Here is a 144,179-nt window from a genome sequence, read left to right as displayed (position 1 = left end):
AACAGGTAGGTTTCTCCAAACATCTTGGAGAACAAACCACAGTTCTTCTTGGGATTTAGGCAGCCTCAGTGGCTTCTGTCTTTTCATGTAAATCCCAGACAGACTCAATGATGTTGAGATCAGGGCTCTGTGGGGGCCATACTATCACTTCCAGAACTCTTTGCTCTTCTTTATGCTGAGGATAGTTCCTAATGGCTGTGCTTTGCATTTAGTGTCCTTGTCATGCTTAGGAATACATTTGGGGCCAATCAGATGCCTCCCTGAGGGTACTGTATGAAGGATAAGTATTACCTGTCCTTCTCAGTATAGAGGAGACCATTAATTCTGACCAAATCCCCAAACTCCATTTGCAGAAATGCAGCCCCAAATTTCAAAGGAATCGTCACCATGTTTCACTGTTTATTCTTGTACTGCTCTCCAGTGACAAACAAACTGCTTTCTGCTACAGCCAAATATTTAAATGTTTGACTCATCAGTCCAGAGCACCTGCTGCCATTTTCTGCACTCCTGTTTTATCATCCATAGTTGAGTTGCTTGGACTTGTTTCTACATTGCAGGTATACATTTTTAGCCTCAAATCTTCTGATTAAACTTCTCCAGACAGTATGTGGGTGTATCAAGGTCCCAATGGTTTCTGCCAATTTTGAGCTGATGGCACTGCTGGGACATCTTTTGATTGCAAAGGGAGGTGAGCATGATGTGTCTTCATAAACCTCACCTTGTTAGAAGAGTTTGTCTGTTTCTCACCCAGTTTTATTCATCCTACACAGCTGTTTCTGTTTCAGTTAAAATTGATTATCATTAGCACCTTTTTGGTATAATTGTTTAATCATGCACCTGACTATATGCCTACAAAATCCTTGACTTTGCGCAAGTGTAACTAGAAGAACTGATGTTGTTTTGAAGGCAATGGATGGTCACATCAAATACTTATTTAATTTAGATTTTTTCTGTTCACTCACTTTGCATTTTTTAAAATTATTAACATTTCTACTTTTGAAAGCATTCTTACTCGACAGCATTTTTCACATTTGCCTACAACTTTTGCAATATATACAGTATATAATAGTGGTTTACCTGTGAATCCGCCTCTTTGAAGGTTGCTGCTTTATGGTGCATGTCATCATCACTCGTGTGTGGGTGCACACTAATTTCTGAATGTGCATGAGCAATGTCATTTCCTCCTTGTATTCATCTTGAGGTTGTATGTATCTAAGCATTTGCACCAACAATTTCTTAGATCCGCAATCATTTTTTATTTTCTCATTAGCAGCAGACTAAAAATAGTACAGCATCGACCAGGATACTCTTCATTTAGGCAAGTATTGATTTTTATTTGTAGTTTTCAGGTGTTGATTTGAGTTTTACTTTCTGTTACATGATATGATAAGTATTTTTGTCTTGGATGATGAATCAGCAATGTCTCTTGTGCTTCTGTTCCCTCTCCCTCAACGTCCCCATGTACTTCATTTAGAATGTAAGCTCACAAGTCCTCCTGTCCTGTTGACTGTCTAATGTAAATATAATTTACAACTTACAGTGACTCAAGGGCAGGGCCGTTACCCTTTATGATTCATGAAAATTTATTCTGATTATTGTTCTCCACAACTGTATACTTTAATGTTACAGTCTGTGTAATATGTTGGCTCTTTATAAATAAATAATAATAATATGTGTGCTTCTTGTTCTTCATTTCCAGCCATCTTCTGATGAACAGGGTTGGAGCCAGAAATGTATACAATATATAATCAGAATGTGACAAGCCCAGGATTCCTCAAGATGATGTACCTAATTTAATTTGACGTATCCATGCTTATGAATATTATTCAGGTTGTGAAATTCACTTGATATTCATAAGCCAGTTACTTTTACATAAACTAAAACTGATAACTATGCATGTACATTTTTAAATATATTTTGCCTTCTTAGAAGAGTTTGAGGTTGGATGGAAGAATGCTAAGAAGCATTTACTTTTATTAATAAGCTGCATCAAGCATATTCTATTCCATTTTCAGTTACTGAATATAGGGACCATTCATTTTCAAATTTGGTGAAAACTATTTTCTCATGGATGGTGTTGGGGCACTTCAAGATACCATAGATATTACAGTGGAGATAATTCTAAAGAATTTATTTTAAGGTACAGTTTATCACCCCTATAATGACTACGTCTTCTTTCTTGCATTTTCTCATTAGCTGAAGCTTCTTCATGATGGCAGCTAATATAGGTGTTCATCATAATCTATCTTTGAAAATTAGCTACATGATACCTGCTGCAGATGATTCGCCTTTTGATGTTGACACAGTCAAAATCAAGAACTTTAATTGTTTATCGGCAGAACTATTTTTTTTACCGGTTTCTTGAAAAATGGCCAAAATACTTAAAGGAGCACTATAGTCCACATTAAACTTTAATGATTCAGATTGAGCACACAATTTTAAACGACTTTCCGATGCACTACTGTTCCCATTGAGCATGTGAAAGAATTCACAGAATATACGTTTATGCATTTTGTGTGGCTGATAGCTGTGACATGATGCAATGGGAAGGAAAATAGACTTTAATATTTGTCAGAAAGAAATCTACCAATCATTTTAAATTCAAATTAAGGGATTTTGCATTGTATATTTATTATGCCTTTATTGGTTCGGCTATTCTACTGTTTTTAGAGGTCCTTTAACATGAGTCAGTCCTGTTTGGCTGATCCTAATCCAAATTCTTGATAACTATTGATACATTTTATTTTTTAGATGTAACAATGGTTTTGCATATATGCAAAATACACTGTACTTATTCCCGCCATATTGGATGAACACAAATATAAACACTACTAAGAACGAATATTTTTGTTACTATTTCAAGAATTTTAAGACATAACATGCAAGCATCAGGACTTGTCCTTCCCAGCCAGACACAGCTAGATATTCATGGAACAAAGTAATCTTATGCAAGCCAAATATAGTGAAATTATGTACATACCTTAGCATAGTGGTTTTGCTAAGGGAGAAAATTGCCTGATTCAGCTGGTGTCTATGCAGTGTAAAAGTGCGCAACTATCCCAACGGTACAATGGGTCAGGCAAAGGGTGTGTCCAGTTTAATGGTTCTTTCTGAAGGTTTGACCTTACAGTATTAAACCATTAGCCTGTGCTCCATCGGACAGAGACTAAAACTGGCATTGCATTAGATAAATAAATCATGCTTTTCCCAAGTATGACCTAACTTGCCAGAAGTGAATTACACCAATTATTCCATGCTTCTGTGCACGTTTCCTTACATTTAGCTTGTTGACCATAGGTGATGCCAGGTTCAGAAACTTTAAATAAGTCTTATATCACAACTTATTGAAGTCTGGCCAACTCTGCCAAACACATTACATCACTATAATGTGTGAAAAACTAGCTCAATCAAAAACAAGGAAGAGTGTATAGGTGTGCCAAAATACAACACTAAAAAAACACAATTTAAACACAGTTCAAACACTGAGTGGATATAGTAGGGCAAATAAAGAGTCCCAATATTAACAAATTCCCTAATAAGGGATATAACGGAACTAAAAACTAATGTCTCTTAGTTCTTTCCTTAGTTGTTTTGTGATCCCAAGATCAAATACTCAGGAGCAGCGTATACAGCAATGGTTTGCGGGCAACTCTTCATAAAGTGAGATGGCTGCTCACTCTTACGGTAACCTATAAAGAAATATATAAAAAGAAGGCACCCATAGCGTAATAAGTTCAAACAGATGGCAAAGTTAATGCAAGAAGGTGGAAATGCACTCAAATTTGGGAAAGCACTATCAAGTGCTATACAGGCAGGCAGAAATTTTAGAGTATGCTGGCTAACTCTCTCTCCCAAAGCCAGCGAACGTGATGTGGTTGTTTCTCCCTTGAAGTGAATTAAAAACAAACTACGTTTGCGTAGTTGCGTAATATGTAAGGGTATATAGTGGTGTAAAATAGAAAGATTCAACTCACATTTGGTGATGCACTATCAACTGCTATAAGTGCAGGCCAGATATTCAGGAGTAATCTGGCTATCTCCTGAATATCTGGCCTGCGCTTATAGCACTTGATAGTGCATCACCAAATGTGAGTTGAATCTTTCTATTTTACACCACTATATACCCTTACATATTACGCTATGGTAGTTTGTTTTTAATTCACTTCAAGGGAGAAACAGTTAGCCAGCATACTCTAAAATGTATGCCTGCCTGTATAGCACTTGATAGTGCTTTCCCAAATGTGAGTTCATTTCCACCTTCTTGCATTAACTTTGCAATCTGTTTGAACTTATTACGCTATGGGTGCCTTCTTTTTATATATTTCTTTATACATTACATCACTGGATGCTGATTTGGAAAATGAGTGTGTGAGAACAGGAGTGTGCTAACATCACTATAAAACGAATAACATTTGTCATTTGTTTAACTTATCAGGTACATTCACAAACCCTTCTCTTTATTCAATCTAAGCTTTTTAGTCTGCTTCACTGGGCTCTTGTTAACGTTATGTAATAAATTAATCAGAACACTGCTTGTCATATAGCTTTGGAACATGTTGGAGCCTACAATAACAAATTAGCATCTGGAATTCTATACTAAATAATCATGTAACTGTAGTAGCGGGGAGTGCATGCTAAGGGACAGGACAACTTATTTTAACCTTTGACTGCTAGAGATAAGCACAAATCACAAGCTGCTGCACTTGAAGACCACACACAGTGATCAATGATTCAGGTATTTTCATCTAATACAGCACAATCTATGCTTTGCCTATTTTATATTGCCAGTCTCCATGTTAGACTCACACAACGTTTGACAAATAATAATTTACTACATTTGGGAGAAATATATCAGAAACATGACAGGATTTTGTGTTGAACCCTTCTTTGTGAGCCTTGTGACTATGGTAATTGAGAGGTAGTGAAAGAAGGGACGTGATAGAGTGAGATGATGATAGAGGAATTTAATACACAAGATTTACATCTTATAATTAGACATTTATATTGTGGTATTTTATTAATATTGGTAGACAGGGCCATGAGATAATTTAGCTTATTGTCTATGGTTTTGGATTCAAGGCAAAGCTATAGAGTTTTACTGAATATTCACATCATCCTACACGACTGCCAAAGATTTTAAAATTTTAAATTCTTCTGTTGTCTCATTCAATTTCAAGAAAACTGAGTTTTATTAAATCCAGAAAGCGTTTCTGGTTACCTCAAAAGTTAATTTCTTTTTACTACAATAGAAATACTGTATACTTTAATTAAACTTTTAAACACATCCCCATTTTCAGTTTTCCTGTATGCTGTAACTATATTCAGGGATTAACTTGGACTTGACAAAACACATTTGTGTATGGTGAATTTTGAGGATGGCTGATTTAACATTGGCTGTCCTTTATCATTTTCTCAGTTTTACGGCTGTGATGGGGAAATTTGTTTTATGATTATTATTTATGCTTGCAGACTTCTTGGTAGGAAAAAAACATTTTCATCAGGATGCATCCATACACTATGGGCCAGATTACAAGTGGATCGCTATATATAATTTTCATGAAAGCAAAATTAGCGTTCCACTGTGTAATACCAGTGCACGCTAATGTGCACTGGTATTACAAGTTAACAGCAATACGAACACAAGCTTGTGTTCGCATTGCTGCAAAGCATTGAGCTCACAAGAGCACGCTTCCATAGGCTCCAATGGGTAGGGAGAAGGGGTAAGAAGCGCAGCGATGGCAGCACATTTTTTAAATATATATGTACATGACAATAAACATATTTATTTATGTGTTTATATGTGTATATACACATATTAACACAGAAATATATATATGTATATATATATATATATATATATATTCATATACATATATTTTTTGGGAACACTAGTTCCCATAGACCACAATGTAAAGGCACTTTTCAGTGCAGTTTTTTTCTAAAACCCCACTCCCATCAACTTTAGACCCCCAAAGACTGCCTAGTGCAGTTGTTTTTAATTTAAAAAAGAGTTATTTTTTTAAAATTAAAAACTATAATGCCTTCAATTTTAGGGCATTTGGGGCACTTTTAGAAAATGAAACAGAGATTGGTGCTAATTGCTACCACAAGCTTGTGTTAGCGATAACTAGCCACTTGTAATGCCTAGTTATTTATCACGTGCCTGCAAACAGCCAAATTTGACTGTTTGCGGTTGCGCAATAATTTAGAGCTCCACTTGTAATCTAGCCCTAAGTGAGACAATACTCCAGAGGAGAGACCTGGTTCTATTCAGTAGTATCTGCACCTTAACACCAGGTTAGGGCTATCGGATAATTGGTCACCATATTGGATCTCTGGGGCCAATCCTCTTGCTAACACTTCATAATGTAAAATAAGACAATATATATCAATTTTCTACATATTGATAGGTTGCAGTGGCGTTTATCAGATATCAGTGTGATGTTCTAAATAAAAATATTGGAGAAGAGTCATTTTCTTACCAGCCATTAGATAGAAATATATTTGTGGCAATACTGAGTGATAGGGTATGAGGGCTAAATGTTTCTGAACTTTCTTGAGCTGCTCATACACAGCAGGGAGACATGGACAGGCCAACTGTTAGATTCCCACTATTTCCATATCCCTTTAACCCAAAAACAAAATGTTTTCACTAAGTATTCCATATTATTTGTAGCTAATATATCTTATTCTGCCCATTTGGGTTATATCTAAGGATGGATTATCCTTTCACAGTCATACATCCTTCTATCACCACCATCCTCTGGACAAGCCCTTTTCACAAACTGGATCCCTCTCAGCCCTCTTTCCACATTCACTGAATTCTTCTCACTCAATTTCTCAATTTCAACTCCGCACACTAGCCTGGTGTTCCTCCTTTCTGCTTCACTGATAGTGCTCTACTATTAGGGGTTGCTCCTGTAAATCTACACAATAATGCCACATTAACCATCAAAGTTGGAACCTTTTTGAAACTGCCAATATAGTGGTGGTATTACAAATCCTATATTATAAAAGGCCAAGTGTGTTTGTCCTAAGCTGTCATGCACAGTAGAGACAGCACGAGGACAAACACACCTGGCCTTGGATTCCCTACCTGATCTGCCGGGCCGACTGCCACGAGAATAAGTGGGCATGACCCGTGAAGGGGTTGTGGCCTCACGTGAAGGTCCGTGAAGGGGGCGGGGCAGGGCCATGAAAGGCCGTGGAGAGAGCTCAAACAGCTCAAAAGAGGGGAGAGGGGGGGAGAGAGAGATCAAGAGGGGAGAAAGAGACAGGGGAGAAAGAGAGAGAGAGGGGAGAGAGAGAGAGGGAAGATGGAGAGAGGGGAGAGAAAAAGAGGGGAGATGTGGAGAGAGAGAGAGAGAGAGAGAGAGAGGGGAGAGAGAGAGGGGAGAGAGAAAGAGAGAGGGAGAGAGAGAGGGGAGAGAGAGAGAGAGGGGGGGGGAGAGAGAGAGACAGAGGGGGGAGATAGGGAGAGAGAGAGAGAGAGAGAGAGGAGATGTGGGGAGAGAGAGAGAGGGGAGAGAAAGAGGGGAGGGAGAGAGAGAGAGAGAGGAAGAGAGAGAGGGGAGAGAGAGAGAGGTGGTAGAGAGAGAGAGAGAGAGAGGGGGGGGGGAGAGAGAGAGAGAAGGGAGAGGGGGGGAGAGAGAGGGGAGAAAGAGAGGGGAGAGGGAGAGAGGTTGAGAGAGGGGCGAGAGAGAGGGGGGAAAGAGAGAGAGAGAGAGGGGAGAGAGAGAGGGGAGAGAGAAAGAGAGAGGGAGAGAGAAAGAGAGAGGGGAGAGAGAAAGAGAGAGGGGAGAGAGAAAGAGAGAGGGGAGAGAGAGAGAGAGAGAGAGGGGGGAGCCAGAGAGAGGGGAGAGAGAGAGGGGAGAGAGAGAGAGGGGAGAGAGAGAGAGGTGGTAGAGAGAGAGAGAGAGAGAGGGGGGGGGAGAGAGAGAAGGGAGAGGGGGAGAGAGAGAGGGGAGAAAGAGAGGGGAGAGGGAGAGAGGTTGAGAGAGGGGCGAGAGAGAGGGGGGAAAGAGAGAGAGAGAGGGGGAGAGAGAGAGGGGGGAGAGAGAGAGAGAGAGAGGGGAGAGAGAGAGAGGGGAGAGAGAAAGAGAGAGGGAGAGAGAAAGAGAGAGGGGAGAGAGAAAGAGAGAGGGGAGAGAGAAAGAGAGAGGGGAGAGAGAGAGAGAGAGAGAGAGAGAGAGAGGGGGGGGGGAGCCAGAGAGAGGGGAGAGAGAGAGAGGGGAGAGAGAGAGATAGGGGAGAGAGAGAGAGAGAGGGGGGGAGAGGGGAGATAGAGAGGGTGGAGAGAGAGAGAGGGGAGATGGAGAGAGAGAAAGATAGAGGGGAGATAGAGAGAGAGGGGAGATAGAGAGAGAGGGAGAGAGAGAGCGCAAAAGAGGGGGGGAGAGAGAGAGTGCAAAAGAGAGGGGGGAAAGAGAGCGCAAAAGAGAGAGGGGAGAGAGAGAGCTCAAAAGAGAGGGGGAGAGAGAGCGCAAAAGAGTGGGGGGATAGAGAGAAAGCAAAAGAGAGTGGGAGGGAGATAACGCAAGGGGTGGGACCACTGTACTGCAAAAAATGGCGCGTTTGAACGGGTTTTAGGACTAGTCTAAATATATTTCATTAGCAACATTCTAAAATCTAATAGGAATACTAGAGATGTGACAAAAGGAGGCACCACACAGCATAACATTTACAATATAAAGAGGTAACACAGAAGTCACTGTCTTATTTTTCTAAGTTTTGTTTTGAATTTCATGTCCCTTTAAGTACTGTATGTAATGTGATGTACCCATGTATAACTTGGTAGCGTGAGAATTTAAATTTACCTTTGTAAAGTGTTGTGTAAAATAACCTTGTGCAGCAACCGAGCAGGAAACAGCTGGTCAGCAAATCAGGACTGGCAGTCACACAACCCTTTCAATCCCCAGAATGTTATTGCATTAGCATGTGCTCTTAAAGGGACATAAAGTGCATGCAATTGATAAGAATAATTTAAAAAGATGTTTGCTTAAGTTTACAAAAATTCTAAAGACACCACTGCCTCTTGTGCACAGCTCACAAAAAGTACACTGTCTGTGTTACTCTTATGTCAGCTCCTGATTGGCTGTAGGCAGACTCAACACTACACACAACTATTCAGCTTTTTCTCATAATTATTTTGAGAATTACGCTTGTCCTGTGAGCTTGCTAAAAATACATGGTGGTGTATAAATACTTTATTAAGGGTGTCAGTTGCATATGTACTTGTTCTTAATACTCTGTCTGTACCAAGTGTTCCTTGCGTAATATCTTAGGTCTCTAAATACTTGAAAATATATCTTGAAGGTATTTCTAATGATAGATCATTTAGTTGCTTGTTTAATTTGACAAGGTCTATATTGTAAATATAACAAGACTGAAACTCATGCTTTATGTGACTTATCTCTTGTGCTGTAATTTTGGCATCCACATCATCAATATTGAAGTCATTTTACATGCACCTTTAGGCTTTGTATTTCAACAATGCATCATTTATTGTTGTTTACTATAGAGGATCTGATTATCTTGTTTGTTTTTGTGGAACCAGAATGAAGCAATTTGTTTACCACAATAAAAACATAATTAAAATAAATGTGTTACGAAAACAAACGTAATGTGCCCAATCTGTGCTCTACGAAAAAGGATATTATTATTCAGAAGTGTAACTTCTATAAATAGTATAAATCCATTAACATATTGTTATAAAAGAAGGACCATTCCAAATTTGTGCTTACATATTATCAAGAGCTATACATAATTTCTATAAATTAAGGAAGTGGATCACCCACTTCATAAACCTTCTGATATTCCACTTGTTCTTAATTCTTCTTGTTACTATGTACTAATACATAATATCTATGTGTCACGCTCGATCCACTCATCGCCGTGTCACCGCGGCTCACGGATCTTTTCTGTGTCTAACGTCACGTTGCCTAGCAACGTGACGCGGTTCTTTGTACACTCCTCCTGACGTCGGCGTCTCTCTCTCTCTCTGCCTTCAAAAGACTGGCGGGAGATCTTTTCGGGGCCCGTTTGTCTTCCAGTCTCAGAAGCTATGTGAGTACTGTGTCTAACCTGATTCCTGGATATTTGACCTTTGCCTGCCTGACCTTGTTATTTTCCTAATCCCTCAAACTGTCTTCTGGAGTGTTTAATCCTTGTCTGCCTGATTATACATTTGCTTTAACAAACCTGCTAAAAGGATTACCTCTCTGTTTGTTTGCTAACCTACTTAAAGGGACATTTGCTTTATCAAACCTGCTAAAAGGATTACCCCTCTGTTTGTTTGCTAACCTGCTTAAAGGGACATTTGCTTGATCAAACCTGCTAAAAGGATTACTCCTCTGTTTGATTGCTAACCTGCTTAAAGGGACATTTGCTTTATCAAACCTGCTAAAAGGATTACTCCTCTGTTTGTTTGCTAACCTGCTTAAAGGGACATTTGCTTTATCAAACCTGCTAAAAGGATTACCTCTCTGTTTGTTTGCTAACCTGCTTAAAGGGACATTTGCTTTAATCATTCCTGAGTGGGTCACGTCCTGGATATTTCTCAGTGTGCTAGCGTGTGTTTTACTTTTCACGCTAGCAGTTGGGTAGAATCCTGGGCTGATCCTTTACGGCTGACATTACAAACGGGCCAAGAATGGACCCCACTGAATTATCCATGGCCGTGACCCACCAGGGACAGTTATTGGGATCTCATGCTACCCACTTGCAATCCTTGGACGCAAAGTTGGATCAGATAACTACTTTACTTCAGAATATGGCTGCTCCTATACCTCCTAATCCTATTCCTTTGGAGTCCTCTCCTCCTACGAATCCTACCAATCAGTATCAAGGTCAACTCAGTCCTAGGATACTCCTTCCGGACAAATATGATGGGAATCCTGAGGATTGTAGAGGTTTTCTTAATCAGTGTCGCCTTCATTTTCGGAATAGTCCTCTTCTTTTTGCAACCCCCTCTTCTAGAATCACTTTCCTTATATCCTTAATGAAAGGTAGAGCTTTAGCCTGGGTATCACCTTTGCTTGAAAAGAATGATCCAATACTTCAGGATGTGGATACATTCCTCTCTGTCTTTTCAAATGTCTTCGATAAACTGGGGAGGTCCGCCGCTGCTGAAGCTTCCCTCCTAGACTTACGACAAGGTGGTCAATCTGTATCTCAATATGCCATTGAGTTTCGCACCCTAGCTTCTGAGACTACTTGGAATCAGGGAGCTCTTAGAGCAGCTTTTCGTAAAGGACTCTCTGAACGTCTCAAAGATGAGTTGGTCTATCGTGAACTTCCAGAATCTTTAGAAGCTTTGATTAATCTTTGTATTTGCCTCGATTCCAGATACCGCGAATGCCAACAAGAAAGAGAAAGAAGTCAGAAATCTTCTAGTCGACCTTTTCATCTGGTTCCTCGCCTCTCTAACACTGTAACTCCTGCTTCTCCACCTTCCGACCAGGCAGAACCAATGGAAATAGGCACCATTAGATTAACCGAAACTGAACGTCTGAGGAGACGCTCTCTTGGACTTTGTTTATACTGTGGCCTTAAAGGACATTTATTAAAGGATTGTCCTACCAGACCGGTAAAAGCCAGGGCTTAACTTCTGTCCAGGGAGCTGAGTTAAGCCAAATAGGATTTCATTCCCTCAATAATAAACTTTTTGTTCCGGTTACTCTTCAAATTGGAGGAGACAAGATTCATACCCAAGCCCTTATTGACTCGGGTGCTGGAGGAGTCTTCATCGATTCCACATTTGCAACTTCTCACTCTATTCCCTTAAAAAGAAAGGAGTATTCTATTCCTGTCTCCACCGTTAGTGGAGATCCTTTGGGTCCCGGACTTATCCAGTTTGCTACTAGACCCATTCTCTTTTCTGTAGGAATTCTTCATTCGGAGACAATATGTTTTGACGTTATCTCGACTCCTCAATTTCCCATAATTTTGGGTCTTTCCTGGCTCCAGTTACATAATCCTGTCTTCTCTTGGACTCAAGGCGAACTCACCTCCTGGGGATCTGCATGTCAAAATAGTTGTCTTCAAATTCCCTCTAAAGTGCCTCTCACTATTGCACTCACTACTGACACCTCCGGGTCGTTACCCGCATCTTATCAAGATTTTGTTGATGTTTTTTCCAAGAAAGAAGCAGAACGTCTTCCCCCTCACCGTCCTTTTGATTGTCCCATTGATCTACTTCCTGGTGCTACCTACCCTCGAGGCAAGACGCATCCGCTCTCAAGACCTGAGAATGTAGCCTTGGAGGAATATATCCAAGATAGTTTGGCTAGAGGTTTTATTCGACCTTCCTCTTCTCCTCTAGGAGCAGGTTTCTTTTTTGTGGGAAAAAAGGATGGAGGTTTGCGACCTTGTATTGATTACCGGGGTTTGAATCAAATCACAGTCAAGAATAGTTACCCCTTACCCCTTATTCCTGAACTGTTCACCTATCTTCAGGGAGCTACAATATTTACCAAACTGGATCTTCGTGGTGCGTACAATCTTATCCGTATGCGCAAGGGTGATGAATGGAAAACTGCCTTTAACACTCGTTTTGGGCATTATGAGTATCTGGTCATGCCTTTTGGGCTATGTAATGCCTCTGCTGTGTTTCAACACTTTGTGAACAAGATCTTTCAGGATTTTTTGAACACTTTTGTCATCATATATCTCGACAATATTCTAATTTTTTCTCAAACTTATCAAGATCATGTGCTTCACGTCAGGAAGGTTTTGCAACGGCTAAGAGACAATCAATTGTTTGCCAAATTGGAGAAATGTTCATTTCATCAAAAATCCATACCCTTCTTGGGTTATGTGATCTCTGAATCTGGATTTGAGATGGATCCAACTAAACTCTCTTCCATCTTGGATTGGCCTAGACCTGATTCTCTTAAGTCTTTACAATGTTTTCTTGGCTTCGACAGTTATTACAGGAAATTTATCAAAGGATTTGCAACTATTACCACTCCTCTTACTTCACTCACTAAAAAGGGGCAAAACTGTAAAGAATGGCCTCCAGAGGCTATTAAAGCTTTTGAGTCTCTCAAAGAAGCCTTCTCTTCTGCGCCCATACTCCGCCATCCAAATCCGGATTTTCAATTCATCCTAGAAGTAGATGCTTCTTCTGTCGCTGCTGGAGCTGTTCTCTCTCAACGAATACCCGACACAGGAAAGATTCATCCTGTAGGTTTCTTTTCCAGGAAATTTACCCCTTCTGAATTAAACTACGATGTAGGCAATAAAGAGTTACTTGCCATCAAGATGGCTCTGGACGAATGGAGGCATTGGCTGGAGGGTACTACTTTACCATTTTCCATACTCACAGATCATAAAAATCTTCTTTATCTCCAAACTGCCAAACGATTGAATTCCAGGCAGGCTCGTTGGTCTTTATTCTTCTCACATTTTCATTACAATCTTTCTTATATACCTGGTTCTAAGAATATAAAAGCTGATGCTCTTTCCAGACAATTTCAATCTACCTCTACTCCTGAATCTGGTAAAATCCTTCAACCACATAAAGTCATAGCTCAGTTATCAACTTCTTGCTTACTGGATTTACAGACTGCTCAAAAGGACCTTCCTTTGTCCTGCAAACCTCCTGATGGTTTACTGTTTGTCCCGGAACGCCTTCGCTCCAAGATCCTACATTGGGCCCATGATAGTCCTCTCTCTGGACATCCTGGCATCAGTAACACTGCTCGGAATCTCAAACGGTATGTCTGGTGGCCTGCTCTCACTCAAGATGTTAAAGACTATGTATCTGTTTGCACACAATGTGCTACCAATAAGACTCCTCGTCAACTCCCTTCTGGTTTGCTTCAACCTTTACCCATTCCTCACCTGCCTTGGACCCATTTATCTATGGACTTTATTACTGACCTTCCTCTTTCTGCTGGAAACAACACTATTTGGGTGGTTGTCGACAGGTTCACTAAGACAGCTCATTTCATTCCTTTGCCTGGCCTACCCTCTGCCAAAAGACTTTCTGAGCTTTTTCTTTTGCATATTGTGAGATTACATGGGTTTCCTCTGGATATCGTCTCCGATAGAGGAGTACAATTTGTTTCTCGGTTCTGGAAATGGCTCTGCAAACATTTTGATACTATTGTCTCTTTGTCTACCTCACATCATCCGCAGTCTAATGGCCAGACTGAAAGAGTTAACCAGTGTCTGGAGACTTATCTTAGACATTATGTGGACCATCATCACTCTAATTGGACTCGTTATCTTCCTTTGGCGGAGTTGGCTCATAATGCCCAATACAATTCGTCTCTTCAATCTTCTCCCTTTTATGCATACTACTTCCACAGAAAATCCTGCTTCTGATCAAACTGCTCAGAGATTAACTCGCCATTGGCGGTTGATACGTCGCCTTCTATCCAAAGCCTCTAATCAATATAAGCTCTTTGCGGATCGCCAACTGAAGAAAGCTCCCAAATATCGTCCTGGGGACAAGTTTGGATTTCTACGCGTTATCTTCATCTCAAACAACCTTCTACTAAATTGGGTCCACGATATGTGGGTCCTTTCTGAATACTGGGTCAAGTTTGTTCTACTGCATACAGAGTTGCTCTTCCCAAGACTCTCAAAGCTCACCCTGTCTTCCATGTTTCTCTCCTGAAACCTGTGATATCTAATAGATATTCTAAGTCTCTGCCCAAGCCTCAGCCTCTCTTGGTACAGGAACAGCCTGAGTTTGAGGTTGCTCACATTCTGGATTCCAAACTTCGTGGCAAGAAATTGTACTATCTCATCCATTGGAAGGGCTATCCAGTCACAGAGCGGACTTGGGAACCAGCCCAACAAGTACACGCCCCTGCTTTGATTAGGGCCTTTCACAAGACTTATCCTGCTAGGCCTGGTCCTGTCCCCCGGAGGGGTCCTTGAGGGGGGGGGGGTGCTGTCACGCTCGATCCGCTCATCGTCGTGTCACCGCGGCTCACGGATCTTTTCTGTGTCTCACGTCACGTTGCCTAGCAACGTGACACGGTTCTTTGTACACTCCTCCTGACGTCGGCGTCTCTCTCTCTCTCTGCCTTCAAAAGACTGGCGGGAGATCTTTTCGGGGCCCGTTTGTCTTCCAGTCTCAGAAGCTATGTGAGTACTGTGTCTAACCTGATTCCTGGATATTTGACCTTTGCCTGCCTGACCTTGTTATTTTCCTAATCCCTCAAACTGTCTTCTGGAGTGTTTAATCCTTGTCTGCCTGATTATACATTTGCTTTAACAAACCTGCTAAAAGGATTACCTCTCTGTTTGTTTGCTAACCTACTTAAAGGGATATTTGCTTTATCAAACCTGCTAGAAGGATTACCCCTCTATTTGTTTGCTAACCTGCTTAAAGGGACATTTGCTTTATCAAACCTGCTAAAAGGATTACTCCTCTGTTTGATTGCTAACCTGCTTAAAGGGACATTTGCTTTATCAAACCTGCTAAAAGGATTACTCCTCTGTTTGATTGCTAACCTGCTTAAAGGGACATTTGCTTTATCAAACCTGCTAAAAGGATTACTCCTCTGTTTGTTTGCTAACCTGCTTAAAGGGACATTTGCTTTATCAAACCTGCTAAAAGGATTACCCCTCTGTTTATTTGCTAACCTGCTTAAAGGGACATTTGCTTTATCAAACCTGCTAAAAGGATTACTCCTCTGTTTGCTTGCTAACCTGCTTAAAGGGACATTTGCTTTATCAAACCTGCTAAAAGGATTACCTCTCTGTTTGTTTGCTAACCTGCTTAAAGGGACATTTGCTTTAATCATTCCTGAGTGGGTCACGTCCTGGATATTTCTCAGTGTGCTAGCGTGTGTTTTACTTTTCACGCTAGCAGTTGGGTAGAATCCTGGGCTGATCCTTTACGGCTGACACTATGACAGCAATAATACTGTAGTAAGAGAGTCCCATAAACAGTAAACAAGTGGGTTTGACAACGATGAACAAGGCCATCTCCTGTGTCAGTGCTGCTCTGTCTCAGCACCTTCATTTGTGACATTTGACCCAACGAACAATCCAACTTGCATTTTGTCACAAGTAGGTGGCCTTTTCAAGGATCTGAATCTTTTTTTTTACTTTTCCTAAAAACACTGTAGAAAGTTTCACAAGAAGTTGGCATTATATGAGGTAAATAGCTATTTTTTTTTAAATATTTTTTATTGAGGTGTTAAGGTAGACATTGCAAAAATACAAATATGTCTTGAATGGTTCAAATAAAAGCTTCTAAAGGCAAAACAAAACGGGAGCCTAGATACTTCATAAAGCAATTTTTAACATACACAAGAGAAATGTGACACAATAAAACACCTTTATCCTGCTAATTGTAGAATACATATCCCCCGCACAATTAGAAGCCACTTTTGGACTTCTGAACACATTAAGACACCTCGGTAGGAGGGATATTGTTCAGATTGCACAGGCCACTTCTGGGCCTCTAGAGATATTTGAAGATTGTTATATATATATTATATGATAAATAACACACTCATAAATAATGATATTTATATGACACAGGCCACTTTAGGACCTCTAGGGATCTTAAAAAAACACAGTATATAGTACTGTCTAAACAGAGGCACTCACCATTTCTGAAACGTCGCTTTTATGGTTGTTATACCCAAATAAAGAACATTTTTCACCTTTAAAGAAGAATTTTGTACTGTGGTGCTGTTACCTTTTTTCTTACATGGACTGTATACATTGGAGTTTGGCTGATACTCCTTGGTAACGGATCATGTAGGTCCGAAACGTCGCTTTTATGGTTGTTATACCCAAATAAAGAACATTTTTCACCTTTAAAGAAGAATTTTGTACTGTGGTGCTGTTACCTTTTTTCTTACATGGACTATATATATATATATATATATATATATATATATATATATATATATATATATATGTTTAGAATTTCTTTTATTGTGGCTGAATAAGAGGTTATTTCAGCTCAAATTAATTGGCTAATAAATTGGCTGTTTGCATTAATAATATACAATTTCTGGTGTTTTTAATTGAAGTTATATAGAACAAATTGTGGGCTAAATAGTTTAACTATATTTGTCTGAAAGTTATCTTAAATCTATTGAGATCCAGTAGGATTTGTGTGAAGTATCTTGTTATATAGTTTAACTAAGCACTGTTGAGTTAGCGGTCCATATTCTGGTATTTTATTGTGGTAATTTAATGCGATTCATTGTGAGTAAGGTTCATTTTGTAGATATAATTGATTTATAATCTAGTTTCTACATAAATATAATTCAAGGTGTATATAAAGTTAACTAATCTAAAGAACTAAATATAAATTTTTAATTGTTACGTATATACATTTTATTGGTTAGCAACTGCTAAGATAAGTTCTCCAACATTTTACTGGAGATTACTGCTGATATAATAATAAATAATATTGTATACCTAGTATATACCGACACTACGCTATACAATAAGTTAGAGCAAAGCTTAGCCCAAATATAAATTGGTTGTCTCTCATGTACCTTAAATTAAGTACCAAGGGGGTTATGAGAGGTTATATCAATAAGACATATTCTAAAAAGGTAGATTATCTCTCTTTGTCAACCTTATCTATGAAAGGAGGAAAGAGGAATTTATAATTATCAAGTGGCTCAAGTAACCAAATAACTGCGGAAATATCATCTGTCAGTACAGTTCTCATAAGCCTAAACAGGCACGCCGGTATATGTGAAGAATACTAATTAGAGGTCTATGCAGCAAATAGACAAAACCATCACTGACAGTGTGTAAATATTATGATAGAAGTCTTCTAGGCTTCCTATTAAGGACTCGCTCATACATTATGCATGGCACGTATACTAGCAAAGTAGTGATAATACAGGCTTTCAGTCATATAGAACTAGCTAAGCCCTGCTATAGGAAAGCAAAAACATTAACAAATATATACCCTTTGGCAAACAAGGTATAAAGTAGACACAACCTAAGGGGCATATTTATCAAAGTGCAAGCGGACATGATACAATGTAGCGTATCATGTCCGCTGCACATCGATAAATGCTGACAGCGTACTCTGTCTGCATTTATCAATGCACAAGCAGTTCTTGGGAACTGCTTGTGCAATACCGCCCCTGCAGATTTGCGGCCAATCGGCAGCTAGCAGGGGGTGTCAATCAACCCAATCGTATTTGATTGGGTTGATTTCTGTCTGCCGCCTCTTTGTTCTTTGTACTCTATTGGGTATATTTGTCAAAATGTGAGCGGACATGATACTATGTAGCATATCATGTCCGCTGCACATCGATAAATGCAGACAGCATATGTTGTTGGCATTTATCATTGCACAAGCAGTTCACCAGAACTGCTTGTGCAATACCGCACCCTGCAGATTTGACCGCTAGCAGGGGGTGTCAATCAACCCGATCGTATAGGATCGGGTTGATTTCTGTCTGCCACCTCAGAGCAGGCAGACAAGTTATGGAGCAGCGGTTTTTAGTCTTTACACGGCTGTTACATAACTTCTGTTAACAAGGGGCATCAAGCTCCATTTGAAGCTTGATAATTCGGCCCCTAAATATTAAATATAACGTTGTGTTGAGGAACATCAGAATCCCTACGCACTGGGGAAGATTATGGTAACTGTAAGAAACTGGAGTTGAGAGGTAACGGTACATCAGACCACAAGGCTATCATTAAGACAGTCAAAAAAAGAAAATGACACAACAATTAACCTTTATGCAGAGGCTATATATAACAGTCACCATTCCTGAGATTTGAAATAGCCAAAGTTCTAATAAGTAAGTCCACAAATATAGCCTAATTTTTAGGCGCAGAGAAGAAGGATTAAACTGTACAGCGCCTACTGCAAAATTGTCCCTGAAATTTAACACTCACCTTTATGTCAGAACAGCATGTCTCCTAATGCAGGCGCAGAAAGGGTAATCTTCTGTCGGAGGGGCTTTGGCGGGATGTTTAAAAAACTAACATCACACATTGGAGTTGGCCGCACTCCCAGACGAGATTGCCCCAATCTTTTATCCATTTTTCCACCTGCAGGCCTATGATCTCGCTCCCACTTAGGTGGGAGAGACAAAACCCTCTGTTCGCATCTTCAAGTTGGTTGAGTGAGACCACATTCCAATGCTGTGTAACTGAGTTGGAAAGATCTACTGGGGTCTTCTGTAACACTCACCTTGTGTTATCTCCTTCCTCCGGTCTGGGCTTATGTGTGGGCTGCAAGGGTGGCAAGGTAAATAACGGCACTATCTGCGGGTATGAGGCATCCCTCACTGCTGTAGTTGCTCCCTCCACCACCAGGCAGTGCAATGTGTTGCGGGTCGAATCATCTCTTGGTTGCGCAGCAGCTACAATTCTATCAATTCTCTTACAAAACTTCCTTTCAAAGTCTGCCATGAGTTCAAAAAATATAGCGCCCAGCTCCTCTATGTTCACCATATATCCAGTAGAGAAGGTAGAAGTTTAAAAAGTGCAGCTTATACATAAGACTGCTTAACAGCAAGCATCCATAGACACTTGCTGGGGGGTCATGTGTGGAGGCCGCTGCCTCACTGTAGTCTCTGGAGCATTCAGGCTGCAAAGCAACATAATACTCAGGTCAATGTAGAAATCCTTCATACGTTAGTATCTGGAGGTCACAGCGTTAGTTAATTCTTAAAGACAAAGATTTTTTGAGAAGCTGGAGCAGCACTGAATATTGCGACCTAAAATTGCCGCATCCCCTAAATAGCCATTTTTAATCTTTGTTGCAGCAGTGATTGTGGGCAGGAGGTTAAAAAATCCAGAAATACCCCAGTAATTCTGGATTTCTTTTATGTTCTTTGAATTCCAGTCCAGGCAAAAGCCTCAGTGTATAAATGGGGGAAATTACGCATAGTCCAAACTGTGCAACACTATTGAGAAGCCATGCTTTATCACCCCTTGTCTTCTTCCCTCCCTGGTATTACATATTGCATGGCTTATCCTTACCTGATCCCTGTCTACACACTTCAACATAGCAGAAAATCACAGATAAGGTTTCAAAAAAAAAAAAAAAAAACTTACATACAATGATTAATAATAGAGTAAAATCGAAAGCCAGAGCGACCTCTGTGGTGGGAGAAGAGCACTGCACACAATAGTATTAAACTAAATACAAACTGAACTGAACATGGGACTAACTTAAAGGGACAAATTTAAGTGCACATAGATGAATTACATATTTTAAAAGAAACATATTTCCAATATACATGTATTAGCAAAAATGTTTCTTGAAAAAGTTATCACTATTTTAGTGCTAAAATTTTTCTTTGCACATGCATGTGAAGCATTACAAGATATTCTCAGTGCACCAACATTTTAAGTACTGCAGCTGCTCAGATAGTCAGGGGGGGTTGTATCATGTGAACAATTAACAAATCTAAGCAAGTGCTTTGTTTAAAATGCTGGTGCACGTTGCTTACTTAAATACACTTTTCAAACCACTATAACTTTTATTAGAAGCATTTTTGCTAATACATTTATATTACAAAAATGCTTCTGTTCAAAACTGTAATGCATCCATGTAGATTCCAAATTTGGCTGGGATGTCCCTTTAATAGACAGGAAGCCAAAAAAGGAGACTGTCCCGGGAAAAACAGGTCAGTCAACAACTATAATAGAAACATACATGGGGATATGCCAAAGGCAGACAATGAGTTGCTGCATTCTGATATTCCTGTAAGATGGTATTGAGAAGGCATACCAAAGGGTTTCCCATTGAGGGTTTACAGTAAAATAATATTGAGAAGTCATTTAAGAGCAGGCACATGCAGAGATTACTGAAGAAGAAAGGATTATTTTAGACAGAAAATAAGAAATTAAGTTTAAAAACTAGTGAAAAAAAATACACGTGGTATATAAAAGAAGGGGGATTGGTAATATAAGTGTTGAGAAGAGTTAAAGTTTGTGTGGAAAAATAGAAAAATATTCTGTCGCTGTTGCTGATTAAAAGGAAATAAAAGGTAAGGAGAAAATTAGGTTTTGTTATGTGCGGGTGACTTTGAGTGTCTATGTTTGCTATGATTAATTTTTGATATACCATGTATATGTGCTTATGTATGTGTGTTCCTATTTTATAATCTACAAATCAAAGAAAATATCTCTCCTTATCAGTCTCCTCTAAAACCCACTCAAAGCTCAGTGCTGAGCCCAGGTAATGGCGAATAATCTAACCTTAACTCATTACTACACAATGACGTTCTGTCACTCAGAGTGTTTCTTTAGAGATACACCAGTAAAAACTCAGCTGCTGTTAAAATGGTTTCAGTTGTGATCTAGCACTTTATCTGTAAACTGAAAGATTAAGGTGACTGGGGGGCTTCGGCTGGGTGAGGGAGACTTGTGGATGTGGGTGGAGACAAGACCAACATGAGTGGGGTCATGGACGTTCTGCAGACAGGGATGGAGGACTGAGTTCATTTTACCAACCAGGGCATTTTTAGAAAAAGGAAAGTGCAATGGTGCTTCTTAAGTTCAAGTGGCCAAAAGAAAATACAGATTTTATAAGGTTGAGCTGAAAGATTTCTACATTAATAGCCCTTGAAGCTTTATGTTGCGTAAGGAACCAGAAATATTGTCCCATTATTGATGAGATTTCATGTATGCCATATTGTGCTGTTGCTGTGCATGTGAGAGCTTATGTGCTGCTGCTGCTGCTCCTCAGTTAGTTTTATATCCAGGGATGGTCGTCTGGAGACTCTTGAGCAACATTAAGCACACAGCACTATGAGCTTAATGTGAGCTTTGGGGACTTCTGGTGGGTGAGAAATAAGATGGCTACAACTCACAACTCTTTGACACCTAGGAAGGAGAACAGCAGACAGAAGGTACCCTGCAATCTGGTGTTGAGTCTCGGCTACATTTAACTTGGTTTCAGTTTTAGCTGAGGGATTACAATCCAAAATAGATTTGGCCACTAAAATCCAACATCCTTGAACAAGTATTCAATAAAAAAAAGTTCTTGCAAATATTTTTTTTTTCGGTTATAAAATATTTGTTGTTAGTATGTAACCTGGGAATCCAATAAAAACTGACACATATGATAGCCCTATCACACTCTTCACACAGCTTTAGTGAATCTATATTATATATGAAACTCCACCTCTAAAATGTCGTCTGTGGCCATCTCAAATTGTCCCACACATGTAAAACATAGTATAATGATTTCAAATAGCCTTTGAATACTTTGAATTATGTAAAATAAAAGGCCAGTTTTGGACTTTATCAAGTGTTTTTAGTTGTTGGATTTGAGAAGTGTAAAATGGTCTCAAAAACCTGTTAAAAAATATAGAGAAAATGGATCATAATTGCGGAAGCGCTGTGTTAAAAACAACTGAAAATCCGTTTTTCATGTAAAAAAAAGGTGGCCTTTTCTGGCTAAAACCCTGCCTAAAGCAAATTGGCTAGTATATTGTAATCAACCCCATTATTTGTGTGTTTTATAGTCATACATTTGTATGCAGCCCTTCAAAGGCTTATTCCATTCTAAATATACTATACTAGCATGATTCTGGGATTGTTCAGAGGAAAATATCAACCTGTTTAAATGGAATTTAGCACTGTTATAGCCAAACCTTTACTCTTAAATTTTCAAGATTCATTATCCTCAGGCATAATACCCCAGATGTAGTGCCACTTTTTAAAAAAGGGAAGCAGGTCTGATCCAGAAAGCTACAGACCAGTAAGTCTGACATTGCTAGTGGGGAAGATACTTGAAAGGACTATAAGGGATTATTTTCATGAGTATATTCATGTAAGCAAAATTATGAGTAGAAATCAGCATGATTTTATGAGAAATAGATCATGTCAAAGTAATCTAATTAGTTTTTATGAGGAAGTAAGGATCTAGATAACGGGGAATCAGTTGATGTGATATATTTAAGATTTTCAAATTTTTTTGATACAGTATTTCATGAGAGATTATTATACACATTTAAGGGACTGGGAATAGCTGAAAATGTTAGCTCATGGATAAATAACTGGATAAAAGACAGGGAGCAAAAAATAGTAAAAATAAGCAGTCAAACCTACTATTTAAATGGGATTTGACTTAGCACACCAGAGGAGGAAAGGGATTTAGGTGTGCTTATAGATAACAAGCTTAGAATGGGTGTGCAAAGAAAGGCAGTGGCTTCTAAGGCTTATAGGATAGTAGCATATATTAAAGGAGGCATTGATGCAAGGGAGGAAAGCATAATTATTTCACTATATAAATCCCTGGTATGAGCTCTCTTTTTGTATGGAGTGCAGTTCTGGGGGCCAATCTGAAAAAAAGACATTGCAGAATTAGAATAAGTTTAGAGAAGGGCCACAAAACTAATAAGGGGAATGGAGAATTTAGACTATGAAGAGAGGTTAGCCTCTGTGTCTGGTTTCTCTAGAAAAAAAGGTGCTTGAGAGGTGATTTGATTACTTTACATAAATTTATTCAAGGCCCAAAATGCAGAGTTGACAGAAGCTCTATTTATTCCAAGTCAAATGTTTGTGACTATAGGTCACAATTTAAGGTGGAGGAAAGGAAATTTAATCTCTAGAAGCATAAATGTTTTTTCACTGTAAGAATAATCAAATTGTGGAACTCACTGCCCAAGGAGGCAGTACATGCCAAAACATTAGATACATTTAAAAATGGGCTAGATGCATATCTGGCTAGAAACAGAATTAAGGAAAATGATAGATTTTGTTAAATGGGTTACATTTTTAATATAATTATTTTAAACTCAATTGGAGCTTTTTTCATGTAAATCAAGTAAGATCTGCATAGGTTGAACTTGATGGACTCTTGTATTGTTTCAACCTCTTGTGCTTTAAAGAGACTCCACAATGAAAAACATTTAACTAAAAAATATAGCATGTATATGAAAGAGCACTATTTAAAGGGATATGAAACCCAAACATTTGATTTTGTGCTTCCAATTGACTTCTATTATCAAACTTGCTCGGTTCCCATTGTATCCTTTGTTGAAGAGATATCTAGGTTGGTGTCTGGAGCACTACATGGCAGGAAATAGTGCTGCCCTCTAGTTCTCTTGCAAAAGGATAATATTTTTGCAAAACTACAGGGAGTGCAGAATTATTAGGCAAGTTGTATTTTTGAGGATTAATTTTATTATTGAACAACAACCATGTTCTCAATGAACCCAAAAAAACTCATTAATATCAAAGCTGAATAGTTTTGGAAGTAGTTTTTAGTTTGTTTTTAGTTATAGTTATTTTAGGGGGATATCTGTGTGTGCAGGTGACTATTACTGTGCATAATTATTAGGCAACTTAACAAAAAACAAATATATACCCATTTCAATTATTTATTTTTACCAGTGAAACCAATATAACATCTCAACATTCACAAATATACATTTCTGACATTCAAAAACAAAACAAAAACAAATCAGTGACCAATATAGCCACCTTTCTTTGCAAGGACACTCAAAAGCCTGCCATCCATGGATTTTGTCAGTGTTTCGATCTGTTCACCATCAACATTGCGTGCAGCAGCAACCACAGCCTCCCAGACACTGTTCAGAGAGGTGTACTGTTTTCCCTCCTTGTAAATCTCACATTTGAAGATGGACCACAGGTTCTCAATGGGGTTCAGATCAGGTGAACAAGGAGGCCATGTCATTAGATTTTCTTCTTTTATACCCTTTCTTGCCAGCCACGCTGTGGAGTACTTGGAAGGATGCAGACTTCTTCCTGTACCACTGCTTGAAGAAGGTGTCTTCCAGAAACTGTCAGTAGGACTGGGAGTTGAGCTTGACTCCATCCTCAACCCGAAAAGGCCCCACAAGCTCATCTTTGATGATACCAGCCCAAACCAGTACTCCACCTCCACCTTGCTGGCGTTTGAATCGTACTGGAGCTCTCTGCCCTTTACCAATCCAGCCACGGGCCCATCCATCTGGCCCATCAAGACTCACTCTCATTTCATCAGTCCATAAAACCTTAGAAAAATCAGTCTTGAGATATTTCTTGGCCCAGTCTTGACGTTTCAGCTTGTGTGTCTTGTTCAGTGGTGGTCATCTTTCAGCCTTTCTTACCTTGGCCATGTCTCTGAGTATTGCACACCTTGTGCTTTTGGGCACTCCAGTGATGTTGCAGCTCTGAAATATGGCCAAACTGGTGGCAAGTGGCATCTTGGCAGCTGCACGCTTGACTTTTCTCAGTTCATGGGCAGTTATTTTGCGCCTTGGTTTTTCCACATGCTTCTTGCGACCCTGTTGACTATTTTGAATGAAACGCTTGATTGTTCGATGATCACGCTTCAGAAGCTTTGCAATTTTAAGAGTGCTGCATCCCTCTGCAATATATCTCACTATTTTTTACTTTTCTGAGCCTGTCAAGTCCTTCTTTTGACCCATTTTGCCAAAGGAAAGGAAGTTGCCTAATAATTATGCACACCTGATATAGGGTGTTGATGTCATTAGACCACACCCCTTCTCATTACAGAGATGCACATCACCTAATATGCTTAATTGGTAGTAGGCTTTCGAGCCTATACAGCTTGGAGTAAGACAACATGCATAAAGAGGATGATGTGGTCAAAATACTCATTTGCCTAATAATTCTGCACTCCCTGTACTGTCATAGAGTGCTCCAAACACGTGCATGCTCCTGAGCTTAAGTCCCAGGTTTTCAAAAAAAATGCCAAGAGAACAAAGAAAAATTGACAATAAAAGAAAATTAGAAAGTTGTTTAAAATTGAATGCTCTATCTGTATCAGAATAAATTTGGGTTTCATTATCCATTAAACCAGAAACCCTGCAAATAGAGTTTCACTACAATTAATGTCACACAAAGAAATATGAATCTCTACAATTGTAGTTTATGATTTAATTAATTGGGGCTGGAGTTGTGTCAGGATGCCAGGAATCAGACTGAGACGAGAAGTGCAAAAATAATCACACCTTTATTAATAACAAAAAATAATAAAAAGTCCACAAGTCAAATAACAAGCCAGGAGTCAAAACCAGAGCTGGTAGTCAGACGAGCCAAGTCAGGAGCCAAAGCGAATAGTCAGACGAGCCGGAATCAGGAACAAGGAGAACAGCAGAGTCGGGAACAAGACAGGGATCAGGAACCAGGAGGGACGTCAGACAGCCAGGTAATACACAAGAACTGGAACTCACAAACAGGTCTGAGACAACGCAAGGGCAAAGCATACTAACATCACAATTCTGAGACTGCCATCTGTCTCACACGGATGATGTACACCAGTCTGGCCATAAAAGGGCATGCAGGAAATTAGCAGCATCACACACTATGCCCCAGAGTCAGCAAGAGAGGTGAGTAAAATGGCTGTCAGCAGCACATGGCAAACAAAGCAGGGAATAAACCCTGACAGTACCCTCCCCTTAACTACCCCTCCCCCGTGGGAGGACAAAAGGCTTATTGGGGAAACAGGCATGGAAGGCACGGAGGAGGTCGGGAGCATGAACATCAGAGGAGGGAACCCATAAACGCTCCTCCGGACCGTAGCCCCTCCAGTGAACCAAATACTGTACACAGCCCCTGGACATACGAGAGTCAATAATGCTGTTGTCAACAAAGATAGGACAGGACGAGGCAGTACAGTGGTAAACCGATTACAAACCAATGGTTTCAAGAGGAAGACATGAAAGACATTGGAGATGCGCATTGCAGGAGGAAGGTCAAGAGCGTAGGCCACAGGATTGACCCGTCTGAGTATTCGAAAAGGACTAACATAACCAGAAGCCAGTTTATTGGAAGGCACACGAAGGTTCAAGTTGCGGGAGGACAGCCAAACCCTCTCACCAACCTGGTAGGAAGGCGCGGGTAGACACCTACGATCAGCCTGGAACTTTTGGTGCTGCATAGAACGATGAAGGCAATCCTGAATCTGCACCCATGTGGAACGGAGTTGCCGGAGATGCTCCTCCAAAGCCAGAATACCCTGAGACATGAATGAATCTGGCAACAAGGATGGTTGAAACCCATAATTCGCCATGAACGGGGATAACTTGGAGGAAGCATTAATAGCACTATTACAAGCAAACTCTGTCCAAGGTAACAGTTCAAACCAATTATTGTGGTGATCTGAGACATAGCAACAGAGGAACTATTCTAGAGCTTGATTAGACCGTTCCGCAGCCCCATTGGATTGAGGGTAATATGCAGAGGAGAAGGAAAGATGGGTCCCCATTTAAGCACAAAAGGAATGCCAAAATCTGGAGACAAACTGGCTACCCCGGTCTGACACTATCTCCTTTGGTAACCCATGAAAACGGAAGACCTCCTGGGCAAAAATTGAAGCAAGCTCCTGAGCGGTAGGCAGCTTCTTCAAGGGAATGCAATGTGACATTTTAGAAAAACGGTCAACCACCATAGGGATAACAGTATTGCCATTGAAAACAGGGAGCTCGACAATGAAGTCCATGGAAAGATGTGTCCAAGGACGCTAACCATTAGCAATAGGTTGAAGAAGACCCACAGGAAGACGTTGAGGTATCTTATTCTGTGCACAAACTGAGCAGGAGGCAAGATACGAGCAACATCAGAATAAAGACTTGGCCACCAGAATTGTCGAGTGACAGACCAAATCATTTGGTTCTTGCCTGGGTGACCTGTGGCTTTAGGAGAGTGGTAAGTGTGCAAAAGTTAAGTTCAAAGATTCTCAGGAAAAAAACACTTACAACTAGGTTTCTCAGGACGTGCATTGGTTTGTGCAGCCAGGATCTCCTCCCCCAAGGGAGAAGTCAAATTAGTACGTATTGTAGCCAAAATATGGTCAGGAGGTATAACTGGAGTAGGTACAGACTCCTCCTTGGACAGAGGCAAAAATTGTCGAGAGAGGGCATCAGCCCTAACATTCTTACTACCAGGCAGGTAGGAGACAACATAATTAAACCAAGACAAAAATAGCGCCCATCTGGCCTGTCGGGGCAACAAACGTTTTGCTTCAGATAGATAAGTTAAACTTGTGGTCAGTAAGAATGAGCACTGGTACGCTAGTACCCTCGAGAAGATGCCTCCATTCCTTGAGTGCCAAAATTATGGCCAGTAATTCCCTGTCGCCAATTTCATAATTGCACTCTGCTGGAGACAATTTCTTAGAGAAGAAACCGCACGGATGCAAGGAACCGTAAGGCGTAGGACGTTGAGACAAGAGGGCTCCTACTCCAGTCTCAGGCGCATCGACCTCAAGAACAAAAGGCAGGACAGGGTTAGGATGAGCCAGAACTGGAGCGGCAGCAAAGGCAGTCTTAAGACTATCAAAAGCCTTAATGGCAGTAGGTGACCAATGGAGTGGATCATTCTCTTTACGGGTCATGTCTGTGATAAGTTTGACCAAGGAAGAAAAGTTTTTAATAAACTTTCTATAGTAATTGGCAAACCCCAAAAAAGTTGAATAGACTGAAGACCAATTGGGCGAGGCCACTGTAGAACTGAAGACAACTTTTCAGGATCCATGGAGAACCCTGCAAAGGAGATAACATAACCTAGGAAGGTTTCTTGAGTCTGATGGAACTCACATTTCTCGAGTTTACAAAACAGGCCGTTCTCACGTAGTCTCTGAAAAACCTGTGTAACATCAGAACGATGAGCCTCAAGTGTGGGTGAGTTTATGAGGATGTCGTCTAAATACACCACAAAACACTGTTGCAACATATCTCGTAGGACATCAATAAATTCCTGGAAAACAGCAGGACCATTACATGGGCCAAAGGGCATTACAAGATACTCATAATGCCCACTCCTGGTGTTAAATGCTGTTTTCCATTCATGGCCCTCCTTGATCCTAAAGAGATTGTATGCTCCTCTCAAAACAAGTTTAGAAAAAAATGTAGCTCCCTTGAGGTGGTCAAAGAGTTCCGTAATTAGCGGAATAGGGTAAGCATTCTTAATGGTAAAATGATTAAGACCCCTATAATCAATGCATGGTCTTAACTCGACACCCTTTTTCTTCACAAAGAAAAAGCCAGCCCGTGCAGGAGAGCAGGATTTGCGGATGATCCCCCACGACAGAGCATCTGCAACATACTCCTCCATAGCACAATTCTCCACAACAGACAGAGCGTAAACTGGGCCCCGAGGAGGAATGGCTCCAGGTTGCAGTTCTATGGCACAATCGTAAGACCAGAGAGGAGGCAACGTACCGTCACGCACCTTGTCAAAAATGTCTACGAACTCTCGGTACTCCTCTGGCAATTGAGATACCGAAGAAGTGCACAAGACTTTGACTGGTTTCCGAAGACAAGTGGAAATACATCGCGGAGACCACAACAAAATTTCGAACCTGCGCCAGTCGAGACTGGGATTGGGCTTTTGAAGCGAGGGATAACCCAGAACAACTGGAAAATGCAGAGAATTTATCACCTGGAACGGGAGGGTTTCAAAATGGAGAGCCCCAACAGCCATAGATAACGGATCGGTTTCATAAGTAACGATTGCAGGCTGAAGGGGCCTGCCATCAATGGCCTCAATAGCAAGCGGAATGGACTGAGGCAAAACAGGAATGGAGTGCTTTGATACAAAAGCACTGTCAATGAAATAGCCCGCAGCACCGGAGTCAACAAGAGCCTGGGTGACTATGGAGGAGTCCACCCAGGAAATGAAAACCGTGACAGAAGGTTTCTCCTTTAGCGGTTCCAGGACAAGGATAAACCATCCAAGGTCTGCCCCTGACAGGACCTTAGGTGTGAGCGTTTCCCGGCCGTGTAGGACAAGACTTCAAAAGGTGGCCCTGTAACCAACAATAGAGGCAGAGCCCCTCCTCCCTCCTCCTAAAGGCCCTCTCTGTTGAGGAGAGATGCGTGAATCCCAACTGCATCGGCTCAGCAGTACCTGGTGACTCGGGACCAGGATGCATGAGAGGAGAGGGAGGCATGGGTGGGAATGAACACATAGAAGACAACGGAACAGGAGGCTTCTGCAAGCGCTCCTTGAAAGAAGGCCTCTCTCTGAGTCTGATGTCGATTAGGATAAAAAAAGACACCAATGCCTCGAGATCCTCTGGTAAATCTCTGGCAGCAACTTCGTCTTTAATCGCATCAGAGAGCCCATGAAAGAAGGCGGCAACAAGGGCTTCATTGTTCCAACCTACTTTTGCGGCAAGCGTACGGAACTCAATGGCATACTGAGCAACAGATCTTGTACCTTGCTAAATGGACATGAGTCATTTAGCAGCAGAGGAGGACTGAGCCAGAACATCAAATACCCTTCGATAAGGAAGCCACAAATTCAGGGTAATTTGAAATCACAGGTTTATTAGTCTCCCACAAGGGATTAGCCCAGGCAAGAGCTGTGTCAGAGAGTAACGAGATGAGAAATCCCACCTTAGCTCTGTCAGAGGGAAATGCCTGAGGTAACATCTCAAAGTAAATGCCCACCTGGTTAAAAAACCCTCTGCACTGAATAGGATCACCTCCATTTCGCTGAGGTAGAGGTGCAGAACCGGACATGCTCCTGGTAGGGCAGGAAATGAGCAGCATCATACACTATGCACCAGAGTCAGAAAGAGAGGTGAGTAAAATGGCTGCCAGCAGCACATGGCAAACAAAGAAGGGAAAAAACCCTGACAAGTTGCTCCATATCAAGGACACAACTAAAAGGCGTTCAGTGAAAGAACTGAATATAAGATACATTTATGATCTTTGCTACAATATATCATTGGTGTGGGTATGTTTAAAACAATGGCCCAGATTACGAGTTTTGCTTTAGAGGCTATGCGGTGCTAACGAGCAGTTTTCACTAACCGCTCACTTACCTACAGCGCTGGTATTACGAGTTTTCAGAAACCCGTCGTTAAAAGACTAGAAGTGAGCATTGAGCAAAATTTTGCTCATTACCGCACTCCAATACCAGCGTTGCTTAAGTCAGCGGTGAGTTAGTGTAAAGTGCTCGTGCACGATTTCCCCATAGGAATCAACGGGGAGAGCCGGCTCAAAAAAAAGTCTAACACCTGCAAAAAAGCAGCGTATAACTCCTTAACGCAGCCCCATTGAGTCCTATGGAGAAATAAAATTTATGTTTACACCTAACACCCTAACATGAACCCCGAGTCTAAACACCCCTAATCTTACACTTATTAACCCCTAATCTGCCGCCCCCGACATCGCCGACACCTAAATTATAATTATTAACCCCTAATCTGCTGCTCCGGACACCGCCGCCACCTACATTATACTTATGAACCCCTAATCTGCTGCCCCCAACATTGCTGCCACCTACATTATACTTATGAACCCCTAATCTGCCGCCCCCAATGTCGCTGCCACCTACCTACATTTATTAACCCCTAATCTGCCGCCCCCAACGTCGCCGCCACTATATTAAAGTTATTAACCCCTAAACCTAAGTCTAACCCTAAACCTAACACCCCCTAACTTAAATATAATTTAAATAAATCTAAATAAATATTCCTATCATTAACTAAATTATTCCTATTTAAAACTAAATACTTACCTGTAAAATAAACCCTAAGATAGCTACAGTATAACTATTAGTTACATTGTAGCTAGTTTAGGATTTATTTTTATTTTACAGGCAAGCTTGTATTTATTTTAACTAGGTAGAATAGTTATTAAATAGTTATTAACTATTTAATAGCTACCTAGTTAAAATAAAGACAAAAGTACATGTAAAATAAAACCTAACCTAAATTACACTAACACCTAACACTACACTATAATTAAATAAATTAACTAAATTAAATACAATTAAATAAATTAAATTAAATTAGCTAAAGTACAAAACAACCCCCCCACTAAATTACAGAAAATAATAAACAAATTACAGAAATTTAAACTAATTACACTTAATCTAATAGCCCTATTAAAATAAAAAAAGCCCCCCCAAAATAAAAAAAACCCCTAGCCTAAACTAAACTACCAATAGCCCTTAAAAGGGCCTTTTGCGGGGCATTGCCCCAAAGTAATCAGCTCTCAGCTCTTTTACCTGTAAAGAAAAATAAAAACAACCCCCCAACAATAAAACCCACCACCCACACAACCAACCCCCCAAATAAAATACTAGCTAAAAAAACCTAAGCTCCCCATTGCCCTGAAAAGGGCATTTGGATGGGCATTGCCCTTAAAAGGGCAGTTAGCTCTTTTGCAAGCCCAAACCTCTAATCTAAAAAATAAACCCACCCAATACACCCTTAAAAAAAACCTAACACTAACCCCCTGAAGATCGACTTACCGGGAGACGTCTTCATCCGAGCCGGGCGAAGTGGTCCTCCAGACGGGCAGAAGTCTGCATCCAAGCCAGGCAGAAGTGGTCCTCCAGATGGGCAGAAGTCTTCATCCAGACGGCATCTTCTATCTTCATCCATCCGGCGCAGAGCGGGTCCATCTTCAAGACATCCGAAGTGGAGCATCCTCTTCTTCCGATGACTAAAACAGAATGAAGGTACCTTTAAGTGACGTCATGCAAGATGGCGTCCCTTAGATTTCGATTGGCTGATAAAATTCTATCAACCAATCGGAATTAAGGTAGAAAAAATCCTATTGGCTGATGCAATCAACAAATAGGATTGAAGTTCAATCCTATGGGCCTATCCAATCAGCTAATAGGATTGAGCTCGCATTCTATTGGCTGTTCCAATCAGCCAATAGAATGCAAGCTCAATCCTATTGGCTGATAGGATCAGCCAATAGGATTGAACTTCAATCCTATTGGCTGATTGCATCAGCCAGTAGGATTTTTTGTACCTTAATTCCGATTGGCTGATAGAATTCTATCAGCCAATCGGAATCTAAGGGACGCCATCTTGGATGACATCACTTAAAGGTACCTTCATTCTGTTTTAGTCGTCAGAAGAAGAGGATGCTCCGTGTCGGATGTCTTGAAGATGGACCCGCTCCGCGCCGGAGGATGAAGATAGAAGATGCTGTCTGGATGAAGACTTCTGCCCATCTGGAGGACCACTTCTGCCCGGCTTGGATGAAGACTTCTGCCCGTCTGGAGGACTACTTAGCCCGGCTTGGATGAAGACGTCTCCCGGTAAGTCGATTGATCTTCAGGGGGTTAGTGTTAGTTTTTTTTTAAGGGTGTATTGGGTGGGTTTATTTTTTAGATTAGAGGTTTGGGCTTGCAAAAGAGCTAACTGCCCTTTTAAGGGCAATGCCCATGCAAATGCCCTTTTCAGGGCAATGGGGAGCTTAGTTTTTTTTAGCTAGTATTTTATTTGGGGGGTTGGTTGTGTGGGTGGTGGGTTTTACTGTTGGGGGGCTTTTTATTTTAATAGGGCTAATTTAATTTAATTTAATTTATTTAATTGTATTTAATTTAGTTAATTTATTTAATTATAGTGTAGTGTTAGGTGTTAGTGTAACTTAGGTTAGGTTTTATTTTACAGGTACTTTTGCCTTTATTTTAACTAGGTAGTTATTAAATAATTAATAACTATTTAATAACTATTCTACCTAGTTAAAATAAATACAAACTTGCCTGTAAAATAAAAATAAATCCTAAGCTAGCTACAATGTAATTATTAGTTATATTGTAGCTATCTTAGGGTTTATTTTACAGGTAAGTATTTAGTTTTAAATAGGAATAATTTAGTTAATGATAGGAATATTTATTTAGATTTATTTAAATTATATTTATGTTAGGGGGTGTTAGGTTTAGGGTTAGACTTAGGTTTAGGGGTTAATAACTTTAATATAGTGGCGGGGACGTTGGGGGCGGCAGATTAGGGGTTAATAAGTGTAGGTAGGTGGCGGCGATGTTAGGGCCGGCAGATTAGGGGTTAATAATATTTAACTAATGTTTGCAAGGTGGGTGTGTGGCGGTTTAGGGGTTAATATGTTTATTATAGTGGCGGCGACGTTGGGGGCGGCAGATTAGGGGTTAATAAGTGTAGGTAGGTGGTGGCGACATTGGGGGTAGCAAATTAGGGGTTAATAAATATAATGTAGGTGTCGGCGATGTTGGGGTCAGCAGATTAGGGGTTCATACATATAATGTAGGTGGCGGTGGTGTCTGGAGCGGCAGATTAGGGGTTAAAATTTTTATTTTATTATTTGCGATGCGGGAGGGCCTCAGTTAGGGGTTAATAGGTAGTTTATGGGTGTTAGTGTACTTTTTAGCACTTCAGTTATGAGTTTTATGCTACGACGTTGTACCATAAAACTCATAACTACTGACTTTTAAATGTGTTAGGACTCTTGACAGGGTAGGGTGTACCGCTCGCTTTTTGGCCTCCCAGGACAGACTCGTAATATCAGCGCTATGGAAGTCCCATAGAAAAAAGACTTTACGAAGTTTACGTAAGTCATTTTGTGGTAAGGCCAAAGAAGTGTGCAGTGACCCTAAACCTTCAAGACTCGTAATACCAGCGGGCGTAAAAAAGCAGTGTTAGGACCTCTTAACGCTGCTTTTTTACCCTAACGCACAACTCGTAATCTAGCCGTAAGTGTTTAAAACATAACTTTTCTTCTTTGAATATTAAAAAATGGCTTAGCTAAAATGATTTTGCTTTTACTATTGAATCAAGTCTCTCCTTTTGTAGCAAGTTCCAAAGAATTTCTCCTGGACTGGGTTGCCAATAACTGGTATAGACACAAATCAGCATGCACTGCCTTAGATAAAAAGCATTATATTTATTGAAATTACATTAAAAGTTTGCAAACTTATAGATGGACCGGTGATACAGCTGTGACGACAACTGACGCGTTTTGCACTCGACTGGCACTTTTTCAAAGATTGGTTTGGGGAGTGCACGACTGAACTTACATATCATGATTACCCTTTTCCAAGCTGTGACGTATGGACTTCACTTTTCTTGAGCAAAACTCCAGACTAGCGTATACCTTTGGTATTACAAATTAACTTATTCAGTCAGCCATAGGATTGTTGCTAGACAACAGTGAACCAACCACGCTATTATAAATGTAATCATAACAAAAATGTGTAGCAAAAATGTCACAGTATATAAAACACGTGAGTATTTAGAAACATTACATGTTTCAGGCAGACAGTTGCAGGAGTGGATTGTAAGGACATTTTTCTAATATGGCTCTTTTATAGATATTAGCTTCATATATTCACTGTCTCATTAGTTAATGTGTACATACATATACCAAACAAAAAAAGGCTAAGCTGTTACTAAAAATAGATATTAGATTTCTGAGCGATATCATTTCTAAATCCAAATCACTTAGATTAATTCCTTTTACCTCCTTTGTTCCCCAACTTAAAGATTCTCTGTACAGTACTTCTAATTCAAGTAACTGTCTATATTAAGCTTCTTCTCTCCTTTTAATTGGTATAAAATCTATAGCCTGGAACAACAGGGCATTTTTCTTTTCTCTATGTTTACTTAAGTGTTTAGCCACTGGTATCTTGGGGGGATCTTTATCTATAAACAACAAATGCTCCTGTATCCTATCCTTTAAGTTTCTGCTTGTGTAACCTGTATACTGTTTTCCACATACCCCACATGTAATTGACATATTGTGAGCAACAATCTAATCTGTAATGAATTCTGTATGTATCACCTGTGGATGTTGACAAACTAATTTCCTATGGTTCAGTTAGAACATACATTTCTTCCCACATTGGAAGAAACCCTTTCTGAATAACCAAGTTTCCCTACATTGTGTAGTTGGATTGTATACATATTTAATACCTCTGCTACCAATTGTTTGTGCTTTTTTTATATAAACTTGATTCCATCATTGAGGATATCTTTCAATTTTGAGTCAAGTGACAGGATACCAAGATTTTGTTGTATGATTTTTCGTATTTTCCCCAAATTGATTACTGAAGTGGGTCGCAAATGTAATAGAGTCTGGCTTGCATTATTTTTTTTCCCTTGTCTGTTTTAACAATTTCTGCCTATCCATTTTTCGCACTTCTGATCTCATATGCATGAGGTGCTTTTTATCATATCCTCTTGCTATTAATCTATTGAATATTTGTCATAACTCTCTAAAGTACTACAGATTATTTTTGTTCTTATTAGTTGGGCTTTTCAAATGCCTTTCTTATGATAACTAGGGTGACAAGAATCTGGCTTTAGAATGGCATATCTAGAAATTTTGTTCCTATAGAGTTCTACTGATATTTTTCCTTTTTCCCCAATTAGAATGACATCTAAATATTGGGCTAAACCAATGTGCTTAGAGGAATGTGGCTGCATCTCACTGACAAGGCCCAAGGAGGTCAAAACGATTGTCTGGGGTTGTCAAGTTCCTTGTTCAGAGGAGATTTGCCTGGTATTTCGTGGCTGGACTGACCTTACTTGACGGGATCAGACTGATATACTACGGGAAAGTTTTTCTCTGTGAAAAGCACACTGGTCTAAAAGAGTCTGCTCCTGGGTGGTAAATCGCCACAGAACTAGCTGATGAGCTGTTGTTCGTTCCTGGTAGAGCGCTTCTCTCTTCGTATTGATTCTTCATGTGTGCTTACCGGACCGCGTTAGTCCTAAATTACAAACTCTGATTTGTATTTTTATAGATATTTAATTTGTATATAGAATGAATGTAAATATACTGTCACAAATATGATGCATTTGTATTCTGTATATTATAGTTGGCTATGGGTTAACCCTTTGAGTGCTAAGCACTTTTCCACCTGGGTGCTAAGCTGGATTTGAGGGGGGTTTTTTTCATTTTTTTTTTTTCAATATTTTTTGTTTCAATATTTTTTTTTTTTAGATCCCCAAGACTTATACCGTTGGAAAGGTTAGGTGATTACCTTTCCAACAGTGGGTCTTGGGGTTTGTAGCTATTTAGATGCCTGAGATACAGGCTTCTAAGCAGCATGCCCTATTTCTTTCATGTAAGTGGCAAGAGTCCATGAGCTAGTGATGTATGGTATGGGATATACATTCCTACCAGGAGGGGGCAAAGTTTCCCAAACCTCAAAATGCCTATAAATACACCTCTCATCTCCCTCATACTTTAGTTTACAAACTTTGCCTCTCATTGAGGTGGTGAAGCAAGTTGTGCTTGATTTTCTTCTGTGATAGGCGCTTCTAAGCATATTGAAGCCCAGTTCCTCTCAAAGTACAGTGTTTGTCTGAGGGATGTGAAGGGAGTATTGCCTAATGATGCCATGTTTTCACCTATGGGAAATCTATTCTAAGGATCTCTGTAAATAGGTTGCAGTGATTCATCTGAGAAGGCTATGACTGCTATTCTGCCTTCAAATAAATGTAAAATGTCTCTCCTAACTTCTAATAAATCTGATGAAGTTTTGTATTGATCGACAGCATACTGAAGTATCTTCTGCTGATGATGATTTCTCTGGCTCAGAGGATACTACTTCAGAGATTGAAATTGATAAATCAACCTTTCTTTTTAAGATTGAATATATTCATTCTTTATTAAAGGAAGTATTGTTTACTTTGGGTATTGAGGAGTCTAGTCCTCGTGATAACAAGAATAGCAAACATTTGAATTCTGTTTTTAAAACTTCTGAGGTTACTCCTGAAGTTTTTCCTATTCCAGATGCTATCTCTCATATGTTTACTAAGGCATGGTCTAAACGTGGTGCTTCTTTTAACTCTTTTTATAGGTTTAAAAAGCTATATCCTTTACCTGTGTCTAATTTAGAGTTTTGGGAAGAAGTCCCTAAGGTTGAAGGGGCTATTTCTACTCTTGCCAAACGTACTACTTTTCCTATGTAAGATAGTACTTCCTTTAAGGATCCTTTAAATAGGAAGATTGAATCCTATCTTAGAAAAGCATATTTACATACTGGCTATATTCTTAGACCTGCCATTTCTATGGCTGATGTTGCTGCTGCTTCAAATTTTTGGTTGGACAGTTAAGCTCAACAATTAACAGATCCTGAATTGTCTAGCATTGTTCTTTTACTTCAACATGCTAATCATTTCATTTGTGATGCTATATTTTATGTATTTAATAGTGATATTAAATCTATGTCTTTAGCTAGTCTTACTAGAAGAGCTTTATGGCTTAAATCTTGGAATGCTGATATGGTGTCTAAATCTAGATTACTATCTTTATCATTTCAGGGTAGTAATTTACTTGGTTCTCAATTGGATTCTATTATCTCCACTATCACCGGGGGAAAGGGAGTTTTTCTGCCCCAAGATAAGAAATCTAAGGTTAAATTTAAAGCTCCCAATCATTTTCGTTCCTTTCGTCAGAATAGAGAACAAATTACCTTTCCTTCCCCTAAGGCCTCTGGCTCTAATTGGAGACCATCTCCGAATTGGAATAAATCCAAGCCTTATAAAAAAATCCAGCCCCTAAGACTGCATGAAGGTGCAGCCCTCAAACCAGTTCAACTGGTGGGGGGCAGATTGAAATTATTTCAACACATTTGGATAGATTCTGTTCAAAATCAGTGGATTCAGAATATTGTTTCTCAGGGGTATTGAATAGGTTTCAGAATAAGACCTCCTATGGGAAGATTCTTTCTTTCTCATGTTACAACAAACCCTGTGAAAGCTGAGGATTTTCGGAAATGTGTTTCATACCTAGAGTTTTCAGGAGTGATTGTTCCAATTCCTCTGCAGGAACGAGGTTTGGGTTTTTATTCAAATCTTTTCATTGTCCCAAAGAAAGAAGATTCGTTCAGACCAATTCTGGATCTGAAATTTTTAAATCATTTTGTAAGAGTCCCAACTTTTAAGATGGTGACTATAAGGACTATTCTGCCTTTTGTTCAGCAAGGTCATTTCATGTTCACAATAGACTTACAGGACGCTTATCTTCACATTTCAATTCATGCAGACCACTATTATTTTTTGAGATTCTCGTTTCTAGACAAGCATTACCAATTTGTTGCTCTTCTGTTTGGCCTAGCAACAGCTCTGATAATCTTTTCAAAGGTTATCGGCGCCCTTCTATCTATAATCAGAGAGCAGGGTATTGCAGTGTTTCCTTATTTGGACGATATCTTGGTACTAGCTCAATCTTTTCATTTAGCAGAATCTCACATGAAACAACTAGTGTGGTTTCTTAAAAAACATGTTTGGAGGATCAATTTACAAAAGAGTTTCTTGATTCCTCAGACAAAGGTCAACTTTTTAGGTTTCCAGATAGATTCCGTGTCCATGACTCTTTCTCTGACAGACAAGAGACGAATGAAGTTAGTTTTAGCTTGTCTAAACCTTCAGTCTCTATCATTCCCTTCAGTGACTATGTGCATGGAAGTTTTAGGTCTCATGACTGCAGCATCGGACACGATCCCCTTTGCTCGTTTTCATATGAGGCCTCTACAGCTTTGCATGTTGCACCAATGGTGCAGGGATTATAAACTTAGAAAAAGTAGATAGGAGCGCTAAAAGCTAAAGGTGATATAGAAAAATCACGTGTAGACTAATTAAAAATAAATAGAAAGTTGTATAAATGAACAGAGATTTATTTACATTAAGTGAAATATAAAAGCGGACGTCTCCATAAATAAAAACAAAGGTTACAGACTAGTTGCCACCATTCGGTATAAACTTGAATTGCAGAGTTCACAATAGAGTAAGCATAGTCCGATTCTACACTGAAATCTCAGTTGGAAGTTGGTTTGCTAGCAAAACAGGGGCTTACCCAGACGAGTGCACATTCAATCTTCTCCGTGACTAGACGTACGGCCGTAATGACGTCACCATTGAGGGCGCTGTCCCAAACACACCTTCTGATTGGTGTAGATACGAAGTTAGTAAGTTGCAATATTACTTGGGTTTCTTTGCTGTAGTGTAGCAATCATTGAGGAAAAGAAGTTCCTGCACTTAGTGCCAAATAGCACGCAGGATGCCAGACGTAAGGCTGAGGAAAGTAGGATAGAATAATTACAGGTCTAGTGGCAAAGTTAAGAGTGGCTAACAGTGTTAGCAATATTGAACACTTTTCAAGTAGTTGATCCAGCTTATATGTGTAAGCTTATCTTTCTCTTATCTTTGTTAGTTGCAGCACATCAACGCGTTTCTCCCTCTGCAGGGCTTTTTCAAGATGAATATTCTGCAACAGGTGTGTCTTCTTTTAAAGGTGTATCTTGCTTCCCATTGGTCAGATTCCACCTGGGAAATTGGAGCTAAGGCAGTCTTTAGTTTTTAAGGTGGTCATACTTTTAAGATGGTATTGGCAGCATTGGTATAGCTTTGGCAACTCACATATAAAAACATTTATACAATCTTCGGGAGTTTCACATATGGTTATTTTAGCTCCCTCAAAGAGGTTTAATTAATAAAAGAAATAAATAAAAAAAATAAAAATAAAAATAAAAAGAGGAGTTAATAGTCTATATATATAGATCCTATAGTGTAAGAAATATCATAAAATAAAAAGTCTCATTAGAGCCTACTAATTGATGCTTGTATATACGAAATAAACTTCAGTCAAATAAAAATGGAGAAATATATAATTCAGAATTCAAACCAGCAGGGAACAGGGTATTGTATCTATAAATCAATTCTGCTTCTTTAATTTTCAAAGCCTTTTCTAATTTTCCTCCCCTCCAGTTATTTTTCAACTGTATTATTCCCCATTAACTCAGATCTTTAGTGTTCCCCTTGTGTATTACCTTAAAGTGCTTATATAAATTAGTGTCCACCATTCCTTTTTCAATGCATAGTAAATGCTCCCTGATCCTATCCCTAATCATCCGTTTGGTTTCCCCAAAATATATTAAATTACATGTACACCTAAGAATGTAAATTACTCCCTTTGTAGTACATCTAATACAGTCTTTAATACTAATTTCTTCATCTGATTTTGGGATGTGTATTATTTTTCTTTTATTACTATGCTTGCATGCCTTGCAGGAATAGCAGGGAAAAAAGCCTGATATTTTCCCCCCTTGTAGATCTTTCTGTGTGAGAACAGGTTTTTGAGTTCTTACACGTGAGCTGGGTGCAAGTAATGTTTTGAAATTTTTTGTTTTTTTAAAAATCAGTCTCGGTTTTTGTGGGAGAGACAAGGGGCTCAATATCTCATTTAACCACAGTAAAGATAGGGTAGTATTCCTAGATCTAGAAATAATGGTTATAAATAATAATTTAGAGACTAAAACACATTCTCCTAATATAGAGTCAGCTTTTAGTATGGGCCAATGTTTATTTAGAATTTTTCGCATAATTCTATGGTCAACATTATATTCAGTTATGAATGGGACATCAATTATTTCAGAGTCATTCTTAGGGGATTTCTGTTTATATGTGAGGAGGCTTTTTCTGTCTGTGTTCCTTGCTCTTACCACAGCCTTATTTATGACCTCATCTTCATAGCCTCTATCTTTAAATTTATCAATCAGGGATTCTATTTGATTATCAAAATCTGAGATCCTGGAGCAGTTCTTCCTTACTCTCAGGCTTTGGCCTACTGGGATATTGTCTATCCATTGCTGCAGATGATAGCTTTTTGAATGGATAAAACTATTAGAATTGACTTCTTTGAAATGTGTTTTAGTCTCTAAATTATTATTTATAACCATTATTTCTAGATCTAGGAATACTACCCTATCTTTACTGTGGTTAAATGAGATATTGAGCCCCTTGTCTCTCCCACAAAAACCGAGACTGATTTTTAAAAAAACAAAAAATTTCAAAACATTACTTGCACCCAGCTCACGTGTAAGAACTCAAAAACCTGTTCTCACACAGAAAGATCTACAAGGGGGGAAAATATCAGGCTTTTTTCCCTGCTATTCCTGCAAGGCATGCAAGCATAGTAATAAAAGAAAAATAATACACATCCCAAAATCAGATGAAGAAATTAGTATTAAAGACTGTATTAGATGTACTACAAAGGGAGTAATTTACATTCTTAGGTGTACATGTAATTTAATATATTTTGGGGAAACCAAACGGATGATTAGGGATAGGATCAGGGAGCATTTACTATGCATTGAAAAAGGAATGGTGGACACTAATTTATATAAGCACTTTAAGGTAATACACAAGGGGAACACTAAAGATCTGAGTTATTGGGGAATAATACAGTTGAAAAATAACTGGAGGGGAGGAAATATAGAAAAGGCTTTGAAAATTAAAGAAGCAGAATTGATTTATAGATACAATACCCTGTTCCCTGCTGGTTTGAATTCTGAATTAGATATTTCTCAATTTTTATTTGACTGAAGTTTATTTCGTATATACAAGCATCAATTAGTAGGCTCTAATGAGACTTTTTATTTTATGATATTTCTTACACTATAGGATCTATATATATAGACTATTAACTCCTCTTTTTATTTTTCTTTTTATTTTTCTTTTTTTTATTTATTTCTTTTATTAATTAAACCTCTTTGAGGGAGCTAAAATAACCATATGTGAAACTCCCGAAGATTGTATAAATGTTTTTATATGTGAGTTGCCAAAGCTATACCAATGCTGCCAATACCATCTTAAAAGTATGACCACCTTAAAAACTAAAGACTGCCTTAGCTCCAATTTCCCAGGTGGAATCTGACCAATGGGAAGCAAGATACACCTTTAAAAGAAGACACACCTGTTGCAGAATATTCATCTTGAAAAAGCTCTGCAGAGGGAGAAACGCGTTGATGTGCTGCAACTAACAAAGATAAGAGAAAGATAAGCTTACACATATAAGCTGGATCAACTACTTGAAAAGTGTTCAATATTGCTAACACTGTTAGCCACTCTTAACTTTGCCACTAGACCTGTAACGGGTCACTATTGGACATTATTCTATCCTACTTTCCTCAGCCTTATGTCTGGCATCCTGCATGCTATTTGGCACTAAGTGCAGGAACTTCTTTTCCTCAATGATTGCTACACTACAGCAAAGAAAGCCAAGTAATATTGCAACTTACTAACTTCGTATCTACACCAATCAGAAGGTGTGTTTGGGACAGCGCCCTCAATGGTGACGTCATTACGGCCATACATCTAGTCACGGAGAAGATTGAATGTGCACTCGTCTGGGTAAGCCCCTGTTTTGCTAGCAAACCAACTTCCAACTGAGATTTCAGTGTAGAATCGGACTATGCTTACTCTATTGTGAACTCTGCAATTCAAGTTTATACCGAATGGTGGCAACTAGTCTGTAACCTTTGTTTTTATTTACGGAGACGTCCGCTTTTATATTTCACTTAATGTAAATAAATCTCTGTTCATTTATACAACTTTCTATTTATTTTTAATTAGTCTACACGTGATTTTTCTATATCACCTTTAGCTTTTAGCGCTCCTATCTACTTTTTCTAAGTTTTGTGTTCACTTTATCTACCTAGTTGGGGACTCATAGGTAATTTTAGGAGTTTGGTGCTACTTCCTGCGCTCTCTAGTACAACTCTCATAGGTGCAGGGATTATACTCAGATATCACAACTGATATAATTAAATCCCAACACTCAACTCTCTCTGACTTATTGTTCAAGGGGCCTCATTCGTTCATCATACCTGGACTTTGATCACAACAGATGCAAGTCTCACAGGTTGGGGAGCTGTCTGGGGGCTCTGACAGCACAAGGGGTTTGGAAACCTCAAGAGGCGAGGTTACCAATCAATATTTTAGAACTCTGTGCTATTTTCTGGGCTCTTCAGGCATGGCCTCTATTGAAAAGAGAACTTTACATTCATTTTCAAACAGACAATATCACAACAGTGGCATATGTCAATCATCAAGGAGGGACTTGCAGTCCTTCAGCAATGAAGGAAGTATCTCGGATACTTTCTTGGACTGAATCCAACTCTTGTCAAATTTCTGCGATTCATATCCCAGGTGTAGACAATTGGGAAGCGGATTATCTCAGCCATCAGACTTTACATCCGGGGGAGTGGTCTCTCCATCCAGATGTGTTTTTTCATCTTGTACAAATGTGGGGTATTCCAGAAATATATCTGATGGCCTCTCGTCTAAACAAGAAGCTTCCCAGATACCTTTCCAGGTCCAGGGATACTCAGGCAGAGATGGTGGATGCCTTAGCAGTTCCTTGGTTTTACCAACCTGCTTATATTTTTCTGCCTCTGGTTCTTCATCCAAAGGTGATCTCCAAGATCATAATGGAACAATCTCATGTGTTTCTGATAGCATCAACATGGCCTCACAGGTTTTGGTATGCAGATCTTGTCCAGATGTCCAGTTGCCAGCCTCGGCCACTTCCTTAAAGGCCAGACCTTCTGTCTCAAGGGCTGTTTTTCCATCAGGATCTCAAATCTCTACATTTGAAGGCATGGAAATTGAATGTTTAGTACTTAGTCATAGCGGTTTCTCTGATTCAGTGATTAGCACTATGATACAGGCTCATAAGTCTTTTACAAGGAAAACGTATCATCAGGTTTGGAAAACCTATATTTCATGGTGTTCCACATAATTATTCTTGGCATTCTTTCAGAATTCCTAGGATTTTACCATTTCTTCAGGATGTTTGGATACTTTGAAAGGACAAATTTCTGCTCTTTCTGTCTTATTTCATAGAAAGATTGCTAAACTTTCTGATATTCACTGTTTTGTTCAGGCTTTGATTCGTATCAAATCTGTTATTAAATCTATTTCTCCTCCTTGGAGTCTCAATTTGGTTTTGAAGATTTTACAGGATCCTCCTTTTGAGCCTATGTATTCTATGGATATTAAATTACTTTCTTGGAAAGTGTTATTTCTTTTGGCTATCTCTTCTGCTAGAAGAGTTTCTGAATTGTCAGCTCTCTCTTGTGAGTCTCTTTATATGATTCTCCATCAAGATAAAGCTGTTTTGCGGACTTCATTTACATTTTTGCCTAAAGTTGTGAATTCTAACAACATCAATAGGGAAATTGTTGTTCCCTCTTTATGTCCTTTTCCTAAGAATACTCTTGAAAGGTCTTTACATTCTTTAGATGTGGTAAGAGCTTTGAAATATTATGTTGAGGCTACTAAAGATTTCAGAAAGACTTCTAGTCTATTTGTTATTTTTTCTGGCTCCAGGAAAGGTCAGAAAGCCTCTGTAATTTCTCTGGCATCTTGGTTGAAACTTTTGATTCACAAAGCTTATTTAGAGATGGAGCATTCTCGCCTCAGAGAATTACAGCAAATTCTACTAGACCAGTTGCCACTTCTTGGGCTTTTAAGAATGAAGTTCGGTTGATCAAATTTGCAGCAACTTGGTCTTCTTTGCATACTTTTACTAAATTTTACCATTTTGATGTGTTTGCTTCTTCAGAAGCAGCCTTTGGTAGAAAGGTTCTTCAGGCAGTTGTCTCAGTTTGATTCTAGTGCCTTTGATTTGAGTTTTTTTGAATTTTTTAAAGAAAACTTAATTATAATTTTTTTTGGATTTCATTTCTCAGTGGATTTAGCTGTTGTTATTTTATCCCTCCCTCTCTAGTGACTCGTGTATTTCCACATCTTGGGTATTATATTGTATTCATCACTAGCTAATGGACTCTTGCCACTTACATGAAAGAAAACATAATTTATGTAAGAACTTAACTGATAAATTAATTTCTTTTATAGTGGCAAGAGTCCAGTTTTTGTATAAAGCACTTTATTTTTTCCAGTTCCTCTTTTTGTATGCATTTTACTCCTTCTTTTACACATCACTTCTTGGCTACACCTTAAACTGAGGTATGAGTGAGGTGGGAGGTGTATTTATAGGCATTCTGATGTTTGGGAAACTTTGCTCCCTCCTGGTAGGAATGTATATCCCATACCATACATCACTAGCTCATGGACTCTTGCCACTATGAAATAAATGAATTTATCAAGTAAGTTCTTACATAAATTATGTTTTCCCTATACTGTCTATTGTATTTTTTAAATAAAGTTGCACGGTAAAAGTCATCACGTCATTGCGCGTGATGTCACCGCGCGAAACGTGAAGCCCCGACGATGCCTGTCGCTATACAGGCCAGATCGCCGTGGTAGGAGCCCCCAGATCTCCCTCAAGGTGTGAGAGTGCTAGCGACAGCTCTGAGCCGTAGTTAGCACCTGACTGAGACAATTTGCGATGGCTCAGAGCCGTTGTTAGCACTATATTTCAGCCAGCAACTTTAAAATTTAATGGATGTAATTAATAAGATAAAATAACCAACATACAGCCACCATTTAATCCCTTTTCTCTATAGCCATTTCACACCCCTGGGCTATAGTCATATAAAAAATTGCACAATTCAAAAAGATCTGTACCTGCCCCTCCTCAAATATATACACATTTCTTTCATGTAATTGGCAATAGTCCATGAGCTAGTGACGTATGGCATATACAATCCTACCAGGAGGGCAAAGATTCCCAAACCTCAAAATGCCTATAAATACACCCCTCACCACACCCACAATTCAGTTTTACAAACTTTGCCTCCTATGGAGGTGGTGAAGTAAGTTTGTGCTAAGATTTCTACGTTGATATGCGCTTCTCAGCATTTTGAAATCCGATTCCTCTCAGAGTACAGTGAATGTCAGAGGGAGTATCACCTTTTGAATGCAATGGTTTTCCTCACGGGGATCTATTTAATAGGTTCTCGGTTATCGGTCGTAGAGATTCATCTCCTACCTCCCTTTTCAGATCGACGATATACTCTCATATTATTACCTCTACTGATAACTGTTTCAGTACTGGTTTGGCTATCTGCTATATGTGGATGGGTGTCTTTTGGTAAGTATGTTTTCATTACTTAAGACACTTTCAGCTATGGTTTGGCACTTTATGTATTTATATAAAGTTCTAAATATATGTATTGTACTTATATTTGCCATGATTCAGGTTTTCAGTATATTTCCTTTTTGCAGACTGTCAGTTTCATATCTGGGAAATGCTTTTTTATGAAAATGTATTTCTTACCTGGGGTATATACTTTTTTTCAAATTGACTGTCTTTTAAATTTGCGGGCAGAATTAGGCTTGCGAGGGCGCAAAATGCCAAAGTTTTTTGCGTCACTTTTGGCGCAAGATTTTTTGTCGCAATGTTACTTTCATTGAAGCAAATTCGTCATTTCTGGCGTCTTAGTTGACGCCGAGTCCTTCACAAGTTTGCGTCATCTATGATGTGAGTATATCATTTCCGGACATTTTTGACGCCAAAAAATATTTTTCTGTTTGTTGTGCGTCATACTTGGCGCCAAATATTTTCATTATTTAAGACCACATTCCTATTTGCCTCTTGCCTTTTTCTATGTCAGAGGGCTATGCTGTTTGCATTTTTCCCATTCCTGAAACTGCCATATAAGGAAATTGATCATTTCGCTTTATATGTTGTTTTTTTTCTCTTACATTTGCAAGATGTCTCAATCTGATCCTGTCTCAGAATTCACTGTTGGATCCCTGCTAAGTGCATTTGTTGTAAACTTGTGGAGATTATACCTCCAGCTGGGGTTTGTAATAGTTGACATGATAAACCTTTACATGCAGAAAATGTATCCATCAGTAGTAGTTCATTACGTGTTGCTGTTCCCTCAACATCTAATGCACAAGCTATACCTGTAAATTTAAAATAATTTATTTCTGATTCTATTCAAAAGGCTTTTTCTGCCATACCGCCTCCTAATAAACGTAAAAAGTCTTTTAAAACTTCTCATAGAGTGGATCAAATTTCAAATGACCGGCAACATACTGATTTATCCTTCTCTGATGAGGATCTATCTGATTCAGAAGATCCTGTCTCAGATATTGACACTGACAAATCCTCTTATTTATTTAAAATGGAGTATATTCGTTCTTTATTAAAAGAAGTGTTGAGGGGGCGGAGCCAACTACCTATCACAGCGGTCGCAACTTTACAGAGCTCCTGAGCTCCATAATTCTAGACTTGGCTACCCAGCTATTTGCCCACCCTAATTTCACAGTAAAAGTTACTACACAACGTGGGGAAAGTCTACCTTCTCGGTAGAAGTTAGGGGAAACTGCAGCGAGGACTCCAGGCACTGAGGACCCGGACACCGCCGGATCGGCTGATTAGGTGAGTCAGACACACGGAACTGTTCCCCTCTGCAGGCGCAACTTTCAGCTGCTCCCCCGGAGGGTCAAGGCTCCACTCTGGAGGAGAAGTAAGCTGTAAGATCTTAGCCAGTCAGCCTGCCTATACTCAAATAGCCCGGACTTGAGTTACACCCCTACACCTCACCCTAAAACTTCCGATCCGATACGGTGCCTGAAAAGTAACCCGGGTATTTTCCCTCACTACCCAAGTGCCCTTATCCACTCCTCCCTTCACGGACTCTAAATCTATACGGCTAAAAGAGGAATCACACTAGCAGGCCTTTATCCCCACGGTAATAAGCAGCAGGTTTGGGGCGAACCGCCATCTTGGGCCCTGATAATCAGTGTATAACTGGTATGTTCCCCCTGACACAACATTACAGGGAAGTTGGATTGGGCACAGCCTCTGCATAGTGGCTTATCTGTATGCTCTCATAGGGGAAATAGGTAAATAAAAACTTTTCTTTACACCCTATCCTTTAACACATAGCTCACACGTGGAGCAGAGACATAGTTTTTCAGGCTCTCATACCATATTCTTAAAGTAATACAAGCCAGCAACTAACCTAGAGGGACATTTACTGAGCACATATGAGACATATCTGATATTAGCATTACCAGACTCTGCAATTCAGAACCGAAGTGCCCTGCAATATACTATAAGGGGCTTTCTTTTTGACACTTAATTGGGACCCCTATAGGTCATAGTACAAAGAAAACCACCCCTTGAATTTCCCACGAGACCCCACAGATCTAAGTAAGGCATTACATCACCAGGTTACAACCAGCTACATAAAACCATCATCTGGCACCACTTCTGAAAGCCTACAGAAAATAACATCATGGAATAAATATCCCTCACGGCCGCAAACTCCGGTCCTACGCTCAGGGTTTGACCTCTCACCCCTTGTGTTCTAGAGACCCCTGATCGGGACTTATCGCTATACCCCAACAGACGGCTGTGGTTTATATTCATACCTCACATTAACCCCTTTAATAGAGATCCCTCTCCTCTCTTTCCCGCAGCCCCTTGTGACTGCGGGTCATATACACGCTCCTTTCCCAGACTCACCCAAAGATGGCACCTCCCCAGGAGAGGGACCACCCTCAAACATCCAGCATCTCAGATTAGCCATACATTGATCTGATTCGCACCAGGACACACACCAAAAACAATACCCTCGCTCCTAAAAACATAACCACATCAGCGTACCCACCTGAGTCCTGATGTTCCAGACCATTCCTACATAAAAGTCAGTGTGAGTAATGGAGGGCTAAAGCCCGAAAGGTAGAGGTGCCGACTTGTTTCCCCCCCCCCCCAGTTTTCAATTCCAACAAGGAAGCAATTCATCTTGTCAAGTCTTAGTGACCCCGAAATCAACCCTACTTAATATGGCGCACTCAGTAAAGAGAAAATCTAAACATCAGGAGAACCCTAAAAGAACCCTGACTGACCACTTCCATAGTAAAAATGTATCTGATCCTGATCTCTCTGGAGAGGAATATAGAAACTCTACAGCTTTCATATTCGAGAATTCTAAAACAGATAACCCACGTAAAGACAGAGCTGCACTCTCACAATCCACCTTCTTAGATTCTATCAAACTCCTATCTGATAAAATGGACACCCATTACAGATCCCTGAGACAGGACCTCTGCCAATCCGTTAGCGAACTCAAACGGGACATCTCCTCGCTAGGAGAACGGACCGAGACACTGGAGAGGAAACATGAAGACCTAGCAACAACTAGACAAACTAGTTGTAACTGAGAGTACAACAAATTAGTTCCCATTCATTCATACATTATAGTTTATTAGGCTAAGGAACTCACACTCATACAAGTAGCAAAAGCTGTGAATTAAAACCACTTGAACTCTGTGATTAGCATAATAGCCTTAAAGTTAATATGTCACTATTAGATATCCTCAATCCAAATAGATTAAAGTTAACTAAGCCCTTAAAATCCGAGGGCTGTTTTACTTTTACATATGCAATAAAGGATATGAGGATATAGTATTAACTATTTAGTACATAATCTGTCACAAGAGTAAGCAAAGTTAAAAACGGACGATAGGAGAGACAGAGCTGCCTCTATCGGACCCCTGACGCGCGTTTCACGAACGCTTCCTCAGACCCCCTCTGAGGAAGCGTTCGTGAAACGCGCGTCAGGGGTCCGATAGAGGCAGCTCTGTCTCTCCTATCGTCCGTTTTTAACTTTGCTTACTCTTGTGACAGATTATGTACTAAATAGTTAATACTATATCCTCATATCCTTTATTGCATATGTAAAAGTAAAACAGCCCTCGGATTGTAAGGGCTTAGTTAACTTTAATCTATTTGGATTGAGGATATCTAATAGTGACATATTAACTTTAAGGCTATTATGCTAATCACAGAGTTCAAGTGGTTTTAATTCACAGCTTTTGCTACTTGTATGAGTGTGAGTTCCTTAGCCTAATAAACTATAATGTATGAATGAATGGGAACTAATTTTTCAATACTATTTTTTTGGAAAACCTTATGATATCAGTAGATGTGACAGTGTTATTAGACACTAGTGGATTTACTCTCTCTTTATAACTTTGTTGTACTCTCAGTTACAACTAGTTTGTCTAGTTGTTGTTAGGTTTCCTAGTGAGTAATCCACTCCAGGTTTTGCTTCTTTGCAGAATCAATAATTCTAATATCTGACTATTATATGTAAAACGTTAATTCAGGTAAAACCTGGCAATATTTCTATAAATCTACTCCCCCCAACCCCTTATCTCTAAAAAAATGAAGACCTAGCAACTGATCATTCCAATCTGCTCTCCTACTCTCAAAATCTTGTGGAACAAATCTCAGACTTAGAGACCAAATTAGCGGATCTAGAAGATAGATCTTGCCGAAATAACCTTCGGATCAGAGGCATTTCTGAAGAAGTGTCCCCAGCTGAACTCCATAATTATTTAGTTACCCTCTTCAAAGATCTCCTAGGTACAACTTTGGATCAAGACCTCCTAATAGACAGAGCACATAGAGAATTGCGTCCTCGCAATTCCACAGCTGACACCCCGAGATATGCAATTCTTCGCCTTCACTACTATACAACTAAAGAAAAGATATTGAGAGCATCTTTCAACAACAAACCACTCAAAGAACCATACAAAGAATTACAAATCTTCCCGGATCTGTCTCCCCACACCTTAGCTAAAAGGAGAACCTTCCAACAATTTACACAGGCACTAAGACATCACAAGGTAAAATACAGATGGGGATTTCCGGTGAAGCTTTTCCTGCAACATCAAGACCATTCATACCTAATCTCATCTCTAGACCAAGGTCTGAAATTACTTCGCACTTTGGGACTCACTCTCCCCTCTAATTCTGCCGCCAAAATACAAGAAAATTCTAGGGGACTTAACCTATCAGCTACAGAATGGTGACCATTGAATCCCGCACCCTCTCCTCAAGAGGAAGATTAACGATGATCAGGATCCAGTCACCTCTAGACCCTTTCATCACCAAGATTATCCATCCTTTAGTCCGAGACTTTCAATTTGAGACCGAGTCGAGCTCACATTTGGGTACATACCTTACTCATATACTGCTCCTTGGCCATTGATCCCGATAACGAAGATTCCATCACCAGAAGATCATCATGCAGGTAAGCCTAGAGCTCACATGCGGGTACATACCTTACCCCCTTTTAGCTCTTGGCTCTTCTTCTTTTTCCTCCCCTTCCTTTTTCTCTTAAACTTTATTTTTTTCGGTAACCCTCTTACTACTTATTATTACCCATTACACCTGCCCAGGGAACTGGTGTTATTCTTCTGGTGGGAGGAGATGGCTGACCACTATGCAAGACGTTTTTGTAGACTCTACCTAAGGCCCGTGTTAATAACACTCCTCAATGTTATTATTTATCTAGGCCTACACCTATATGTTTCAAAGTGTTATATTACATTTATTTAAATTCAAATGATGTATTTGTATTTTATGCTGTTAATGTGACCTCATACACATTTATTCTATGTTTCTCCTCATTATATATACGAAACAACTCTTAAACAGCCAGTCCCCTGACTGGACTTCTTATAGACCTAACTTAATCCTTCATTAAATGAATCCTCTCTCCCCCAAAAGTAATGGTCCCTACATCCAGAATTCGCTTCGAACTGGTTCCCTTCGTTTAGATACACCTATAGGATAAGAGTATAACATCCAACCCTCCCCTCCACATGCTTACATTTGGAAATATAAGTGCCCCTCCTCCTACCCTTTCCTTTTAACTTATGATATTCAGAACCTGGTACTACCCTGAATGTTCTTACATCTCTGACAGATCCCTCAAGAACTCCTACACGTCTAACCTTCCTTACCTATCCATCTCACCATACATAAGATGGGGGGTGACTCATGTTCGAGCACCTCTCCCCTCTTACACACCCTTATTACCTTAAACTCCTACCTCCTCCTCACATCTTCACATATCTTCTCTCCTAAAATTAATTTTATCATCCTCTTATTTGACTGCTTGTACATATATCCCAACAACTAGTCTGCTATAGGCTAGACATAGTTGGCTCCGCCTCCCCACCTCCCTTTCCCCTTTGTTTTTTTAACCAAAGTGGCTCCTGACCGCTGAACACCTTTGCCCCCTTAAAACACCTATGACATAGTTATATCTAATCATCCCCATAAATCCTGTTATACAGACTTTTGATAACCTAAGCTCCCTTTTAGCCTTGTGGCCCAGGTAAACACCCTTATATATCCCCCACCCTTACCCTACCTCTTCCTTTTAATCCCTTTTTTTTTCCCTCTCTTTCTCTCTCCCTTCCCCTTTTCACTTATCCCCCTCCCTATAATTATGGAAGGGCTCCGTCTACTCACACTAAATGTTCAGGGACTTAACTCCCCTACCAAACGTAGCTTACTCTTCACTTACCTGCGTAAAAGCAGAACAGACATTGCTTTTATCCAGGAGACCCATTGGACCCCGGCCCCTGGGATCACATGCACCTCTAGCTGGTATCCCACACTTATTAAGGCTACGTACCCGTCCAAGTCCAGAGGTGTAGCCATATATATCAGCAAAAATGTCTCTTATGACCCTATTTATGTCGAATCGGACCCCCAAGCCAGATTCGTCATAGTTGTATGCAGGCTTAATAAACATTTAGTTACATTACTCAATATCTACGAACCCAACGCTAAACAGATAACATTTATTAGGACACTTCTCAACTCATTGTCAATCGTAAAACAGGAGGAAATAATTGCAGGAGGAGACTACAATCTGATCTGGGATGTAACTCTGGACAGAACAGGACCTCCACTCTCATGGCACGACAGAGCTACCCATTCCCTCTCTAAAGCTTTTCAATCACTCATTGCACAATCTGACTTATATGATGCATGGAGTGCGTTTCATCCACAGGAGAGGGACTACACTTTTTATTCCCCACCACACAAGTCACATACCCAGATTGACTATTTCTTTATCCGTGCAACACTCCTAGACAATATATCCTATATCAAAATCACCCCAGTTTCTTGGTCAGATCATGACTCTTTACAACTCCATTTAGGTCCACACTTTACATCCTTCTCTCCTCCCTTATGGTGCATGCAAGACTGGACTATTACAGACCCCATTCTTAAGACTGATCTCCAAACTAAGATAGCTGACTTTCTTAGCCTAAATGATGACAAACAGACTATGACACAAAATTTATGGGCCACCCTCAAAGCTGTAATGAGGGGACACCTCCTGCAGACTGAAGCAGAAACGCGATCGAGAAGCGGAGCTCCTCTGTCATCCCTAGTTATTCAATTAAGAAAATTAAGAGCTAAACTCACCCTCTCGTACTCTACCGCAGTAAACAACGAAATAGTTGAAATATCTCAGAAAATCCAAGCCCTAGAAATCAAAAAGGTACATAACATGCTAGAAAAATTTAAGAGGATCTACTATCACCATGGCAATAATGCCTCCTCCCTTTTAGCGTTAAAACTTAAACATCGCACGGCCCAATCTAGAATAATGTCCATATAAAACTCAACTGGGAAAAAAGTATATGCCCCCACAGAAATCGGGAACACTTTTAAGCAGTATTATCAGACTTCATACAACATTGAGGCAGACTTAGAATCCCCCCCTCATACCCTGGAGGAAATTATCTCTTTTCTTAAATCCTATTGCTCCCTTCACTAAACACAGAGAATGCCCCCACATTAACAGCCCCAGTCACGACAAAAGAAATCACAAAAATCATCCAATCCATGAAGCTAGGGAAATCATCTGTCCCTGACGGCTTTACAGCAAGATTCTATAAAACTTTTTCCCACCTTCTAACTCCCATCCTTTGTAGATTCTTTCAGGAGATATTCTCTGTAGCTCCTTTTAAAGCGGAATTCTTGGAGGCCATGGTAGTTACAATACTGAAGCCAGGTAAACCCCCAGATCTCTGCAGTAGCTATCGCCCAATCTCACTGCTCAACCTTGATACAAAGATTTATGCCAAGCTCCTGGCTAACAGAATCTCAGGCATCATACCATCTCTTATTGTAAATGACCAGGTAGGCTTTATCCCAGAGAGAGAAGGACCTGATGTTACCAGACGGATACTCGATCTCCTTAACCTTGCATCCAGAAGTGATGCCCCCTTTTTGGCCCTGTCCCTAGATGCAGAAAAAGCATTTGACAGGGTCAGATGGGACTATTTGTGGGAAACCATGAGAGCTTTCCGTATTCCTAACACTTTTATCCTTGCGGTTAGAGCCCTCTATACATGCCCATCGGCCAGAGTTCGGGGAGTTGGATTCCAGTCACTTACATTCAACATAGCTAATGGTACTAGGCAGGGATGCCCATTGTCACCTCTTCTATTCGCTTTAGCCATTGAACCTCTAGCCCAATGCATTAGACAAGACCCACAATCCAAGGGCCTTTCCCTTGGGACTCACATACACAAAATTTCCTCATACGCAGATGATGTCACCCTTTTCTTGACATCCCCTAAAGAGTCATTACCTGCAGTCTTTACAATACTAAAGAACTTCAGTAATCTAAGCTTCTATAAACTCAATATCTCAAAGACAGAAGTCTTCCCTATAAATATTTCCACCAAGGACCTCAATCTCCTGCAGAGAACATATCGCTTCCAGTGGAACATGAACTACATAAAGATACTGGGAGTTTACCTTAGCCCAGACCCCTCCATCACAATAGTTCAGAACTATGATGACAGGCTCTTAGAGTTTAAGAAACAACTAGAATCATGGTAGTTCAGGGAAATCTCCTGGACAGGATGTATTACTGCGATTAAGATGTCTTTTCTCCCCAAGATCTCATATCTGTTCAGAGCCATCCCATACAACATCCCCAGGCCTGTTCTGAATAGACTCCAGAGTATAATCACCACCTATGTGTGGAAAGATAAGAGACCCAGAACTTCCGGACGTACTCTAGAGAAACCTGTCTCACAAGGTGGCCTTGCTCTGCCAAATCTCATCTCATACTATAACGCTGCTAGACTCTCGCATATACTGAGATGAAATGATCTAGAAAGACAACCAGGATGGTTTTTAGTAGAATCATCAATATTACCCCCTGATATAACCCTCTCAGACCTGATCTGGATCCCTAATCACCATAGAAAAGACCTGAGTAGTATATACCCAATACTCAAACATGCCTTCCAGTTTTGGGATCAAATAAGACATAACCCTGCCATATCCCCTCACCCTTCCCCTGCACTAACTATCTCTGGTGCTCTCTTTTGTCTACCTGACTCCCACCCTGACATATGGCCTCAATGACAGACCCTTCTAGTGACAGATTTTTATGAAAATAACACATGGCTTCCTCATCCTGACCTATGTGCTAAGTTCCGGCTCCCCCGAAACTTACATTTGAGGCATATCGCTTAAGCACGCGTCTACGCACATGGGGATACCCATGACTAAACAGTCACTTAGACCATTATCACCCTTGGAGAATGCATGGCAAAAAGCTCACAATATTAAACACCTTCTCTCTTTCCATTACAACCTCCTCATTAACTCACATCCTTCCCACAAAATACCACAGTTCTGCGCATGGGAGAGAGAAATAGGGTTTACAGTTGATACCGATATTTGGTATACTAGGATCATGATAACCAAAAAACTGCTACACTGTGCTACGTTGTGGGAACTTCATTATAAAATCCTAGTTCGGTGGCATCTAGTGCCAATTACATTACACAAGATCTTCAACACTCAATCCCCAGAATGCTGGAGGAAATGTGGCGCTAGCGGCACGACACTACATATCTGGTGGTCCTGTCCGGTTATACAACCAGTATATATACTCCTACGCTCACTTGGAATCACCCCATCCTACACACCAGAAGTAGCACTTCTCCACATGCCGATGCCCAATCTCAACTCTCCCAAAGAAGCCCTCACAATCTATATTTTCATGGCCGTGAAACTAGCCATAGTTAGATCTTGGAAGGAAGAGAGATCTCCACCCCTCTCCCAAGTCCTTTCCGTAGTCCATTATATAGGGCAAATGGAGCAATATTCATACAAAGTCCTAGACAGGGTCGACTCCTTCCATGGGATCTGGTTCCCCTGGCTCTCTGTCTTCCCAAGATGGGAATTGTCGCCCTATCCCTAACATCCCTCTTAGAACCCCCTTCCTCTATCATTATATTTCACAACTCTACACCTTCGTCTACCCTACCACCCCCCTTTTTTTTTCCTCTCTCCCGATCTCCCCCTCCTTTGCTCTTCTCCTGTCTCCTGGGCCACTACTCCTTTTTTAATTGTACAGGTTCAATAGCAAAACTACTTATACTCTTATCTATAACAGATATAACTAACCCATACATTTTCACATTCTATACTAAACCCGGAAAATGAGACTCTTTTGCAACACCCTTTAGCTCACTAACTAACTTTATTCATAAGACCTCGTATTAGTGACTTACACCCGAGTCAACCTCAAATTATCCCTTACCTACTCTTTGTATAATCGTATGCATTATATTTGTACCTTATCGCTATTATACCATATGTTTGCAATGGTGTTCTTATTGTTATCCATATGTTTGTCTCAATAAAAATTTTATGTAAAAAAAAAAAGAAGTGTTGATTACATTGGATATGGAGGAAACTAGTCCTCTTGATATTAAAACTAGTAAACGTTTAAATTCTGTTTATAAACCTCCTGTGGTTATTCCAGAGGTTTTTCCAGTTCCTGATGCTATTTCTGATATGATTTCTAAAGAATGGAATAGGCCTGGTACTTCTTTTATTCCTTCTTCAAGGTTTAAAAAAATTGTATCCTTTGCCAGCAGTTAGATTGGAGTTTTGGGAAAAGATCCCCAAAGTTGATGGGGCTATCTCTACTCTTGCTAAACGTACTACTATTCCTACGGAAGATAGTACTTCTTTAAAAGATCCTTTAAATAGAAAACTTGAATCTTATCTAAGGAAGGCTTATTTATATTCAGGTCATTTTCTTAGGCCTGCAATTTCTTTGGCTGATGTTGCAGCTGCTTCAACTTTTTGGTTGGAAACTTTAGCGCAACAAGTATTGGATCATGATTTCTCTAGCATTGTTAAGTTGATTCAACATGCTAATAATTTCATTTGTGATGCCATTTTTGATATAATCAAAATTGATGTTAGATATATGTCTTTAGCTATTTTAGCTAGAAATGCTTTGTGGCTCAAATCTTGGAATGCTGATATGACTTCTAAGTCCAGATTGCTATCTCTTTTTTTTCTAAGGTAATAAATTATTTGGTTCTCAGTTGGATTCAATAATTTCAACTGTCACTGTGGTGAAGGGAGTTTGTTTGCCTCAGGATAAAAAACCTAAGGGCAAATCTAAAGCTTTTAACCGTTTTCGTTCCTTTCGACATAATAAGGAACAGAAATCTTATCCTTCCCCAAAGGAATCTGTTTCCAATTGGAAGCCTTCCTCAAATTGGAATAAATCCAAGCCATTTAAGAGATCAAAGCCAGCCCCCAAGTCTGCATAAAGGTGCGGCCCTCATTCCAGCTCAGCTGGTAGGGGGGCAGATTAACACTTTTCAAAGATGTTTGGATCAATTTGGTCCAAAATCATTGGATTCAGAGAATTGTCTCTAAGGGGTACAGAATAGGATTCAGAGTAAGACCACCTATGAGAAGATTTTTTCTCTCACACATTCCAGCAAACCCAGTAAAGGCTCAGGCTTTCCTGAAGTGTGTTTCAGACCTGGAGTTATCAGGGGTAATCATGCCAGTTCTGTTTCAGGAACAGGGTCTGGGGTTTTATTTAAATCTATTCATTGTCCCAAATAAAGAAAATTCATTCAGACCAGTTTTGGATCTAAAGATTTTGAATCGATATGTAAGAGTACCAACATTCAAGATGGTGACTATAAGGACTATTCTGCCTTTTGTTCAGCAAGGGCATTATATGTCCACAATAGACTCCGATTCATCCGGATCACTATCAGTTTCGGATATTCTCTTTTCTAGACAAGCATTACCAATTTGTTGCTCTTCCTTTTGGCCTAGCGACAGCTCCAAGAATCTTTTCTGTAATCAGAGAGCGGGGTATTGCGGTCTTTCCTTATTTGGATGATATCTTGGTACTCGCTCAGTCTTTACGTTTTGCAGAATCTCACACAAATCAACTAGTATTGTTTCTTCAAAGACATGGTTGGAGGATCAATTTACCAAAAAGTTCTTTGATTCCTCAGACAAAGGTAACCTTTTTAGGTTTCCAGATAGATTCAGTGTACATGACTTTGTCTAACAGACAAGAGATGTTTGAAATTGGTTGCAGCCTGTCGGAACCTTCAGTCTCAGTCATTCCCTTCAGTAGCTATGTGCAAGGAAGTTTTAGGTTTCCTGACTGCAGCATCGGACGCGATCCCCTTTGCTCGTTTTCATATGAGACCTCTCCAGCTTTGTATGCTGAACCAATGGTGCAGGGATTATACAAGGATATCACAATTAATATCCTTAAATCCCAATGTTCGACTTTCTATGACTTGGTGGTTAGATCCCCATTGTATAATTCTAGGGGCCTCTTTCGTTTGTCCAACCTGGACTGTGATCACAACAGATGCGAGTCTTTCAGGTTGGGGAGCTGTTTGGGGATCTCTGACAGCACAAGGGGTTTGGAAATCTCAAGAGGCGAGATTACCAATCAATATTTTGGAACTCTGTGCAATTCTTAGGGCCCTTCAGTTTTGGCCTCTGTTGAAGAGAGAACCGTTCATTTGTTTTCAGACAGACAATATCACAACTGTGGCATATGTCAATCATCAGAGTGGCATTCACAGTCCTCAAGCTATGAAAGAAGTATCTCGGATACTTGTTTGGGTGGAATCCAGCTCCTGTCTAATTTCTGCAGTTCATATCCCAGGTATAGACAATTGGGAAGTGGATTATCTCAGTCGTCAGACTTTACATCCGGGAGAATGGTCACTTCACCCAGATGTGTTTTCTCAAATTGTTCAGATGTGGGGGCTTCCAGAAATAGATCTGATGGCATCTCATCTAAACAAAAAACTTCCCAGGTACCTGTCCAGGTCCAGGGATCCTCAGGCGGAAGCAGTGTATGCATTGGCACTTCCGTGGTGTTATCAACATGCTTATATTGTCCCGCCTCTAGTTCTTCTTCCAAGAGTGATCTCCAAGATCATCATGGAGCAATCGTTTGTGCTGCTGGTGGCTCCAGCATAGTCTCACAGGTTTTGGTATGCGGATCTTGTTCGGATGTCCAGTTGCCAACCTTGGCCACTACCATTGAGGCCAGACCTTCGATCTCAAGGTCTATTTTTCTATCAGGATCTCAAATCATTAAATATGAAGGTATGGAAATTGAATGCTTAGTACTTAGTCATAGAGGTTTCTCTGACTCAGTGATTAATACTATGTTGCAGGCTCATAAATCTGTTTATAGAAAGATTTATTATCGAGTTTGGAAGACTTACATTTCATGGTGTTCTTCTCATATATTCTCTTGGCATTCTTTTAGAATTCCTAGAATTTTACAGTTTCTTCAAGATGGTTTGGATAAAGGTTTGTCTGCAAATTCCTTGAAATGACAAATCTCTGCTCTTTCTGTTTTATTCCACAGGAAAAATGCTAAACTTCCTGATATTCATTGTTTTGTACAGGCTTTGGTTCGTATCAAGCCTGTCATTAAATCAATCTCTCCTCCTTGGAGTCTTAATTTGGTTTTGAAAGCTTTACAGGAACCTCTATTTGAGTATATGCATTCTTTGGACATTAAACTACTTTCTTGGAAAGTGTTGTTTCTTTTGGCCATCTCTTCTGCTAGAAGAGTTTCTGAATTATCTGTTCTTTCTTGTGATTCTCCTTTTCTGATTTTTCATCAGGATAAGGCAGTTTTGCGGACTTCATTTAAATTCTTACCTAAGGTTGTGAATTCTAACAACATTAATAGAGAAATTGTTGTCCCTTCTTTGTGTCCTAATCCTAAGAATTCTTTGGAGAGATCTTTACATTCTTTGGATGTGGTGAGAGCTCTGAAATATTATGTTGAAGCCACTAAAGATTTCAGAAAGACTTCTAGTCTATTTGTTATCTTTTCTGGTTCAAGGAAAGGTCAGAAGGCTTCTGCCGTTTCTTTGGCATCGTGGTTAAAGCTTTTGATTCATCAAGCTTATTTGGAGTCGGGTAAAGCCCCGCCTCAGAGAATTACAGCTCATTCTACTAGATCAGTTTCCACTTCTTGGGCTTGTAAGAATGAAGCTTCAGTTGATCAGATTTGCAAAGCAGCAACTTGGTCTTCTTTGCATACATTGACTAAATTCTACCGATTTGATGTATTTGTTTCTTCTGAAGCAGTTTTTGGTAGGAAAGTTCTTCAGGCAGAGGTTTCAGTTTGATTCTTCTGCTTATCATTTAAGTTTTTTATTTTATTTTTTTGAGAAGAAACTTATATTTTGGTTGTGGATTAATTTTTTCAGCGAAATGGCTGTTTTTATTTTTATCCCTCCTTCTCTAGTGACTCTTGCGTGGAGTTCCACATCTTGGGTATTGCTATCCCATACATCACTAGCTCATGGACTCTTGTTAATTACATTAAAGAAAACATAATTTATGTAAGAACTTACCTGATAAATTCATTTCTTTCATATTGGCAAGAGTCCATGAGGCCCACCCCCTTTTTTATGGAGGTTATGATTTTTTTTGTATAAAGCACAATTATTTCCAAATTCCTTTGTTGATGCTTTTTACTCCTTTCTTTATCACCCCACTTCTTCGCTATTTGTTAAACTGAATTGTGGGTGTGGTGAGGGGTGTATTTATAGGCATTTTGAGGTTTGGGAAACTTTGCCCTTCCTGGTAGGATTGTATATCCCATACGTCACTAGCTCATGGACTCTTGCCAATATGAAAGAAATTAATTCATCAGGTAAGTTCTTACATAAATTATGTTTTTCTTTACTTTTAATAATGTCCTAAAGCTAGAATGTGACAAAAAGAAAAAGTAAGAAAGCTATGCTATAAAGTAAATGGGATATATGTATGACCTAGCCCCATAAAATACAAGGGAAGGTGGCTATTATGGTCTAATATCTAAGTTTTATAATACTCAAGCTTTATTTCATTTCATGTTTTTTGACGAGTCCATTAATGACCTAAGATTTATGTTACAGTGGAACATATTTGAACTTCAGTGTCACAGAGCTCCATACAGGTGTAATATAAAAGTAGCATATTATACAAACTGAAAAGATGGTAAATCCATTATCAAAATGCGCCTTCTATTTCAAACAAAGTAGATTAGCTTTCCAATTTAGAGTCATAATGGTTTTTCAGTGAGTCATTTTCATAGGACTAAGACATATTGTAAATGAATTTTTGTAATGAAAAATGATTTGCCACTTATGTTTTATGATTATTTTAAAGTATTTCATGAACTTTTCTATTTTAAAATGTAGTCAACTCTGTAAAAAATACCGTCTCATAGAAAAGCTATTTTAGAATGTTATCTATTTGCTTCTATTCATTTCCAGCAAGGGTTTTTTTCCTTTTTTTGGAAAATGTAAATTCTAAATGAAGACATCCTGCAATACTCCCTTGAGCTTATCATTATCAATAAGTGGGAAACTGGAAGTTCCTATTTATTTCATTGTTGTGTTAAAATTAAAAGGAAATAAAACCCAATATTTTTTCTTTCAGAGAGAACATACAATTTAAAACAACTTCTATTATCACATCGCCTTTGTTTTCTTAGTATCCCCTGTTGAAAAGCAGGAAGGTAATCTCATGAGCATACACGTTTCTGCAGCACTACTGTATATGGCAGCAATTTTGAAAGAATGTTATACATTAGCAAGAGCACTAGATAGTGAAACTGTTTTCCTGCCATAAATTAAATATCTATTTAACATTGAATAACACGAGAATGAAGCAAATTTGATAACAAAAATATATTGAAAACATTCTTTTTTTTAATTGTATATTTTGTCTGACCCATAAAAGAAAGAAAAAAATGGGTTTCATGTCCCTTTAATTTGTATGTAACAATTACAATTCAATTCAATCATAGCAGTACTGTTGAGTATATGGTCTAATATAATATAATACATCAAAATCATGATCATGTATACTAAAATAAGGGAGGGGGTCATTTACCTCATTCATGTGAATAGCAGTATTTAGTGTAGACCACTAGAGAAAGAAAGAGAGGTGCAATTGGAAATGTATATCATTCCGGGGATCTGGAAGGTTAAGAAAAATTGGATAAATAAATAAATAAAGAATAAATGTTTATTTCATATTTTTGAAGACAAATGGGGCGCGATCTGATATAGATCGCAGTTTGCGGCGCAAGCGAGGGAACCGGCGTCGCCCGCAGTTTCAGCTCGCAACTCGAGCTATCCCATATAAGTCGCCGTCAGATGCTAACGTGCCGTAAGTCTGACAAACCAGCGATGTCCAGAAATCTGCGCAAGTACAAATTTCTGGCGTCGCCAGTGACTTGCGGCACGTTAGAAACTGCCGGCGCCTATAAAACCTGACTAAAGTCTAAAACACCCGCACTGTCTAACACGCCTCCCTAACATAGCCCGACAAGTCTAACACGCCTCCCTAACATAGCCCGACAAGTCTAACACGCCTCCCTAACAAAGCCCGACACGTCTAACCCTCTATCCGCTATCCCCCCTCACTATCCTAACAATAAGAAAGCTGTTAACCCCTAAACCGCCGCTCCCGTACCCCGCCGCAACCTAATAAAGTTATTAACCCCTAAACCGTCGCTCCCGTACCCCGCCGCCAGCTATATTATATCTATAACCCCCTAAAGTGAGCCCCTAACACCGCCGCCATCTATCTTAAAATTATTAACCCCTAATGTAAGCCCCTTACACCGCCGCCATCTCTATTAAAATGATTAACCCCTAATTTAATCTACCTACCCCGCCGCCAGCTATATTATCTATATTAACCCTAAGTATATTATAGTTAATATAGGTATTACATTATATATATTAACTATATTAACCCTAATTATATTAGGGTTAATATAGTCAATATAGTTACTATAGTATTTATATTAACTATATTAACTCTATCTAACCCTAACACCCCTAACTAAATTTATATTAAATTAATCTAATTCATTTATAAACTAAAATATTCCTATTTAAATCTAAATACTTACCTATAAAATAAACCCTAAGATAGCTACAATATAATTAATAATTACATTGTAGCTATGTTAGGGTTAATATTTATTTTACAGGTAAATTGTTAATTATTTTAACTAGGTATAATAGCTATTAAATAGTTATTAACTATTTAATATCTACCTAGTTAAAATAATTACCCAATTACCTGTAAAATAAATCCTAACCTAAGTTACAAATACACCTACACTATCAATAAATTAAATAAACTACAAACATCTATCTAAAAATACAATTAAATTAACTAAACTAAATTACAAAAAAAAACAAACACTAAATTACAAAAAATAAAAAAAGATTAAAAGATTTTTAAGCTAATTACATCTATTCTAAGCCCCCTAATAAAATAATAAACCCCCAAAATAAAAAAAATTCCCTGCCCTATTCTAAATTAAACAAATTTCAAAGCTCTTTACCTTACCAGCCCTTAAAAGGGCCTTTTGTGGGGCATGCCCCAAAGAATTCAGCTCTTTTGCATACAAATACAATACCCCCCCCCCATTACAACCCACCACCCACATACCCCTATTCTAAAACCACCCAAACCCCCCTTAAAAAAGCCTAACACTACCCCCCTGAAGATCTCCCTACCTTGTCTTCACCACACCGGGCCGAACTCCTGATCCGATCCGGGCGATGTCTTCCTCCAAGCGGCAAAGAAGAATTCTTCCTCCGGCGATGTCTTCCTCCAAGCGGCAAAGAAGAATTCTTCCTCCGGCGACGTCTTCCTCCAAGCGGCAGCAAAGTCTTCATTCTTCCGGCGGCATCTTCAATCTTCTTTCTTCGCTCCGCCGCCGCGGAGCATCCATCCCGGACGACTACTGAACTTGGAATGAGGTACCTTTAAATGACGTCATCCAAGATGGCGTCCGCCGAATTCCGATTGGCTGATAGGATTCTATCAGCCAATCGGAATTAAGTTAGAAAAATCTGATTGGCTGATTGAATCAGCCAATCAGATTCAAGTTCAATCCGATTGGCTGATCCAATCAGCCAATCAGATTGAGCTCGCATTCTATTGGCTGTTCCGATCAGGGTTTGGGTGGTTTTAGAATAGGGGCATGTGGGTGGTGGGTTGTAATGGGGGGGGTATTGTATTTGTATGCAAAAGAGCTGAATTCTTTGGGGCATGCCCCACAAAAGGCCCTTTTAAGGGCTGGTAAGGTAAAGAGCTTTGAAATTTGTTTAATTTAGAATAGGGCAGGGAATTTTTTTTATTTTGGGGGTTTATTATTTTATTAGGGGGCTTAGAATAGGTGTAATTAGCTTAAAAATTTTGTAATCTTTTTTTATTTTTTGTAATTTAGTGTTAGTTTTTTTTGTAATTTAGTTTAGTTAATTTAATTGTATTTTTAGATAGATGTTTGTAGTTTATTTAATTTATTGATAGTGTAGGTGTATTTGTAACTTAGGTTAGGATTTATTTTACAGGTAATTGGGTAATTATTTTAACTAGGTAGATATTAAATAGTTAATAACTATTTAATAGCTATTATACCTAGTTAAAATAATTAACAAATTACCTGTAAAATAAATATTAACCCTAACATAGCTACAATGTAATTATTAATTATATTGTAGCTATCTTAGGGTTTATTTTATAGGTAAGTATTTAGATTTAAATAGGAATATTTTAGTTTATAAATGAATTAGATTAATTTAATATAAATTTAGTTAGGGGTGTTAGGGTTAGATAGAGTTAATATAGTTAATATAAATACTATAGTAACTATATTAACTATACTAACCCTAATATAATTAGGGTTAATATAGTTAATATATATAATGTAATACCTATATTAACTATAATATACTTAGGGTTAATATAGATAATATAGCTGGCGGCGGGGTAGGTAGATTAAATAAGGGGTTAATCATTTTAATAGAGATGGCGGCGGTGTAAGGGGCTTACATTAGGGGTTAATAATATTAATATAGCTGGCGGCGGTATAGGGGGATTAGATTAGGGGTTAATAATTTTTATATAGGTGGCGGCGGTGTAAGGGGTCAGATTAGGGGATAGATAAGGTAGATGACAGCGGTGTAAGGGGTTCTAATTAGGGGATAGATAAGGTAGATGGCGGCGGTTTTAGGGGCTCACAGTAGGGGGTTAGTTTATGTAGATGGCGGCGGGGTCCGGGAGCGGCGGTTTAGGGGTTAATAACTTTATTAGGGATTTCGGGGGGGGGATCGCGGTTGACAGGTAGATAGACATTGCGCATGTGTTAGGTGTTAGGTTTATTTTAGCAGATCGCGGTTGACAGGGAGATAGACATTGCGCATGCGTTAGGTGTTAGGTTTATTTTAGCAGCCAGTTTAGGGAGTTACGGGGCTCCAATAGTCAGCGTAAGGCTTCTTACGGCTGCTTTTTGTGGCGAGGTGAAAATGGAGTAAGTTTTCTCCATTTTCGCCACGTAAGTCCTTACGCTGCATATTGGATACCAAACTGCGCGGGTTTGGTATACCTGCCTATAGCCCAAAAAACTACGGGCGACGGCAGAAATATACGCGCGTAACTTCTAGGTTACGCCGTATATGTGCTACCAAATCCGCGCAAATATTGGCGTCGCCGGCTTTTGCGGGTGACGATTTTTATCGGATGGACCCCATGGTGTAAGTTAAAAACATATTCCAGTGGGAGGAAGAAGAATGTAGGTAATGGAATGATACTAGTGCTCAGAGATATGTTATGTAACCTAATTATTCCAGTGCATTTGAACTCCTCTCTACAGCTTCCTCATCCCACTTTTTAATGTCTCTCCCCATTGGTGAATCTTCCTGCATTTGTGTATCTGGCCCATTCTACTCTGTGCACAGTAGGGGGCATACTTCAGTGTGGACCAGACTTCATGCACAGGACATAATTAAAGTATGTATAAAAGCATAGGTAAATCAACCACAATGATTAGCCTAAGTAGAAAAGCTTAAAGGGACACTCAGGTTAAATTAAATTTTCATGATTCAGATACATCATGTAATTTTAAACAACTTTCCGATTTACTTCCATTAATAAAAATGTACAGTGTCTTTTATATTTACAATTTTTGAGTCACCAGATCCTACTGAGCATGTGCAAGAATTCACAGACTAAACGTATATGCATTTGTGATTGGCTGATTGCTATCACATGGTACAAGGGGAGTGGAAATATACATAACTTTGAAATTTGTTATAAAAAAATCTACTACTCATTTGAAGTTCAGACTAAGTGCTATTGCATTGTATTGTTATCTTGCATTTGTTGATTATGCAAATCTAATGTGTTGACTGGTCCTTTAAATATGTTGTTAAAGGAATTGAGACAAACTGACAAAAGTTGTGCTTATTGTAGTGTCTGCTGGACAACGGCATGTACTAAATGATGTGCTTTGCCTTTTTTTAAACAGTGTTACTATAGTTTTTTTACAACAATTTGTGTCTGCAGTTCAATGTTATTTTTGTATTCCATAAACACAATAGCAAGTATAACTACAGAATACCATGTTTGTCTTGCGCCTGTAACAAATAAAGTTTCACCATGTTTGTTAGGTGTTAATAAATAATCAGATATTTATTAAGATACTTTTATCATACACAGGAGTTTTTTCTTCACACATACGTTTTACTGGGGGATGCTTCAAAATTAAACCCACCAGAGTGTTCCTACCCATGACAGTGCCCTCCCCCAATATATCAGAATAAGAAACCAATTTATGGTGGCTCAAATTACTTATACTTCCTTTTCAAAATCATTTCAGCCCATAAGAAAACACAGTTCGAAACGAATACCAAGAGAATAAAATTGATTATATAAATTGGAAGGTGTTTTTAATTGTACCTTTAAGTGAAAATCTGTATTTAAACGTATTAGTAATCATCATCACTACTAAAACAATTAGCCACCATAATTTACTTTCATATTGAGCATGAATATCCATATGCAACAGTCTGAAAAAGCCTGTTTATTATAGTTTTTCACCTGTTTTCCCAATAGGAATATAAAAATATTTGTAACATATTGTTATTACAGGCAGCTTAACTCATTTAAATGATTGCACCTCTCAGGGCCGCCACTAGAAATTTTGGGGCCCCTGACTCAACCATTGATCAGGGCCCCCCCCCCTCCTTTGACATGTGCAATTTTTGACCAAGTGACTAAAACGTATATGCACTTTATTCTTAATTGTCTATTTAAACTTGGAAATGTTGTAAAGGTAGTAACATACACACACACACACACACACAGACACACTCATACACTGAAACACACAAACACACTCACACAAAAGGATTCACATATAGACACTAGCAGACTCACAAAGAAACACACTCAGACACAGACACCCAAACAGACACTTAGCACTTGTTTACATTGACCTGACAAGTAATGAGGTAAACTACAGTTTTGTAAAAAAAAAAAGGAGATTTAGAAAACAAAATATGGAGTTCTGATTATCTTTTTGTAAAGGAAGATGACAACTAAATGATGACAACAGCATGCAGTGGCTGAAAGGAAGGGCCCTGAACTGTCTAAACAATAATTTAAAGGTTAAATGGTGGAGTGGTTACTTCCGGAAAGGTCTTGTTAGTCTCAAAGTCTGTAGAAAGATGTGAATAATTAGTAGTAAGGTCAAAATGTCCTAAAAAGGAACAGACAATGGACACACACACACAAACTCAAACTTGCACATACACCCAAGGAAACACCGACAGAGACAGCCTCATAAAACACACAAAGACATATACACACATACACATACAGAGACACCCACAGAAAACACACAAAGACATACACACACACACAGAGAGACAACCACATGAAAAACACACAAAGACATACATGCACACACCCTCACTGAGACATCCACAGAAAACACACAAAGACATACACACACCCTCACAGAGACACCCACAGAAAACACAGACATACATACATACATACACACAAACACCCTCACAGAAACACCCATAGAAAAAGCTCAAAGACATATGCACACACCCTCACAGACATCCACAGAAAATACACAAAGACATACACACCCACCCTCACAGAGAGACCCACTGATAAAAAATACATACACATAGAGACACAAACCAAAGCACAAAGACATAAACACATACACCCACAGAAACACTCACAGGAGGAAACATTTATGCACCTTGCATCCCCTAAATCAACAGTGTGTGACATGCATGATAAAAAAAATGCAGAAATTAAGAGATCAATTTTTAAAGAATCATATTTGTAAATGTGCAAAAAAAAATAACTCTGTGAATTCAAAATTGTACATTAATGAGCTGGGTAGATGGCTAGATGAAGAAAAGTACCTTTAAAAGGTTGACATATGTTTGTTTGTTTTTTTCCCATTTTCCCCAACCAAGAGCACCACTTCAAATATAGTGTACAAATTTTCCCATCTGTCAGTTGTACTTATGGATTTTGAAAATGCTGTACTCTATATGGTCTTGGTGGGACCATAAGCTGTGGTACTCATACCATTAGATCTGGTTAAATGCAGGATTTAGGCTTGTTGGTATGTATTTCAAAACTAAGTCAGCTGTAGTGTAAACTGAACAGTTTTGAGTTAACCTGTCTCATTTCAAACACTGAGCAATCTTAGTCTGAGAGTATAAAATTTTATGCAGATGTAAAAATCTTAGATAAAATGCCTCCTTGCACCTGGAAAGTCCTTGCATAAAGGGGCAGTAAACTGGAATGTAATATATATATATAAAATGCATATCTGCCAAAAGGGCATCTACCATTTGTGTATTGATGAGGAAACATTTCTGATTGGTTTTAAATATAGAATTTCTACAGCATTGTCAAATAATCATAAATACACTGCTGCTAAAAAAATGTGTTTTTATGGACCCCTAGCCCCACCACACAACTACTACCACACTGAAGTTACAATCCCAAATTGCACAAAGAAATAAAAAAAATTTGCTAAGTAAGTCCTACCTCCTCTGCAAATGAAAGTGATCTGCCGTCTGACTCAGGCACACATTGTACAAAGTGCCAAGTCTGTCTCACACTGAGCATAGTGGTTTAGTGCACACTAAGAAATCCTCTCAAATGCTAATACTTTACTCCTTGTAATAACATTTCCCATGCTCAATTAGCACTCTGCTGTAGTACCCACTGGTGGCTGCCAAAATTAAAAAAAAAAAAAAAAAAAAATATTTTTTTTTTAGTTCTTGCCTCATGGGCCCCCCCTGGCTCATTGGGCCCCTGACAGGAGTCACCCCTGTCACCCCCTGATGGCGGCCCTGGCACCTCTAATGGATTAGAATGTCATACAGAAGAATCCTGAGCTGATTACTAAGTTTTCAACTAATTGTGTCAATTTTCACCATTACTTTAAGGCCAACTGAAAGTAACTTTTGCCTACATTACAAGTTTTGCGCTATAGAGGGTGCAAAACGAATGCAACAAAAGTTGCGTTATTTCACCCTCCATAGCGCTGCCATTACAAGTTTCTAAAAAGCCGCCTTGTGCGTGCGATATGGTGGCGATGATCTCCATACCGCACGCTTTCCCCATAGACATCAATGGGGAGAGCGTGTTAGAAAAAAACCTAACACCTGAAGTGCGGAATGAAAACCTCCTTAACGCTCCCATTGATTTCTATGGGGGAAAAAAGTTACGTTTAAACCTAACACCCTAACATAAACCCCAAGTCTAAACAACCCTAATCTGCTGCCCCCGACGTTGCAACACCTAAAAAAAGTTATTAACCCCTAATCTGCCGCTCCCAACATCGCTGCCACTAATAAAAGTTATTAACCCCTATTCCGCCACTCCCCAACATAGCTGCCACTATAATATTATTATCATTTATAAAATATTTTACCAGGAAGGATACATTGAGATTTCTCTCGTTTTCAAGTATGTCCTGGGATCACAAAACATTGCAATTGATACAATAGGGCACAATAAAATACAAAAACAATAATAATACACAATATATGCAAAAATTTAACATAGAACAGGTAGGAAATATATAATCAACCATGACAAGTGCATTCTGTTTTGAGATATGTAGAGAGGGATCTCTTAAAGGATATTAGGCTTGGGGAAGGTTTGAAAGTGTGCGGGAGGTCATTCCATAACTGTGGTGCTCTGTAGGAAAAGGAGGATCGAGCTGCTTTCTTTTTGTATTGAGGCAAGCTAAATAATGTGCTGGTACTGGATCAGAGGTTATAGGAGGTGGGAATAGCAGCGGAGAGCATTCTGCTCAGGTAGGGTGGGAGCTTCCCAGAAAAGCTCTTAAACACAAGGCAGGAAAGATGGAGGGTGCATCTGGATTCCAGCGACAGCCAGTTTAGTTGGTTTAGCATGTCACAATGGTGGGTCCTGTAGTTACATTGTAGCACAAAGCGGCAGAATGAGTTATACAATGTATTAAGTTTATTAAGGTGAGTTTGCGGTGCAGGTGCATATACTACATCCCCATAATCCATGATTGGCATCAGCATTTGCTGTACAATCTTTTCCTTTACTGTAGGGCTGAGGCAGGATTTGTTTCTGTACAGGGCACCTAGTTTTGGATAAAGTTTAGATGCAAGGCCATAAGATAGATTGGGGTCTAACAACATACCCAAGTATTTCAAAGAGTGGACTATGTTCAGCGTGCAATTTGATTTTGTTTTGACGCATAGATGGGAATTTTGTAGTTTGTGTAATTTTGGTCCCGTTCCACAGATCATTGTGACAGTTTTGTCAGTGTTTAGGAAGAGTTTGTTTTTTGAGATCCACTTTTCTACCTCTGTGAACTGGTCTTGGAGCACTGCTTCAAGCTGTGGCAGATCGGGATTGTTTCCATAGATTACCGTGTCATCTACGTACATGTGTACAGTTGAGGATTTCCAGTCATTAGGCAGATATTTTATAAATAATGTGAATAGTAGGGGCCGAGAATGGAACCTTGGGGAACACCACATGTGACTGGGAGAGGGAGGGAGTCGCTGTCAGAAATGGAGACATATTGTGGTCGATCCGATACATATGATCAAAACCAGCTTAGCGGACGATCAGCAATACCAGAGTTTTTTAGTTTGAGCAGTAGTATGTCATGGTCTACTTTGTCAAAGGCCTTTGCAAAATCAAGGAAAATAGCTCCAGTTAGGTCTCCTTGTTCCATGTCAGTTTGGATGTTGTTGCAAACTTTTAGGAGAGCAGTTGTAGTGGAGTGATTCGGGCGAAAACCTGATTGATCAGGGGTCAGATAGTTAGATAGTTTGTAATACTCACATAATTGCGTATGGACGCATTTTTCTAAGATTTTTGACAATACTGGGAGCAATGATATTGGGCGATAGTTAGAAACCAAGGTTATCTCCCTACTTTTATGGATAGGCACTACTCTTGCAGTCTTAAAAAGTTTGGGTATGTATCCAGACACCAAGGATTAGTTAATTAGGGTTGTGACAGGTTTAGCAATTGCCGAGCCGACGCACTGAGCTTCAACAGCATTGCTGGGATTTTATCAGGTCCAGACTGGTTTTTCATTTTTAGATTAATAAATTGTATTTAGATTATTACGGTGTAGGTTTCTTAATGACATTGATGGTAGCTGATTGCTGATTTAGTGGGGCCTGATCCACATTTGTAGTTTCAGGATGCGTGTCATTTATTAGTTTGTCAATCAGGGTGGTGGAGCATCCAACAAAATAATCGTTAAAGGCATTTGACAGTGGAGGGTTGGGAGAGGATTGGTGGAGTTTGTAAGTTATTTATGACTTTCCAAAACTTTCTAGGGTTTGATATGTTATTGTTCAGATTTTCACAGAAATATTGGGCCTCGGCCAATTTTGTTTGTTTAGTGCATATATTTTGCCATTGTCTATATACACAGTGATCGTTCATAGAGCCAGTATGCTTGAACTTTGACCACAATGAATCCAGAAACTGATACATTTTAATGAGGTCAGCTGTGATCCAATTCAAATGTGCTCCTTTTACTCTCACCTTACGCAGCGGGGCATGTAAATTCCAAACTTGTATCAGTTCGGACTGAAAGAATTCAACTGCAGTGTCTAAATCTAGGATTATGTTTAATCTGTGCCAGGGGAGGTTCTTGATGTAATTTAGAAATGATTGAATATTACATTTTTTGAAGGACCTGGTGATTTTAACCTTGGGAGAGGATTTAGTTGTCTTTATTTTGCACACGCAGTACACTAAGCAGTGGTCACTGAAATTGTTAGGGAGAACACCCGTCTCCTGGATTCGGTCAGGAGAAGGGGAGAGAATCCAATCGAGCAGGGTGTGATTATGGCTTTTGATGTTTATACGAGTTGGGGAGGAGATTAATTGTGTTAGCTGCAAAGTCTTAAACAGTGAGCAACAACTATTATTTTTCGGATTCATCCAATCAATATTAAAATCTCCAAAAACCAAAATTTCACTTTTTGGGTTTTGAGCTATGGTTTTACTAAGGAGATGTTCTATGTCAGAAAGGGAATGTACAGGGGAGCTAGGTGGGCGGTAGATTCCTGCAACGATTGATTTACTGTGCGGAATCTCAATTGTGCCAGAAAGGAAAGCAAAGGTGGATAGATTTTTGTAAGGGGGTGTACTTTGTGGAATTGTCAACATAAATTACAATTCTGCCTCCTCTCTTTGCTCTGTCATTTCTATGGCATGAATACCCATATATTGCAATAGCAGAGTCAGGTATTTTTGCGGTTAGCCAAGATTCAGAGATCACAATGATTTTCGGCGTGTATTGTAAACACCAAGCTTGCAGTGCATCAATTTTTGGTAGTGAGCTGCGGATATTACAGTGCACAAAGGAGAGGCCTTTTTTAGCTGGAAGGAATTTGTTGGGGGACCAGGGTTAGACTCTACATCATTTGCAAGGGCAAGTAACATAAGAAATAGGAATTTGGACATAATTTTTGTTTGGCCATATAGTGAATAATTTTGTGAGGTGGCGGTAGGAGGTTTTTATTTTATAACTCTCCCCCAGCGCTCAGCAGTTAAGTTACAGCAACAGAGCAGGCCATGGTGTATGATAATTTGTTTTCCAGTTTGAGGTGTGTGCCTATGGCGGTAGTGATGTGAACAAAATTGGAGTGAGAAAAAGGTTATCACGAATAACAGTATGGTCATATTTGGATTTATGTTAGTGGTATGAGGTGTGTAGATGAAAATAAAACAAAAATAATACAAAATTAAAAAATAAATAAAAGTATATACTATCGATGTGTGATATATAGATATTTGTAGGGAGAGAGGGTATGTATTCTATAGGGTTAAGTGAATGGAAGGATTTGCTGATCAGTGTTTGCAGCTGTCATTTTAGGAGAAGGAAAGTGTTCCGTGGGAGACTATCTATAAATGAGGAAATGAGCTTGGGGTGGGTGGGAAACTATCTTCCAGAGGCTACCTGTTTGCAGAGAGCAGTGGGACAGCTGAATATGCAGGTCTGTGAGTTTCTTGCAAGACTGGGGCAGATATACTTTAAAAGCAGGCTTAGGGAGAGAGATATATTATCGTCAGATGGGCCTGCAAAAAAAGTTAAGGGAGGGGGTATCTACGGACATTTGAGCTAAGGGTTGTTCAGGGAAAAACACAGGCGGCTAGATTACGAGTTGTGCGTTAAGGTAAAAAAGCAGCGTTAACAGGTCCTAACGCTGCTTTTTTATACGAATCTTGCAGGTTTAGGGGCACCGCACACATCTTTGGCCTTACCGCAAAACGACTTACATAAACTTCGTAAACCCTTTTTTCTATGGGACTTCCATAGCACTGGTATTACGAGTCTGTCCTGGGAGGCGAAAAAGTGAGTGGTACACCTCCAAGATCCGTAACGCATTCTAAAGTCAGTAGTTAAGAGTTTTATGTTACAACGCTGTAGCATAAAACTCATAACCAGAGTGCTAAAAAGTACACTAACACCCATAAACTACCTATTAACCCCTAAACTGAGGCCCTCCCGCATCGCAAACACTATAATAAAATTTTTAACCCCTAATCTGCAGCTCCGGACATCGCCGCCACTAGAATAAACATATTAACCACTAAACCACCACACTCCCGCCTCACAAACACTAGTTACATATTATTAACCCCTAATCTGCGGCCCCTAACATCGCCGCCACCTACATTATACTTATTAACCCCTAATCTGCCATCCCCAACGTCGCCGCCACTATATTAAATGTATTAACCCCTAAATCTAAGTCTAACCCAAACCCTAACACCCCCTAACTTAAATATAATTTAAATAAAATTACGATCATTAACTACATTATTCCTATTTAAAACTAAATACTTATCTATAAAATAAACCCTAAGCTAGCTACAATTTAACTAATAGTTACATTGTAGCTAGCTTAGGGTTTATTTTTATTTTACTGGCAAGTTTGTATTTATTTTAACTAGGTAGACTGGTTAGTAAATAGTTATTAAATATTTAATAACTATACCTATCTAAAATAAATACAAATTGACCTGTAAAATAAAACCTAACCTAAGTTACAATAACACCTAACACTACACTATAATTAAATCAATTCCCTACATTAAATACAATTAAATAAATTAAATTAAATGAGCTAAATTACAAAAAACCCCCACTATATTACAGAAAATAAAAAACAAGTTACAGATCTTTAAACTAATTACACCTAATCTAATAGCCCTATCAAAATAAAAAAAGCCCCCCAAAATACAAAAACAAACCCTAGCCTAAACTAAACTATCAATAGCCCTTAAAGTAATCAGCTCTTTTACCTGTAAAAAAAAAATACAAACAACCCCCCAACAGTAAAACCCACCACCCACACAACCAACCCCCCAAATAAAATACTAACTAAAAAACCTAAGCTCCCCATTGCCCTGAAAAGGGCATTTGGATGGGCATTGCCCTTAAAAGGGCATTTAGTTATTTTGCAGGCCAAAAGCCCTAACCTAAAAAATAAACCCACCCAATACACCCTTAAAAAATCCTAACACTAACCCCTGAAGATTCACTTACCGGGAGAAGTCTTCATCCAAGCGGCAAGATGTTTTCAATGAAGCCACCAGAAGTGGTCCTCCAGACGAGCAGAAGTGGTCCTCCAGATGGGCAGAAGTCTTCATCCAGACGGCATCTTCTATCTTCATCCTTCCAACGCGGAGCGGGTCCATCTTCAAGACATCTGACACGGAGCATCCTCTTCTTCCGACGACTACCCGACCAATGAAGGTTCCTTTAAGTGATGTCATCCAAGATGGTGTCCCTTAGATTCCGATTGGCTGATAGAATTCTATCAGCCAATCGGAATTAAGGTAGAACTTCAATCCAATCAGCCAATAGGATTGAGCTTGCATTCTATTGGCTGATTAGAACAGTCAATAGAATGCCAGCTCAATCCTATTGGCTGATTGCATCAGCCAATAGGATTTTTTCTACCTTAATTCCGATTGGCTGATAGAATTCTATCAGCCAATCGGAATCTAAGGGACGCCATCTTGGATGATGTCACTTAAAGGAACCTTCATTCTTCGGGTAGTCGTCGGAAGAAGAGGATGCTCCGCATCGGATGTCTTGAAGATGGACCCGCTCCGCGCCGGAAGGATGAAGATAGAAGATGCCATCTGGATGAAGACTTCTGCCCGTCTGGAGGACCACTTCTGCCGGCTTCGTTGAAGGCATCTTGCCGCTTGGATGAAGACTTCTCCCGGTAAGTGAATCTTCGGGGTTAGTGTTAGGATTTTATTAAGGGTGTATTGGGTGGGTTTATTTTTTAGATTAGGGCTTTGGGCCTGCAATTGTCAGGTTCTGTGTTCTCTACTCTGTCTCTGTCAGCTACAACCACTCCTTCTAATTGGTTGAGACTCTTTTAAAACACCTGCTCACAAATCAACCTATGCTTAGTATTGAAGATTGTACACTATACTTTTGGATTACAAAGCCAGCACTCTGTATTGAAGATTGTACACCATACTTTTGGATTACAAAGCCAGCACTCTGCCCTTTGGAAGGGTTCATTAACTTTTTCTTTTCCTGCCTAGGATTCTGCTACAAACTGAGGAACTATCATCACAGTTCAGCTTTGTCACAGAGAAACTTCTAACATAGCGCTTCCAAAGTATCAGTGGGGTAATTCTAGCTCATACACTAATTTCAATTGTCTGCTTTATATTTTTTCTCACCCTGCAACTCAGAGTCTTAGTGAGCTTACTCTCAAGGTTCTTGTCAGCCACCCGCAATCTGCAGCTCCTGTCTCCTCCGACTTCTCCCTCAAGCTGCCTGTCAGTTTCCTCAGTGACTCCGCTGCAGCGTGACGTCACATCCTCCTCACTCACCGCAGACGCAACTCAGTCTCAGCAGCACCGGAGCTACACAGCAGTCTCTCCCGCTCCCAGACTCTCTCAGGTACTCATTCGTTACTGAAAGCATATCGCACTCTGATGTTATACTTTTTATATGCAGCCTATGACTTACACTAAGCAAGCTCTGCATGAACTTTTACCAGTTGACTTCACTGTGATTACGCTGCAAACAGCTACATTGTTATAACTTTGCTTCCCTGTTTTGAGGATTTAGCCTTGCCTATAGTTGTTATTTTGATTCCTACAATTCAGCTTCCTACCACTTTAAGCCTTTCAGTCAGCTTAATTGTGAGTCCTTCGCTCTATCTCACCTAGTCTGAGTAAAATCACTTGTCTAGAAGAATCCCTTTTTCTCATAGGGGATTCATATAGCTAGGTGAGACATACCAATATTTATACCTAGGTTCTGCAGTTGTGTTTCATACTCAGATTATTGTTGTTCCCTTATATAATACTAAGCCAAAATTATCATGGAACCAGCAGACCTTCGCCAGATTGTGTATAATTTAACACAGAAGGTTGATCAGCTAGCTCAGGGCTTACATGATCTTCAAATTGAAAATGCAGCTTTAAGGAATATCATAAAAGACTCAATAGCTGTTAAATCAAATCAAAATGAAGCTATAATTGAACCCCAAATATCTCTGCCAGATCTTTTCTCTGGAAACCGCAAAGCCTATATATAGGCAGTTCAAAAATGCCTGCTGCCTGCTCTTTTCTATGAGACCTAGGACTTACCCCACTGAAAGAGTGAAAGTCTTGACAACCATCTCATTCCTCAGGGGGGACCCCAGAAATTGAGCAGACAAGTTCCTTGAGACGCAGGATCCAATTTTAGCCTCCTTGGAGGATTTCTTTGCCGCCATGGATGAGATGTTCCAGGATACTGACGTACAGCTCACACCTGAAACTTCCTTGAGAAATCTCAGACAAGGAAAAAGACCCGTGGAGGAGTATGTCACGGACTTTAAACAGTTCGCCATGGATTCCCTCTGGACTTCTGTTGCTCTCCGAAACCAATTCCGGTTGGGTCTTTCTGAGCAATTAAAAGATGAGTTTGCTCGTATTGAATTACCACAGACCCTGGAACTCTTCATGAAGATGGCTATACAAATTGATCGACGTTTACGTGAGAGGAAAGCGGAGAAGTATGCCACTGACTCCAAGCCAAAGACCACTTATGTTAACACCACCTCACCTTCAAAACCTCAGGTAGAACCTATGGAAATTGGGTTCCTGAGAGGACCTCTTACTCTTCAAGAAAAGACATGCAGAAGGCTTGGCAACCTTTGTATGTACTGCGCCAGTTCTTCCCACAATGTTCAGGATTGCTCACTCCTGTCCAAAAACAAGAAAAGTAAGTCTAAATACCTAATGTCCTCTATCCAACATCAAGTACAACCTTCTTACTGTACTTTATCTCTCTCCTTACAGCTGGAGCAAAACCATCTGATGATTGATGATGACATTATTGACTCTGGGAATTACATGGATCAAGTTTTCTGTGAAAAGAACAACATTCCTCTGGTCCTAAAGAAGTCTCCTATACCCATCAAAGTTATCGATGGATCTCTTATTTTTTCTGGTCCGATCACACATGAGACTATTCCTATGCTTATAAATATTTCTGGTCACATAGAACTCTTATGCTTTGATGTTCTACCCTCACCCCATTTTTCTTTGGTTTTAGGTTTAAAATGGTTGCAGCTACATAACCCAACTATTGTTTGGTACCCTTTTCAAATAAAATTTAACTCAGATTATTGCATAAACACATGTTTCCCAGCCTCTTTCCTTTTACATTCTAGCTGTCACACTGAAAGTTTACCTGAACATTATTCAGATTTCAGCGATGTATTCAGTAAGACTGAGGCTGAGAATCTGCCTCCTCACAGGGCTTACGATTGCCCTATTGATTTACAACCAGGTGCTCGGATTCCTGTCGGTCACCTCTATCTTCTGAGCAACCCAGAATTAGAGTTCCTTAAAGACTACTTGGAAGAAAACCTTCAAAAAGGTTTTTTCTTCGTTCGTAATAAAGACTCCTCTCTCAGACCAATCATTGACTACAGTGAACTTAATAAGTGTACAATTAAAAATCGCTATCCCTTGCCTCTTATCCCAGAGATGATTGAGAGGCTCTATGAAGCAACCATTTTCACCAAGCTTGATTTAAGAGGGGCGTATAATCTGGTCAGGATAAAAGAGGGCCATGAGTGGCTGACGGCATTTAGGACCAGATATGGTCTTTATGAATACCTGGTAATGCCGTTCGGCCTATGCAACGCCCCCGCCACCTTCCAATTCTTCATCAACGATGTATTCCGTGATCTACTAGACGTATGTTTAGTGATATATCTTGATGATATACTCATATATTCACAAACTCCTCAGGAACATGTGAAACACGTCCATCAAGTACTATCAAGACTGAGAGCTCACAAGCTTTATGCCAAACTAGAAAAATGCAAATTCCATACAAATCAAGTATCTTTCCTCGGCTATGACATCTCTCCCTCTGGTATCAAAATGCAGAAGGAGAAGGTTGAGTCAGTTGTTGACTGGCCACAGCCTAAAACCCGAAAAGAATTACAGCGCTTTTTAGGTTTTTCCAATTACTATAGAAAATTCATCAAAGATTTTTCTAAGATCGTGAAACCTTTGACAGTGCTTACCGGGTCTTCAACTCCGTTCACCTGGGGAACAGAAGCCAATACAGCCTTTCTATACCTCAAATCCAGGTTCACTACGGCACCAATTTTACAATTCCCCAGTCCAGAATATCAATACACTCTCAAGGTCGACTCCTCAGACTTCGCCATCGGAGCAGTGCTTTCTCAACAAAAATCCTTATCTGATCCTTTACATCCCATCTCCTTTTTCTCCAAAGCTATGACTCCTGCTGAAAGAAACTATGCTATTGGTGACAAGGAGTTACTTGCCATTCAACGCTCACTAGAGCATTGGAGACATCTTCTGGAGGGCACAACCATACCTATAAACATATTCACGGATCACAAGAACCTACAATATCTACATTCCAACAAAACCCTCTCAGCTAGACAGGTGCGTTGGAGCCTTTATTTTGACCGTTTCAACTTTAATATCATCTATAGACCAGCCCACAAAAATGCTAAGGCTGATGCGTTATCTCGTTTACCAGAAAAACCAAATGACCTCCCCTTCAGGAAGGAGATCATTCCTCCACACTGTTTTGTTGGACTTACTTCCACTTTACTTACAGATCTCAAAAAATACTGTAAAGAACAACCAAGACCACCTCTACCTAACCTGGTAAAAACTTCAGGAATGTATTAAAGATCTTCTTACCTCCAGAGCTGAGATCTCGCCTAATAAAAACCTGTCATGACTCACCTCTTGCTGGTCATTCTGGGCTCCATCGCACTCTGGAACTACTAACTCGTACCTTATGGTGGCCTGATATGAAATCCACTGTACTTGACTATATAACAACTTGTAGGACTTGTGCCTCTTGTAAACCTGAACGAAAACCACCATTTGGCCTACTAATGCCATTACCAGTCCCTACGAAACCTTGGCATCACATCTCGATGGATTTTATAGTTGACCTACCTCTCTCAAATAATCAAACTACTATCCTTGTAGTCATTGATCTTTTCACGAAGATGGCCCACTTTGTGCCGTTTCACAAACTTCCTACATCTTCGGAAACAGCATCTCTCTTTATCGACCACATCATCAAACTACATGGCATCCCACCTATTCTGACAACCGACAGAAGTACCCAATTTACCTCGAAATTTTGGACTAAACTTTGTGAGTTAACTCAGATTGACCATGGTTACACTACTGGTTTCCACCCCCAAACTAATGGGCAAGCAGAGACATTGAACCAGTGGCTCGAACATTATTTGAGATGCTATTGTTCCTACCATCAGAGTGACTGGGCCAAGTTCCTCTCCATGGCTGAGTATGCTTACAATAACTCTATCAACTCATCTATCAAGATGACACGTTTTTTTGCAAATTACGCTTATCACCCAGATTTTATTTCTCATCTGTTGGTTCACTGGATTCCCCTACGCTGGATGAATTGCATAATTCTCTTCAAAACAACTTTGACTTGATACGACGAAACATCCTGGACGCATAAGCAACGCAAAAACATTACTATGATCTCAGAAGAAGAAAGCCTCCTCGTTATGCAGTAGGTGATCTGGTCTGGCTATCCACAAAGAACTTGAGGTTACAGATTCCCTAAAAAAAAATGGCCAGTCTTTTCATTGGGCCTTTTCCTATTCAAAAAATCGTGAACGACAATGCTGTCAGGCTACTACTCCCAAACACTCTTAAGATTCATGCCACTTTTCACGTTTCGCTACTAAAGCCCTATATCCGAACACGGAATGATCAAGTACTTCTCCCACCAATGGCTACTCCTTTATCGGAGGATGAATACGAGGTCGAATCGATTCTTGACTCCAGGTTTTCCAAAGGAGTGTTGCAGTATATCGTGAGGTGGAAGAATTACTCCAGTGATGAGGATACATGGGAACCTTTCTCCAACCTTAATTCCCCTCGTCTTTTGTCTCTCTTTCATTGACGCCATCCTGACTGCCCTGGATCTGTCGCTGTGGGACAGCTTCCTTGAGGAGGGGGTGCTGTCAGGTTCTGTGTTTTCTACTCTGTCTCTGTCAGCTACACCCACTCCTTCTGATTGGTTGAGACTCTTTTAAAACACCTGCTCACAAATCAACCTATGCTTAGTATTGAAGATTGTACACTATACTTTTGGATTACAAAGCCAGCACTCTGCCCTTTGGAAGGGTTCATTAACTTTCTCTTTTCCTGCCTAGGATTCTGCTACAAACTGAGGAACTATCATCACAGTTCAGCTTTGTCACGGAGAAACTTCTAACATAGCGCTTCCAAAGTATCAGTGGGGTAATTCTAGCTCATACACCAATTTCAATTGTCTGCTTTATATTTTTTCTCACCCTGCAACTCAGAGTCTTAGTGAGCTTACTCTCAAGGTTCCTGTCAGCCACCCGCAATCTGCAGCTCCTGTCTCCTCCGACTTCTCCCTCAAGCTGCCTGTCAGTTTCCTCAGTGACTCCGCTGCAGCGTGACGTCACATCCTCCTCACTCACCGCAGACGCAACTCAGTCTCAGCAGCACCGGAGCTACACAGCAGTCTCTCCCGCTCCCAGACTCTCTCAGGTACTCATTCGTTACTGAAAGCATATCGCTCTCTGATGTTATACTTTTTATATGCAGCCTATGACTTACACTAAGCAAGCTCTGCATGAACTTTTACCAGTTGACTTCACTGTGATTACGCTGCAAACAGCTACATTGTTATAACTTTGCTTCCCTGTTTTGAGGATTTAGCCTTGCCTAAAGTTGTTATTTTGATTCCTACAATTCAGCTTCCTACCACTTTAAGCCTTTCAGTCAGCTTAATTGTGAGTCCTTCGCTCTATCTCACCTAGTCTGAGTAAAATCACTTGTCTAGAAGAATCCCTTTTTCTCATAGGGGATTCATATAGCTAGGTGAGACATACCAATATTTATACCTAGGTTCTGCAGTTGTGTTTCATACTCAGATTATTGTTGTTCCCTTATAGCAATAGAGCTAAATGTACTTTTAAGGGCAATGGGGAGCTTTGGTTTTTTTAGTTAGTATTTTATTTGGGGGGTTGGTTGTGTGGGTGGTGGGTTTTACTGTTGTTTGTATTTTTTTTTACAGGTAAAGAGCTGATTACTTTGGGGCAATGCCCCTCAAAAGGCCCTTTTAAGGGCTATCGATAGTTTAGTTTAGGCTAGGGTTTCTTTTTTATTTTGGGTGGGCTTTTTTTATTTTGATAGGGCTATTAGATTAGGTGTAATTAGTTTAAATATCTTGTAATTTGTTTTTGTTTTTCTGTAATTTAGTGTGTTTTTTTTGTAATTTAGATAATTTAATTTATTTAATTGTATTTAATGTAGGGAATAGATTTAATTATAGTGTAGTGTTAGGTGTTATTGTAACTTAGGTTAGGTTTTATTTTACAGGTCAATTTGTATTTATTTTAGCTAGGTAGTTATTAAATAGTTAATAACTATTTAATAACTATTCTACCTAGTTAAAATAAATACAAACTTGCCTGTAAAATAAACATAAACCATAAGCTAGTTACAATGTAACTATTAGTTATATTGTAGCTAGCTTAGGGTTTATTTTATAGGTAAGTATTTAGTTTTAAATAGGAATAATTTAGTTAATTTTAGTAATTTTATTTAGATTTATTTAAATTATATTTAAGTTAGTGGGTGTTAGGGATAGACTTAGGTTTAGGGGTTAATACATTTAATATAGTGGCGGCAACGTTGGGGGCGGCAGATTAGGGGTTAATAAGTGTAGGTAGGTTGTGGCGACATTGGGGGCAGCAAATTAGGGGTTAATAAATATAATTTAGGTGTCGCGATGTTGGGGGTAGCAGATTAGGGGTTCATAAATATAATGTAGGTGTCGGCGATGTTGGGGGCAGCAGATTAGGGGTTAATAAATATAATGTAGGTAGCGTGATGTTGGGGGCAGCAGATTAGGGGTTAATAAATGTAGGTAGGTTGCAGCGACATTGGGGGAGGGAGATTAGGGGTTAATAACATTATATAGGTGTCGGCGATGTTGGGGCAGCAGATTAGGGGTTAATAAGTATAATGTAGGTGGCGACGATGTTCAGAGTGGCAGATTAGGGGTTAATAAATATAATGTAAGTTTCGGCGATGTCGGGGGCAGCAGATTAGGGGTTAATAACTGTAAGATTATTGGTGTTTAGACTCAGGGTTCAAATTGTGTTAGGTGTAAACATAACTTTAGTTTCCCATAGGAATCAATGGGGCTGCGTTACTGAGATTTACCCTGCTTTTTGGCAGGTGTTAGACTTTTTCTCAGTCGGCTCTCCCCATTGATGTCTATGGGGAAATCGTGCACAAGCACGTACGACCAGCTCACCGCTGACTTAAGCAGCGCTGGTATTGGAGTACAGTATGGAGCTCAATTTTGCTCTACGCTCACTTCTTGTCTTTTAACGCCGGGTTTGTAAAAACCTGTAATACCAGCGCTGTATGTAAATGAGAGGTGAGAAAAAACTGCTCGTTAGCACCGCACAGCTCCTAACGCAAAACTCATAATCTGGCCGAGGGAAAGTTCACAATTACAGAGATAAGACAGAGGTATCCATGTAGGGAAATAAAACCATTTAACAAGGAACAGGAAAGATACAGGGAGTGCAGAATTATTAGGCAAATTAGTATTTTGACCACATCATCCTCTTTATGCATGTTGTCTTACTCCAAGCTGTATAGGCTCGAAAGCCTACTACCAATTAAGCATATTAGGTGATGTGCATCTCTGTAATGAGAAGGGGTGTGGTCTAATGACATCAACACCCTATATCAGGTGTGCATAATTATTAGGCAACTTCCTTTCCTTTGGCAAAATGGGTCAAAAGAAGGACTTGACAGGCTCAGAAAAGTCAAAAATAGTGAGATATATTGCAGAGGGATGCAGCACTCTTAAAATTGCAAAGCTTCTGAAGCGTGATCATCGAACAATCAAGCGTTTCATTCAAAACAGTCAACAGGGTCGCAAGAAGCGTGTGGAAAAACCAAGGCGCAAAATAACTGCCCATGAACTGAGAAAATTCAAGCGTGCAGCTGCCAAGATGCCACTTGCCACCAGTTTGGCCATATTTCAGAGCTGCAACATCACTGGAGTGCCCAAAAGCACAAGGTGTGCAATACTCAGAGACATGGCCAAGGTAAGAAAGGCTGAAAGACGACCTCCACTGAACAAGACACACAAGCTGAAACGTCAAGACTGGGCCAAGAAATATCTCAAGACTGATTTTTCTAAGGTTTTATGGACTGATGAAATGAGAGTGAGTCTTGATGGGCCAGATGGATGGGCCCGTGGCTGGATTGGTAAAGGGCAGAGAGCTCCAGTCCGACTCAGACGCCAGCAAGGTGGAGGTGAAGTACTGGTTTGGGCTGGTATCATCAAAGATGAGCTTGTGGGGCCTTTTCGGGTTGAGGATGGAGTCAAGCTCAACTCCCAGTCCTACTGCCAGTTTCTGGAAGACACCTTCTTCAAGCAGTGGTACAGGAAGAAGTCTGCATCCTTCAAGAAAAACATGATTTTCATGCAGGACAATGCTCCATCACACGCGTCCAAGTACTCCACAGCGTGGCTGGCAAGAAAGGGTATAAAAGAAGAAAATCTAATGACATGGCCTCCTTGTTCACCTGATCTGAACCCCATTGAGAACCTGTGGTCCATCATCAAATGTGAGATTTACAAGGAGGGAAAACAGTACACCTCTCTGAACAGTGTCTGGGAGGCTGTGGTTGCTGCTGCACGCAATGTTGATGGTGAACAGATCAAAACACTGACAGAATCCATGGATGGCAGGCTTTTGAGTGTCCTTGCAAAGAAAGGTGGCTATATTGGTCACTGATTTGTTTTTGTTTTGTTTTTGAATGTCAGAAATGTATATTTGTGAATGTTGAGATGTTATATTGGTTTCACTGGTAAAAATAAATAATTGAAATGGGTATATATTTGTTTTTTGTTAAGTTGCCTAATAATTATGCACAGTAATAGTCACCTGCACACACAGATATCCCCCTAAAATAGCTATAACTAAAAACAAACTAAAAACTACTTCCAAAACTATTCAGCTTTGATATTAATGAGTTTTTTGGGTTCATTGAGAACATGGTTGTTGTTCAATAATAAAATGAATCCTCAAAAATACAACTTGCCTAATAATTCTGCACTCCCTGTATATGGTCCTCCTGAGCTGGTTAAACTAACTTTTAACATAATGGACAGACATAATGGTGAAAAAATATGCATTTAAAAATAATTAAAAAAAACAATAGCCAATACAATTACAACACACACATCAGAAATAACAGGGTAGTTAGAATATAATGAGATTTCTATCTTCCAGAGGCTAATTGTTTGCAGAGAGCAGTGGGGCAGCTGGATATGCAGGTCTGTGAGTTTCTTGCAAGACTGGGGCAGATATGCTTAAAAAGCAGGCTGAGGGAGAGAGAGAGGGTATCTATGGACATTTGAGCTAAGGGTCGTTCAGGCAAAAACACAGGGAAAGTTCACAATTACAGAGATAAGCCAGAGGTATCCATGTAAGGAAATAAAACCATTAACCAAGGAACAAAAAAGAGATATGGTCCTCCTGAGCTGGTTAAACTAACTTTTAACGTAATGGACAGACATATTGGTGATAAAATATGCATTTAAAATAAAAAAATAAAATAAATATATTAGCCAATACATATTACAACACACACATCAGAAATAACAGGGTAGTTAGAATTTAATGAGATTTCTATCTTCCAGAGGCTACCTGTTTGCAGAGAGCAGTGGGACAGCTGAATAGGCAGGTCTGTGAGTTTCTTGCAAGACTGGGGCAGATATACTCTAAAGCTATTAAACCCTATTCCCCTGCACCCCAACATCGCCGCCACTATAATAAAGCTATTAACCCCTATTCTGCCATTTCTCACATTGCAAAAAACTAAATTAAACTATTAACCCCTAAACCTAACAACCCCCTAACTTTAAATCAAAATTACAATATCCCTATCTTAAAATAAATAAAAACTTACCTGTGAAATTAAAAAAACCTAAGTTTAAACTAACAATTATACTAAACTATTATACTAAAATTAAAATAACTATCAATTATTAAATAAATAAATAAATAAAAAATTAAAGTCTTAAATTACAAAAAATAAAAAATACTAAATTACAAACAATAACAAACACTAAATTACGAAAAATTACAAACAAAATTGTCCAAAATAAAAAACAATTACACCTAATCTAATAGCCCTATAATAACAAAAAAGCCTCTTCAAAATAAAAAAAAACCCTAGCCTACAATAAACTACCAATAGCGCATAAAAGGGCCTTTTGTAGGGCATTGCCCTAAAGAAATCAGCTCTTTTACCTGTAAAAAAATACAAAGACCTCCCAACATTAAAACCCACCAACCAACCAACCCCCCAAAATAAAAAACCTAACTTTAACAAAAACCTAAGCTACCCATTGCCTGAAAAGGGCATTTGTATGGGCATTGCCCTTAAAAGGGCATTCAGCTCTTTTACATTGCCCTTAAAAGGGCATTAAGCTCTTTTAAAAAAGCCCAAACCCTAATCTAAAAAAAAAAACCCACACAAAAATGTTAAAAAAGACCTAACACTAAACCCCAATAAAGTTTCTGAAGTCCGGACATCCAGGTGGCGAGGTCTTCATCCATCCAGGCGGCATCTTCTATCTTCATCCAGGCGGCATCTTCTATCTTCATCCCGACGACGTCTTCTATCTTCATCCCGGCGGTGTGCAGCGGGTCCATCCTTGAAGACATCCATCGCGGAGCGTCCTCTTCATACGGTCACCGCTGTACACTGAATCTTCAATGCAAGGGAGCCTTTTCAAAATGACGTCCCTTACATTCCTATTGGCTGATTTGATTTTTAAAATTCAAAGCAGCCAATAGGATGAGAGTTGCTGAAATTCTATTGGCTATTCAAATCAGCCACGCAAAAACCGTAATGCAAAACTCGTAATCTAGGTGTTTGTTTGTAAGCTGGAACCACTAATGCAGGGAATGTTAAGCAGACTGGAAATAGGAGCAAGTTGTCATTGTTAATGGTATAGCTAGACAAAGACCAGACAAAGTGAAAGACCAAAGGTATGTGTAGGAAAATCAGCAAAGACCAAATATTATAGCATATGGAGCTGGCAGAAAGGTAATTCAGATAACTTGCCCAGAAGTCAGGAATTAGATAGACAGTCCAGAATATGCAACTCACCTGAGGGTTAACCAAATACAATCCAGGACCATAACATGAAAGGCATCTCAGGAACAGGAACGCCACAATCTTCATAACAAAATAACCAGAGAATAAAGGCCTTTTAAAAATTCCTGAGCCATTTATGCCTCTAAATCTGCAGCAAGGCTCCTTCTGACATCTTCATTACAAATAGTTCTGTCTTTATCTTAGATATCACAGTCAGGGTAGATTACGTATGCGGCGCAAGCTTCAGCGCAACTGCTGAAACCCGCGCCACCTGTAATTTCACCTTGCACATTGGGATATTGAACAGCCAATAGAATTTCAGTAGCTTTCATCCTATTGGTTGATTTGAATTTGAAGAATCAAACTGGCCAATAGGAATGCAAGGGACGCCATATTTAAATGCATACCTTGAATTCCCTATTCAGTTACAGCGGTGATCGTACGAAGAGAATCCTCCACGCTCCATGGCTCCCCGGTCACCGGTTCTGCTCCGCGCTCATCTCTGCTCCGTGCCGGCTTGGTCCTGGATGAAGAAGGAAGTGGTCCCCGCTTGGAAGAAGATGTTGGCTGCTTGGAAGAAGACTTCACGGCCACCTGGAACAGAACCTTCTCCACCGGACTTCAGGAACGGTGAGTACCTTTTTGGGGTTAGCTTTAGGATTTTTTTTTTTATATTAGGGATTTATTGGGCACTCTTAAAAGAGCTGAATGCGTTTTTAATGGCAGTAAAAGAGTGAAATGCCCTTTTAAGGACAATGCCCATACTAATGCCCCTTTAGGGGCAATGAGTAGTTTAGGATTTTTTAGTGTTAGGTTTTTTATTTTGGGGGGTGGGGGGTTTTACTATTAGAGGGGGGACTTAGTGTTTTTTAAGATAAAATAGCTGTTTAACTTAGGGCAATGCCCTACAAAAGGCCCTTTTATGGGCTATTGGTAGTTTAGCATTAGATTAGGGGGTGTTTTTATTTTGGGGGCTTTTTTATTTTCATAGGGTTTAGGTTTAATTTTTGATAATTTGGTTTATTATTTTATGTAATGTTAGACTTTTTTATATTTTGTAATCTTAGATTAGTTTAATCTTAGTTTTTTTATTTTTAAGTAATGTTAGCTTTTTTATTTTAGTTGTAAGTTAGTATTTTTTAATTTAGGTAATTGGGGTTAATTTAGGGGGTGTTAGGTTAGGGGGCTTAGTAATTTAATTAGTTATTTGCGTTGTGGGGGTTTGGCGGATTAGGGGTTAGGGGTTAATAGATTTATTAGGATTATTGCATTGTGTGGGTTTGGCGGATTAGGGGTTAATAGTTTTTTTAGGTTTATTGCGTTTTTGGTTAATGGCAGATTAGGGGTTAATAGTTTTATGAGGTTTATTGCATTGCGGGTTAACGGCAGATTAGGGGTTAATAGTTTTATTAGGTTTATTGCAATGTGGGTTAATGGCGAATTAGAGGTTAATTCGTTTATAAGGTTTATTGCGATGTGGGGGTTGGCGGATTTGGGGTTAATATACTTTGTTAGTAATTGCGGTGGGGGATTGTGGTTGACAGGTTGATAGAAATTGCGCATGCATTAGGTGTTAGTTACTATTTTCAGGGAGTTATGGTGCTCATACTCAGCGCAAGGCTTGCTGCGTCTGCCTATGTGTGGCGAGGTGAAAATGGAGTAACATTTCTTTGCGCTGAATATGTGATACCGATTTGCAACGCGGTTCTATGTTAGCTTATTGGAGTAAAAATAGCGGCCGATGGGTGAAATATATGCCCCGGCTTTTGTGGGCGACGGCGCATATGTAATCTTGCCCCTGGGCTTTAATTAATATCAAAATGAGCCTCCACCGCCCCAACCTTAGCACACTAAAATTATATAGATAATTATAGTAGCATGGTTAGGTGCAGGTTTTTGTGACCAAAACAAGCTACACATAGGTGTGCAATTTCTGTTCTTAAAGGGACAAGAAAAAAAACTTTCAAATAGAGCATGCAATTTTAAACAACTTTCCAATTTACTTCTATTATCTTATTTGATGTATTCTCTTTTTATCTTTTGAAAAGCATACCTAGGTAGGCTAAAGAGAAGCAATGTACTAGTAGGAGCTAGCTGCTGATTGGTGACTGAACATCACGCAACCGCCTGCATGAAACAACGAAAAAACACGTAACCGCCCACAAGAAATTTAAAAAAACCTAACCTCCCGCACAAAGTATTAACAAACACCTAAACCGTCAACTGCAAATAACATAATTAAAATATTAACCCCTTAACCACCAACCACCCACATCACAATAAACCTAATTAACCTATTAACCCCGAAACCACCAAACCCCCACATCGCAATAACCCTAATTAACCTATTAACCCCTAAACCGCCTAACCCCCACATCACAATAACCCTAATTAACCTATTAACCCCTAAACTGCCAAACCCCACATCGTAATAATCCTAATTAATATATTAACCCCTAAACTGCCAACCCCTCACAACGCAAATAACTAATTTAATTACTAAGCCCCGTAACCTAACACCCCCTAAATTAACCCCAATTACTACTAAATTACAATTAAAATAAATAAAACTAACATTAAATTACAAAATATTAAAAAAGTCTAAAATTACAGAAAACATAACATTTTCAAAAATGAGAAAAATTATACCTAATCCCTATGAAAATAAAAAAGCCCCCCAAAATAAAAACACCTTAACACTAAAAAATCCTAACACTAAAAAAACATAACACTAAAAAAACTAAACTACCCATTCAGCTCTTTTACTGCCCTTAAAAGGGCAATCAGCTCTTTTTCAAACCCAAAAAACCCATAATCTAAAATAAAAACACCCCAAAAATGAAAATAAAAAAGCCTAAACCTAAGCCCCAAATAGGTGCTTACTGTTTCTGAAGTCCGGCGGAGAAGGTCTTCTTTCAGACGAATCCATCATCTTCTATCTTCATCCGGAGTGAAGGCGGCGCAGAGTGGAGGTGCGGAGCTGTGCTCCCGATGCCTGGATCCTCAACGGTGGCGGTCCTTGGCGGCGTGGAGGCTCCTCGTCATGCAATCATTGAACAGCCAATAGGATTTCAGTAGCTCTAATCCTACTGTCTGATTTCAAAATTTCAGCCAATAGGAATGCAAGGTACCCCACATTGATTACGGTACCTTGCATTCAATCTTCAGTCTACAACGGACATCGGATGAAGAGGAGCCTCCATGCTGCAAAGTGTAAATATATATTTATGTGTTTATATGTGTATATAAACATATTAACACGTAAATATATGTATATAAGCATATACATATATATTTACAGGAAACACACAGTTCCCATAGACCAAAATGTAAAGGCACTTTTCAGTGCAGTTTTTTTTTCTAACAGTCCACTCCAACCAAAATACTGCCTAGTGCAGTTGTTTTTTATTTTTAAAAAATGCTACCTTTTTTTTTCATTAAAAACTATTATACCGTCTATTTTGAGGGCATTTGGGGAACTTTTAGAAAATTAACCAGAGATCTGATCAATTTTCTGAGCGCTAATTGCTACTGCAAGCTCGGGGTAGCAATAAACAGCCACTTGCAGTGGCTGGTTATTTATCACGCGCACACAAACGGGCAAATTTTCCTGTTTGGGTGCGTGCGATACATTAGCTCTCCACTTGTAATCTAGCCCATAGAAAGTAGCAAATAGAGAAAAATTGTATTTACAATAAAATTATTGTGCTCTTGCATCTGATTTAGATCTAAACTGAGTAACCATGCCAACTCTGCAGATCATTTAATAAGCTAAATAGGACGTACCGTTGCTACATAGTTTTACAATTACATTCTATTTTATTTTAAGCCCTAACATTTATTATAAATCTATATTCTCATTGTGCAATGGTTTGGTATGAAATATGATCATAGGGTAAGATTTGTATTTTATTAAATAAATTGATAACTATATTTTAGAAAATTCATATATTTTAGAAAAAGAACATATTATGCCGCTTCTGAGAACACCATTGTGATACAAAGGAATGTAATTTCCCCCTAACACTGGTGCGGTTATATATGGCGTGCATGCCTTTGTATGTTTATGAGCGTAGCATCCATTAAATACAGAATATTAGCCACCATAAGTCCAAAATACCCAGGATATTTCATAATTACTTAATACTGGATGTCTGAATACAGGGAATATTGTTCAGTTTTTTTTACTTATATTAGCAACATTCTTTTTTAAGAAGTCATTGAGGTGGAGAAGATTAGTGAAGATCCATAGTGTACTATAATACAAATACATCATATAGACGTACATCACAAATCATTATGTATTCATGCAGTATATGCTCTTATCTTGAGTATTTCTATTTATAAAATTTTGTAACTGGCACTGAAATAAAAAAATAAATAAAACGTTGACATTATTGCTATAAAGATACCTCGTGTATACTACCTAGATTAAGAGTGGTGCTCTAACTGTTGAGTGCAAGGAAAAAGGGGTATATTGCGGCTCTTTGCGTGTGGTACAAGTTGAAAGTAAACGTGTTCACTAGAGTGTGAGTAAATTTAATGTGCATTATACTCGACTAAAAGTAGAACAAAAACATCAAAAATACATTTAAAAGTACAGTTACAATCATAATAACACTGTCTGCTAAAAATATTTTTAAAAAATATTGCATTAAAAAGTTATAAGGGCTTAAAGATATGAGGTCTCAGGTGTTAGAAAAAAAAGACTTTAACATAGAGATACATACATACACATGTCTAAATATATATATATATATATATATATATATATATATATATATATATATATATATATATATATATATATATATACGTATATCTATCTATCTATCTATCTATCTATCTATCTATCTATCTATCTATCTATCTATCTATATCTACATACACACAACCCCAATTCCGAAAAAGTTGGGAGTTGGGACAGTATGGAAAATGCAAGAAAACAAACAAAAAGAGTAATTTGAAAATTCAGTTCACCCTGTGCTATTGAAAACACATTTGGCTAGATTACGAGTTTTGCGTTAAGCTGAAAAAGCAGCGTTAGTTAACAGGTCTTAACGCTGCTTTTTCACTACCGCTGCTATTACGAGTCTTGCAGGTTTAGGGGGAGGACCACTTCTGCCCGTCTGGAGGACCACTTCTGCCCGTCTGGAGGACCACTTCTGCCGGCTTCCTTGAGGACATCTTGCCGCTTAGATGAAGACTTCTCCCGGTAAGTGAATCTTCGGGGGTTAGTGTTAGGATTTTTTTAAGGGTGTATTGGGTGGGTTTATTTTTTAGGTTAGGGCTTTGGGCCTGCAATAGAACTAAATGCCCTTTTAAGGGCAATGCCCATCCAAATGCCCTTAGGGCAATGGGAAGCTTAGTTTTTTTTAGTTAGGCTTTTATTTGGGGGGGTTGGTTGTGTGGGTGGTGGATTTTACTGTTGGGGGGGTTGTTTGTATTTTATTTACAGGTAAAAGAGCTCATTACTTTGGGGCAATGCCCCGCAAAAGGCCCTATTAAGGGCTATTGGTAGTTTAGTTTAGGCTAGGTTTTTTTTATTTTGGGGGGACTTTTTTTATTTTGATAGGGCTATTAGATTAGGCGTAATTAGTTTAAAGATCTGTAAAATAAATACAAACTTGCCTGTAAAATAAAAATAAACCCTAAGCTAGATACAATGTAACTATTAGTTATTTTGTAGCTATTTTAGGATTTATTTTATAGGTAAGTATTTAGTTTTAAATAGGAATAATTTAGTTAATAATAGTAATTTTATTTATATTTAAATTATATTTAAGTTAGGGGGTGTTAGGGTTAGACTTAGATTTAGGGGTTAATAAATTTAATATAGTGGCGGCGCCGTTGGGGGACGGCAGATTAGAGGTTAATAAGTGTAGGTAGGTTGCGGCGACATTAGGGGCGGGAGATTAGTGGTTAATAAATATAATGTAGGTGTCGGCGATGCTGGGGGCAGCAGATTAGGGGTTAATAAGTATAATGTAGGTGGCGGCGGTGTCCGGAGCGGCAGATTAGGGGTTAATAAGAATAATGTAGGTGGCGGCGATGTTAGGGGCAGCAGATTAGAGGTTAATAAGTGTAAGATTAGGGGTGTTTAGACTCGGGATTCATGTTAGGGTGTTACGTGTAAACATAACTTTAGTTTCCCCATAGAAATCAATGGGGCTACGTTACTGAGATTTATGCTGCTTTTTTGCAGGCGTTAGACTTTTTCTCAGCCGGCTATCCCCATTGATGTCTATGGGGAAATCGTGCACGAGCACGTACAATCAGCTTACCGCTGACTTAAGCAGCGCTGGTATTGAATTGCGGTATGGAGCTCAATTTTGCTCTACGCTCACTTCTTGCCTTTAAACGCCGGGTTTGTAAAAACCCGTAATACCAGCGCTGCAGGTAAGTGAGCGGTGAGAAAAAACTGCACGGTAGCACCGCATAGCTCATAACGCAAAACTCGTAATCTGGCCAATTATTAACACATTATTTGATGACTGCAACACATTCCAAAAAAGTTGGGACAGGGGAAATTTAGGAGTAATAGCGATGTGACAAGTTGAAATAAGAAGGTGATGTGAAATAGATGAGGCAATCGTGTAATCATGAGTCTGTAATGGATATCCTGACATTGGCTCGGGAATACTTTGGTAAACCTTTGTCATTCAACACCATTAGCTGCTGGATCCACAGATGCAAGTTAAGGCTTTATTATGCAAAGCAAAAGCCATACAAGACAGTGACAGGTATGTGTTTAAACCCCTAGTATTTACAATGTCAAGCTCCAAGATCCACTTCGCCTCTCTCTGGCAATGGGACATGATCTATGTGGCAACATCTTAGGCTCGACACTAGGTGCCGACGGTCAAGAAAATGATTGGCGACTGGCTGATCAGATTCACCCTTCTCTAAGGCTAATCTTATGCTAGATCTATGTACAGCCATCATCTCTTTTAGCATACATTCAGTCTTACCTATGCATGCATCCCCACACTGGCATTTAATTAGATATGCAACATACTTAGACTCACAATTAAGGGCATATTTCATATGGTATCTTTTGCCAGTAGGACTGTGCATAAATGTGTCACCTAAAATAACGTTATCACAAGTCACACAGCCATGATAATTATATACCCCGGTTTTCTTTGTAGGAAATGCTGTTTGCATGACTCACACTTATTAACGGGGTCAGCCTGTACCATAATATCCCTTATGGGTCTGCCTTTCCTGTAAGAGAATATGGGGATCTTTTTAACAAATGTGGATAGTCTCCTATCACTCTGAAGGATTCCCCAATTATCACAAATTGCCTTTCTCATTTTCCAACCATCAGTGGTATAATCTGTGAAAAAAAACATCTGTTGTCTCCTATTTTACCATCCTTCTCTCTGTGTTCAGCACCTGTTCTTTGCTCTCAGTAAGGAGTTTGTCAGGGTAACCTCTCTGTAAGAACCTTTCACCCATGTCATCTACAACCATTATTAAATGTCTCATTCCTAGAGGTTAAATCCACTGACATCAACCACCTCTTGGCCCTTGGCATTGATTTTAGAAGATGCTGTGGGTGTTAGCCCTCATATTTCACAATGGTGTTTCTATCTGTGGGCTTCCTGTATACCCTAGTCTCAATCCTGTCATTAACTTTATATAACTCCACATCAAGGAATTCTATTTTTGTGGAATCCCACTTAGGTATAAACCTAATAGTGTTAGCCAAACTATTTAAAGTTTTACCAGTTCAACCAGAAGCCTTTCCTCCCCATACCACAAAAAAACCCACTGTCAATGAATCTACAGTATTTCCTGCCATACTGTATAAACAAGGAATTCTTAAGAATATACTCTTGTTCATAGAAAATGCATGTATATATGTGCATAGCTTGGTGCCACTCGTGAGCCCATTGCTGTTCCAATGCACTGCAAATATATATCATTTTCAAACTTAAAATAATTCTTATGTAGCACAAAGTGCAGTAATAAGACAGTGTACTCTGCTGGGGGTCCTTTGAACTCTGTGTTTTCCTGTAATAGACATTTGGTCGCTTGGATCCCCTCCTCATGGGGGATAAATGTATGCAAATTGGATACATCCATCATAACAAACAAGGTATCTTTCCCACAGTCCCTCACTTCTTCCAATAGCTCTATAAAGTGCTTGGAGTCCCTCATATAGGATGAAACCTTTTTTACACAGTTCTGCAAATAGTCATCCAGCTATTTTGCTACTGGTTGATTCAATGATTCCATGGCAGAAAAAATAGGTCTTCCCAGGGGGTGCTGTGAGGGACTTATGTATTTTGTGAAGCATGTAGACCACCGGTATCTTTGGGTATTCTGTGCTCATAAAACCCTTTTCGTTCTCTGTGATCTACCCATTTAATAATCCCATTTGCAAAATACTGTCAAGCTCCTTTTTATACTCAAGGGTAGGGTTTCTGCTAAGTTTGATGTAATTTTTGACATCATTCAATTGTCTCATTATTTCAGCCTTATAATCCATCAGGACTATACTTCTGCCCTTATTGGCAGACTTCATTTTCTTGACCGTGGGCACCCAATGTCGAGCCTAAGATGTTGCCCCATAGATCATGTCCCATTGCCAAAAAGAGGAGGTAATAGGAAGAAGATCTTGTTACAGAGAGAGATGAAGTGGATCTTGGAGCTTGACACTGTAAATCCTAGGGGTTTAAACACATACCTGTCACTGTCTTGATTTTTGTAAGATAATAATTAAGCCCTTTTTTCCAGTGTTCAGCTACTTTAACATCTATATAGTCATGTATAGGAAAAAATGAAGGAAGGCATATTGGGAAGTTCCCTTATAGGAGCAAAAGTTTGTTGCATCCTGTGGAGTCTTCACTAGATGGCAGAGAGGGGATTTTGTGAGAAAATATTCACCTTGATTGCACCTGGTATGTGGGTGGGTCATAATTAATTTGTAAGGTATTAACAGGATCACAGTTGTGTATGTTGTTATCTTGACAAAGGCCCAAACATGGGCCTAAACATTGAAATAAAAATATGTTCTGTTGAATAAAGAAACATGAGTTGGAGTCATCTGTGAGCTATGTAAATCTCTGACTACCACTGGATTTAGAAAGTGTGTAAAGCCAAACTGGATACCTACATATATATATATATATATATATATATATATATATATATATATATATATATATATATACTGTATAAAGCAGCAAAGAGGAAGTCACTCACAGGGTCTTGCAAAAAGATAAAGGCCTCTAGTTATCAACGTGTCTACTTACCTGCCATCGCCGGCCCCAATACGCCCGCCTAAGCTCGCCTACCATCGCTGCCGCGGACCTGAATACGCTCACCAAAGTTATCAATAAAGCTGTCAAAAAGCCGCGCACCAAGTACGGGGTGATGAGCAGCGGACTGTGATAGTTATCACTCATCCGATCTCGCTGCTCTTCGGCTTTTTCCCAGCTTTATTGCTAGCCTGTCACTAAGCACCCACTCTAAACTACAATGTTCTACCCCCTATACTGGCGCCCCCGGAGCCCCCCGCAACTAAATAAAGTTATTAACCCCTAAACCGCCGCTCCTAGACCCCGCCGCAACTATAATAAATGTATTAACCCCTAAACTGCCGCTCCCGGAGCCCACCGCCACCTAAATTATACCTAGTAACCCCTATCCTGCCCCCCCATACACCCGTCCCACCTATAATAAATTTATTAACCCCTATCCTGCCAATCCTGGACCCCGCTGCAACTAAATAAATTGTTTAACCCCTAAACCGCCGCTCCCGGACCCCACCGCCACCTAAGTTAAACTTATGAACCCCTAATCTGCCCCCCTACACCGTCGCCACCTATAATACATTTATTAACCCCTATCCTGCCCCCCTACACCGTCGCCACCTATAATAAATTTATTAACCCCTATCCTGCCCCCCCTACACCGCCGCCACTATAATAAAATTATTAACCCGTAAACCTAAGTCTAACCCTAACCCTAACACCCCCCTAACTTAAATATTAATTAAATACATATAAATATTATAACTCTTATTAACTAAACTAATCCTATTTAAAACTAAATACTTACCTTTAAAATAAACCCTAATATAGCTACAATATAAATAATAATTATATTGTAGCTATCTTCAGATTTATTTTTATTTTACAATATTTATTAAATAGTTATGAACTATTTATAGCTACCTAGTTAAAATAAAGACAAATTTACCTGTAAAATAAAAACTAACCTAAGTTACAATTACACCTAACACTACACTATCATTAACTAAATTATTCCTATTTAGAAATAAATACTTACCTGTAAAATAAACCCTAAGATAGCTACACTGTAATTAATAATTACATTGTAGCTATTTTAGGATTTATATTTATTTTACAGGTAACTTTGTATTTATTTTAGCTAGTTAGAATAGTTATTAAATAGTTATTAACTATTTAATAACTACCTAGCTAAAAGAAATACAAAATGACCTGTAAAATAAATCCTAACCTAAGTTACAATTAAACCTAACACTACACTATCATTAAATTAATTAAATAAATTAGCTACAAATAACTACAATTAAATACAATTAAATAAACTAACTAAAGTACAAAAAATAAAAAAAACTAAGTTACAAAAAATAAAAAATAAAAAGTTACAAACATTTAAAAAATAGTACAATTTTAAGCTACGTACACCTACTCTAAGCCCCCTAATAAAATAACAAAGCCCCCCAAAATAAAAAAATACCCTACCCTATTCTAAATTACGAAAGTTAACAGCTCTATTACCTTACCAGCCCTTAAAAGGGCCTTTTGCGGGGCATGCCCCAAAGTATTCAGCTCTTTTGCCTGTAAAAAAAAAATACAACCCCCCCAACATTAAAACCCACCACCCACACACCCCTACTCTAACCCAAACCCCCCTTAAATAAACCTAACACTACCCCCTTGAAGATCATCCTACCTTTAGCCGTCTTCAGACAGCCGACCACCGATGGAACAGAAGAGGACATCCGCAGCGGCCGAAGTCCTCATCCAAGGGGCGCTGAAGAAGTCTTCCATCCGATTGAAGTCATCATCCAAGGGGCGCTGAAGAGGTCTTCCATCCGATTGAAGTCTTCATCCAGGCGGCGTCTTCAATCTTCATCCATCTGGAGCGGAGCCATCTTCAGACGAGCCGACGCGGAGCCATCTTCTTCCACCGACGACTTCCCGACGAATGACGGTTCCTTTAAGTGATGTCATCCAAGATGGCGTCCCTTGAATTCCGATTGGCTGATAGGATTCTATCAGCCAATTGGAATTAAGGTAGGAAAAATCTGATTGGCTGATTGAATCAGCCAATCAGATTGAAGTTCAATCCAATTGGCTGATCCAATCAGCCAATCAGATTGAGCTCGCATTCTATTGGCTGTTCCGATCATTAATATTTAAGTTAAGTGGGTGTTAGGGTTAGAGGGTAGACTTGGGTTTAGGGGTTAATAATTTTATTATAGTTGCGGCGGGGTCCGGGAGCGGCGGTTTAGGGGTTAACATATTTATTATAGTGGTGGCGGGGTCCAGGAGTGGCGGTTTAGGGGTTAACATATTTATTATAGTGGCGGCGGGGTCCGGGAGCGGCGGTTTAGGGGTTAATCATTTTCTTAGAGTGGCGGTGGGCTCTGGGAGCGGCGGTTTAGGGGGTAATAACATAATTTATGTAAGAACTTACCTGATAAATTCATTTCTTTCATATTAGCAAGAGTCCATGAGCTAGTGACGTATGGGATATACATTCCTACCAGGAGGGGCAAAGTTTCCCAAACCTTAAAATGCCTATAAATACACCCCTCACCACACCCACAAATCAGTTTAATGAATAGCCAAGAAGTGGGGTGATAAGAAAAAAGTGCGAAAGCATATAAAATAAGGAATTGGAATAATTGTGCTTTATACAAAAAAATCATAACCACCACAAAAAGGGTGGGCCTCATGGACTCTTGCTAATATGAAAGAAATTAATTTATCAGGTAAGTTCTTACATAAATTATGTTTTCTTTCATGTAATTAGCAAGAGTCCATGAGCTAGTGACGTATGGGATAATGACTACCCAAGATGTGGATCTTTCCACGCAAGAGTCACTAGAGAGGGAGGGATAAAATAAAGACAGCCAATTCCGGCTGAAAATAATCCACACCCAAAATAAAGTTTAATGAAAACATAAGCAGAAGATTCAAACTGAAACCGCTGCCTGAAGTACTTTTCTACCAAAAACTGCTTCAGAAGAAGAAAACACATCAAAATGGTAGAATTTAGTGAAAGTATGCAAAGAGGACCAAGTTGCTGCTTTGCAAATCTGATCAACCGAAGCTTCATTCCTAAACGCCCAGGAAGTAGAAACTGACCTAGTAGAATGAGCTGTAATCCTTTGAGGCGGAGTTTTACCCGACTCGACATAGGCATGATGAATTAAAGATTTCATCCAAGATGCCAAAGAAAAGGCAGAAGCTTTCTGGCTTTTTCTAGAACCAGAAAAGATGAAAAATAGACTAGAAGTCTTTCGGAAAGACTTAGTAGCTTCAACATAATACTACAAAGCTCTAACAACATCCAAAGAATGCAATGATTTCTCCTTAGAATTCTTAGGATTAGGACATAATGAAGGAACCAAAATTTCTCTACTAATGTTGTTAGAATACACAACCGTAGGAAAAAATTCAAAAGAAGTTCGCAACACCGCCTTATCCTGATGAAAAATCAGAAAAGGAGACTCACAAGAAAGAGCAGATAATTCAGAGACTCTTCTGGCAGAAGAGATGGCCAAAAGAAACAAAACTTTCCAAGAAGAAGTTTAATGTCCAAAAGAATGCATGTGTTCAAAAGGAGGAGCTAGAAGAGCCCCCAGAACCAAATTCAAACTCCAAGGAGGAGAAATTGACTGAATGACAGGTTTTATACGAACCAAGTCTTGTACAAAACAATGAATATCAGGAAGATTAGCAATCTTTCTGTGAAAAAGAACAGAAAGGGCAGAGATTTGTCCTGTCAAGGAACTTGCGGACAAACCTTTATCTAAACCATCCTGAAGAAACTTGTAAAAAAATTCTCGGAATTCTAAAAGAATGCCAGGAAAAATGATGAGAAGACACTAAGAAATATAAGTCTTCCAGACTCTATAATATATCTCTCTAGATACAGATTTACGAGCCTGTAACATAGTATTAATCACAGAGACAGAGAAACCTCTTTGACCAAGAATCAAGCGTTCAATCTCCATACCCTTAAATTTAAAGATTTGAGATCCTGATGGAAAAAAGGACCTTGCGACAGAAGGTCTGGTCTTAACGGAAGAGCCCACGGTTGGCAAGAGGCCATCCGAAAAAGAATCCGTTCATGCTGGAGCTACCAGCAGAACAAACGAGCATTCCTTCAGAATCTTGGAGATTACTCTTGGAAGAAGAACTAGAGGCGGAGAGATATAGGCAGGATGATACTTCCAAGGAAGTGATAATGCATTCACTGCCTCCGCCTGAGGATCCCGGGGTCTGAACAGATACCTGGGAAGTTTCTTGTTTAGATGAGAAACCATCAGATCTATTTCTGGAAGTTCCCACATTTGAACAATCTGAAGAAATACCTCTGGGTGAAGAGACCATTCGCCCGGATACAACGTTTGACGACTGAGATAATCTGCTTCCTAATTGTCTATACCTGGGAAATGAACCGCAGAGATTAGACAGGAGCTGGATTCTGCCCAAACCAGAATTCGAGATACTTCTTTCATAGCCAGAGGACTGTGAGTCCCTCCTTGATGATTGATGTATGCCACAGTTGTGACATTGTCTGTCTGAAAACAAATGAACGACTCTCTCTTCAGAAGAGGCCAAGACTGAAGAGCTCTGAAAATTGCACGGAGTTCCAAAATATTGATCGGTAATCTCACCTCCTGAGATTCCCAAACCCCTTGTGCCGTCAGAGACCCCCACACAGCTCCCCAACCTGTAAGACTTGCATCTGTTGAAATTACAGTCCAGGTCGGAAGAACAAAAGAAGCCCCCTGAACTAAACGATGGTGATCTGTCCACCACGTCAGAGAGTGTCGTACAATCGGTTTTAAAGATATTAATTGAGATATCTTTGTGTAATCCCTGCACCATTGGTTCAGCATACAGAGCTGAAGAGGTCGCATGTGAAAATGAGCAAAGGAGATAGCGTCCAATGCAGCAGTCATAAGACCTAAAATTTCCATGCATAAGGCTACCAAAGGGAATGATTGTGACTGAAGGTTTTGAGAAGCTGATATCAATGTTAGACTTCTCTTGTCTGACAAAGACAGAGTCATAGACACTGAATCTACCTGGAAACCTAAAAAGGTTACCCTTGTCTGAGGAATCAATGAACATTTTGGTAAATTGATCCTCCAACCATGATCTTGAAGAAACAACACAAGTCGATTCGTATGAGATTCTGTAAAATGTGAAGACTGAGCAAGTACCAAGATATTGTCCAAATAAGGAAATACCAATACCCTGTTCTCTGAATACAGACAGAAGGGCACCGAGAACCTTTGTAAAAATTCTTGGAGCTGATGCTAAGCCAAACGGTAGAGCCACAAAACTGGTAATGCTTGTCTAAAAAAGAGAATCTCAGAAACTAAAAGTGATCTGGATGAATCGGAATATGCAGATATGCATCCTGTAAATCTGTTGTAGACATATAATGCCCTTGCTGAACAAAAGGCAGGATAGTCCTTACAGCTACCATCTTGAATGTTGGTATCCTTACATAACGATTCAATATTGATAGATCCGGAACTGGTCTGAAGGAATTGACCTTCTTTGGTACAATGAAGAGATAGAATAAAACCCCAGCCCCTGTTCCAGAACTGGAACTGGCATAATTACTCCAGCCAACTCTAGATCTGAAACACATTTCAGAAATGCTTGAGCCTTTGCTGGGTTTACTGGGACACGGGAAAGAAAAAAATCTCTTTGCAGGAGGCCTTAACTTGAAGCCAATTCTGTACCCTTCTGAAACAATGTTCTGAAACCAGAGATTGTGAACGGAATTGATCCAAATTTCTTTGAAAAGAACGTAAACTGCCCCATACCAGCTGAGCTGGAATGAGGGCCGCACCTTCATGGGGACTTAGGAGCTGGCTTTGGGTTTCTATAAGGCTTGGATATATTCCAAAGTGAAGAAGGTTTCCAAACTGATACCGCTCCTGAGGATGAAGGATCAGGCTTTTGTTCCTTGTTGTGATGAAAGGAACGAAAACAATTATTAGACCTAAATTTACCTCAGATTTTTTATCCTGTGGTAAAAAAGTTCCCTTCCTTCCAGTAACAGTTGAGATAAAAGAATCCAACTGAGAACCGAACAATATATTACCCTGGAAAGAAAGGGATAGCAAAGTTGACTTAGAAGACATATCAGCATTCCAAGTTTTAAGCCATAAAGCTCTTCTAGCTAAAATAGTTAGAGACATATACCTGACATCAATTCTAATGATATCAAAGATGGCATCACAAATAAAATAATTAGCATGTTATAGAATAATAATGCTAAGAGAATTATGATCTGTTACTTGTTGCGCTAAAGCTTCTAACCAAAAAGTTGAAGCTGTAGCAACATCCGCTAAAAATATAGCAGGAGTAGAGACAGCCCCATTAACCTTAGGGATTTTGTCCCAAACTCTAATCTGTCAGATGGCACAGGATATAATTGCTTAAAACGTTTTAAAAGGAGTAAATGAATTACCCAAATTATTCCATTCCCTGGAAATTACTTCAGAAATAGCATCAGGGACAGGAAACACTTCTGGAATAACTACAGGAGATTTAAAAGCCTTATTTAAACGTTTAGTTTAGTATCAAGAGGACCAGAATCCTCTATTTCTAATGCAATTAATACTTCTTTAAATAAAGAAAAATAAATTCCATCTTGAACAAATACAAAGATTTATCAGCATCAACCTCTGAGACAGAAACCTCTGAACCAGAAGAACCATTATCAGTATCAGAATGATGATGTTCATTTAAAAATTCATCTGAAAAAAGAGAAATTTTAAAAGACTTTTATGTATACTAGAAGGAGAAATAACAGACATAGCCTTCTTAATGGATTTAGAAACAAAATCTCTTATGTTATCAGGAACACTCTGAGAATTAGATGTTGACGGAACAGCAACAGGTAATGTAACAGTACTAAAGGAAATTTTATCTGCATTAACAAGTTTGTCATAACATTTAATACAAACAACAGCTGAAGGAACAGATACCAAAAGTGATACACTTAGCTTTGGTAGCTCCAGCACCGGGCAGCGATTTTCCTGAAGTATCTTCTAACTCAGTTGCAACGTGGAACATCTTGCGATATGTAATAGAAAAAACAACATATAAAGCAAAATCGATCAAATTCCTTAAATGACAGTTTCAGGAATGGGAAAAAAATGCCAGTGAATAAGCTTCTAGCAACCAGAAGCAATAAATAATGAGACTTAAATAATGTGGAGACAAAAGTGACGCCCATATTTTTTTAGCGCCAAATAAGATGCACACATTATTTGGTGCCTAAATGCTTTAGGCGACAAAAATGACGCCACATCCGGAACGCCGACACTTTTGACGCAAAAGAACGTCAAAAAAATGACGCAACTTCCGGCGACACGTATGACGCCGGAAACAGAAAAAACATTTTGCGTCAAAAATGTCCGCGCCAAGAATGACGCAATAAAATGAAGCATTTTCAGCCCCCGCGAGCCTAACAGCCCACAGGAAAAAAGTCAAATTTTTTAAGGTAAGAAAAAATGATTGATTCAAATGCATTAGCCCAAATATGAAACTGACTGTCTGAAAATAAGGAATGTTGAACATCCTGAGTCAAGGCAAATAAATGTTTGAATACATATATTTAGAACTTTATAAAAAAGTGCCCAACCATAGCTTAGAGTGTCACAGAAAATAAGACTTACTTACCCCAGGACACTCATCTACATGTTTGTAGAAAGCCAAACCAGTACTGAAACGAAAATCAGCAGAGGTAATGGTATATATATATATATAAGAGTATATTGTCGATCTGAAAAGGGAGGTAAGAGATGAATCTCTACGACCGATAACAGAGAACCTTATGAAATAGACCCCGTAGAAGGAGATCATTGCATTCAAATAGGCAATACTCTCCTCACATCCCTCTGACATTCACTGCACGCTGAGAGGAAAACCGGGCTCCAAACTGCTGCGGAGCGCATATCAACGTAGAATCTAGCACAAACTTACTTCACCACCTCCATAGGAGGCAAAGTTTGTAAAACCGATTTGTGGGTGTGGTGAGGGGTGTATTTATAGGCATTTTAAGGTTTGGGAAACTTTGCCCCTCCTGGTAGGAATGTATATCCCATACGTCACTAGCTCATGGACTCTTGCTAATTACATGAAAGAAACATTTATTTAGTTGTGGCGGTGTAGGGGGGGACAGATTAGGGGTGTTTACACTCGGGGTACATGTTAGGGTGTTAGGTGCAGACATCTCCCATAGGAATCAATGGGATATCGGGCAGCAGTGAACATGAACTTTCGCTATGGTCAGACTCCCATTGATTCCTATGGGATCCGCCGCCTCCAGGGCGGCGGATTGAAAACCAGGTACGCTGGGCCGGAAAAGTGCCGAGCGTACCTGCTAGTCATTTGATAACTAGCAAAAGTAGTCAGATTGTGTTAAACTTGTGTTCGGAACATCTGGAGTGACGTAAGAATCGATCTGTGTCGGACTGTGTCCGGTGGATCGAAGCTTATGTCACTATATTCTACTTTTGCCGGGCAGCAGGGCTTGATAACTAAGGCGAATCAGCCTCGCCACAAATACGCTGCAGAATTCCAGCGTATTTGAGGTTGACGGCTTGATAACTAGGGGCCAAAGTATTTATTTTAACGTTTTGGGTGTTACCCCTTTCTCAAAAAACAGCACAGTGTGAAACAGTATGCTCACCCCCCTTAAATACCCCTGCACAGCAAACAATCAGTGTGGTAAGCACCCTGGCACCCGGAAGTAAAACCACATCACATGACACAAGGTCAAGCCCCGTTGGCATAGCAACCAGACGCTCAGTAGTGTAAACCAAGTGAAAGTTAAAAACATAGTGCTTGTGTGTTTTGCCTCTATGCCTCGATACGTCTACCTGCATGAAATGACAGGGGGGACTTAAGAAGACCGCTATTGGTAGTTCTATACCTGGGCTCCGCAAATTGTCCAGTAGTTCACTACCTGTACTTTATGATATGATATGGTTGAGGCTGTATATGGCTATGTGTATTTATGCTGTGGGATTACAGTCACCCTGGTGATTAACGCTATCTGCATGATAATATACTACTGCTTGTTTGGTTGTTAACATTTTTGTTTAAACCCATGTTTGTATTTGTATATTGCTCCTAACAATCTGTTTTGCTTGTGTTTTTAACTTGCACTATGTTTTTAACTTTCACTTGGTTTACACTACTGAGAGTCTGGTTGCTATGCCAACGGGGCTTGACCTTGTGTCATGTGACGTGGTTTTACTTCTGGGTGTCAGGGTGCTTACTACACTGATTGTTTGCTGTGCAGGGGTATTTAAGGGGGGTGAGTATACTGCTTCACACTGTGCTGTGTTTTGAGAAAGGGGTCACCCGAAACGTCAAAATAAATACTTTGGGGCATATGTATCAAGCTCCGTATGGAGCTTGATGCCCCGTGTTTCTGGCGAGCCTGCAGGCTCGCCAGAAACAACAGTTATTAAGCAGCGGTCACAAAGACCGCTGCTCCATAACCTATCCGCCTGCTCAGAGCAGGCGGACAGATATCGCCGGAAATCAACCCGATCTAGTACGATCGGGTTGATTGACACCCCCCTGCTGGCGGCCTATTAGCCGCGAGTCTGCAGGGGGCGGCGTTGCACCAGCAGCTCTTGTGAGCTGCTGGTGCAATGCTGAATACAGCGAGCGTATTGCTCACCGTATTCAGCGAGGTCTATCGGATCTGATCCACACTGTCGGATCAGGTCTGACAGACCTTCATAACTAGAGGCCTTTATCTTTTTGCAAGACCCTGTGAGTGACTTCCTCTTTGCTGCTTTATCTATACTCTTGAAGTGCACCCGGGGCAAGGAGAGCTCAACTGAGCTATTTGAAGCTGGAGTGCTACTACACCTTCTACATATATATATATATATATATATATATATATATATATATATATATATATATATATATAAAACAACAACATACAGACTGCACTTTATTTTTTAGGTTAGGGCTTTGGGCAGCAATAGAGCTAAATGCCCTTTTAAGGGCAATGCCCATCCAAATGCCCTTTTCAGGGCAATGGGGAGCTTAGGTTTTTTTAGTTAGGCTTTTATTTGGGGGGTTGGTTGTGTGGGTGGTGGGTTTTACTGTTGGGGAGGTATTTGTATTTTTTATTTACAGGTAAAAGAGCTGATTTATTTGGGGCAATGCCACACAAAAGACCTTTTTAAGGGCTATTGATAGTTTAGTTTAGGCTAAGGGGTTTTATTATTTTTTGGGGGGCTTTTTGATTTTTATAGGGCCCTTAGATTAGGTGTAATTAGTTTAAATATCTTGTTTATTATTTTCTGTAATTTAGTGGGGTTTTTTGTAATTTAGCTAATTGTATTTAATTTATTTAATTGTATTTAATTTAGGTAAGTTATTTAATTGATGGGGATTGATGCGACCTTGTCCTCACGCGCTTACCTGCTATCCCGACACCAGACAACCAAGACATACCTAGGAGGTGACTCTCTGGGACTTTTTTGCACCTTTTACTCTGCAGTGAACTGTCGCTTTCCCAGCAGTAATCCAAACAAAATTTGAAAGGGTATTGGGTAACTGTCCCTTGTTATACTTTGTTGTGTTGTGCTCAACAGTCCCTCATATGTACTTGATAACTTCTTGGTTGGAAATATAAATATGAACTTGGGCTGCTAGCTTGACATACCCTGTTTTAATGAAGACTTTATCGCTGAGATCTTCCCAAAAAACAATTACAATATTTTGGACATTATCTTTTTCTATTTATTTTTTACTTATGCTTTAATGATGTGGACTGTTGAGGTCTGCTTTTTAAGCTTCCTACTTACTATTGACAGCTACCTAGACAGATGTTTAACCAAAGGTCTTGTCCCCCAGCATTAGCTCACTTTGGGTACAGCGAATACATAGTTTAATAGAGGGTACATGTAGGTAGTATATGGACAGTGTGCGCTCCTGTTGTCTCTCATGTAGCAGGCTCACATGTTTAGTAATCTCATATAGAGAATATATTAGCTCATGCAAGTATAGGTAATTAACCCCCAGCTACATGAGGGAGTACACCCGCTCTCTAAAACCATTTTCATTAATTTGGGGAAAAAACATATTTTAGCCTAAGGGAGCACCGGGGCGTCATATTTGTTTATGTTTATTTGCATTGTCCTTAATTTTCTAAGCAAGGCTCTCAATTTGAAATTTAAAAGAGAGGTTAGCTGCTACGATACGGGAGTGACCTAGAAGGGGTCATATGCTTAGTACATCCAAAACGTTGCAAATTAGCACCTCATCCTCCAGCGCAAACCCTTCAACACAAATTTCTAAAACTAAAAGTATACATCATATAACTTTAGAAGGTTCATGTAATTATATCTATATTGACCTGTTTTGGTTAATTATACAGCGGTATTAACCCGCTATTTATTAGCTGTTATTACAACAAGTTGTTACACTTATGACATTCATAGTTGAGTCCTTTAACAGTCTTAGGCACAGATAAAAATATTGATAGAGGTTGAACCTTGAATAACAATAGATTTTCAACTGTTTTAAATATAGTGTACTCAGGTTCTGTAACTACATATCTTTGACCAATAACTCATATTGCCTATTTATACGCTAAATACAACTTGTTATCTATTCCCTAGTTAACATACAAATATTGTTTTTTATGTTTCATAAGATTAGTAAGCTATCACTCTATAAGGCAATTTAAGTCTCCAGGGAGTAAAAATCAACTTAATATTTGTAAAAAATGAGGTATAATTATGTGTTTCACATGTCTGGTCTAGATAATCAAACATATATGGATAATTGTGATCAACTTGTCTCATCCTATCTCACTATACTCATATAAAGTTTATATGAGACCTAACTTTCAACAATACCTTTTTGTATGTCATAACATATGTTCATGTTTTGTTGCATTACCTCAATAAAAAACTTTGATTTAAAAAAAAAAAAATATATAAAAATATAAAAATTCAAAAATGCAAAGTGCGACAATAAAGGTCCAAAAGTGTTTTGAAAAAGTAAAAAAGTAATAATGTGGAGGTGAAGTGGAGATGTGAACTTCTTATGTCTTCTATTTAGTGGTATCATATCAGTAAATGTGAAAAGTCTCCTAAATAATCCTGTGAAACAAAAAAAGGACAATACTGCAGAAAATATAAAACTCCTTGTTAAGGTATAGGAAATTTGCTTACTAGTTAAATGTCGATGCGTTTCGGTCTGATAACAGGCCTTTTTTCAAGACTATATAACTCTGTAAGCAAACATAGCTTATATAGGGTAAGTAATCCATTAATTAATGCATGTTTGGGCTGCAAAATTTGGTTCCTAAGGGCTGCCCACTTGCTGTATAGTGAATTGTGGGTATGGGCAAATGGTAAATACATTCTCTAAAATATTCTTTATAAATTTTATTTTAGTGGATTTTAAAAAGATTTATGTATAGACTGTCCATTTCAATCAAACAAACATTAATATTCATCAAAACTAAAGCATGCATTTCTGAATGTGTCTATTGATATTGGGATGACATACATTTAATCCTAATGTAAAAGAGAGATTCACAAAACATACTCAGGAAATGTAATGTCAGATAGATAAAATTATTTTCTTAATATTTAATATGAACGGTAGCATCTACCATGTATATATTCTGAATAGTAATTGATTGAACCATCAAGCTTCAAATTTTTACATTTAAGATTACAAAGGCAATCACCAAAATATATATGTAAATCAGTGTTTACATGGTTTCAAAGGCTAGGTGGAGTTGCCATTTAGATTTGATCATATTACACACCCCCATATTATTCAGTTGTTGGATTTTAAAAAATAAATCCACGGGCATGTGTCTAAAAGAACTCTATTGTATTTCAATCTTAAATGCATACATGCGTACCGATATATTATCCAAAATGATAAATATATTATAAAATCATAAAGATTAGCAAGTAATGTTGACTTTGAAAAATATGATTTGCAATGTATTTATGAAATGTTACATGAAAAATAACAGTGAACAGTCAGAGTTTAAAGGATCAATTAAATCTTCTTATTAATTATATTTGATTCAAATCAATAACTTAAAACATAGTCAGTATTGTGACTTTGTCTAAATATTTTATGAGAACAAGAATCCAGATTTTAAATAATGTTGAATCTTGATTTCTTTCAAGATAATAATATATTTTCATATCATATATGTATTTATAGAATTGTTTAATATATTTCAGATGGAACTTCCACTTCTGGGCATCAGCCTCCCGCCCCTTCCCATCTAGAAGCCCCCCTGTTGCACTATTTCACCTTGTCAGATTTATACTAAGGGCTATGTTGGTCTTTGTTTTGCCTTGTCAACTCCCTGAATGGACTGTGATGCACTATGTCACCTTGTCAGATGGCTCCAAAGGGACTGTGTTGGCCTTTGTTTGCCCTTGTCAACTCCCTCCAAGGACTGTGATGCACTATGTCACCTTATCAGATGGCTCAAATGGGGCTGTGTTGGCCTTTGTTTTGCCTTGTCAACTCCCTCCAAGGACAGTGATGCACTATGTCACCTTGTCAGATGGCTCAAATGGGGCTGTGTTGGCCTTTGTTTTGCCTTGTCAACTCCCTCCAAGGACTGTAATGCACTATGTCACCTTGTCAGATGGCTCTAATGGTGATGATTTCTCATTATGACTTGTTTTAAAGTTATCTTATTTCTTTGTTTTATGACATTCCTATATCATATTTATCATAATAAAAATAAAGTCATTAATATGTTATTTTTCTTCTTTATTTAATTATGTCATTTATTAAAAAAATATATTTTATGTGTTTAATCCTTAAAGGGACATGAAACCAAAAAATGGTCTTTCATGATTCAGATATATAATACAATTTTTAAAAACTTTCATATTTACATCTATTATTTAATTTGCTTCATTTTCTTGATATACTTTGCTTAAAGATTTATCTTTGCAAGATCATGAGTAGCAGAGAAACTAGTTTCGAGATGTTGATTGTTGTTTGCATATATATATTGGTTGTTATTGGCTCATCCATGTGTTCATTTAGAAACCATTAGTGAATTGATACACCTTTAACAAATGAATACAACATTATTAAAATAATGAGATAATTGATGTAAATTATGAAGTTGATGGAAATAGTATCCTCTCTATGAATCCTGAACTTATTTGCATTTCATGTTAAGTGATGCTGACCACAATTCTTAATTTATGGATATGCATTTCTAATGATTTTTTTTTTTACATCAACATACACATATAATATCATATGTTTAAAACAGACTATTAGTTGAATGTTGACAGCACATGTATTCCAATTTCACTTACATCTTATTGTAGTAGTATAACAAAAGAAATCACTGTGTGTAATGCACATATTGTAGATGATTAATATCTTTCTATTATTATTCATTATCTTTAATTATCCAACGATATATTGCTATAGGTAGGCTGACCATATTTCCGCTTTAATTTGTGACATATATGATAAATACATATGTCATTGTTCTTATTCCCAAAAAATATTTAAACAGCTCTGAAAACCTCCCTGACATATGTATTTCTCATATGTCCCTTTTTAAAGCGGAAAGATGGTCACCAGAGCATTGCAATAGGTAACATATAATGTATAGCCAATCCACATTTTCATAATGTATCTAGTAGCATTTTTTCTCAGTTAAAACTACATGAAACCCACTAATTTATTTTATCATTTAGGTATAACATACTATTTTAAACAAATTTAAAATTGACTTCAATTCTCAAATTTGCTTCAGTCTCTTGGTACCATTTTTTTAAGGAGCAGTAGTGCACTACTTGTTTCTAACTGAACACATAGGTGAACCAATAGCAATCGTTATATATATGCAGCCACCAATCAGCAGTTATAACATAGATTATTTGCCACTCTTGAGATTACCTCGAAACACATTTCATCAAAAGATAACAAGAGGAAGAATCAAATTTAAATAATATACTTAAATTTTAAAGGTTGTTAAAATTGCAATCTCTTACATAATCGTGAAACATAAAATGTGGGTTTCATGTCCATTTAAACCCTGCTGCTTCATAAATAGTTCATAATCTTCCTATTCTAATGAAATATATACTTATTACCAACAATGGATTATATTTCATATATCACAGTATTCTTTTATCTAGCGTTACATTATGTGAAGCTGTGCATTATATGAAACAAACACGCTTCATAGATAACAATATAGCACATACTAGTTTTTCAAATATAAATACATTTCTTATTGACATGCAAAGCTGTAAAATGCGTCCTTTGGATTACATTTTTACGCGATCACGGATGCGCCATGTTGCTTTAGACGTCCCATTCAAAGCTGTAAAATGCGTCCTTTGATTGGATTACGTTTTTACAAGATCTCGGATGCGCCATGTTACTTAAGACATCACATGCAAAGCTGTAAAATGCATCCTTTGATTGGATTTCGCTTTTCGCGATCTCTGATGCGCCATGTTGCTTAAGACGTCACATGCCAAGGTGTTAAATCCATCTGATTGGATTACATTCTTCTGCAATATTTGATTTTCCACATAATCCCACGTTTGCGAATGAGAACACAAGTTTAAAACCATGACTTTCTTGGATTATGGATTGTGTCAATTTTGTACATTATTGAACCATAGCTGATAAAGAACACAAAATTATCTTTTGATGGCTGTCTCGTTGAAGAAACGAATGAAGGCAATATTTTTGTCATGCAGAGTAAATTTTGAGGCAAGTGCAAATCCATGAATATACTCCATCTTGTTTAATATGTTTGTCAACAATATTTTCACTTTACTAAATAATTGATGTGTTGTATTGAATTTTCTGCATATATAATTCCTAAAGATGCGCTTTTGTATTTGAATAAAATAATCAATATGCATTGACCTTTATCATATGATAAATATATGAGATGTCTACTTACTTATTCTAGATGTTATGTCCTGATATTTTTTCTTAATGTAAATGCTCAGTAACGTGTCATGTATGGCTTCCACATTGTTGATCTTTAAATATAGTACTGTGAGTATATATTTATAATGTAACTCTTAAAAGGACATGAAACCAGATTTTTTTTATTTTTTTATTTAACATACATTTTTAACCCGAAGTGCAATTATCTTCTATTCTCACATGTGCTTCAGGCTCTTGGTATAATGTGTTGAATGAGCATCAATACACTACTATATTTTAAGTAAACACATGGGTGAGTCAATGATAATTGGTAGGTATATGCAGCCACCAATCAGCAGAGAAGTCCTAGATAAACCTTTCTACAAAGGCTAACAATATAACGAGTCAAAGAATGTGAGTAAGTGTGAATGTTGTTTAAAATATTAGACTCTCTGAAAATCATGTAAGCAAATGTTCTGCTTTCATAAACCTTCTAAATGAAATGTCTTTCTTAAAAAATTCAAACACTATAATGTAGCTTTAAAAAAATAGACTTTATTTAACACGTTGAGAGAAATATGGCATACAGGCTTAGTATCCTACAGTACGTGTAGATATACCAACAAGCCCTAAGGATTAGTATATGTTAGCATATGTTCTTGTTTAAAGGGACAGTCAAGCAAAACATTAATGATTTAAATATGAAATGCAATTTTCTTCAAATTTCTATTAAACTTTATCCCCAATTTATCTTTGTTCTCTTGGTGTTCTTAGTTGAAAGCTAAACCTAGGAGGTTCATATGCTCATTTCTTAGACCTTAAAGAGTGCCTCTAATCTGAATGCATTTTGACCACTAGAGGGCATTAGTTAATGTGTTTCATATAGAAAACATTGACCTCATGCAGTATAGTTACCCTGGAGTGATCAATGATTGGCTGAAATGTAGGTCTGTCAAAAGAACAGAAATAAGGGGTCATTTTGCATAGGCATAGATACAAGGTTAATCACAGGAGTAAAACGTGTATTTCTATAACAGTCTTGTTATTCAAAACTTGATAATGCGTAAAAAAAGGGTTTTCTTTGTAACCAACAATAATTCATGTTATGACTGTCCCTTTAAGCTGTGTTGTTGGCATCAAAACATTGATATGCCATCATGTATAATTATAATGGTCGTTTTGTTTGAGATTAGGAGAACAGTTTGGACATCACATCGCAAAAACCAACCAATGTAATTAACAAGAACAGCATGTGATGATGTGGTCTCCACACACTTGTAAAACACACTCTGCAAACAATCTGCCTCCATGGACCCGGTCCCATAGAAGCAGATTATATATAGAGTGTGCTCCACTGTAAGAAGACCACATCATCACATACCTATCCTTTACACATTAAATAAATTAAAATATATACAAAATTACTTCCTCTTCCTTCCCCTCTTCCCACGAGACTGAGGCTCTGGGGGGGGCAACTGCCCCCTCTGACGAGTTCTCATAGAAGATGTTTGGGGAAGAGGGGGAGGAGGAGTACTTTGAGTGGTTAAGGGATCACCAGGCTGAGGAGGAGATTGAGGCAGAGGAAAAGATGGAGGAGGCCCAGGAGCAGATGGTGTAGGAGAAGATGGTGCAGGAGCAGATGGTCCAGGAGCAGATGGTGCAGGAGCAGATGGTGCGTTTTGCACCTCCCGGAGGACCTGCATTATATTTTTAAGAGTATTCAAAATATCTCTTTGTCCTTCGCAAATTTCATTCAGTACTCCTGTCAGGTACACTCTGTATTCCGCCTGTTCCCCCCCTCTGGTATCTCTGGGGGGATGTTCTCCTGAGGAGCTGATGCATGGCAGGCTGCTGGTGCACGGCGGGCTGCTGCTGCACAAGGGGCTGCTGCAGGGATCTCTTCTGCAGCGGGGGGCTTCTTCAGGGCGTGCTTCAGGGGGGATAATGCAGGGATATCTTCCAGGTCTTCCCGAGGTGGTGAGTCATCTGCACCCCTCTCATGCCTGGGTCAAGGAGAGGCCTGTGGGCGCTGTGCTTCCTCCTCCCCAGCCTCAGACTCTGTATATTTGAAAAAGAAAGAAATTGAGATATTAGCACAGTTCCAAATAAAGATGTAAATGTTCAATTTCAAAGTGTATTAATGAGGCTGCCTTCGTAATTCTATTGGAAGCAAAAACAATCAATAAGATTTCAGCATTGGCAAACCCGTCTTTCTTTTCTATATGGTCAATCTGAATATCTTTTTGTGTTTGTCTTAAATCTGTTTAAATGCACACCTAATCTATAGACTAGATACTAATGTGATGGCTTTTCTTCAAATGCAACTTTCACAAGGTAATTGTGAATGCGTTTACGTAACAATGTATAAAAAAAGCTTAATTGCGTTAGTCATATCCTTAAATAATTTTTGCATTTGAATGGGTTATGAGGTTGATGTAAAGAGATTAGTAAATGAATTTACGGCAGATGAGAGGCACAGGTTCCTGGTATCAACTCCTCCGATACCTACTAGGAAATGTTGGGGCGCAGCATTTCCTCCCAGCGGGAATACTCAAAAATGATTTCCGGACCTCCACCGGTCCCTGCTAGGTATTCCCTCTCCCTTGTGAGCTTTCTTTTCAGTTCAGCTCTGCAGTCTCGGTAACGGTGCTTAATCGACTTCACATCCCTGTTATAGACCCCCACTGCATTTACGGCATCCCTGATCTCGTTCCACCACTTCCTCTTATCCGAAGGGGTGGCCCTCGGTGCCTACAGCCTCCTAGCCCTCTCCATATAAGCCTCTATAAGGACCTCCTTCTCATCTATGGTATATCTCTCCTCCTTCTGCCTGGGCTTCCCATATGATGTGAGCCTCTGTTCCCCGGACTGTGAAACTCCCTGTCTACGCTGAAGACCACTGGGCCCAGCCACTTGTTCATCTTCCACAATGTGGCCGGGTCTACCCACCCCTTCCTCTCCCCCTTCCTGTTCCCCTTCCTCTCCCCCTTCCTCTCTCCTGCCTAACCTCCTCTACAAGCTCATCCCTGAACTCAGCCCTAGCCTCCTGCCTAATGAGCACTAATAGCTCTGGGCTAATCTGCCCCCTATCCCCCCTCCCGACATACTGAAACAAAATATGAAGGTGCCCAAATGAAAGGGGTCAAAATAATAAACAAAAAGTAAAAAGTGCTGAAAGTGTAATGGGATATAAATAAAAGAGGGTAAGGGGTATTAAATAGACAAACGTATATGTTGAAAAAGATGAAAATGAGGATATGTAAACAATAAGTTTTTTAAGAAAACAAAAACCTATGGGATGAAAGGAAATGGGGTATGGGCTTAAATATTGCTCAGTGTTTGAAATGAGACAGGTTAATTTAACACTGTTCAGTGTACACTACAGCTGACTTAAAGGGACAGTCTACCATAGAATTGTTATTGTTTTAAAAGATAGATAATCCCTTTATCCCCAGTTTTGCACAACCAACACAGTTATATTAATATACTTTTTACCTCTGTGATTACCTTCTTCCAGCCCCCTGATCACATGACTGTGACTGTTTATTATCTATTGTCTTAAATTTAGCATTGTTTTGTGCTAAATCTTAAATATCCCCCTGTGCCTGAACACAGTGTTATCTATATGGCCCACGTGTACTTTCTGTCTCTTTGTGTTGAAAAGAGATTTAAAAAGCATGTGATAAGAGGCAGCCGTCAAAGGCTTAGAAATTAGCATATGAACCTACCTATGTTTAGTTTAAACTAAGAATATCAAGAGAAAAAAGTAAATTTGATGATAAAAATAAATTGGAAAGTTGATTAAAATTAAAAGTCCTATCTGAATAATGAAAGTTTAATTTATACTAGACTGCCCCTTTAATTTTGAAATACATACAAACAAGCCTAAATCATGCATTTAACCAGATCTAATGGTATGAGACTGAGTACCACAGCTTATGGTTCCACCAAGACCATATAGAGTACAGCATTTTCAAAATCCATATGTACAGCTGACATATGGGAACATTTGTACACCATATAAGTGGTGCTCTTGGTTGGGGAAAATGGGGAAAAAATGGCAACCTTTCAAAAGTACTTTTATTCATCTAGCCATCTACCAAGATCATTAATGTACAATTTTGAATTCACAGAATTATTTTGGTTTACACATTTACAAATATGATTCTTTAAAAAGTGATCTCTTGGGGGCGGAGCCAGCAGCCGAGGCACGCAGTCACATCTACTCTGAGCTCTAGCAATAATCAATGCGTTAAACAACTAAAATGCTATATTACCTTCTTTAAAAGACACCTATAATGAGCATGGTTATTAGAGGAGTCAGTGGAACCTTTGACTTTCCTTTTGTGGTTCAAATATCCCCAGGGATTATCACATAATAACACCGCTTGCTGAGGCCCATGTGGCACTCCTAGATTTGAACCTGTTCAGCACGCACAGAAAATCAGTAAGCTCCATATACTATAGACTGGACGTTTATGTCCCTAAAGTGAAGGAAGCACCTTTAAACCAACCAGCATAATCCAAAAAAAACCCATAATGGGGATTGCAGATCTCTTACAACAATTGGCAAACAAGATGGATGTGCATTTTGATTCTCTCGCAAGAACATTGAAGAACAACATAGCAACATGCCTGAAGAAAAAGCAGCCGGTATCCTAACTCAAATTTTCTCTAGCTCACATGGAAGGAGGGAACAAGTTGGACTCCCTACTGCTGATTCTGAGGGGCACGATGAGCTGGGCAGACAGTATTGAAACAAGATAACCCCAGACATGGCGATGACATGTACCAAATACTCCGTAGTAACGGGGGTACATCCCAATCACATGGTGGACTCAGAGAATCTGACTTTTAGCTTCCTAGCGATGCGGCCAGTTGCTGGAAGACACCAAGTTCAGACTGGTTCTGGGTTACAGCCTTTGACCATCACACCATCAAATAAAGCTCCCAATGCATATTTCTTATGTTCAGACCTCACGGGATGTAGAGAATTCTATAGAGATGCCAGCCTATTTTTACACTCTGAGAGCACCAAGCAATGTCTAGGAACCAACTTTGAAAACTGACCACAGCGCCCTAACATATCAGCTTTCTTCATGGAGGCATAGAACCTAGCCAGCCATTCCTATCCTGCGGTATAGGGTAGCAGATAAGTCTGTTTTGTGCACATGATATAGCAAACTCTCGCCTAGATTTAGAGTTTTGTCGGTAAAGACCCGCATAGCTAACGCTGCTTTTTTTTCCCAGCGCACCCTTAAGACAATGCTGGTATTTAGAGTTGTCTTAGTCGTTGCGTTAGGCTCAGAAAAGGGAGCGTTGAGCATAATTTAGCTCCTCTTCAACCCTCAATACCAGCGTTGCTTACGGTAGCGGTAAGCTGGAAAAACGTGCTCGTGCACAATATCCCCATAGGAAACAATGGGGCTGAGCTGGCTGAAAAAAAACCTAACACCTGCAAAAAAGCAGCGTTCAGCTCCTAACGCAGTCCCATTGTTTCCTATGGGGAAACACTCTCTAAGTCTGCACCTAACACCCTAACATGAACCCCGAGTCTAAACACCCCTAACCTTACACTTATTAACCCCTAATCTGCTGCCCCCGCTATCGCTGACACTTGCATTATACTATTAACCCCTAATCTGCCGCTCCGGACACCGCCGCAACCTACATTATAGCTATGAACCCCTAATCTGCTGCCCCTAACACCGCCGACACCTATATTATATTTATTAACCCCTAATCCTAACCCCTAATCTGCCCCCCAACATCACAGCTACCTAACTACACTTATTAACCCCTAATCTGCCGACCGGACCTCGCCGCCACTATAATAAATGTATTAACCCCTAAACTGTCGCACTCCCGCCTTGCAAACACTATAATAAATTTTATTAACCCCTAATCTGCACTCCCTAACATCGCCGCCACCTACCTACAATTATTAACCTCTAATCTCCCGCCCGCAACGTCGCCGCTACTATAATAAATGTATTAACCCCTAAACCTAAGTCTAACCCTAACCCTAACACCCCCCTAACATAAATATAATTTAAATAAAACGAAATAATATTTCTATAATTAAATAAATTTATCCTATTTAAAACTAAATACTTACCTATAAAATAAACCCTAATATAGCTACAATATAACTATTAGTTACATTGTATACATATGTGACCTGATCACAAATGGGGGGGGGGGGGCGCTAGATAATAGAAAATAATGAACATCTATATATTAATCATAGATAAAAAGATATACAATTCAAACGTATAAATATGATCTTAATTTATATAATTCCCTTTAAGAGAATAATACATGAGTGAAATGTCCTTTTGATTGTATGGACTGATTTCCAGTAATGGCTGCCTCCTCCTCACTGACTGGTCCAGGTAAAGCTATAGAGAATGAAGAAAAACAGAGGGGCGCTTCATGTGTAGTATCGTCAAGTGGAGACACAAAGAAAATGACAATATAGCCAAATGAGTACTCACATACTCCAGGAGCACACTTATGTGCTGGTAGGGACAGGCTGCAGATTTGTAAAGGTGTGACAGCTCACCCGTTCAACAACGCTCTCAATGCTGTAGTGCTGGAGATGGAGTGAAGACACAAAAAGGAAGCACTACATGTGCAGACCATTAAGAGTAAAACCAACTGTATTTGCTTAGTTGTATAAATGGGTACTCACATACTCCAAGAGCACACCAATGTGCTGGTAGGAACCGGCTGCAGATTTAGGCAGGTGTGGCAGCTCACCCAAAGGAACAGTCTCTTGATGCAGGTACTGTTGTTAAACAGTGGACACAGTAATCCAAATGAACTGCACCAGGTATCAGGAATACCTCTTGTATAAAATTTCAGGCAGTAGGTAGGTAGAGAGATCCACTCAAGAGTAAAAATGCAAGTATTTATTAAAAACAAAATTTAAAAAAACAACACACAGGTTTGTTGTAAAAAGTGGATTACAGGGTTACCAATGTTGCCCCAATAATTGCGACGCGTTTCTCGGTTTACAAACTGTTTCTTCAGGCATAAAATAACTCTCATTCCTACCTCTGCCTTTTATACCCAACTAACAAACATTTACCTCCCTTCAAAAAGGTGTGTTTTCTAATTAATGACTTACACCTGTCTAGTATGACAGGCGTCCCTGATTGCAGTATCCTACATAAGGAAAACTGAGCCTTTTATTAACAAATAGAATATACTTTTTAAAATCATCACAAGATCAAGATAGACTATTATATTGAGCAATTTGTAATAAATGATTGTGCATACATACAAACCAAAAAAAAGGATTTACGTTACCCGGTAATGTTCATGATAAGTAAAGGAATGTTCCCTTCTCGTTGTCCACTTTCAGTGAGAATGCCAAATTGACCTTTAAAATCTAAGCATTAGTGGTCACGGACTTTGATAGTAAAAAATGTTCCCTTGCCATAATAAACTTTTTTTAAAAAAAAATAATAATTTGCAAGCAGTTTTTCTGAAGTTCAATCTGATTGGCTGATCCAATCAGCCAATCGGATTGAGCTCGCATTCTATTGGCTGTTCCAATCAGCCAATAGAATGCAAGCTCAATCCGATCCGATCAGATTTTTCCTACCTTAATTCCGATTGGCTGATAGAATCCTATCAGCCAATCAGAATTCGAAGGACGCCATCTTGGATGACGTCCCTTAAAGGAACCGTCATTCGTCGTTAGTCCATCGGGGAAGGTGGATGTTCCACGTTGGCGGTCTGAAGATGGAGCCGGAAGAAAGAAGATAGAAGATGCCGCTTGGAGGAAGACATCGCCCGGATGGAGGACCTCTTCTTTGCCGCTTGGATCAAGATTTCGCCCGGATGGAGGACCACATCGCCCGGATTGGATGAAGAATTCGGCTCGGCTGGGTGAAGACGGCTCAAGGTAGAGAGATCTTCAGGGGGTTAGTGTTAGGTTTTTTTAAGGGGGGATTGGGTGGGTTAGAGTAGGGGTATGTGGGTGGTGGGTTTTAATGTTGGGGGGGTTGTATTTTTTTTACAGGTAAAAGAGCTGATTACTTTGGGGCAATGCCCCGCAAAAAAACCTTTTAAGCGCTGGTAAAAGAGCTGATTACTTTGTAATTTAGAATAGGATAGGGCATTTTTTTTATTTTGGGGGGCTTTATTATTTTATTAGGGGGCTTAGATTAGGTGTAATTAGTTTAAACTTCTTGTAATATTTTTTTATTTTCTGTAATTTAGTGTTTGTTTTTTTATATTATAGATTAGTTTATTTTATTAAATGTAATTGTAGGTAATTGTAGTTAATTTATTTAAATTAGTTTAATGATAGTGTAGTGTTAGGTGTATTTGTAACTTAGGTTAGGATTTATTTTACAGGTAATTTTGTAATTATTTTAACTAGGTAGCTATTAAATAGTTATTAACTATTTAATAGCTATTGTACCTAGTTAAAATAAATACAAAGTTGCCTGTAAAATAAATATAAATCCTAAAATAGATACAATGTAACTAATAGTTATATTGTAGCTATACAGGGAGTGCAGAATTATTAGGCAAATGAGTATTTTGACCAAATCATCCTCTTTATGCATGTTGTCTTACTCCAAGCTGTATAGGCTTGAAAGCCTACTACCAATTAAGCATATTAGGTGATGTGCATCTCTGTAATGAAAAGGGGTGTGGTCTAATGACATCAACACCCTATATCAGGTGTGCATAATTATTAGGCAACTTCCTTTCCTTTGGCAAAATGGGTCAAAAGAAGGACTTGACAAGCTCAGAAAAGTCAAAAATAGTGAGATATCTTGCAGAGGGATGCAGCACTCTTAAAATTGCAAAGCTTCTGAAGCGTGATCATCGAACAATCAAGCGTTTCATTCAAAATAGTCAACAGGGTCGCAAGAAGCGTGTGGAAAAACCAAGGCGCAAAATAACTGCCCATGAACTGAGAAAAGTCAAGCGTGCAGCTGCCAAGATGCCACTTGCCACCAGTTTGGCCATATTTCAGAGCTGCAACATCACTGGAGTGCCCAAAAGCACAAGGTGTGCAATACTCAGAGACATGGCCAAGGTAAGAAAGGCTGAAAGACGACCACCACTGAACAAGACACACAAGCTGAAACGTCAAGACTGGGCCAAGAAATATCTCAAGACTGATTTTTCTAAGGTTTTATGGACTGATGAAATGAGAGTGAGTCTTGATGGGCCAGATGGATGGGCCCGTGGCTGGATTGGTAAAGGGCAGAGAGCTCCAGTCCGACTCAGACGCCAGCAAGGTGGAGGTGGAGTACTGGTTTGGGCTGGTATCATCAAAGATGAGCTTGTGGGGCCTTTTCGGGTTGAGGATGGAGTCAAGCTCAACTCCCAGTCCTACTGCCAGTTTCTGGAAGACACCTTCTTCAAGCAGTGGTACAGGAAGAAGTCTGCATCCTTCAAGAAAAACATGATTTTCATGCAGGACAATGCTCCATCACACGCGTCCAAGTACTCCACAGCGTGGCTGGCAAGAAAGGGTATAAAAGAAGAAAATCTAATGACATGGCCTCCTTGTTCACCTGATCTGAACCCCATTGAGAACCTGTGGTCCATCATCAAATGTGAGATTTACAAGGAGGGAAAACAGTACACCTCTCTGAACAGTGTCTGGGAGGCTGTGGTTGCTGCTGCACGCAATGTTGATGGTGAACAGATCAAAACACTGACAGAATCCATGGATGGCAGGCTTTTGAGTGTCCTTGCAAAGAAAGGTGGCTATATTGGTCACTGATTTGTTTTTGTTTTGTTTTTGAATGTCAGAAATGTATATTTGTGAATGTTGAGATGTTATATTGGTTTCACTGGTAAAAATAAATAATTGAAATGGGTATATATTTGTTTTTTGTTAAGTTGCCTAATAATTATGCACAGTAATAGTCACCTGCACACACAGATATCCCCCTAAAATAGCTATAACTAAAAACAAACTAAAAACTACTTCCAAAACTATTCAGCTTTGATATTAATGAGTTTTTTGGGTTCATTGAGAACATGGTTGTTGTTCAATAATAAAATGAATCCTCAAAAATACAACTTGCCTAATAATTCTGCACTCCCTGTATTAGGGTTTATTTTATAGGTAAGTATTTAGTTTTAAATAGGATTAATTTATTTAATTATAGGAATATTATTTCGTTTTATTTAAATTATATTTATGTTATAGGGGTGTTAGGGTTAGACTTAGGTTTAGGGGTTAATACATTTATTATAGTAGCGGCGACGTTGTGGGCAGGAGATTGGGGGTTAATAATTGTAGGTAGGTGGCGGCGATGTTAGGGGTTAATAAAATTTATTATAGTGTTTGCGAGGCAGGAGTGCGGTGGTTTAGGGGTTAATCCATTTGTTATAGTGGCGGCGAGGTCCGGTCGGCAGATTAGGGGTTAATAAGTGTAGCTAGGTAGCAGCGACGTTGGGGGGGGCAGATTAGGGGTTAATAAATATAATATAGGTGTCGGTGGTGTTAGGGGCAGCAGATTAGGGGTTCATAGCTATAATGTAGGTTGCGGCGGTGTCCGGTCGGCAGATTAGGGGTTAAAAATTTTTATTAGAGGGTTTGCGATGTGGGGGGGCCTCGGTTTAGGGGTACATAGGTAGGTTATGGGTGTTAGTGTACTTTGTAGCACAGTAGTTAAGAGCTTTATGTTCCGGCGTTAGCCCATAAAGCTCTTAACTACTGACTTTTTTTGGCGGTAGGAGTCTTGTCGGTACAGGCTCTACCGCTCACCTCTTCCAAGACTCCAAATACCAGCGTTATGCAAATCCCATTGAAAAGATAGGATACGCAATTGACGTAAGGGGATCTGCGGTAGCCTGGAGTCGCAGAAGGAAAGTGAGCGGTAGACCCTTTCCTGGCTGACTCTAAATACCAGCGGGCGGTAAAAAGCAGCGTTAGGACCCCTTAACGCTGCTTTTGACGGCTAACGCCAAACTCTAAATCTAGCCGTCTGTCTTTGTTTGAGACTGTTGCACCTTATGTTTACATTGTACACTTTGCGTGGGACTGTACACTTTAGCTCCTTTTGCCTGGGAAATATTTAACATGTTTATGCCATTCTATATTATGATTTTATGTAAATACAATGGTTATCTTTTTTATATATATTTTAGTTAAGATAGAGGATTGTAAGCTCAAGTCCTCTGATGGGACCGTTAAAAGATGTCATGTTTTATTCTTAACTTGACACCCTAAATTGTATGTATCTTGCATACCATATGTGACCTGTAAATATAGCTTAGAAGCTCTAACTTTCATTAAGAGTTGGGAAAAATTAGCCTACCTTGTTAACTGAGATGTTTGTTGATACAGCTATCCAGATATCCCCATTTCTCATCTAGTACACTCATATACTCACTTTAAAACATAGCAAATTACTTTATCAAATGCAGAATTAGTGGCCCCAACTTGGTTCTAGTAGTAGTCTACTTATGTTTATTATTGCTACTAAGCTACCCACACGAGCAGGTACAAAAGTAGATACAGTTATCTAAGAGGGGTAATGGTTGAAATCAGACTAGCGCCTGGGTTAGATTAAAAGGTATCTACAAGTTTGTATTAGCACTACATTCATGTTTCTTTTGGGTGGAAGGTTCAATGTGGGTATATGCGAGTATACAACGAGGGATATATATATATGTCGTTTATTAGCAGTGAGTGTCATCCCACATTTTATTTTTATCTTTCATTTAAGTTCCCCACTCCACACTATAGTATCCCTGTACTCTTGGGTGTTCTTATGTTAAAAACCCATCTCCAGCACTCCGTTATGTTCAGGGGTTGGACTCCCTAGAGGTATGAGGTCTCTATCATCACTATCTCCACTGCATAATAATACCGTTACCACCCCATAACTTACAGTACTCTTTTATACTTAGCCCACTCCTCATTCTCTGCACTATTATAGTCTAAGAGATGCATTATCACCTCAAGATAGACTATCAATTCTGTTAACCCCCTTTAGCTCTTAACTTTCTCCTCTCCGCCCCCGCCCTCTATAGTACAACTGGAAGCGGTGTTTACCTGCTGTAATACTTATAACCCTTCGGTGTAATTTGACACCATAGGGTCTTTGATTTGACTAACACAATATACCAGTTTGATCTATTTCAAACGATCCTCATGAGGTTGGCTATTTAGTCAATTATGAAAGCTATTAATGATATAACACACACCTATATCATTGCTCTATTTATATTTTCTCAGCTCTCCTCATTGACGTATATATTTGCTTTGGGTTCAAAAGTGACCTCTCATGACCTGTGGAGAATTTAATATTGTAAAATGGAGGATCCATAAACCTATGCCATGTTACTTTCTTTATTATTTATTAATAGCGGTACATTCTATTAATGCATTTCTATGATAATATATATATATATATATATATATATATACAGTATCTATCTATCTATCTATCTATCTATCTATCTATCTATCTATCTATCTATCTATATATATATATATATATATATATATATATATATATATATATATATATAAAACCATTTATAACTTGGCAACTACTGTTTGTTGTGCCTTTTTGAAAATCCTCAATAAAAGAATTTAAATTAAAAAAAAAAGTGATCTCTTAATTTATGCATTTTTTTTTATCATGCATGTCACACACTTTTGATTTAGGGGATGTAATTTGCAGAAATTGTACTTCCTGTGAGTGTTTCTGTGGGTAAAGTTTTTCGAAGCGGCTGCTCCGAGCTCATCATGGGGCGCTCCTGATCGTCTCTCACTAGTGACGGCAGACGCCACAAGTCCATACTGTAGGTATGATGATGATGCACATGGGCCGAGTGCAATGCCAGAAAAAGCAGTAAACCAACTGCAATAAGCAAATCAAATAATAAGTCCAGCAGCACAGCAACAAATATTAAACAAGAAGTTTCTTTCTTTCTTCACATCAAACAGGTACAGCACACGGAATAAACGTCTGTGGGTGTCTGTGTTTATGTCTTTCTGCTTTTGTTTTTGTCTCCATGAGTGTGTATGTATTTTTTTTCCGTGGGTCTCTCTGTGATGGTGGGTGTGTATGTCTTTGTGCATTTTCTGTGGATGTCTGTGAGGGTGTGTGCGTATGTCTTTGTGCTTTTTCTATGGGTGGAATCTTCAACATAAAATATCAAGAGATAGTAGTAAATTTGATAATACAAGTAAACTGAAAAGTCATTTAAAATTGCTTGAACTATCTAAACAAATTAATAGTTTTAAAACCTAGCTTTAGGATCTAAAAAACTTGTAATACACATGAATTAAGGCCTTAAGGGGACAGTATACTCAAATTTTCATATAACTACATGTAACAAACACTACTATAAAGAAGAATGTGTACAGATACTGATCTAAAAATCCAATGTAAAACCTTTTAAAAATTTACTTAGAAGCTCCCAGTTTGGAACTGTTGATAAGGTTAGGCTGGGACACACAGTGAGAGGGGCTTGGAAAACATGAAGAGCAGACAATCCCCCCTCCCCCGTTCCCTTGCATATGAAAAGACAGATTAGACAAACAGGAGCCACAGAAATCTGTAGACTTCAGTATACATCTAAAACTTTGGGGCTTGGTTAGGAGTCAGAAAATCAGCTCAATTGAATTAAAAAATAGCCAAAACTTTACATTGTTGCAAAAACACTCCCAGACAGGCTATATAAATGGCGCATCTACAAAACATTTATGCAAAGTAAAATCTAATGTACAGTGTTCCTTTAAGCCAACTGTGAGTGAAAAACTATTTGACTGTGGCTCGGCGTTCTTGCCAGAATTCTGGAAATTACAAACTGTATACACATTTTCTCATCTTCAAGAAGCACCCGCTCTGAATTAAATTATGTTTGTGCTTTTGCAATAGTGAAGCAATATTTTTGTATAGCATTAGGGAATGTTTCACAGAGATAAGATTGGGTGCATGAAGGCAAATATAATTATTTTCTGGTGGGTTTGTGAGTCCTTGCCAACTCCTTAATGCTTGCTGTACATTTTAAACCAAGTAGGTCCAACACACGCAGAACTAGACATGCCTCTAAAGTATGTAAAGACCGAGTACACAAGGCACAGCTCCGTGTTTGATTATATATTTGAAAGAAATACATCCCAGTAAAAGCAGAATAATTGCTATTAATATCTGTACTAGAATTGCACTACCTTTAATTGATGTAATCTATCCTGTTACACATATTGTGGCTTGTGTATTTATAGGGAAACTCCAGCCAAAATTGGAACCACATAGATGCATTTCCGTTTTGAATTGAAACATTTTTGTAATATATATTTATTAGCAAAAATGCTTCTAAAAAAGCTATAGCTGTTTCAAAAGTGTATTTAAAGGGACAGTCAACCCAAAAATTATTCTTACTTCTTTAGATTTAGTAATTAACAATTTTTTACAGCACACAGTAGCACATTTGTGATGGAAATATCCTTTACGAGTAAAAACACTTACTTGTCCTCCTCCGGCCGTTTTGAAATGGTTGCCTGACCCTTCCTTTCCCTGATGTTACCCAAACTAAATTTTCATCTCCAATGGTGATCTGTGTCGATCCTGCGTGTGCGCGTGTTTCGCACATGCACAATGAGCCGTTTTTGTCAAGGGGGTCTTTTTAGCTACAGAACCAAAAAATACTGCTCAGTAGCATAGCGGTTGTCATAAGAGGCAGACCTGTGTGCCTTCCATTGAGTGGCTGGTTCATTTAAAGGGACATAAAAAGCTGACAGGAAAATATCACCTGAGCATCTCTATGTAAAAAAAGAAGATATTTTACCTCACAATCTCCTTAGCTCAGCAGAGTAAGTTCTGTGTAAATAGTTATACTTCAGCTGTTGTCAGCTGCAGGTAAAAAAAATAATAATGAAGAAATGAACAGCAGCCAATCAGCATCATCAGTGCTGAGGTCATGAACTTTTTTACTGTGATCTCATGAGATTTGACTTAACTCTCATGAGATTTCATAGTAAACTTCCTTAAACTGAATAGGGAAATAAGATGAGAGTGCACGTAAGCTCACTCCCTTAGCTGTCCCGGGACATACATACTAATATGCTGCTTAGAAGTCCTATACAATGGGATATGGCTACTGAGGATTTTTTTAGGTAAAATATCTTTCTTTGTTACATAGAGATGTTAAGGTGATATTTTCTAGTCAGATTTTTACAGCTATGCTGCATCACTTTCAAGTGTTTCAACATTTGGGTATCATGGCCCTTTAGCAGTCCCACAGAAGTCTGAGTATTATTGACAGTTTAGTGCTTGATTTAATACGAAGAGATATTAACTGCCCATTTACCCATGAAGAAAAAAACAGATTATATATAGTGGTCTAGAATGGTACAGATGTTTCAGCACTGAACTGTCAATAATAATCATTTAGTATAAGATAATGTGTGAGCGCAGACAGTGCCTGTAATCCAATAACCCAGTTGCAGTTGGTAGAATTCACGCCAGAGAATCACAGTCACTTGCTTCAGTTATGTAGATAGGATTCAATACTATTACTAAATAGTTATTCATATATAAAGAAATATGAGATTTTATATTTTTAAGCCTCACACCATATATCTAATTGACTAAAGAGTATATAATATGCATGCTGCTCAGAGCTCACTAATTTACTGCCGCAAAGAATGTGGAGCAATTATTTAAATTAATTATCCATTGATACAAGTAAGTTTATTACTCATAAAGCACATTATGAGTCATTCTACCTACCCCTTAAACCCCACAGGTCTCTCTCACCTCCGCCATCAAAGAAAAATATGTATGAGTGAATTACCACATAATTTGTTGCGTACATCTTATACTGAGAGGCAAAAAAAAACCTTTATAAAATAATAAGTGCATTGATGGCTGTTAATATGTAATCATGTCAAATAACTTACGGCTAGATTATGAGTTTTGCGTTAGCCTTAAAAAGCAGCGTTGAGAGGTCCCAACGCTGCTTTTTAACGCCCGTTGGTATTACGAGTCTGGCAGGTACAGGTGTACCACTCACTTTTCTTCCGCGACTCGAGCTTACCGCAAATCCCCTTACGTAAATTGCGTATCCTATCTTTTTAATGGGACTTGCATAACGCCGGTATTACGAGTCTTGGAAGAAGTGAGTGGTACAGCCTCTCCTGTCAAGACTCCTACCGCATTTAAAAGTTAGTAGTTGAGTTTTATGGGCTAACGCCGTAACATAAAACTCTTAACTAAAGTGCTACAAAGTACACTAACACCCATAAACTACCTATTAACCCCTAAACCGAGCCCCCCCCCCCACATCGGAAACACTTTAATAAAGTTTTTAATCCCCAATCTGCTGACCGGACATCGCCGCCACTGTAATAAATATATTAACCCCTAAACCACCGCACTCCCGCCTCGCAAACACTAGTTAAATTTTATTAACCCCTAATCTGCCGTCCCTAACATCGCCGACACCTATCTACATTTATTAACCCCTAATCTGCCGCCCCCATCGTCGCCACTACTATATTAAATTTATTAACCTAAACCTAAGTCTAACCCTAACACCCCCCCTAACTTAAATATAATTTAAATAAAACGAAATAAAGTTACTACAATTAAATAAATTAATCATATTTAAAACTAAATACTTACCTATAAAATAAACCCTAAGCTAGCTACAATATAACTAATAGTTACATTGTAGCTAGCTTACGCAACTGCAACTCTCAATACCAGCGGTGCTTACGGGCGCGGCCAGCTTCAAAAACATGCTTGTGCACGATTCCCCCATAGGAAACAATGGGGCTGTTTGAGCTGAAAAAAAACCTAACACCTGCAAAAAAGCAGCGTTAAGCTCCTAACGCAGCCCCATTGTTTCCTATGGGGAAACACTTCCTAAGTCTGCACCTAACACCCTAACATGTACCCCGAGTCTAAACACCCCTAACCTTACACTTATTAACCCCTAATCTGCCGCCCCCGCTATCGCTGACCCCTGCATATTATTATTAACCCCTAATCTGCCGCTCCGTACACCGCCGCAACCTACGTTATCCCTATGTACCCCTAATCTGCTGCCCCTAACACCGCCGACCCCTATATTATATTTATTAACCCCTAATCTGCTGCCCCCAACGTCGCTGCCACCTACCTACAATAATTAACCCCTAATCTGCCGACCGGACCTCACCGCTACTCTAATAAATGTATTAACCCCTAAAGCTAAGTCTAACCCTAACACTAACACCCCCCTAAGTTAAATATAATTTAAATCTAACGAAATAAATGAACTCTTATTAAATAAATTATTCATATTTAAAGCTAAATACTTACCTGTAAAATAAACCCTAATATAGCTACAATATAAATTATAATTATATTGTAGCTATTTTAGGATTAATATTTATTTTACAGGCAACTTTGTAATTATTTTAACCAGGTACAATAGCTATTAAATAGTTAATAACTATTTAATAGTTACCTAGTTAAAATAATTACAAAATTACCTGTAAAATAAATCCTAACCTAAGTTACAATTAAACCTAACACTACACTATCAATAAATAAATTAAATAAACTACCTACAATTATCTACAATTAAACCTAACACTACACTATCAATAAATTAATTAAATACAATACCTACAAATAAATACAATTAAATAAACTAACTTAAGTACAAAAAATAAAAAAGAACTAAGTTACAAAAAATAAAAAAATATTTACAAACATTAGAAAAATATTACAACAATTTTAAACTAATTACACCTACTCTAAGCCCCCTAATAAAATAACAAAGACCCCCAAAATAAAAAAATGCCCTACCCTATTCTAAAATTAAAATAGAAAAGCTCTTTTACCTTACCAGCCCTGAAAAGGGCCCTTTGCGGGGCATGCCCCAAAGAATTCAGCTCTTTTGCCTGTAAAAAAAAACATACAATACCCCCCCCCCCAACATTCTATCAGCCAATCGGAATTAAGGTAGGAAAATTCTGATTGGCTGATGGAATCAGCCAATCAGATTCAAGTTCAATCCGATTGGCTGATCCGATCAGCCAATCAGATTGAGCTCGCATTCTATTGGCTGATCAGAACAGCCAATAGAATACAAGCTCAATCTGATTGGTAGTGTTAGGTTTAATTGTAACTTAGGTTAGGATTTATTTTACAGGTAATTTTGTAATTATTTTAACTAGGTAACTATTAAATAGTTCCCAGAACTTGAAGAAAAGCCAGCGAGCCTCAATTTAAGGTAAAAGAAACCTTTATTAAACCTTCATAGGTACTCAACTGTACTGTAGTTAAAACTGCACACTAGGTTTAAATTATGCATTTAACACATTAGTTGTATTCTGCTTTTACATTTGTCATATCGCACCCATCATATTCCACACATTTATATACATATTGGAAATTGTACCAAGATATTTATCATCATAGTCACATGTTGCTTATTTTAACATATCTATACAACTTATAACCAATATTATTGTTTTTGGGGAATTGATTAGATAAACAAAAGGGCATTTTAAACAACTATGGGAATACCATAAATCATGTTTTTTTCCAAAAATTGATTAGTTATTAACTATTTAATAGCTATTGTACCTGGTTAAAATAATTACAAAGTTGCCTGTAAAATAAATATTAATCCTAAAATAGCTACAATATAATTATTATTTATATTGTAGCTATATTAGGGTTTATTTTACAGGTAAGTATTTAGCTTTAAATAGGAATAATTTATTTAATAAGAGTTAATTTATTTAGTTAGATTTAAATTATATTTAACTTAGGGGGGGTGTTAGGGTTAGAATTAGCTTTAGGGGTTAAAAAATTTATTAGAGTAGCGGTGAGGTCCGGTCGGCAGATTAGGGGTTAATGCTTGAAGTTAGGTGGCGGCGATGTTAGGGAGGGAAGATTAGGGGTTAATACTATTTATTATAGGGTTATTGAGGCAGGAGTGAGGCGGATTAGGGGTTAATACATTTATTATATTAGCGGTGAGGTCCGGTCGGCAGATTAGAGGTTAATAAGTGTAGGTAGGTGGCGGCGACGTTGGGGGCGGCAGATTAGGGGTTAATAAATATTATGTAGGTGTCGGCGGTATTAGGGGCAGCAGATTAGGGGTACATAGGGATAACGTAGGTGGCGGCGGTGTGCGGTCAGCAGATTAGGGGTTAAAAAATTTTAATAGAGTGGCGGCGATGTGGGGGGACCTCGGTTTAGGGGTACATAGGTAGTTTATGGGTGTTAGTGTACTTTAGAGCACAGTAGTTAAGAGCTTTATGAACCGGCTTTAGCCCAGAAAGCTCTTAACTCCTGACTTTTTTCTGCGGCTGGAGTTTTGTCGTTAGATTTCTACCGCTCACTTCAGCCAAGACTCTAAATACCGGCGTTAGAAAGATCCCATTGAAAAGATAGGATACGCAATTGGCGTAGGGGGATCTGCGGTATGGAAAAGTCGCGGCTGGAAAGTGAGCGTTAGACCCTTTCCTGACTGACTCTAAATACCAGCGGGCGGTAAAAACCAGCGTTAGGAGCCTCTAACGCTGGTTTTGACGGCTACCGCCAAACTCTAAATCTAGGCATTAGGGTTTATATTTATTTTATAGGCAACTTTGTATGTAGGTACAATAGTTATTAAATAGTTATTGTTATTGTTCCGATGACTCCCGACGAATGAAGGTTCCTTTAAATTACGTCATCCAAGATGACGTCCCTTGAATTCTGATTGGCTGATAGGATTCTATCAGCCAATCGGAATTAAGGTAGGAAAAATCCTATTGGCTGATTCAATCAGCCAATAGGATTGAGATTGCATTCTATTGGCTGATTGGAACAGCCAATAGAATGCAAGCTCAATCCTATTGGCTGATTGGATCAGCCAATAGGATTGAACTTCAATCCTATTGGCTGATCCAATCAGCCAATAGGATTTTTCCTACCTTAATTCCGATTGGCTGATAGAATCCTATCAGCCAATCAGAATTCAAGGGACGCCATTTTGGATGACGTAATTTAAAGGAACCTTCATTCGTCGGGTGTCGTCGGAAGAAGAAGATGTTCCGCGTCGGCTGGCTTCAAGATGGACCCGCTCCGCTCCGGATTGATGAAGATAGAAGATGCCGCCTGGATGAAGCCTTCGGCCCGTCTGGAGGTCCTCTTCTGCCCGGATCGGATGAAGACTTCTGCAGCTCTGGAGGACCACTTGTGCCCGGCTGGGTGAAGACGGCTCAAGGTAGGGTGATCTTCAAGGGGGTAGTGTTAGGTTTTATTAAGAGGGGGTTGGGTGGGTTTTAGAGTAGGGTTGGGTGTGTGGATGGTGGGTTTTAATGTTGGGGGTATGGTATTTTTTTTTACAGGTAAAAGAGCTGATTACTTTGGGGCAATGCCCCGCAAAAAGCCCTTTTAAGGGCTATTTGTAATTTAGTATAGGGTAGGGAATTTTATTATTTTGGGGGCTTTTTTATTTTGTTAGGGGGATTAGAGTAGGTGTAATTAGTTTAAAAAAATTGTAATTATTTTTTTATTTTCTGTAATTTAGTGGGGGTTTTTTTTACTTTAGTTTATTTAATTTAATTGTATTTAGTTTAGGGAATTAATTGAATTATAGTGTAGTGTTAGGTGTAATTGTAACTTAGGTTAGGATTTATTTTACAGGTAAATTTGTACTTATTTTAACTAGGTAGTTATTAAATAGTTAATAACTATTTAATAACTATTGTACCTAGTTAAAATAAATACAAAGTTGCCTGTAAAACAAATATAAACCCTAAGCTAGCTACAATGTAACTATTAGTTATATTGTAGCTAGCTTAGGGTTTATTTTATAGGTAAGTATTTAGTTTTAAATGGGATTAATTTATTTAATTGTAGTAATTTAATTTTGTTGTATTTAAATTAAATTTAAGTTAGGGGGTGTTAGACTTAGGTTTAGACATAGGTTTAGGGGTTAATAAATTTAATATAGTAGCGGCGACGTTGGGGGGGCATATTAGGGGTTAATAAATATAATGTAGGAGTCAGCGATGTTAGGGGCAGCAGACTAGGGGTTCATAGGGATAATGTAGGTGACGGCGGTGTCCGGAGCGGCAGATTAGGGGTTAAAAATATAATGCAGGTGTTGGCGATGTCGGGGACGGCAGATTAGAGGTTAATAAGTATAAGATTAGGGGTGTTTAGGCTCGGGGTTCATGTTAGGGTGTTAGGTGTAGACATAACTTTTATTTCCCTATAGGAATCAATGGAGCTGCGTTAGGAGCTGAACGCTGCTTTTTTGCAGGTGTTAAGTTTTTTTCCAGCTGAATCTGCCCCATTGTTTCCTATGGGGAAATCGTGGATGAGCAAATTTTGCCAGCTTACCGTTACCGTAAGCAACGCTAGTATTGAGGTGAGATGTGGAGCTAAATTTTGCTCTACGCTCATCTTTTTGCGGCTAACTGCGGGTTTAAAAACACCCGTAATACCAGCGTTGTCTTAAGGGAGCATTAAAAATAAATGCTTGTTAGCAACGCACCCCTGTTAATGCAAAACTCGTAATCTCTGTGTTAGTTTTCCTTATTTCTGTGCAACATAGTAAAATCAGACAAACTTATGGGTTGAGAATGTATCTGCAAACTTTCAATTATATAATGCATTTGAACAATCTTACATACATTTATTGGAGAAACAGCATTACCTTTTGTAGTCTATTCCATTATAGATAGAAATAATACTTGCCCGACTAGAAAAGGTAATGCTGTTTCTACATTCTTTGCGGCAGTAAATTAGTGAGCTCTGAGCGTCATGTATATTATATACTCTTCAGTGAATTAGATATATGGTGTGAGGCTTAAAAATAAAAAATATCATATTTCTTTATATATAAATAACTATTTAGTAATAGTATTGAATCCTATTAATAATTCATTTGTTTATGGTGGAACTGAAGCAAGTGACTGATTCTCTGGCGTGTATTCTACCAACTGCAACTGGGCTATTGGATTACAGGCACTGTCTGCGCTCACACATTATCTTATACTAAATGATTGAGTATTATTGACAGTTCAGTGCTGAAACATACTGCGCCTGTACCATTCTAGACCACTATATATAATCTGTTTTTTTTTTCTTCATGGGTAAATGGTCAGTCAATATCTCTTCATATAGAATCAAGCACTGAACTATCAAGAATACTCCAACTGCTGTGGGACTGTAAAATGAACTAGCCGCTGAATGGAAGGCACACAGGTCTGCAGCTTATGAGAACCGCTATGCTACTGAGGGGTATTTTGTTGCTCTGTAGCTAAAAAGACCCCCTTGACAAAAACGGCTAATGGCACATGCACGAAACACGTGCACACGCAGGATCGACACAGATCACCATTGGAGATGAAAATTCAGTTTGGGTGACGTCAGGGAAAGGAAGGGTCAGGCGGCCATTTCAAAACGGCTGTAGGAGGACAAGTAAGTGTTTTTACTCATAAAGTATATTTCCATCACAAATGTGCTACTGTGTGCTGTACAAATCGGTAATTACTAAATCTAAAGAAGTAAGAGTAATTTTTGGGTTGACTGTCCCTTTAAGTATGCACCATGCACCAGCATTTTAGAAACAGCACTTGCTCAGAGAGACTAATGTGCTTGTACCATCTGGTAATGACTCAATTTGTTATTTGCTGATACAATACAAGCCCCACTGGTGCTCTGAGCAACTGCAATATCTCAAATGCTGGTGTCAGACACTGTCAGACCCTGACAACTCCTGTCCTCTGTCTCTGTGGGGAAAGTCACAAGCTCCCAGAAGCATAACCTCATCATGCGCAAAGACATAGACTGGTCAGGGGCGGCATTCAACGTGGAAGAAGTGTATCTCTTCCCTAACTACCCACTTATTGCACAATTGTGCAGAAGTATTGCTTGCATGTAGGTAGGTAGGCAGGTTTATTAAGTTCAGCAGGTAGGCTTAGTAGGTTGATATGGTAATTAGTAATGTAGTAATGTTACTGCTGGAGGCGTCATTTAATTCTCGGACCCAGACGGCACAATATCTTAAACTGGCCCTGGATTTACTTAGGGGCTCATTTAAGAAGCTACATTTGCAGCTTCAGAGACCGTGAGGGGCAGGCTCTCATCTACAAGCTTGCAAGCGTTGTTTAAGATGTAGCGGCCATAAGGCCTAATCTTTCTGCCACCTGATCATATTGAAGTGATTGACAACCCCTGCTTGTGCAAGGGCAGGGAGCAGAATGGAGCAGCAGAGCTCTTGTGCAATCCTAAATTTTGCTAGATGATCAAATTTGTACAAATAAATCTAAGGGAACACTCCTTATTTAGATACAGGGATGAATTCTGCGAAGGGACCTCTATATACTGTCAGACTTTTAGACAATATCAGTTTAGTTACTGCTAAAATCTAGATAAAATGTTTTGTAAATTAATCTCCCATGATAACATAAAAAATGAATGCTGGGGGTTTGAGACAAATAACCAATCAAGTGCTGAACCAACTGAGACTAGATACTCTGTAGGGGAGATTAGCTAAACTGCAGTTTTAGTAAACACCTACTTGCTTTAAGCTGTACAGGTACAAATTCCCAAATCCGGAGTTCCAAAATCCAAACTAAATCTAAAATCTAAATATTTTCACTAATATTTTTTTTTTAAATAAAATTAACAAAAAATACTATTTTCCCTGCCTTTAAGTCACAAAAGTTTTAAAAAATGATGTAAAACTACATATAGTTACATATATAAGCTGTATTATGAAATTTACATATTTTCTAAATGAGATAATATATAGTTGTTTACATTTGGTATATACTCTCTTCCAATTGTCCCATTTTAAAGATATAAATATTCCAAAATCCAAACCTTTCCCGGTCTCAAGCAGTTTGGATAAAGGGTTTTCTTTCTGTATTTTCATTATGTTATAAACTCATCTGAGAATGTATGTACAGTACTACTCTTATTGAGGTTTGTATGTAAAATGTTAACCCACTAGCTGCCACAAAAAGGTTACAGGCAGGATTATTGTCAAAGATAAATAAGGCAGAAATAGTGATGTGCTTCTGCTCCCATCAATAGCAGCCAATCTTCATACTATTTGTCCCAAGGTCAAAGAACCCTGTGCTAGGTTATGAACGCTCCAGGCTCTCATGTAGGTTGCTCCTACCTCTAAAATTGATACATTTGAATTTGTTAAAGATTTACACCTTTTGTTCGTAAACTTGCACTAAAAAAACCTTTTCCTCTAGTGAAAGCATTTCTAGTGAGGAACAGGTCATTCAGGATTTGGTTGAGCTATTAAATTAAAGTGAATATAAATTTCTTAAAATAGATAAATTTAGAGTTGCCACCCTATATCTGTTGCCTAAGATCCACTAAAGTAAAAATATCTCACCAGGCTGTCCAATTGTAGCAGGAAAAGGCAATTTATGTGAACAAGCCAGTAAGTACCTTGATTTTAGATTGACATATTGTGGAAACACTTCCATTATATGTTAGGGACACTATGGAGGTCCTTAACAAATTAGATGACATTCGCATTGATGATGTCACCTGTGATGTGGAATCTTTATATACATCCTTAAACATCAATATGGATGTAATGCTGTCAGATACTTTTTGCAGATGCAAGATAGATCGAATACAGATTGTTACAATTTTATGACTGAAATGCTAGAATTTGTACTTAACATAACTACTTCGTATTTGACGACAAATACGGGACACTGCTGTAGACACAACATGTGCACCAACATATACCATTATATACTGAAACTGGTGGGAACATGAGGTGGATTTTAATGACAATCTCTCCTATTATACTGATCATGTGCTGATGTGGATTTGCTACATCAATGATTTGTTTATTTTGTGGAAGGGAGAAACTACCATATTATTAATTATGATTCTCAATACGAACAATCTAAATCTCAGACTCACCATGAAAATGGATTATCAGGAAATGGAATTCTTGGATTTAAAGATTAAATGGGGGACTTATGGCAACATTGTGACAGATCTTTATAGGAAAGAGACAACAAACAAACTCTATCCTTAGATACGAAAGTAGCCATCATCAGTCCACTAAAAAAGCTGTCCCTCTAGGTGAGTTATGGAGTGTGAGGAGATACCACTGACTTCAAAATCAAAGCCAAGGAGTTAGAAACCTGTTTTAGGGAGAGGGGCTATACCAGGAAATTAATTAAAAAAAGGCATTTTAGGACTTCCAGTGGGCAGACCAAGGAGAAGCATCGCACTGTAAGAGCTCCATGCTGACACCCTATATATTGGTGTAACAACACCCAGCAAAACCATCTGAATCGGCCCTAATGCATTATAGCCTTACACACTATGGCCCCTATTTACCAAAGGTCTTGCAGACCTGATCCGACAGTGCGGATCAGGTCCGCAAGACCTCGGTAAATGTACGCAATACGCTCTCCGCATTTAACATTGCACCAGCAGCTCACAAGAGCTGCTGGTGCAATGCCGCCCCCTGCAGACTCGCGGCCAATAGGCCACCAGCAGGGAGCTGTCAATCAACCCGATCGTACTCGATCGGGTTGATTTGCGGCGATGTTTGTCCGCCTGCTCAGAGCAGGCGGACAGGTTATGAAGCAGAGGTCTTTAAACCGCTGCTTCATAACTTGTGTTTCTGGAGAGTCTGAAGACTCGCCAGAAACACGGGCCCACAAGCTCCATACAGAGCTTGATAAATGGGCCCCATAATGTCTGATATCCGGTTGTCCTTAAGGTGGTGCCAGTATGTTTCTCATATTTTTCGCTTTCCTATAAATAATTGTTGGACTATCTGTCATTAAATCCCCTATAATGGGGTCGGTTTTTATTAAATACCAATGTTTATGCAATATTTTGGCCATTTGTTTTAGTTACAATTATAACTAGTTACAAATGGCACCTTCAGTACTTCTTTATTCCTTTTTTTCTCATCTATTTCAATGGGGACTGTTTTATTTAGGATGTCTTTCCTTTCTAATTCTCTTACCATCAACTTAGTGGATTTGAGGTCTTCTGCATAATATAACCTTTTTGGAGGAATCTTTTCTCTAGAATTTCTATTTGTGAGTCATAATCTATCAATCTTGAACAATTGTAATCTAGATGTTTCTAACAATAATTTTATGCTGGACCATTTGTCATCATTTTAGTCTCCTAGTTTTGGATATATTTGGTTTTAAGTTATGTTTTGATGCTTGCTATATTTTAAAAAAGAAAAAAATGGACATTATAAAACATTACCTCACTGGAGATGAAAAATGTTACTATTCTTTTGTGGGAGTCTCAACGACTGAATGTTTGCAGAGGTTCATGAAGATATGCAGCTTTGATAACATCCATTTTTTTTCCATTCTTCTCAGAACAGCATTATGACAGTAACGTTATTAGAATTGCTTCCTATACCTTTGCGCGATGTAATAGACTCTTTACAAATACACTACTACTGAAATAGTGCACTTGTGGATACTGACTTTTGGAGAATCTAATTTACCACTCCAAGTGCATTAATACTGTTCAATATTAGATTGTTGACTCATGGCTGTATTGTACTTGTATACTGTTGCAAATATGTCCTAATAAAGGGAAAAAAAGGCATTCTTTTATTAAAAACTAGTGCTAAAGCCCGTGTACACAAGCCAAAATCCCCATCCACTTCGATCCCCTCTCCCTCCCTCCTTCCCCTTCCCTGCTGCTCTCAACTTTTTTTTCTGTATTGCAGCGGTCCCACCCACTCCCACCCCCCACTCGTGACCCCAGCCCAATCCCCCCTCGTTCCGCCCACACACACACATACACACACACACACAGACGTACTCACACACACAGACGTACTCACACACACAGAATCAGACACACACAGCTTCACACACAGTAACACACAGACTCACACACACAGACTCACACACACAGACACACATACAGAGACTCACACACATACAGACTCACACACACAGACACACACACACACACACAGAGACACACAGAATTACACACAGACTCACACACACAGACTCACATGCACTCACAGACTTACACACACAGACTCATACATACCCACCCAGAAACACAAGCACACACAAGCACTCTCACAGACATACAGGTATACACACACATGACACACACACACACATGGGAACAAACACAGATTCAGTAACACTCAAAACACTCATACAGAAGCAGAAGAAAATGTGCTGGTAAATATTTTGCTAATATCTTTTTGCTTGTTTTTTTTCTCTGCACCTAAGTTGTTTGTTTAGGTTTTAATCTGACACCTAAACAAACAATTGAGGGGCGGAGGAAAAAAGACAAGGAAAAAAGGGTAGCAAAAACAGGATACATGCAGAAAGAAGAAAATATTTGCTAGCGAGCTTCTAAAGAGTCTGACAGATATAGATTTAATGGAACATATTTGGTAAATATCCTTTTAGCCTTGTTTTTTCTTTCTCCTCTGTATCCATAGGCATCCGCACAAATTTTTCCAGGGGGGGCAAAAAAAAAAAAAAATGCCCAAAGTATAATAATAATAGTTGCAACATTTAAAACAGACAGAGTTGCGTAATGTATGCATGATCTGCACACAATTTACCCTGTGAAGTTCAATATTGAACTGAAGGAGGTGGTATGAATGAAAGTTGTAATCTATACTGCTATCTGCACATCTAAAAAGTAGTGCACACTAATGGTAAACAACTTGGAGATAAAGGGGCCGATTTATGAAAGTGCGAGTGGACATGATACAATGTAGCGTATTATGTCCGCCGCACATCAATAAATGCGGACATACACTGTCTGCATTTATCATTCCTAGCAGGGGGTGTCAATCAGCCCGATCTTATAAGATCGGGCGGATTGCTGTCCGCAGCCTCAGAGCAGGCGGACAAGTTATGGAGCAGCGGTCTTTAGATAATTTCTTTCTTGATAATTCAGCCCCAAAGTCACCCTTTTTTTTTACCGCAAAGCTACAAACCCACTCTACCCTGAGGAGTTTATGTACTGAACGGAGGGAGTTGGTGCGGACCAAATATCCAAGTGACATTTGTTTTCTACATATCTAACAAGTATTGCATCTTAACGGTAACATAGTTACACTGAATTTGAACAGAAGTTGCAACTTTTATTGCCAATTGTATCGCCTTTCTGCAAAGCAGTTCCAATTTTAACCCTCGGTGACGTAAGAGGTGTCACATGGGTCTGTTCGAGAAGCCGCTTCTGGATACTAGTGTTTGCCGCAGACACGGAGCAAGTCGCAGCAAGTACTCATCTGAGTCTATTATCTACTAGAAGATAGGCATTGGAAGGTAAATTTGTTGTTTTTTTTTATACCGGACTGCCTATAAAGAGAATAGATGAATCACACACTCAAAGGTACAAATTTGTATCTTACTCCTATTCGATATAATGTTATCACCACGATTGTTTCACCCAAATGAAGTCACTTTTATTCATCAGCCTTATGGAATACTGAGTACTCAACTTTTAATTTTATCTTTTGTTTTTATATAGGGAGACGTCCCTTTATTGCCAATGTATTCTGATATATTTTAACTCTACATATTAGTATTATTACATTTATTTCTATTTTATATTACACTATCTCTGGTTCATTTCATTTTTATACTACTATCTCTGTTTTAATTTTTACTAATATTATTAATCCGTGCTTTTAGCGCTGACTCTTCTTTAGTATACATATTCTTTAGTTTTTTTCTGGAGGGGAATAACCGAGTCACAGCAGGATTATAGTATTTTATAGCGCTCCTACCCACTTTAATACGCACACATTTTTAAACATGGTAACTCATTAGTGTCAGAAGAGTGACTCAAGTGAGTGCTGATGCTTAGATATAATACAGGGTTTGAGAAATATGATACAAAAACTAGGGCTGCAATATGATGAGAAAGCATTTTATTTACATATATATATGAAAAAAGATAGAATGTCTGGCACTCTTTCAAGCACACAGCTAGACTAAAAGAAAAATGGAAGAGTTACAGCGTTTAGCTAAATGGTGATAGTCCCAGGGCCACATCAAGGTCTCTTCCTCCCTGGGTCTCTAACCTACAACCACATAATATATGCTTTTAATCAAACACATACATACATTAAATAATATTTGTTTATCAAAATAGTAGCAATGTTTTGCCAACTATAAGTGAAAGTAATAGTTTAGATCACATACATGCTATTTCATCCCTTGCCCCTGTAGCCCCATTTGTGCAAAATATACATTTAAAGGAGACATTAGCTCAGCCCTATGTTCTAATGAGAGATCCGGTCAGATATATGGTCCCACAGTCTAAATTAGATATCTGAAGAGATGTATGGTCTCAGCTGCCCCCTTTATTGCTGATAAATGCCCAGATAAGACATGGGGGAAATTTAACACATCCCATCTACCCCTGTGGTTTCTGGCTCGCCGGGAACAGAAGTTAAGAAGCAGCGGTCTTACTTCTCCGGGATTATTGACACCCCCTGCTAGTGGCCAAATGTGCAGGCGCATTGCACAAGCATTTATCAAGAAATGCTTGTTCAATGTTAAATGCCGACAGCTCTGTGCCCAATGAGACCTGAGGTTATATGAATAATTTCTGGATCCATCATGCCACCTATATACCAATGTTTGAGTTCAGATCAATGGCATAACCCCTGAATATTCTTCATACCCAATATATGCTAAAATTACATTTTAGATCATGTACACAGCCCCTGTAATTCCTTGTTATCCTCTTACTCTACTCAGTCCCCAGGAGTCTTAGGCACACAGGTAAAGGTAATACTTCCTGTAAAAAAATCCCAATCTAAACCCTGCAACGCAGTTCTGCAATATATGTTTCTTACAACACCCACAAAGCACCAGTTTACTCACATATACACACAAACTTACACTTTTTCTGACACACACACAAAAACTCACACTGATACACACATGTAAACAAACTCACACTTTCTGACACACACACAAACTCACACTCTTGCTTATACACAAACACAAACACACTCTTGCTCACACACACTCTAGCTCACGCACACAGGAGCAAACACACACTCTTGCTCACACACACAGAAACAAACACACACTCTTACTCACACACAGACACACAGGAACAAACACACACTCTTGCTCACACATAAAAACACACCCAGGAACAAACACACAATTTTGCTCACACACAGGAACAAACACACACACTTGCTCACACACTGACAAACACACACTCTCTCACACGCAGGAACAAACACACATTCTTGCTCACACACAAGAACAAACACACACTCTTGATCACACACAAGAACAAACACTCTTACTCACACACAGGAACAAACAAACACTCTTGCTCACACACAGGAACAAACACTCTTGCTCACACACACACTTGCTCACACACAAACAGGAACAAACACACACACACTTGGCTTACATACACAGGGATAAACTAACAATCTTGCACACACGTACACACACAGAAACAAACTTACACAGCCCAGGTGTGTTCCAGACAATCTAACTGTGGTATACATATAAAGCTAGGGAGTTTCACTCTGTGTAGACATGATTTGCTGCAGTGTGGAAACTGATTAGTTTTAGGACCAGTCTACTGTGGGACACCTTGTAAGTGGTGACTGGCTTAGCAGAATATGATCATATTGTGTGACTAAGATCCCTATTTAAATTTAAACAGGCAATTTTTTGCAGCATAACTATAAGTCAATATTATTGTGTGATGTTTATCCCAACCTTATTTGAACTATGTAAGTATATTTAGCAGACAGAAGTATTTATTTAAATTTAAAAGCATATTTAACAGTCTGTTAATACACCCTGCCTATATGGTTCCTGTTTTTAATTTGTTCTTTTTTACTAAATTGGCTGTTGAACTTTTTAACTTGGAACTTCCACTGCCTGCTTATTACCAATCACTTCCTTTGGAAGCATTAAGCTGTCAAAATTTCAGCAATTGTTTGTTCCTGTGATTCCTGGGCTCCTGTTATCCTGGGCTGCTGCATCCCTGAGTGTCTGCATTCAGAAGAACAGTAAGCTGGGTTGCTGTACAAATACCCAGCCTGTGCCTAATAGCACTGTCTGAGTGCTATTAAGAAATGTGCGTACCCTGACATAGGGGCCTTTTCTTTTTTATCTGGTTCTGTTTATTATTGATACACACAGGCGCCTCTCTATGTTCCTATTTTTGCTTTAGATCATCTACCATCAAGGTGTGAAGAGAGTGCTGCACCACTAGGAGGGTTTTCTTTTGGAGATACCTCTTCTTTGGAGAAAAAGACTGAGACAACTACTATATGTTTCATACATCATTTGTGTTGGGACTTTGCT

This window comes from Bombina bombina, chromosome 3 (genome assembly GCF_027579735.1).
Source record: "Bombina bombina isolate aBomBom1 chromosome 3, aBomBom1.pri, whole genome shotgun sequence".
NCBI classification, from domain to species: Eukaryota; Metazoa; Chordata; class Amphibia; order Anura; family Bombinatoridae; genus Bombina; species Bombina bombina.
Note: the sequence above shows the minus strand (reverse complement) of the source record.